The following is a 144,179-nucleotide window of genomic DNA, read 5'->3' on the forward strand; positions in this document are numbered from 1 at the left end:
CCCCATGTGGGGCTGGAACTCACAAACCGTGAGATCATGACCTGAGCCAAAGTCGAACACTTATCTGACTGAACCACCCAGGCACCCCTACCGATTTTAATTTTGAAATTTTCTTTCACACAGAGTAACAGATTTACAAATAGGAATTTTTACTATCTTCATCAGGGCAAGTTTGGCAGAGATACATAAACTATCTCATTTCTCAATAAATTCCAGAAATTGCAATACTGTCCATGTTTTTGTTTCCCTTCAGGACTTATTCTAGCAGTGTTCCAAAGTCTCCACAGTTGAAAATTTCCACTAAAATACCTTCAGCGGAAAATCCATCACAATTCCTATTGTTTTTGGTAAAAACTGAGAAGTTTTCTACCGTGAAAACAGAGAAAATGGCTGAAAAACAGAGAACATTGACATTATCATTTAAAAAATCACTTCAGACAATGTACCCCCTTATTGTCTACACCCAGGGCTAATCTGTCCTGCCCTCAGTCATCTGCCCAGCCCTTGGTATGCGCCTGTCCACAGATGCATCTTTACGCAAAGGATCAATGTGGTAAGTCAGGCTTCATGGAATCAGAATGCTCTAAAATCAGATCCTTCTTTTCTTTTAAACTTTGTGTTTTTTTTAACTCTGAAAAAAGAATATAATAATACAGAAATGCATTAACGAATAAGGATCGTGCATTGCATTCATTAGAATTAGGTTTGGCTGTAATCCATTACCTACGGTCTCTGCACCCAAAGATGCTGACATCTTGGGGCGCCTGGGTGGCTCAGTCGGTTAAGCGTCTGACTTAGCTCAGTTCACGATCTCACGGTTGGTGAGTTCGAGCCCCGCATCGGGCTCTGGGCTGACAGCTGGGAGCCTGGAGCCCACTTCGGATTCTGTGTCTCCCTCTCTCTCTGCCCCTCCCTCATTCATGCTCTGTCTCTTTCTCTCTCTTAAACTTAAGTAAATATTTTAAAAATTTTAAAAATAAAGATGCTGACATCTTGGTAGAGGGGCTAAGTTGTGGACAAAGGTATCACTGTAGGGAGTTAACCGTCACAAGACAGGGGTGGATAGACAGCCTGGGCTGCAAGTGGGTGAGGTCCACAGGAGGCAGTGGCTGCTTCCAATCAAGGGACTAGAGATTTCATGGGAACAGTGACGTTTCAAGTTGTCTTGAAGAATGCGTAGCAAGCATCTGGACCCTTAGGGACCATGCTTGACCTCGAAGACAGTGCACTGAGGGAATCAGGCTCTTCTTCATGCCTCCACTTCTGCATTAGCAAAGCAAGGATCAGATCATCTTTGCCCCTTGGGTCCACATGGAAGACAGCAAAAGAGAGGGTGCTTGCTCTGTTGAACAGAGCGAGGTCTGGGAAGGAGGGGTCGCTGTACTTGTATTTCGTGCTGTGTGACATTCAGCAAGTCAGCTTTCCGTCCCTGGACAATATTCTTGTCTGAAAAATAAAAGGATTTACCAGACGAAATATCTCAAAGGTATGCTCTGACTCAGACATTACTGTGTGATCCTAAAAGTGCCTTGGGATGGATTTCTGCCAGAGGAAACTGGGCTTCCTGTTCACAAAGACACTTCGGTAAATGCAGATTGCTTAAGAGAGTCAACCGTGGTGTTAGCAAGTCACAGTCAGGGGGCCAGGAAGTCTGGGCTTCTCCAGTCCCATCCATCTGCCTGAGGCCTTGAATCTCCACCCAGGATATTCCTATAGCCCTTCCCACCTCTCGTCCACATCCACCCACTCACATCCCCCCCCCTCCCCCCTCACCACACACGGGAGAGAGGGGGTAAGAAGGGAGAGAGTGGGGAGAAGCCAGGAAGGAAGAGAGTGGCCACCTTGGTGCACAAATAGCTTCAACCCGAGCTTCCCACTGAGAACCATTCACCCGCCCCCTCTCCTCTTTTAAAATGCTTTTCCTCTATTTCTGAGATTTCATCTTCTTTCAGAGGAAAGAAAGGCACTTTGGTCTTTTAAGGGTACCTTTTCATGAAGCTTTGGTGTGTGTCTGCTTCCCTCTGTAGTTCTGGGGAGGCAGCAGGGGGTCAGGGGACCTGAGAGAAGGGCGAAGGGGTTTCTGCAATGACTCCTGCCTGGATAGGAAGGAGGGGGGGCCGTGAGGACAGGGAGGGGCATCTTCAGGCTGTCGCAAGAGCCTGTCAAAGGACACTCATTTGCTGGCCTTCAAAGCTATGAACAGAAAGGATAGGAAGAGGAGGATAAGGTTATAGGTGGGAAAGATTTACTTTAGGAAAGACAGTCCTATCTCAGATGAAACCAATGGAGTCCTGGCTTCTCCCTCACCAATCATAACCTTTGATCTCAGAGGTAGTGACTGAAGAAGCACCAGGGAGCAGGCTGGGGAGTCAGTACCCTGTCCATGGCATTAATTTTTTTTAATTTATTCAAAATTCATTTATTATAGCTGAAGAAGTTGGGTGTATTTGTAGGGCATTGAAGAGACACATGTGATGGGTGGGGTCAGCACACACCCCCCAAGGGAATGCATAGACGTCAAAATACACTTTCCCCTCCTCTCTGAATTTGGACAAGGCTTGCTATCCCTAATGCTCAGTTTCCTTATTTATTCTACCCTGAGCACCTCTCAGGGGTGCTGAAAGGGCCGAGATGGGGAGCAGGTGAGGGAATGTTCAGCTGTGCAGGGGTCTTCAGACACATGGGATCCTCACATGGGATCAGTTGGGATCCTCACCACATGGGAGGGAATCATTTCTCGTCCCCAAGTGCATCCTCCTCCTGTGAGACACTCGTGGAGAGACCACCCTTCGCTTTCCTTCCTCATGAGCACCTCTCAAGCCCCCGGAGGCAGCCAAAGGAAAGGACAGAAAGGGAACATGAATCGTAGCTACACCTTGGGGACTCCTGCTTGGAAGCCCATCTAACCCCCCGGGGGGAAAACCTTCTACAGAAGGCCATAGATTCCCATTCTTCACATCCTGGGACTCTTTTTCAGTCATGGCTTCAGAATTTCTAGCTAGGAGTGGTTTGGGGGCTGTGATCTATTTGGGTGGCGGGGGCACCTCTAGAAGAACTTGAAGCCATGTTAGCTAAAGCAAGTGTCCCGGAGTTACGTGAGACCATGTTGATTTGGAGAGACTTTCAAAAATGAGTGGTGATCATGGGGTTCAAAGGTTCATGATGCTCCACTATATCAATTTATCTCTGAGTGAAGATTAAAGATGTGATATGGTTCTTAGAGGCAAGGCTGATGTTACTGCATGAGCAGTAGACAGAGGTTTGCAAACCTGGGTGGAATCCGGTCTCCACTAGAAAATGTTCAATTCCTTATCTTAGAATAAGGGTAGATGCGAGCTTTCCCAAGATCCTTTCTCGATCCACTCCCTCTCCTGTGGTATGTTAGGGTGGAAAGCTTACAAGTAAATCTAGCCTAAGGAGTAAAAAAGCCAAGTGTCTCAGCATGTTTTGTCATGTCTCTTGTGTTATTCGCTAGACTTTCAAAGGCCAGAGAGAGGACACAAATCCTGGGCCACTCCTGAGAACTTTTTATTTCCTGCAAGGTCAAGGAAGAAGCGGGGACTAGCAGTGTGCAGGAAGGAACTAATAATACTTAAAGAGGAAAATAGTGACTGAACTGCTGCATATGCTGCACATCTCTGGTAAGCTTTGTGTAAAAAGATATCATCTGGGGGCGCCTGGGTGGCGCAGTCGGTTAAGCGTCCGACTTCAGCCAGGTCACGATCTCGCGGTCCGGGAGTTCGAGCCCCGCGTCGGGCTCTGGGCTGATGGCTCAGAGCCTGGGGCCTGTTTCCGATTCTGTGTCTCCCTCTCTCTCTGCCCCTCCCCCGTTCATGCTCTGTCTCTCTCTGTCCCAAAAGATATCATCTGGGGGCTAAGTCAGTTGAGCGTCCAACTTTGGCTCAGGTCATGATCTCATGGTTCATGGGTTCAAGCCCTGTGTTGGGCTCTGTGCTGACAGCTCGGAGCCTGGAGCCTGCTTCGGATTCTGTGTCTCCCTCCTTCTCTGCCCCTTCCCCTCTTGTGCTCTGTCTCTATCTGTCTCAAAAATAAATAAACATTAAAAAAATTAGAAAGACGTCATTTGGGAGAAATTTTTGAGATGGTGCACCCACCAAAAAAATAAGCAGTGACCCAGTGCTACCATGCTAACGAAGCACTCTGCAAGGCGCTTTTTGGTTGATTCCCACCAAAGGAAATTTTTTAAATGTTTTTTTATTGTTTTTAAGTTTATTTATTTACTTTGAGAGAGACAGAGCACGAGCAGGGGAGGGACAGAGAGAGAGGGAGAATCCCAAACAGGCTCTGCTCTGTCAACGCAGAGCCCAACGCGGGGCTCGAACTCCTAAAACTGTGATATCATGACCTGAGCTGAAATCAAGAGCTGGACACTTAACCGAGTCACCCAGGCACCCCCCAACCAAAGGAAATTTTAAAAAGCAACTGTCTTGTGGCATCCATGGTAGCAAGAAACAGAAATGTACTCAAATTAGCCCAATGGAAGGTGTGGTGGTGGTGGGAGTAATTATAATGCTAGAGATCAGATTGAATCCAAGGGATTGAATCCGGATTAATCCGTGATTAAACATGAAGAAAGGCAAGAATTGGAGAGGTCCGAGGACTTTGCAGGATTACACAGACACTAATTTGCATTTCCTCCTCCAATGATCTATTCAGTCCCTCTAAGGTTGTTTAGAGGAATGCTTTGCAAACTTCAGCCCACACAGGCATCACCTGGAGATCTCGTTAAAATGCAGATTCTGATTCGGTAAGTCTGGGGAGGGGGACCCAAGAGTCTACAGCTCTAACAAGCTCCCAGGTGATGCTGACGCTGCTGATTTGTGGATCTCACACTTAGCAGCCAGAATGCAGACCACTAATTCACAAGCTGCAGTTGGAATCACCTGAGAAAATTCTTAAACTTGAATTTTTAAACTTTAAATTTTGAAATATGATCTGAGAATTAGGATTTCTTTTTTTAAAAGCTCCCCAGGTAATTCCAATGAGCAGCAGAGTTTGAAAGTCACGCTTGGATCAAGTTCTCAGGGGATTTGGAGTGGCTTCTCTGAGGTTAGGTATCCCTCCTGGTCCAGGCAGCTATGGTTGGACGTGGGGCTTACCAAGTACAAACATATCAGCCACACTCCGGACTACGTAGCATATTTGGAACAACAAATGGCTTGGCATGCAAAAAGCATGAACACAAATTCCAACATTCCCATTTTCCAGCTGGATGGTCTGCTCCAGAAAGTCTGGTTTCAGAACTCTTTCCACCTTAGTTTTTTTAAGTAAAAGATAGAAGCTAAGATTTCTGATCCACATCCCGCTGAGGGTCTTGTGAAGCTCAGTGCCGTGTTGTTCAAGCAGGGGGCTCAGGGGAGAATAAAGTGGGAGAGCTTTCGAAGGAAGACAGGCTGGCTTTCCACACAGAGGCTGTGAGTCTCAGGCGGTGCAGACATGAGTATTTTTACAAGCCTCCCCCAGATGACCCTTCTGTGCATCCCTGGCTGTGAACCATTTATCAACTGAGATCATATAATGAAACCTTAGAGCTGTCCTTGACTCTTCTACCAAACCCCATGGATTCAAGCTCCCTAAATAGCTCTTGAATCTCTCCATCTATCTCATCCCTAGAGCCCTATTCAGAGACTAATGTAGAAAGTTCCCTCAGCCTCCAACTCTTCCTAATTCCCTGCAATCCATCTTCCAAGTAGCTGCCAGTGTCGTCTTTTTAATACAGGAACTGCTTACGTCATTCTTCTGATCAGGATAAAGTCCGAAGGCCTTAGAGGGGTGTGCAGGAACATTCATGGTGTGGCCACACCTCACTTCCCGTGACTCTCCCCCTCATATCCTGTGCTCCAACAGTGCTGTCACCTCCAGGAGGGTTCTTTTCTCTCTCACCTCTGTGCTGCTACTTGGAATGACCCCCCCCCCCCTTCCCTGACAAACTCCTGCTTTTCGTCTCCCTGCTCGACCATCCTCTTCCCTGCAGAGCCCTCTCAGACTCATCCTACTCCCCATCGGAGATTGAGGGAGGCTTGGGGCCGATTCTGTTTTATGGATCTTAGGGTATATTTCAAAAAGATGAAGAAGTACCCAAAGAGAGTTACTCAAAAAGTTATCATTGTATCTCTGTGAATATATATTCATTTGGTGACAAATCAGTCATCTTACTTGGAGGCCCTTCAAAAATGTAAGACATGGCCAAAAGACCTTTCTGCTCTGTCCTCCATCCACTCCACAATGAGCCAGCATAATCTTCAGACTGGGGGAGCCATGCATCTAGTGCTATACAAAGTACCTACAAGAGATATGTGTGCACAGGCAAATTATAAGGGAATTTCTAGGTCCTTAACTTGTATATGTACTTTGCTTAAACCTATCTGTGCAAGTGCTTGTGGCTGAGGCCTTGCGCTGGTTCTCCCATTGTTTCCTCCCTCACACAATCAGACTCCGCCCACTTTACCAAAGATAGACATACTCCCACCCATCCTAAATCTTACTATGGTTCAGGGCTCCAGTTCCAAATGTCAAAATGTCTGGGGCACCAAACAAAGAAACAACGAGGAGATGGGCTGTTGGTGAATTCTTTTGTTATTGATGCACCAAAATCACCCACATTTCTCTCCCCAGATTGGCAGTTCCAATAACGTTTTGCTTTTTATTTTTATTTTTAATTTTTTTTAACGTTTATTTATTTTTCAGACAGAGACAGAGCATGAACAGGGGAGGGGCAGAGAGAAAGGGAGACACAGAATCTGAAACAGGCTCCAGGCTCTGAGCTGTCAGCACAGAGCCCGACGGGGGCTCGAACTCACAGACTGTGAGATAATGACCTGAGCTGAAGTCAGACGCTTAACCGACCGAGCCACCCAGGCGCCCCTTAATTTTTTTAAGTAGGCTTCACACTCAGGTGGAGCCCAACTCAGGGCTTGAACTCACGACCCTGAGAGCAAGACCCGAGCTGAGATTAAGAGTCGGATGCTTCACTGACTGAGCCACCCAGGTGTCCCTAATGTTTTGCTTTTTAATATTAATAATTATTTATCAAAAAATGTTAATATATGATATGGTCTTATCAATTGTAAATAGTAATGAAGGTAACCATCCATCATACCTAAAGAAAAAATTTTAAAACATTTTGAGCTTTCTGTTCAGGGAAAATAAAAATAATAATTTCAGTCTCTAGGTACGGTTTTCTGGCTGAAAAACATGATGCAGGCCCAATAGGAGACTTTCAAGCACAAAAACATATTTCTCTTAGAAACAAATTTAATGGGGGGAAATATAATGGAACCAATAATTTCAAGGGGAAAAGATGTGGTGCACGAATTCCAGCCACATTCTTCAAGTGGATGTTGGTAGATGCCACATCAGTGGGGGTCATTGGCTCCACTACAAAGAGCCATGTAGTGACTTACCTTAAAATGCCAACACTTAGAGCAGCTATTGTGCCCTTTGCAACTAATGAAATCTGCACTGAAATATTTTAGATGCTAGCTTTATAATATGCAATGCAGGTTCATGGTTTAAAAAGAATTTTAGCAAGTATGTGAGGGGGGAAAACATGGGAAGATTGAGCTCAAAGAGATGTTAGGCCTCATTTTGAGGTGTCTGTAATCTTGGGTGAGGGATGGAAGAAGGTCCAAGTGGCCAGGGGGAGAGTCTGGGTGCGGGGAGGAGAAGAAGATGAGGAAAGTAGAGGTGGATGTAGAGACTGGCCCTCCTGAGGGAAGCTGGACAGTTCTGGACAGTGTTCAATGAAGGACACACTGAGGCAACATGTAGGCAGTGATATTTTGAAGGTCCAACCCAGCAGGCTGGGCCACACCAGGGAGGGGGATCTGTCCAGAAGGTAGGTCAACTTCAAAGTCACGTATGTGAGAGGTGATGAGCCTGGATTCCAACCAGGAACCGTCCTCCACTCCCTTGGAGGAGACTGGCAAAGATGTCAAGGCATCATATCAGGCCACTGGACTTCAGAAGAAGGTTCTCATATCAGGGAAGTTGGGCCACTGCAACAGCTAACTCCAGTCTCTCAAAGGTTTAATTCAGAGAAGCTTTTTTTCCTTCATATCATAGTTCAGTGACTTAGGGACCTAGGTCCTTTCCTTGTCTCTATCTTCTCAGGACATCTGCTGGAGCCAGAAGAAAGAGAAGAGAGGGGGACCAGGTAGCTGTGTTTATGGGCCAGTTGTAAAATGACAGCCATGCTCACGTCTACTCATATTCCAGGAGCTGGAATTTAGTGTATGGCCACACTCAATGCAAGGAAGGCTGGAAAAGGTGGTCTAGGTGAATGTCCGGAAGGAAAAGGAATGGATTTGGTAAGCCATTAACATATTGCCTACCCTTGTCAGGGACGGCATATGCCTGGGCCTGTGTCTACAGGTGATTAGCAGGAGTTAACACGCATAGAATGTGTGTGTGTATATACACTATATTATGTATATGTATATAAATACTGTTATATATATGTGTATATATATAGTATATTACATATATATGTATATATAGTATATTATATATTATATGCATATATGTACACACACAGAGTATGTATCTATATATATACAAATGACCCTTGAACAACATAGGGGTTAGGGGAAATGACCCTCTGCACAGTTGAAAATCTGCATATGACTTTTGACTCTCTCAGATCTTAACTGTTAATAGCCTCCTGTTGACTGGAAGCCTTAGTGATAATATAGTCATTTAACATTAGATGCATTATCTACTGTGTTCTTACAATAAAGTAAGCTAGAGAAAAGTATTAAGAAAACCATAGGGAAGAGAAAATATATTTACAGTATTGTCCTGTATTTATTGAAAACAAAATCTGCATGGACCCACACAGCTCAAACTGTGTTGTTCAAGGGTCAACTATAGGTATATGCCTATGTATGTACATAGATACATATGGGTATAGGTATAGTATAGATACAGATATAGTATAGGTATAGATATAGTATAGGTATATGTATAGCATAGGTATAGGTATAAGCATAGGCATAGATATAGGTATAGGATAGATACAGGTATAGGTTTAGGTGTAGGTATAGTATAGGTATACTTACTGGGGAGACTGAGGTGGGCCTGAAGGCAGAATCTAACAGGAGGGCCTCTGGGAATCACCACGACTTCTCATCTCCATGTGAACAGGGGGTGACCTCAAGCTACAAGTGTCAGCATTTTAGTACCATTCAGTACACTGGTTAAAATAAAGGTCTCCTAACTCCCAAGGCAGCAAAGCTGGCTTAACATTAGTGATGCTTCATGAATTTTATGTTTATAAAATCCATCTCAGAACCGCAGTTTGGCTCATGAAGTGGCCACACTCCCTCCCCTGTTTACTCATCCATGTGGGACTGGGATGTCTCAAAAACATAGCAGTGGCTCTGGAATCAAGTATTTGCAGAATGAAAATGCATCCACTAAAATACACAATGTATGGTCTGACTCTGTTGTAGCACATCACTAGTGAAATCAAATCAAATAATTTTATTAATAATTACTATTATTATTACAAAAAGCAAGTGTTTGTTAAATTCCTGTTACACTCTGGGCAGTGATCTAAGTGTTTTGTTTATTTATTTTTTAAGTTTATTTATTTTGAGAGAAAGAGAGAGAGAGAGAGAGAGGGAATCCCAAGAAGGCTCTGCACTGTCAGCACAGAGCCTGATGCAGGGCTCGAACCCATGAACCATGAGATCATGACCTGAGCCAAAACCAAGAGTCAGATGCTTAGCCAATTCAGCCACCCAAGGGACCCAAAGCTAAATGATTTATTTTATTTTTTTATTAAAAAAATTTTTTTGTTTATTTATTTTTGAGAGAGAGAGAGAGCGAGGGAGGGGCAGAGAGAGAGACACAGAATCTGAAGCAGGCTCCAGGCTCTGAGCTCTGAGCTGTCAGCACAGAGTCCGATGTGGGGCTCGAACTCATGAAGTGTAAGATCATGACTTGAGCTGAAGTCGGATGATACTTAACCAACTGAGCCACCCAGGTGCCTCCCAAATCTAAGTGTTTTAAATGCATGTTCTCACTTAATCCTGGTAATAACCCTACAAGGAGAGTACTGTGGTGCCCATTTAACAGAAAAAAGGGTGATTTGGTGAACTGTCTATGTCACATGAATATTGAGTAATGGATCTGGGATTCACATCCAGGCTTCCTGCTCCCTGCTCACCCTCCCGACTACAGCAATTACCGTTGGCCTTTGCTGAGCACCTAGTTTAAATCACAGAGAGGAGTGGTGTAGAGCACAAACTCTCAAATCAGCCTTTCTGCCTGGGTGTAAATTCTGCTTACTTCCTTTTTTGAGTCTGTTTCTTCATCTGCAAAACAGGGACAATGCTAGCACCCTCTTCACAGTGTAAGAATTAAATGAGATGTGGCAGGTAGAGGTCTAGGACTCTTACTGTTAGCTTTTCCTATTGTTTCCTGGCACCGGGCCAGGCTTTGCAGGATGAAAAGAAGTCAGAGAGAGGGGCCTTTAGACCCAAGTCCACACTGACTCAAAGCCCAGAGAGGCAGAGGAATCTCACCACCATCTTCACTCGGGCCTTTCTTCTCTAAAAGGTCCTTTTGATTTATTAGCAAGAAGCCATCTGCCGACTACAAAGGCAAGATTTCAATAATTCTCACCCAGTTCCTGGCTAAAGATGCCCGAAGAGACTTCTAAGCCAGTGATTTTCAAAGAGGGAATTTAATTCATATGCTTTGAAGAGGGGAGCCTGAGGGTTGGGCAGTTTGTTATATTTTAAGTGGAAATGGAAGAGCCATCCCACATGGGCAGCATGTGATGGACCCTGGGGACTGAGGACCTGTGAATGACCGGGCTTCTACACAGCTTGGCTTCCTATCTGTTCCTGCCATCTTAGAGGTCAAAGTCTCCCCAGACATGGAGACATGGTCACCTCCTATAAGAGATTTGAAGATGCCAAATATAAAATCAGCCACCCAAAGAGAACCTTACGGTCACTGTGCCTATTCCCCTGAGAGAGGAGAAAGTTGTTTGATGTAACTGTTCGATCTAAACGGGAAGGTGCCGCCAAGCAGATGGATGCCCACCAACCTGCGTACAAAGCTAGGATCTATTAGGGATGTCAGAATATGAATCCACATCTATGTAGCACCCCTCATTCCCACACCTCCAGCCACCTGCTCCTTCTTCTGAGCAGGATAATTTTTTTCTGTCCTCTTGGAAGGAACAAATGGTCTGAGACACTGAATTGCAGAAACTGGTCCCCATCCCACTCCCCGAGGCTCCCCACGGCAGTTATTAGTTGAGGGCCTATCGTGTGCCAGAGACTATGCATTTGTTATGGCATTCATTCTCCCCACAACACTCAGAGGTGGAGATTATACTTTTACTTCACACATGAGGAGATTTAGGTTAAAAAACGCTTCGCACCACACAAGGTCATACACCCGCTAAGTGACAGATTTGAATCATCGAGCTCCTCACCAGAGTCCCCTTCTCTTACGCCCGAGATGCTGAGTTCCTTGGCCTGGGCTGCAGCCCACGCAGTGCCCGCGTTTGGAGCTCTCCAGGTGAGTCTCATGGGCTGCCAGGGCTGGGAACCACTGCACTGCATCAGCCTTCCTACAAATCCGCAAATGGGGACTTTATTCCGTCTTGCATCACAGATTCCTTTGGGGAGTCGGGGTAGCTGTGCATCTCCCCTACAGAAAAATAAATGTTTATACGCAAAAAGTTGCATACAATTTCAGGTAATTATGGAAATTTTAAGCTTCTTCATGGATCCCCCAAGAGTCATGAACTCAAATTAAGGTCAAGTCTGTAAATCCTTGCTTCCAATTACTTGGCCACACATGGGAGTGAGTTGGGAGACTTCAAGCAATTCATTTTCTTTCTACTGATTCAGAGTTGCTGGATCTGTAGTCCTGGAATATGTTCCCAGTTGATTCTTATATGTCCAACCAGAAGCAGTCTTTGGACTCGTTTTTGGGAACCAGTTCTCTATAAATGATGCCCATTCAGTGGATCAGAATTCATTTCTGTCACCTCTAATGTTGGGCAAGCTGCTTAATCACATGAACCCTCTATTTTCTCTTCTGTAAAACGGGAAAAACAATAGTCCCCACCTTGTAGAGTTGACATGGGATTACAATATTCCAGGTAAGTGTTTAGCACAATGTCTGGCACATAAGTGCTCAACAAATATTAATTTATCATTAATAAATTACTTATTATTATTTGTCATTGATGTAATTGATCTCTGTAAGTGGGCTCTTGGTAATAGGATTGGGAACAGAATCTAACTTCTAGCAGACTATCAACAAAAATACATGAAAGAAAGGAACAAATTCAAAGTTTATTAAGCATTGAGAATAACAGACAGATAAGGGTTTGGACTTAACAGCATAAACACCACCCATATCACGATGTACAATTAAACTGACCTCATGTGAACTTGTACCTGTTTAACAGATGCAACCTTTGTGGTGTTGCCAAAAGGATAATGGTTATGGTGGTCATGTTCGGGAAGGTTCTCCAAAATTAAAGATGTTATGATTTGACTTAAATATCCACACACGTGTGCACACACACACACACACACACTCCTCTACATACACTTGGCCCTCTGCACAACGTACTGACTTAATTGTCAAGTCTAATCCAATTGAGATCTAGGATAAGGCTTTGCTCATTTTTAAAATGACATTATTGATTGTAGAGAAAACCAGGAGGAGACCTTGGCCTCCCCAGTGGGGCCCAGGAGCCCTCAGCAGGGAGCTGCACCCTGAGAGCAGAAGCTGTTTAGCACACTGTCCCCCATCACCTGCAGCTTGCCGACCCCGGGTTAAATCCCAGCGTCCGCGCTCCACACAGGCAAACAGGCCAAGCCAGCCTGGCTTGGGACAGCTCTGATGAACTCTGACAAAGTCTGAATTTTCTTAAAAGGAACACCAGGGGGAAATTAGATAAACTACCGGAAAAAAAGCAAGTATACCTCTGCATGTTGTTTTCCTCAGGGGTGGCTGGAGAAGAGGGGGCTGCACTTAAAATTCTTTTAGGCTCAAGACCTTCTAAATGCACATTTAGAATTATTGTGTGTTCCCTCACAAAACCGGCGAGTCAGAAGGAACCCCTGGGTTCTCTAGCACAGCATCCTACCCACCCGAAGCCACATCCCATCTGCACGCTCCTGGAACAAATGGTCCTTCTGCTTCAAGGGATGACTTCCCCCAGGCCTGTCATACTGGAAGATGAAAGGCCTGGCACAGTCTTGCCCACTGAGTGTTTTGAATGGTCAGAAGGTGGCCCCTTTCTCAAAAGGAGGACGTGATCTCTCCCAGCCCTCCTATTCCCTACCTGCAGCCTCAAATTGCATGAGGCAGGACACGCTCATCAGGTTTTGCCCTTCTCTGCAAGTCTAAGTCCACAGAAATGACACCGCGACCCTGTCAGGAAAGCAGGCCGCTCATTCCAAATTGTGTCTAAATGATGTTGGCACGATAGGATTTGGATTCATTTTTAATGGCCAAGTAATTAATCTCCGAAAGATGCTTCTGATGAAAAGGTGGAAAATGACAACAGGACTCTTTTAATAGCTGTGGTCTGCAGAACTCATCTGACCCTGCTTGATCTGAGTCCTTCCAAATCAGGCCACGGCTTCCTACGCCATCGAGCAGAACTGCCTTGTTTACTAGTTAACCGCCCTCGACAGAAAGCACGTCCAGGAATGAGTGTTCATGTGTGTGTGGGGACAATGACCTACATATAAGGCACGTGTACAGACTCCAAAAGTTTTTAAATTTTAAGACGAGGTAGGTTTCTGAAACCTCTCCTAGCACACCCAAGAGTAAATTTTATTATGATCTTTTTATTTCTTCCACAGAGAAAATGTGTGACCCTCATTTGATACAGACAACCTCATTCCAAGACCAGAGCTCAAATAAATACGGTTTTTTCAGCTACCATCTCATCCTGTGGTGAACCTGGATGGCCAATGGTGCAACACTTCTCCACTTACAGACATTGCTTGTTTCCGTTTCAGTAACTCCTGCTACTCAATACTTCTGCTGCCACTGGTCTCTCTACCTATAAAAAAGCTAACACTGCATCCACCTGCATCTCTTCCTGAATATTGCTTATTCAGTTCTGCTTAATTTGGCCAAAGGTCTTCTTTTCTTAGTTGCATACCTGAACAATGCATTTCGATTCTAATGCTCTCGCATTTCCCACCATAATCTGTAGCTCGGGACAAAATGAATATCTAGTAGAAATAGCCTTCTAGTCAGATTTACGGAAACTATGACACTCGACAGAAGCACTGCTGGTGGATGGACAAGGGGACCACCAGGTCATTCAAAGATTAGATACTCTGGAGGCAGGAGACTAGAAAATCCCACTGATGAAAGGGTGTTTTAATCTAGCACAAAACGTATCTTTGCAATAACAGCGGAATCTCTTGACATTACACAACTTGGTGAAACAAAAGAACAATCACCTTTAAGGTCAAAACATCTACCAAATTATAAACCGTACATGTAACACCGGTATCAACCTTATACTGCATAGGACACACGTGCCCACAGAGGGGAACAGAATTGTTTGGGGTGCTTGCAGTGATATTTCATTCCAGAAACTCGTAACTTTGAAGTGAACATTTTCATGGCAGATGCTTTTCCTAAAAAACACTGTATCAGCCAATAAATATTTGACTAACATCCACTTTGTGCTTCTGGGTGACGTTAACTGACTTCTTTCTGAGACCTAATAGGGAACAGGAAAGCTCTTTATATATTTTAGAGCGGGATTCGTCACACCAAGCTTCGATACTGTCATAAAATTTTAATTTAAAGCAAAAAACATGCTGATGTATCAGTGATAGGCTTAAAATATTAAAGACTTCAAAAACCCCCAAGCGCTTCTTCTCTGTACAACACTGATGAATATATATCTTTGCTATATAATTTTAAAACATGGAATAGTTTTCCTCTTCTTTGCTATATATAATATATGTCTTCCAAAATACATTGTCAGTATTTATATCTGAAAAATACTGTACAAAAAAGAACTTCCTATAATTACTCTGTATAAACATTAAACAATTTAATAATCTCTCCTTTTGGTCTATAGTAAACATTTAAATTGATTGGATTAACCACAGTTTACGACAACACCATCCTCTTCTGAGATACACCAGTGTCTTTTACATTCATTTTTCAAAAGTCCTCTTTATAAGAGCACATACTTTCAAAAAAGCAAACGAAATAAGAAACATAAGCTCCAGAATCATTAATTTATGAAGCATTCGAAAATGACACCACTAGGAAAAAGGGTCTTACAAAACATCAACTTATTAACTTAATTAACTGATTTTTAAAAACAGCAAGGTATAATTCACAAAAATATATATATTACCCAAAAACGGGGAAAACTGAATCTTAAGTAATTGTTTTGAATATCAAGAGGGATATGGAAAAAGGGAACTAGAAAAGTGGGGGTGGGGAGCGGAGAAAACAAAAGCAAACATATCAATGTCAAAAGCTGTTCCAAGATGCAATTTTTTTTTTTTTTTTTTTTTTTTTTTTTGGCTCCTATGCTGATAAATTAATCCCTCGTTCTTAGACCTGGCATTTCCCTCTGCTTCCCTGTCCTGGGGATATTCTGGGCATGCTCAAATGCATTACTGTAATTTTTGTTTTTTAAAAGACAGTGAAATTCTTAGGTAGGGAACATATCCTATGTCCACTAGTAATACTCAGGCAGCATGCTCTAGCGTACAATAGGATTATTGCTTTAGGTACAGACGGTGCAAAAACACACTCTGTGTTCTAGAATAGTACTCTTACTTACCTGGGGTTGGTAGAATTAAAAGGAAACTTAGTAGATAGCAGTAAGTGAATATGGGATCTAATAAATCTAAACAGCACTTGAAATTTGAAGACAATTATCACCAAAACTGAAAATATGAGGAAAGCAACCTATAACTGAAGGGAGAGAGAGAGAGAGAGAGAGAGCTGCAGTGTAGTGCTAAGTGATTTTTGTGCACCTTATTAGCATGGTAACTTGCAGATTAAACAGAAACAAGAGCTCGTAGTCTTGACAACTGAGATCTACTATTTCACCAGGGCCCTGCTTGGTGGAGCCCAGCAGAGGGTCCCGGAAGAGCAGGCAGGAGCCACCAGAGAGCGACGCGGGAAGGGGCAGGAGGGGGGTTGGAGGGAGGGTCAGGAGACCCCAGGAGGCGTCTCCACAGTCCAGTAAAAACACGGCACCTTTCTTTTTCGGAACTGAAAGATGAGGAGAGGGCTACCTTAACATGGCAAGTGCAAAGGCACGCGCGCGCACCGCGGACCACACGGGAGCAGAAGCGCGCACGCACGCACACGCACACCAGAATGTGAGTCAGTTGTGTTTACGCCTCTGGTAAAGTGCTGATGTCAGAAAGGTTGGTTCGGGTGTGGTGCTATCAGGCGGGAAACACACTGTCCATCTATTGGAAAGCCAGCCCGCAAGACTGCCATCCTACAGGGGCCCGTGCCTGGCCTCGTACTTGGCAAGTATGTTCTTGCATTTGCCCAGCTCCTTCCGCAAGTCAGCCACTTCCTGGCGCAGGGCCGAGTTCTCCTTCTCCAGGAAGGACGCCCGGATTGCGATCTGGTTCTCCTTCAGCCGCCTGGCGTCGCGGGAACGCTTGGCTGCCATGTTGTTCTTCCTGCGCCGGGCCCAGTACTTGTCATCCTGCTCATTAGTCACAGGGGGAAAGAAACAAGATGTTAGATTTCAGCCGCGCGGAGGGGCCCAGGGTGGTGCCCAGGAACCAGGAACCCACGCATCTCACCTCACATCTCCTTCCCTGACAGTCCGTTTGAGTCTGAGACCACTGCTCGGGCGCCATGGCTTCCCTCCCGCAGCGTGGACGCACCTGTCACAGAGTGTCCCTCCTTACTCTCTGCCCTGCAGAGGCCACGCCAGGGGCCACACGAAAGCAAGTGGCTCACCTCACACCCTAAACTACATTCAGATCGCTCTGCTTTCTTTGCCGAATGTTTTAAGAACCCTTTTCTTCCATGGGCGCTCATAGGCTTGTTGGTAGAAGTCCATACGATATTGTTGCAAGGCGACTTGGCAGTATCTATCAACTATTTAAATGCACTACCAATGATGAAGCAACTCATCTTCTAGGATCTGCCTCCACCCATCTGCATGCATGTGCACACAGACAGGCACCCCAGGCACAGAATTCTCACTGCGGCATTGTCTCTAATAGAAAGAGATGGGGGAAAACTAATCAGTAGGAGATTTAATAACTACATGACGGTGGAGTCCCACAAAAGGATACTCTGCAGCTGTTACAAATAATGACCCAGCTGAACCAAAAAAGATGTTTATGATCTACCACTATGTGGGTGGAAATGGCAATTTGCTGATGAATATGTATGGCCTCATCCCACTTTGGTTAAAAAATCACAATATTGTATATTCATAGAAAGAGGCCCGGAAGGATTTATACCAAGCTATGAAAAGTGGTGCCTCTAGAAGGGGAATCGGAGGAGGGATGCCAAGGAGAGAAGTAGGATCTTTCACCTTTTCTTTCTGATGTATCCCTTGGTAATCAAAAACAGGAAGAAAAAAAAAAAAAAAAACCCTCCGCCTGCCACCGATCAGTATGCTCATATTTGGTGGCTAGCATTTAAATGATTTACTCTAATTTCCTGTTTAACTGTTCTCTAGGCCTTAATTCACCTGGGTACTATTTAAATGTGGTCAGTGTGAAAGCAAGGTGTCCTCTCCCCCTCATCTTGCCCCTCCCCTAAAGAAGGGAAAACCTTCCTAGGAAGACTAAGAAATGTGAATCTTCTTTTAGGTCTTACCAATTCATTTATGGAGCCACCTGGTGTGTTTTGCAAACCCCTCTTTCCAGCCACTTGCAACAGCAAATCCCTCCATCCTAGCAAGACTAATACTTGCAGGTACCTGTCACCCAGAATAAGTGAGTTGAGGCCAGTTCTTTCCCTCCCCCAGGATTACAAGGGGCAGCTGGCATTGGAGAAAGTCACATGGCTTGGGACCATGGCTGCAAGGAAGGCCCAAGGTCAGTGGTGTATGCCCATACCTGTCCATTACCCTTGGCAAACATCTGCCCTGCACAAAGAACGTGTGAGACAGAATGCCCGTGCAGGCCCCTTGTGTCAGCCACTCACAACCTGGTAATGTTATTTGTAAAGCACGCCTAGCTTTCTACATGTTTCATAATAGTATCTACCAAAGTGAAAAAAGATCTTCATAAGAGCTGGTACCAGCATCCTTCTTTCAGAGAAGAAGGCTGTCCTTTGAAGAATCCCTGGATAAGTCAGCTCGGGGCAGGTGTGCCGTGGCCATTGGTGGGATTTGTCGTTTATGCTTGGGAAAGGGGACAAGGGGCTGAAGGAAGGGGGGAGAGGCCTGACCAGCTGGTTGGGGCGAGCAGGGAGGAGCTCGCCCCAGGACTTCACAGGAGGTAGGAAGACCTGAAGGCATATTAACAACAGTGAAGGCTCCAGTTCTGATGGCAGCTGTTCAGTTACTTGGATAGAAGCCCCAATTCCACCACCCTTGGTAGTCTCAGTGAATCCACCACATTCAATGTTCCTTGGGCATATGGTTTCCAAGATCATGCAAAAGAGGGGCTAACTCAGGATGTATCAGTACCCAACATAGAGGAACAGGAGCACAGAGGTGAAGGAGTGCATAAGAATAAGCCCCTGGGAAATGGCAGAAGCTGGGTGAGTGGAGGGAAGGGAAGGGAAGGGGTGTACTGCCATAGGCCACGGACTTGGTGGCATATGACAGGGTATTATGGGCCAGGGGGTCACCAGCTGACCTCAGGGGAACAACCAACATTTCTGTCTCTCAGAGCTCTTCTCACTTGTAAGGTGCTTTCATTTCCCAGCCTCACCCGTCCACACATGCAGGCGAGCCAGGAAAGCTATCGAGTGGGGACCATCTCAGGTGAGAGGGGAGCTAACAAGAGGAGAGGAGTGGAGCAGAGGATGCAGAAGGCAGGAATGAATGATGGAAGGAGGGGGACCAGAAAAACCAGCTTGCCTCCCTTTGTTACCAGGGCATGGTTGGGGGAGGGGGAAGCAGGATATTGAGTGCCGCTGACAACTTTGGCACCACATTCCTGTCCTCTTCTCTATTCCCAGGTGCAGGTGCCATCTGGCTAGCCGGTTGCCCCCACCCAGCAAGGGCCCACCCAGTCCTGCCCCCATCGTCTTTCGGAAGGAAGGTCTCGTGTTTGACAGCGCTTTCCCCAGTCAGCCCCCTCCTGAAAACCAGCGATCCCTTTCTCTTGCCAGACTCGAAGTTCCTTGAGAGTAGGAACACTAACAGTTCTGATTCACCTTGGTGTATCCCCGGGGCTTGGAACATACAAGCCTTTGAGATATCTCAGTCAAGTGAATGAATGGACAGTCAAAAGTATTGAGACATCAAGGTGATTAAACCGATTCTCAGCTGGGAATCCTGGTACTGCTTAATTCTCCTGGGGCACGTTAACCCAAAGGAACGGCTCAATAGAGGGGTTCGGGCAGCTGTGGGGAAGACCATTTATTGGCGGGGCTCTTTCACTCGTTTGGTTTGCTCGTCCAATGCTGGGGGCCACAAATATGTCACCCACCCCTAGCTCAGCCCTCTCTACTGGAAGGAAAAATATGTTACAGCTCTGCTTCTTGTTTCACATAAGATCATGGCCTGTGGCCTGAGGCTTCACTCACAACTGAAGAAATCCAAAGACACTTGGCAGGAGAATGTTCCTGCCAGCTACCCACCTGCCATGGGAAAAGGTCAGGCATGGCCATGACAGCAGTACTATGCATAATTCCAACACATACTGTTTTCACAGGGCCTCTTTGTTGCCAAGGTTACCTGGGTTATTGAGCTTGCTCTTTGCTTTGAACTTGTAAATCTGGAGACCTGAAGGTTTGGCTGGAAGTTTTATCTACTGCTTAGCATCATCCTTCTGAACTACCCTCTGTTCAAAAGGAAATCCATGCTGCATGGCTCCCCAGTTTAGCTGAAGAGGTGAGCTCGAAAATACACACAGGATTGGGTGGCTAAGATGAGGAAAAGCATCCAGGTGAAAGAAGATTCTCAATTTCCCAGGACCCCATGGCCCCTTCTTATCCTATCTTAGTCTTGACCATCAGTTCCCTGACTTGTTTAGATTTTTTTTTTTAAGTTTTATTTATTTAAGTAATCTCTACACCCAATGTGGGGCTCAAACTCATGACCCTGAGATCAAGAGTTGCACGCTCTTCCAACTGAGCCAGCCAGGCGCCCCTTGTTTAATTTTGTGGAGTGTTTACTATGAACTTTACTCTTTTGATTCTTAGGGTGACAGCCACTGGTTTGTCACCCAAGAGACCCTGCTGTAGCCCTTGTCAAGGCCAACATGCTGCAGTGACCTTTCTGGAAACTAGAAGACTTCCACTAACTAGCAGTGTTCACCTCACTTAACCCTTCTATTTCTCCATTTCTTCGACTGCAAAACAGCAACTTTGGTCTAACGAACCTCTAAGGTCCCTTTCAGCCGACATCTGATGAGTCTGCTACACTCAAGGTAATCTCAAGTATGTAGTCAACAGAAATGATTTCAATCTGCAGGGTACCTTTTCCTCCAGTGCTCTTTCTAGATGGCAAAAATAGGTAAGAGGTCAAAATTGGTTCCAGGACAACATTCCAAACTCCCGTGTTCCCAGCTGACAAGTGACTTTCCATCTGTACCACAGTTAGTTTTCAGAAATGGGGGTCAGAAGTTAGAAAAAGGCTAATTATGCCTGGTGTCAACGCCTCCAACATATACAATCAAATCTCTATTGTCCCTATGATTGGAAGGAAGCATAAACACAAGAAATTCTAAGCCATGGCTAATTAAAATTGTTCTATTTTGGGATTAGTGGACATGGCAAAATTTTGGAAAGAATTCTCATTAAATATCATTAAATGTGTCAGATTAATTTTGATTCTAATTGTATCAGACCTCATAAGGTAAATCTATTTTCCTTTATAAATCATGTGTCCCCTCAACACAGCTGAAAAGAAACAACTTGGAATGAGCCTTTTGTTGAGATATTCAAGTGACCGTTATTTAAGATACAGAGTAAACACTGCATATCAACAACATCAGGGAACCCACCAGCTTCCTTGAGAATATCCCACCCAGGTCCTCTGAGGGTGGCAACATGGAGAGAGGTCTTAGCTCTAGCTGTTGGGCTAGAGGGAAAAGGCAGCATTGGTTATCAACAAGTTCCCCGAGGGAAGGTAAGCCTTGGAGAACTATTGGCCCAGATGTCCTCTGCAGATAATTTCCTTTCTCTTTCCAACCCTGAAAGATTTTGGGTTTGGGTTGATTTTATGGGGCTTTCAGAGCGTTCCCTGCAGATAGCAGCAGGTTTGTTTCCTTCATGGGTTGTAAATCACGCCAACATTTTTACTGCTTCTTCTTTCTGTGCTATATCAAGACATGAAAGGCATATTTCAGAAGATACCCAGGGAGAAAGCAACTTGCCCACAGTCACATGCCAAGAAACGGGATCAGAAATCACAAGTCTGTGGTTCACTAGCTTGTGTGATCTTCCTAGAGGTCACCCTTTTAATCTGCCTCTTGATCCCACCCTCTGTTTGCCCAAAGCCTGATGACCAGTTCCAATTTACCTTCAGATCATCAGGGATGAAGACTTTACGCGCTTTCTTAATCATGGGCTGTGGCTTCAGTTCTTCCTCAGAGAACTTGCGTTTGCGAGGGTCAAACATTTCCTGGCCAGGGATGCTGGAGAGGGCAAGATCTGCCGGGTCTGGCTCATAACCCACAGGGACCTGGATGGTGTCAGGATCAATGGGACTCGGTGTATTGCGGTTTGCTGGCAACAGCTGACCTGGAACAAGGCAGGAGCTTTAATTCAGGAACACTACCAGCGCCCCAGACAACTCCCTGATGATACTTCGGGATAAGTGGCAAAAGTCTTCAACTTACTTACATATGACTAACACTGTTTATTTTATTCATCCTCACTATGTTACTGAGAACACAGCAGGTTGAGTATGCCTTTACTCATGTCAGATCAGGCAAAAACAAAGACCCACACACGTCTGCAAACTATATTTTAAAAATATGGGGCGCCTGGGTGGTTCAGTCAGTTAAGTGTCCGACTTGAGCTCAGGCCATGATCTCACAGTTCCTGAGTTCTAGATGCACACCAGGCTCTCTGCTGTCAGCTCGGAGCCTGCTTCGGATCCTCTGTCCCCCTCTCTCTCCTGCTTCGGATCCTCTGTCCCCCTCTCTCTGCCTCTACCCCACTCTCTCAAAAATAAACATTTAAAAAATTTTTCATGCATTCATTCTTTCCAATAACACATTCGTGGAGCACGAGCTATGTGCCAGGTACTCTGACTTTTACCTTTCTCGTGTTTTCCAGGCAAGTCAAGGAATCAGACCCATCACTAGTCAGTTAGGATATAGTGAAGGTGCTGAGACAGAAGTAAACATCACGTGCTTCCAGAGTGTGGGGGACAGTATATAACACAAAGGAGGTTAGGGACAATTCCTAGAGGTGACACTTGGTGTAACTGCATCTTGAGACAAAGAGTAATTAGCAAAGAAAGGTAATCTAGGGACAAATACAAGCCAGAGGGCTGCCTTTTTGAGGGGCACAGGTGGTCTTGGGTAGCTGTAGCCCTGACTCAGAGCACAAGATGAAGTGGAGAGAGACATAAATGCAAGAGATATGGTCAGGAGGGTGGGCAGTGGGGATGTTATCAAAGGCCCTGAATGTCACTGAAGGATTCTGAGCTCCAAAGTGACAAGCAGAGCTGAAATCTGCAAAGAAGATTCAGGCAGCGTGAGGAATGGACCAAAGGATAGACGGCTGGAGAGGGGAGCTCGGCTTCCAGGATGCTGTGAGGACCCACGTGTGCATCTGTGTTGACAGTGGAGACAGTGGGAAGAGGGTAGGTTCAAGAAGCATTTCACAAATCAGAAAAGATGCAACAGAGGGGACCTGACTTCCACTTGAGGGTTCTGCAACCACTGAAACGCACAAATGTCCCCAGAACAACAGGCTTACTGTGCTTTGGAATGTGTCTTACTGGTGAAAGTGAACTTAATGACAGACTGCGATGTTTACGTGGGCAGCTCTGAATCTTCACTTCTAATTTCATCTGAATTTTACAATTGCCCCTTTCACACCCAGAGAATAAAGGAGAGGATACTGCCCGGCTGTATTTGGCACACCGCCCCCCCGCCCCTCCTTCCTCACTGCCAATGGTTGGACAACGTGTGAAATCTCCTTTAGGCTTCATTAAAACCCACCCCAGGTTGAAGCACGAAGCCATGGGCTCCCATTCTAGCTGAACTATTAAGCCATGCTCATCTGTTTTCTGGAAAGGCCTGGTGGGGAGCCTGCAAAATGAATGTTCTGGGTGACCTTTTAGGTCCTCACTCTGCCTGGAGCTCTCTTTGTATCCTGCTTGCCAAAGAGGAAGAGATGGGCCCCCGAGGCATTGGCGGAGGACAGAGATGTCTCATTAGCCAGCCTGCCGCTCAGCTACAGCTTCTAGAGACTGCTGAGTTCGGTATTGGATGGTGTCAAGCTAGATTTGATCTTGTGCCTCTTGACATCGCCTCAGAAAATGAGCCATATCTGAGTCAAATGGGGATTTTATTTTCCCTTTAGAAATTCTCTTTGAACCAGATAACAAAGCTACCCCAATGCCCTATCACTACCAGCACCACTGCACCAGCATCTCCCCCACAACACACACACACACACACGCACACACATGCACGCACACACACATACGCACACTCATAGGTGTGTACACCCTCTCCTACCCTCTGGAAGCATCTCGTGATTAGTATTTCCCAAACCTAATTGCTGCAAGTTTTTACGTTCTTCTTGAGGACTTTGGAATTCTGTTAATTATTCTATATTGCAATGTTCTCCTTTATTGCTTCATAAATGTTAAGCTTTACATGCACGTGTGCGAGCGCGTGCGCGCGCACACACACACACACACACACACACACACCTCTCCTCTACCGGACAACGTGGTCTTTCATGTTTTATCTACTTTATCCCCACCCCTCCTGACCATGGTACCTACTTCAGAGCTTGGCTTCTACCAAGCGTATTCCTCATGTAACGGTGGCCCACTGGGACACTGGGCTCTGAAATTCATTCGTGGACATTCTAACAACAACACAGGCCGAACCTTAGTTGGGCATTCTTTCTCCCCAGCCCTTTCTGCAATGGAAGTAGGTCATGCCTCCCTGCAGAATGCAGAAAACCTACTGGACAGTAGATGAGCTCAACGGCTTCCCTAGCATCAAACAGCACATGGCAATGGACCCGAGTGAACCTGAGAAACACATCCAAATCCTCTTTCTCCCCAGAGACACCCTTGTGTTTACCTACACTTTCTACTGAGTCAACTCTGCTGGACTCATTTTTCCCCCTTTCATTCCAAAATGTCAACAGTTGGGTAATGGAAAGGAGGACCTTTATTATTTTGTCCTATCTTTGCAGATTTTCAAATGTTTTACATAAGAATTTTCAACCTAAGAATGTATCATTCCATACGTTTTTTAAATTACCAAGGATGTTCACTGTAAAACTATAACAAATGCACAAGTGTGTCAAGAAGTGCTCCTCTCCCCTGCCTCCAGTCCATCTTGCTATTTTTCCCAGAGGTGACTACCCTTAACTGCTTGGTGAAAACCTTAGTTTTTACACATACAATTTAACTCAGTAGGATGATACTACCCACATATCTTAAGTTACTTTTTCAACATACCATACACAATTTCACATGTTCTTTTTAATTATTTACTTACTTAAGTTTATTTACTTTGAGAGAGAGAGTGAATGCATGAGTAGGAGAGGGGCAGAAAGAGAGGAAGAGGGGGAGAGAGAATCCCAAGCAGGCTCTGCACTGATAGTGTGGAGCCTGGCACAGGGCTTGAACCCGCAAACCGAGATCATGACCTGAGCTGAAGTTGGACGTGAACCGACTAAGCCACCCAGGCGCCCCTACTTTGTTCTTTTTAAAGGGTTTATAGTCTACCTACTCATTCCCAACTGATGGATTTTTAGGTGTGTATTTTTGTAGAAGAGATTTCTAGAAGTGGGACTGCTCATCCAAAGGGATGTACATTTTATATTTATAAATGTGCTGCTAAACTGTCATTATCTATTTACACTTGTACCAACATTTATGAGTGCATTTCCACACAATTAAATACCAATTGTTAAAATGCTGTCAATTTGAGGGACACAAATATCACTGTTGTTCTAATTTCCATTGCCATCATTACTAGTGAGACTGAACATCTTACATATTTATTATTTATTTCTTCTGCTATACACCACCTCTTCCTTCCTGTCATTTTCCCCCTATGAAATGGATTTTGTTGCTTACTCATTTATAAGGACTCTTTATAGACGGGATGTCATCCTTTCATCTGACTTATCTATAGAAAATAGTTTCTCCATGACTACTGTTTTCTAACTTTGCATATGGAGTTTTTCACTACTGACAAGATCTTACATGGTAATGTAGTAGTATTTTTTTTTAGTTTGTTTATTTTTGAGAGAGACAGAGACATAGTGAGTGGGGGAGGGAACAAAAGAGGGCGGGGGGGGGGAGAGAGAATCCCAAGCAGGCTCCACCACTAGCACAGAGCCTGATGTGGGGCTCAAACTCATGAAACCATGAGATCATGACCTGAGCCGAAACCGAGAATCAGATGCCTAACGATCTGAGCCACCCAGGCATCCCTATAATGTAGTAATATCTTGAAATCTTCTCATTTATGGCTTCTTACTTCCATACCCACCCCCAAGTTATATTATATATGCATACATATCTACCTATCTATCTCTGTGTTATTTATTTTTTTAAGTTTATTTATTCTGAAAAAGAGAGTGCACATGAGTGGGGGAGGGGCAGGGAGAGAGGGAGAAAGAGAGAATCCCAAGCAGGCTCTGCACTGTCAGTGTATAGCCCATCATGGGGCTCAAATTCATGAAACATGAGGTCATGACCTAAGCCAAAACCAAGAGCTTAACCGATTGAGCCACCCAGGCACCCCAACATGCATATGTATTTGTAGATGTATATTACTCTGTATTTTTCTTTAATATAACTATAATGGATTTATGTTTTCAGAATTGTGAGTCACCTGGAATTTAATTTTGTATACAGTATAAGCAGGGGGTTTACTTAATGTTTTCCAAATGTCTTAATATAATGATATCAGTAAAGCTGGATATTTGATAAGTCAAGTTTTACACCCCTTATTGTTCTCTTTAGAAAATTTTCTTTGGATGGGCATTGAGGAGGGCCCTTGTTGGGATGAGCACTGGATGTTGTATGTAAGCAACGAATCATGGGAATCTACCCCCAAAACCAAAAGCACACTGTATACACTGTATGTTAGCTAACTTACATATATATACAAATATTTTTTTTCTTTTATATATATATATATAAAAGAAAATTTTCTTTGGTATTCTTACAGTCTTCAGGATGAATTCTAGAATCCACCTATTAAGTTATTATTTAGAGATTTTGAATGAAAACTACATGAAAGCTATGAGTTCAGCTGGGGACAAGTGAGGTCTTTAAAATATTTACTATACAGTCTTACAGTCTTTACAGTCTTACAGTCTTACAGTCTGGTATTCTTACAGTCTTAACAGTCTTTCAGTCTTACAGTTTGGTATTCTTACAGTCTTCAGGATGAATTCTAGAATCCACCTATTAAGTTATATTTAGAGATTTTGAATGAAAACTACATGAAAGCTATGAGTTCAGCCGGGACAAGTGAGGTCTTTAAAATATTTACTATACCCCTAGCGTAACTTTCCTTTTTTTTTTTTTTTTTCTTTTTTTGGTCTTTTTCTTATATCTAGCAGTTAAGGCTTATAGCATTCTTCATTTTAACTATTCACATTTATTGCTAGGTACATCCCTTAAATGTTTTATAGTAGTTGTTCCTAGTGTAAATTTTCACTTACCTCCTAATTGGTTATTGCTGGCATCTAGGAAGCTACTGGTTTTAAAATGCTGGGTTTTATATCCAGCCACTTTACTCTCTTATTAGTCCTAATTGCTCTAGCATTGCCAGCTTACTTTTCTAAGAGAAAACTAATATAATCTTCTGCCTCTAGGGAAGTTGTTGCTTCCTCTCAATGTTTATAATTCCTACTTTTTATAAAACCTCACTGCATCAGTTAGGCTCTGCAAGACAAGGAGGAGTAAGACAAGTAAATACCGGAGATTCCTGCCTGTCCTAGACTTTAATGGAAAAAGTTTTTAGGACGTCCTCTGAAGTATTAAAGCATGAAGGCCTGTTCCTGCATCCGGATAGCTGCAGCATGACAAACTAAGGCAGTCCCAACATATTATATTGAGAGTTTCTTTTTTTCCTTTTTTAAATCAGGAATGGTGCATGAAATTTCCTCAAAGGCCTTTTTAGAATCTGTTGCGATGATTGTGTGGTTTTCTCCTGTATTTATTAAGTCTGAGCTTGATATTTCTCCAAGGCTTTCTTTGAAAGGTCTATGGGGGACGAGATCAACCCCACGACATAGACTCTGCAGTTTTCTGGTACACTGTTTTCTTCTTTCTAAAAACATCTTGATGAAAGTCACTTCCAAAAGGGCCAGGGAGGATTTCTGGAGGAAAGGATGGAACAAAAGGGCTCAAATCTGGAATAAGATTAGAAATCACCTTCAAACCCAGAACTGGCCTCCACTTCTGTCACAGATTAGGCATGACTAAACCTCCAACTAGTGTAACTGAAGGTCAGCCATTTCTTATTCTTCTATACTTTCACAAGAATTTAGCATCTCGTGTTCAATTGGCCGATTGGCTAGAAGTCAGCAATGAATGGGAACAGCAGTGATCTGTGTCCTTATCTCTTCTCAAGTCAACAGTTTGTTTAATTGATGGCTGCCTCAAAGTAGTCGGTTATAGCTGTATTTGCTATTTCGTCCCCAAGGCTAATTGCAACACCTCCAATCTTTCTGTTGTGCTTCTTGTTAAGTAAATAAAACCTTACATCTGCAGCAGTAATGGCAGGACAAATAGTACTCCAGTGTTTATCACTGACAAGCATTATTCTCTATAAAGGAAGGCTGAGAAAAGAGAAAGTAATCTGGTTTTGGCCAAAGTGTTCTCTATTAGCACTGATGGGTGAACTTCCTTGTGATTTAAAGTTTGGTCCCACATCTCGATCCAGAATCTTTCTCTCCTCCCCATAACCAGTTTGTGGTCTGTTTGCTTGTCATCACCTCCTGGACCCTGGGTGGTCCTAATTTGAATCAGCACCATTTACCCTCTCTGCACCCACGGTTTTCAGAAGAAAACTGCCATGGGGGGCACAGCCTATTTCACTACAAAACACATCTGCTTCTGAGAATTTCTTAGAGTACAGGGAGCCAATTAACTTAGAAGACTGTAGTAACACTAGAGGGTCCCTAAAGAGTGCTCACAATATGTATAGAGATTAAATAAAACTCTCACAAGTACATCCTAAGGATATGGGCTTCCTGGACATGGAGGCCAATTAGCTGGGCTCTGTTCCGATGGCAGGAACGTATTCTCTTGTTCATCAAGCAGTCTGCAAAAGCAGCTACGTGCTAATGGATAAAGGTCTCACCCTTCCCTCTACCCATGTTCCATTCCATGTGACTTTGCAGTTCCAGGCAGAGTCTATCTCCTTACCCCTTGAATCTGGGCTGGCCTTGGGACTTGTACTGCCCAACACAGTGTGGCAGATGTGGCAGTGTCAGTTCCAAGGCTGGACCTAAAGAGGCTTTGCATGCTCCTACCTCTTCTCTCCAGCACTTGGCACAAACATGCTCAGTCCAGCCTCCTAGGGAGTGAAGGGCACATGGCCAGGCTAGGTCAGCTCCCTCGAGGTGTGAGTCCAGCCCTGATCAGCAGAGCCATCTGACCAACCCATAGCATTTCCAAGTAGGTAAACAATAAACCTTCATGTGTGCATGCTACTGGGTATCTGCAACTACCTGGTAAATACAATCAGGAGAACAGAAGACTGATCTGCAGAGCTGGGCTACTGCATACAGGGAGATGCTTATACAATAGCGTAAATAGCACAGCAGGGTTTTTCAATGTATGGGGTAGTGGCTAAACTGTGAAGTGAGTCAGACTTGGGTTTCAATTCTGATTCTGCCATCAGTATGGTATCAACTTGGGTGTTTGTGAATAAAGGACCAGAAAGAAATACCCCCTCCCCCATTTCCTAATAAGGTCTGCTTTAAGGAACAGAACTATTGGGGGGTGCCTGGGTGGCTCAGTCAGTTAAGTGTCTGACCTCGGCTCAGGTCATGATCTCACGGTTTGTGGGTTCGAGCCCCGCATCGGGCTCTGTGCTGACAGCTCAACCTAGAGCCTGCTTTGGATTCTGTGTCTCCCTCTCTCTCTGCCCCTCCCCCACTCACATGCTTTCTCTCTCTCAAAAGTAAATAAACATCAGAAAAAAAAAAAAGGGAACAGAACTATTGGTGTCTCCCCTTCCCCCGCTCTGGCTTTTTAAAAATTTCCCTCTCTGAGTTTCTTCATCTGCAAATGAAGATTACTATGCCAGCCTCATGGGGTTGTGTGAACAATGAATGAGATAATATGTGTATAAATAAAGTGCTTAACACAATGCATAGTACCTGGAAAGTACTCAATAAATGATCTATATATAAATACAATTACAAAGTAGATGCTGTAATCACAGATGGTTAAAAAACATGGAACAGGCTGTGCCCCCTTGTCCAAGCCAGCCCAGTCTCCCCGGAACCACTGCCACATCCCCCTAGCTGCTCCTTTTCCTTCCATTCGTGTCTCCACAATGCACTCTCCACGCAGCTACCAGAAGGTATTCTAAAAATGCAGACCTATGCAGGGCACTCCCCCATACCAAAACCCTCCCAAGGCTTTCCATTGCCACATATGATAACATTCAAGACTCCCCCTCACTCAATATGCTTAGCCATGCTGGCCTTCTTTCTACTCACAGAGCCCAAGTAGGACCCACCCGGGCCTTTGTACTTAGCGTTCTCTCCCCCTAAACCGTTCCTCCCCTGCTCTCTGCCTGCCTGTCCTTTTGCGTCATTTAGACACCAGCTCTCTGCATCTCCTCTGTCCTCTGACTTCCCCCCCCCCCAGCACTCGGCCTTTCCAACCACCCATCCCATCACCTTTACAATATCTATCTCGCCCAAAACTGTCTTTTCTACTTCCTTGACATTTGGTGACCACCCCCCTCCACCTGTACAGAAGCTCCACAGGATGGAGACCTTGTCTTATTTGCTGCCCTGTCCCCAGATTCTACAGGCGGCCTGCATCCGGGTGGCACACAGAGCACACTCTGGAGTAACCAGAAATAAAGACTCCTAGATCCTAACAAGGACTATTTGGGGACACAGGGGCTATTTTTTTTCTTTTTATTATATTTTTGCAGGCTGTCTATAGTGAGCACCTTTCACTTTCAAGGTCAGAAACTAAAACCTTATTTTTTAAAGAATGGACTTTGCTACACTTCATACATAATATTTTCAGGAGCCCATGTTAGATGTGGTTGAGAGAAGACCATTTGAGTCCCTAGAAAGGAAGAAGAGAAGGAAGAGGAGAAAGAACAGACCAAAGAGGGAGAAGAGAATGGGACAAAGGGAGAACAGGAAGGGGGAGAACAAGGAATTAACAAACTAAAGCAGGAATACAAGGATGAATGAAAGAAAAAAATGGAAGAAGCGGGGAAGGAAGGAAAGGAAGAAGGGAGGGAACATGAAAGGACAGAAAGGCATAAAAAAAGAAAGGAAGAAAGAAAGAGAGTGAGAAAGAAAAGATTTAGCTGAGGACTGAAATGGGAAATGTCCTTCTAGACCCCAGCTCCTGGGAATCCATCATGACCCTAACACTCTTCAAGCGTCCTGAGCCTTATACAGCAGATACACTGACGTTAAGGCAAAAACGAATCTCACACACACACCCACCCACCCTTGTGTCAGATTCAGACAAGGTTCCAGTAAGTGCCGTCCATGACTGCTGAACAGATGCACCAAAAGGCACGCTACAAAGATGGCTTTGATATAAGTAGCTCTTTTCCTGCAACGCCCTGAGCACAGTAACAGACTGTCAACAGAAATATGGGACCATCAGTGAGCATCTCCTGGAGTCCGTGGGCTGGTAGCCGGGCCTGCCCCACCCACGGGTAAGCAATGTCAGCAATACTGCTGATGACTGGGTGGGGCCCTTACTCTCCACCAGGCCCCTCTGATGGGTGGCCTCATTTAATCCTTACAATGGCTGCATGAATGTGGAATTATTAGTATCCCCATTTTCCTGACGTGGAAATAAAGGGATGGAAACAGTTTAAGACAAGCTCGGCGGTGCTAAATAATTTGCCAAAGGTTGCCCAACTATCAGATGAAACAGGGACTCATCTTCTGATTTTTCTGACTCTGAAACCCAGGTTTTTAACTGTGTAAATGCCCCAGAAGTGGGGGCCAGAGAGCCTAACCCTGGGCCAGTGGAAAGCAAGGGACTTTGCGCTTCCGGAGTGAGAGTCCTGCGTCAGGACCCGGGCTTGGAGCCTAATGTGCAACACTGAACTGACCTGTTAGCCTGCCCCACGGGGGCGGATTGTGTCCCACATTTTATGGATGAGGAAATTTTTGGTCAGAGAGGTGAAACCACTTGCATAAAGTCATGCAGCTAAAAAGCTGGGGGGAGGGGCAAAGGTTGGGTAGAGTTCAGACTCCAAGTCCACTTGATCCACAGTGGACCCATGCCCTTTCTACTCTGCTTTCCTCTCAATGGGACAGAAGAGGATAAGAAGGACTCTGAGGGTTCCCTTCTCTCTATTCCGACATGTGCAAGCAAGATGGACCCCCAAAGGGGTGGGAATAGCCTCCTGTCATGGACAAGAGCCCCCAGGAAGTTATGGCCAGCCAACCACTATTTTCCTCTCCCTCCTTCTCTCCCCTCCCTCCCCTCCTCCACTACCTCAGTCCCCCTGAATGGCCAGCCTATGCTAAGGGCACGTCTGCCTTTGACAACACCACTGCTGGCCACGGGGTCAGGGCTACTGTCCACACTATGTCTCGCTCACTGGCATCTTAACGAGCTTCTGGATATCCAGAGACCGTGCCTCACAAGAAGAAGGGCAAGGATTCCTGGAAGGGAGGGTGTGTAACATACTGTTGTGTGGATATGAAGGTTGCCTCGTGGGGGAAGCGTGTTTTACATCTATACCCTTAAATTATCACTATGCCAATTAGTGCCTGGCCTGGGCTTAGGCAAAGAAAGTCAGCTGGAACTCTGTTTCTGAGGCTCAGCTCTGGCCTTCATCCCTCTGCTGTGACCTGTCCTGCGAGTCAGCACGGTTCATCAGAAAGCTCAGACACACTTGGACTCATCATGGCTTTGCCCCTAAATGGCTCTGTGGCCTGCGGCTGTCGCTGCACATGCAATTTCGTTCTCTCCTCTGCTGTGTAGGGCTGGATGGGGTGGGCAGCAGGCCGGAAAGCAAGTCCCCGTGTCCCTCCCTCATGCGCCCCAGTGCCTGCTCTCCTGTAGCTGCAGCCCAGGCGACCGTGTCCCCCCATGTGACCCTAGGGCCAAGACAAGCACTCTGCCCTGAGGTTGTGCAGCAGTACCCGAAATGGCCCTGACTTGACTCGGCAGCTCCTAACTTGGCAGGAGCCGGGACCAGATTAACGAGGCCTCTCATTCCAAGGGTGTTTATCATCATGCCTCTTGCCAACGGTGTCAGCAAGAAAGCTGCCTCCTTGAACTGGCAGGAAGGTGAGGCCAGAGGAGCTCGTAAGTGCAGCCTGTTTCAAGTCAGTCAAGTGGGGGGCAGAAGTTTCAGCTAGTGGTCAGAGCACACATGGGCCTACTGGCCTTCTCGCCATGGCTCCTGAGACAGAGCACCCTCCACCTCCTCTCCTTGGGGCCCGTGGCCTCCCCCCGTCCCTGCCACAGCACCTCAGGGTGCAGAGGAATAAAGCCGGGCTGGAAACGAACTCGGTGTCAAAGACTGAGGCCCAAGTGAGGCACATTTCCGATCGGGCCACACTGGCCCAGGGCGGGTATGTAGGGTCGTGAATGGGTAACAGGAGGCACTGTCTTCTTCCCACACACTCATGCCCCTGCCCCCACTCCACCCCAAAGCTCTGGCGCTACAGCAGGGGAAGATCGGGCCCCCTGGTTTCTTCTGTGGGTGCAGGGAATGCACGGTGGGCTAAAGACCCAGGAACTGGAAGGTTAAATCCCAGCCACCTGCTGGCTAGCTCAAAATCTTTGGATCGCTTTGTGCTCCAGCTATCCCTTCTGGAGGAGGGCAGGCCCTATCCCTCCTGAGGCTGCCATTGTGACCATGGGAGTGGCAGACAATGGCCATCTCAAGTCTCCCTGCAGCTCCACGCACTAGACACTAAGCAACAAGAAACACATGGAGAGGACCAAGTGGACACTGAAGTCCAGTGTGTGCTCACCGTGGGCCCCTCGTCGGACCCCTGCCACGGGCTGCATGGCGGTGGGGAGGGGGGGATGCAGTTAAGATCGACCGCATTCCACAGAGGAGCAGTGACGGGCAGGGGCTCCCGCTCGCACTGACTGTTGCGTCTGGACCTAGTTCGACAGCATGTTGCGTCTCTTGGGCCTCAGTGCACCCTCCCGAGGGCCCTGGGAGGCAGGCAGAGCCAATGGGTATGTTTTCCAATGGAGAAAGCCACTAAGGGATTTACCTGGGTCCCTGTAGGATGGGGCTACTTTCTGATCAAGCAGCGAAACAAGCTCTCGCAACCTGGAGTCTATTTTCAGAGGCTCTTTCCATTTTTAATGACAATGTGCATCACTTGAATCAGCACCACCTAGGTCCCCGGAGTCTCTTTAATTGTCTGAGTTGGTGAAAATGTGCAGGCCTAGTCATTTGAAACCGGCAGTTTCCAAGATGCTGCCATGGCGTGTTATCAAACTGTCTATTCTCCTTTGGGCTATGTTAAATTTTTTGTTTGGATTGAGAGGAGGGAGTGAAACAGGAGGCCAGATAAGTGGCGAGGTTGCTGACGCTCCCGGAGAACCCAGGAGCCCACGGCAAACAAAGGGCCCACACTGTCCCTGAACAACACCCTTCCTCCTCTCCCCAACCCCCAAACCACAGCAAACAAACATAGGAAGAAAAACAGGATTGTTTTAAAGCCTGAGTTTCCGGATGAACACGAATAGGATTCAGGTGTGTCTGTAGTTCTGCAGCTTCTCAAGGAGATTCACAAAAATTCTTTCCTGTGCAAGACTCCAAGCTGAGCACCCAAAAGTAAACATGCTTTTCCAGAGTCTCCTTGCCTTGGCCCTGGGCCAGGGCTCTGTGTGGCTGGCTCCTACCAAAGTTCACAGAGTCCTAGCCTGATCCGGTCGTCACTGCACATTGCCCCCAGTTCTCACTGTCACCTCCACCTCAGGGTGTTTAGGCCAAACCCATTCTCCACACTCCCAGGGATCATCAGCCTCTCGTGCCGGCCAACTGTCCATTTCTCCGTTCTATCAGGATTTGAATATTAACCAAAGGCCTCTCACGTGGGAAGGAGAAGTGAGCCACACATCCGAATCCAAAGACTCCATCAGTTATGGAAACCTTGGGGAGACTCCCGGGGCTTCCCTTTGACCACCCATTAAATAACGGGATGCAAGGTTGGAATGATGGTAAAGGCTCATTCCAGCTCTGGCAATAAATGATCCCTGAAGCTCCAGGGAGGGGTTTTCCTTTGTGGTTTAAGTCCTTGTTTTAGGCCAAGTGCGGGCCCTTCTACTAAGGACTCCGACAATCTCAATACCTTCTGGACTGGTCTCTCTGACACCTGCTATCCTGTCTGCCAATACAGCCACCAGGTTACTCTTTCTAGAACATCTCCAGAATCAACAGTAGCCAATGGCTCCCCACTGCCTCCCACTTCTAAACTCTGAGAGTGAAGGCCCTCCTTATTCAGGCACACTGCCCTCATCTTGTAGTCTCTGCTCAAGACAAGCTGCCTTGCTTCCTGGATATTCTTGCTCACATCCTACCTCTACCTGTCTTGCCACCCATCGGGGTCTAATTCAAACCCTCCTCCTGCTGAATGCCCCAGTGTTGGTAGCAAATTCTAACTGCCCTCGCAGTTAGCATCCATTTCATGTTGCACTAAGCACATGCCAGCCTAGAATTTTTACCAAATTAAGTCAGTCTACAACTTCTAAGCAATTACCTATTCTCAAATTAGATTGGAAATCTTTTGAGAGAAAAGCCTTGCCAATGCCTTGCATAAAAGATGATTAACAAAGGCTTGCTGATTAAAACATTCATTTGTGTAACAAACACTCATTGAACACCTAGTATGAACTAGGCTCTGAGAATTTATAAATAAAACAATCCCTGGGAGCATACGGAGTGACTGTGGAAGCAAGTGAGCAAATAGATGAATACAGGTGCTAAGTGCTCCAAGAGAGAGCTTTACCCTGGGAACCAAGGGTTGGAGTTCAAAGGTTGATCATTAATCCAGATCCCTGCAGAGACTGTAGGGACATCAGGAATAACTTCTCTGAGGGAGGAGGCATCTTGGTGGACTCTTGAAATTGGCCAGGCAAATCAAGAAACAGGGTGGTCAAGGCTGAGGGAGCAGAATATGTGAAGGCATGACGACATGAGAAAATTCATGGCCAGTCAAGGAACTGAATGGTTGGTATAGTTGGAGCTCAGAGGGCAAAGAGAGGGGGAGTAAAAATTGAGACCACAGAATGGCTTCAGATGGTCAGATTTATCCTCAAGGGACTGGAACAATTGATGGCGTACTGCTATAGCAACCAAACGGAGGAGAGATCAGAGGGAAGACTGGAAAGGAGGCCCCCCCACAAAATGGCAGAGGACTAGGTAGGTTCAAGAGCTACTGGCGAGGTGGGTTCACTATGAGCCAACTCGATATGGGGAAAAGAGGAGAGAGCAAGATAAATTTTTAGGTTTCTGGCCGGGACAGCTGGAAAAAGGAGGTGGTTAAAATTCACTGGAAATAGGGACTACGGCGGAGTGAGCACATCCAAAGGAAAGGAGAGTGTCTGGCCATGGGCCCATTGAGTCTGGGGTGCCTATGCATTCCAGATGAAGAAGCTTGAGGACATGATCTCAGCTTTGTACATGAGTCTAGGCTTCAGAAGAGCAATCCTAACAACACCTACAGATTTAATAACCTTGAAATCCCCCACCCCAGGTGAGAACACAGAGCCTGAAGGAAACCAGAGAAAAGGTACTGGGGGAAACCCTGACATTTTAGGGACAGGGAGAAGAACACTCCATGGAAGATACTTTGGAGAGGCCAGAGAGAGAGGAGGTAAGCTAGTTCTTGGACAAGCTGGTGAAATGGGACTGACCAAAAAGATGGTTCTCCTAATTATGTTGTTACTCCCTTATGGGCAGTCACTGTGCCTCCTAATCAAGGAGCTATATTGTTACCTCCATTACACAAATGAGACACAATACAAGGAGACAAATCAAGTAATTTACTCAAGGTCAAGTACTCTGGAAGAGACTACATTCAAATTAGGGCTAGTTCCAAGGCCCTAATGTTCTTTCTACATTTCCACCTGCACCCACACACGCCCACCAGTAAAATTAGTGCCAAAAAGGCTGGTGTCCAACAATTTCCTCCAAGCAATGCTCATCTGGCCCCTACGTGTGGCAGAGATCCGAGGGTTCTTCCATGCGTCTTGGGATGTTAGGTGTCTACTTCCCATTCTCTGTGTGGGTATTTTGTGAGGGGGGCTTGCAAAGGCATCTTAGTATAGCGAGCCTAATAGAGGTATTTCTCTTTGCTGCCCACTGTACCTACTGAGTGAAGTTCCCACAACATCTTTATTATTATTATTATTATTATTATTATTATTATTATTATTCCTGGTCTATCAAGTGTATGTTGCAGGCATGGGCAGTAGAGGTAGGGAGGATAATGGATGAAAATGCCTGGAGAGATCCCCTCTCTAGCCTACAATAAGAGATGTCTGTATGTACCACAGGCTGCGTATATAACATGGAACAGGGACATTTTTCTCTCCTTATTAATGATAATTCTGGAAGGTTACTAAATAAGCGTTGCTAGGCAATACAAACTGCCAAAGGGGAGGGGGGTTATGCTAAGTCAGGGATGTGGATTCTTGGGGGAAAAAGAATCAACTTCAGTCCATGGAGTCAGCTGTTATCTAAAAACAAAAAATGGATGTTGTGCCCCCAGCGTCTCACGGCAGGTGAGGTGAGCAATCCCCTAATACTGCCGGCCCTGGTAGCTGCTGCTGGGCATTTCAGCTTCAGTCTTATCACTGCCGGACTGGCATATACCTTTGTGATGAGGTGTCACAGAAAGAATTACATTATAAATAAGAGACAGCTCGGTCTCAGTCATTTGGGGGGAAGTAAAGAGAAAGCTATGGCGTGAGATATATAGTTTACAGCAATCTGCTGATTTTTACATTCAAATGCAAGCCAAGGCTTGGGGAAAAGGCATACACTCAGGTTTTCTTAAATAAATTCAAGTCCCACAGAGGGAAGAACATGCCAAACAGCCACTGATTCACACAAGTAATAAAAATGGAGGGATTATTAAATCTAGTTCTTACCACCATGTTGGTTGGGGGAGGGAAGAGGGAGACACAGGTAAATTTTCACCCATATTTATCAACCTGCAGTAAGTCTATAGTCCTAAAGTTCCTTAACACACACTACAATAATACCCCAGACCAGGCAGTTTCTTAGAAAAATGTTGTTTCAGAGAAATTGAAAATTTCCACCTTGCACCAAGAGTTTGTAGCCAAGCTAAACCCATCTGGCTCCTGCCTGATGTAGTCTAGGGAGAAATCGGCATGGGACAAAAATCTGCCTTTACATTTCACAGGCAGGAGATCTGGATGCCTCTCGGAAAACAGAAACTAGACACTAAGCCATTGTCAAGCACTTTCTTCTTTAGTTTGTCAAGCCAGTGCCCACTAGGACGGTGCACGAGAATGGAAGTCCCGCCATAGTCTGCAAGTGGACCAAGACTATCCCAGTTACTCTGAAATCCTTCACTGTTCTAACGTCTTGAGAACCCTGCATGCCAATCCGCTCAGATTTCCTAACAGAAAATTCTCTTCACAGAAGGCAGTTCTTGCCTAATCATGGTGATTGAGTTGGTTGACAAGGATACCAACCGTAACGATAAGCCAGGCAAATGACAGGTGGGAGGGGCAGGAGTCAGTTTCCTCCAAAAGGAAAAGACATACATGCTGTTAGATGGAGAAAAATGGTCTTCAGGTTGGTAGGGGCATGAGGGGTGAATGTGTCATGTGGCTTCCCAATGCCACACAGCAAGGGACACGATGTCCCTTTGACAGCAGCTCAGTGGACAGACATACAGAAGAGGATGCTGAGCATGGCCTCAAGGGAAAGGACAGAAAAACTGAAGATGGTGATTTTCTTTTTTCATCAGAAACAGGCTATGAAAGAAGGACAATAACTGGAATAATTCCTCAAGATGGATAATTCTTAAAACAGGTCTCCTGGAGAAGAAATGTCTATTCCATCTCTCTCTCTCTCTCTCTCTCTCTCTCTCTCTCTCTCTTGCAATCTATTGAGGCTAACTAAGCAAGAGAAAGGAGACAATTTAATTCCCAGAGCTGGCAAGCTGTGCACCACCAGCCTGGGGGTTTTTCATACTGAAATCAGAGAAGGAAGTATTGACTTTTAATACCCACAAACTCTACTTACTTCTGATGGAATCTGAGGCCATGCCAAAAGGAGCAAAATGATTCTTTCTTAAAGGTCCATACAAAGAAAAAATGGATTATGGCTAAGTAATTACAGAATAGTGAGAAAAGTATCAAACTGCACCTACGTCCTCCTTCTCAGGCTCTTGTAGCTTGACTCCTATGCTATTTCAAATACAGATTCATTTAATGTTTATATTTGTCTAAATAAAGACCTCCAGTTCAACAGGAACTCTAGAGAAAATGGATGGTTCTATTTCTCCAATCGACCACATTACAGGAAGTTTTGCTGTATGGATATGAAAGGGCACAACCAAGACATCATTGTTGAGGAGCACTGCCTCTTAATTGTACCCCCTCTATATAAAGCCATAGTTCGGGCCTAGCTAGGGATCGGATTCACCTGTGGAGCTTTTAAATAATGTAGATGCTTAGTGCCCCTTCCACTCCAATTAGAAGCTCTGTATTTTTTTTGTTTTTTGTTTTTAGGAAGTAACCATGTTATTTTATTTTTTTTGAAAATATTATTATTTTTATATTTTGAGGTTTTTTTCTAATATGAAATTTATTGTCAAATTGGTTTCCATACAAAGAAGCTCTGTATTTTTGTTGTGTTTCATTAGTTTTGTTTTAATGAAAGAGGAAATAGTCTTCTCACATACTTTCGGTGGGAGTATGAACCAGAACAATTCTTCTAGCTCCTATATACTTTAATCAAGCAATTCCACATCTAGGAATTTAAACTTTAGATATGCCACACAAATGTCCAAAAAAAATTGGCAACCAAGGATGAAAACAAGCTAAAGGTACTTGTTAAATAAATTATAGCATAGTCCTGACAACGGGATTCCATGTAGTCAGTAGGTCCATATACACTATTGTGGAAAAAGGCAAGTTGTATAACATTATGTATAGTCTATATATACTATGTGTAGTATGCATACTGTTCTATGTATAGTGTACGTACATACATATATTTCCATACTCCATACGCACACTCTTATAAACACAAAGAAGACGGAAGAGTGTCCAAGAAACTGCTGACACTTAAATCTGGGAATGAGATGTAAGAACTCAAGCTGTACACTTGTAGAGTTCCGACTTAATTTTACAACAATCATATATTACTTTTGAATTAAATATGTTAAAATAAATTGTTTGAAAGAGATCCGCCGGCAACTTTCACATGACGCCAAGGTTGACAACCAGTGATGTAAGAGAAATAGCCCTTGTGGATGTAAGTAGATCAGACGCTCAAGCTTGTTACGGAAACCCACCGCCCACACAAACTGGAGTATTCACACCATGTGCTACCTCAGACTCGCCAGAAGATGGCGCCCCAGAGGCAATCATCCAGTTCTCAGTCAAAACTTGTCAAAACCAATTTTTCATTAACCCAAGTCTTTTTACTACTCTAAGGATGGTTTTATTTATGCCCAAAGCATTCTTTGATACTGCTTCCATAAACAGAGGTTTATACGTATTTATGTCATGTGCATTTTTTTCATAGAAATCCATGGTCGTTCAATATATTCAAACACAACACTGGGGAGATGTTTTCCTAAAAGAAATTGGCAATGCTTGCTCAGGCCACCCCCTCCTCCTCTGCACTGTTTCCCTGTTGTCTTTGCTCTGCTTTACTCATCTCCTTATCTTATTCCAGAGTCAGTGCCACAGAGGCAGGTGATAATCAGACATGTGGGGCATTTGTCCTTCTCAATCTATCCACACCTTTGGCCCAGAAAGCATGGGGCATAGGGCAGCCCGGGGCGAGTGCCACGAGTTTTTCTGCCCTCCCACTAACACTGATTTTCTGGAAGTGGGCGTGTTGCCACAGCAACTGTCAAATCACATCAATTATGCCGCCTCTAACCTCCCAACATCTTCTTTAAACATACCACGCTTGAGACACGTGGCTCAGCTGCCCTGGAAATGCAGAGCACTGGGTCCCTCACCATACAGCAAACATGTCCTTTCTCTGGGTGGAAGGGAGTTAGCCCCTTTGGGGGATTAACCACCACGTACATTCTTTTTATTCTCTTTTTCTCCCCCCATTTTTTTTTTTTATTCCAGTTCAGTGTGATCACATAACACTATGATCTGAAGGATTTCCTGTGCATTTTTCCCCTGTGCATATTTCATGGAGATTAATTCTTAATATCAGTCAAGAAAAACTCAATGAGTCACTTAAATGTATCCTTCCTATTGACATCATTTTTGCTCATTCTTCAAGACACAAGGGTAAGGGACGGTGTCTTCCTTACCTCTGAATCCCCAACACCTCGTTCAGTGCCCTCAGTAAATATCTGGTTAGAAAGTAAGTGCTCTCCAAAACGTCCATTTGATGCATCTCCATTAATTTTTATTATGTTATTAAAAAACAGGGATAATGACCAGGTATCAGACTTGCCGTTAAGATCCAAATAAGACATTACAAGTCCTTTTGAAGAGGGAGAATACAGGAAGTTCATTCCTAAGACTTTTATACCATCTTCCTTTTCATTCTTGTTTTTTTGGATCCAAGAAGTGCATTGAAAGGGAGGCTTCTCCATATGGGGAGAAGCAGCGAAGCCCCAAAGAAGGAAGCCATCGCATTCCCCGAGTCCTTACCAGGCAGCCTGACATCTGGTCCGCACTCGGGGAAAAGAGGCCACATCCTCACATGGAGCTCTATTTTTGCATTCCGAACTGCTGATGCTTCACTCCTACAACTCGCCTCACACACAGGAAGGGGAAGGGAACCAATATTTACCAAGTGCTGGCTGCATGCTCTCTGCTGCTTCAGATCCAACGCTCTGGAGAAGATTTCGGCCCCATGCTCTGAGTCTGTGGGGAGCTCTCACCAAGCACAGCTCTCAGGGGGCAAACAGGGAGTAAGCACCTACAACTGCTTCCATTCACCCAGCTGAGGGCAGATGCAGAGCTGGTGCCCAGCACAGTCACGTGACCATGTTACTTCCCCTCCCACCCCCACCCCCGCCCCCCCAGGACTACTCAGGATGGCTGAAGGGGGAAATCCGTGTCTCCCTGTTGCACTGGGGCAGACCACCAGAGGGTGGGCACGGGAAGAATGAACCCTGTCTTGACTTATGCAGACTGTACTGCGGGCTTAGCTGAGAGGCATTAAGTGTTCCTAATACCCCACTGGAGCATCCCTACATCTTCCTGGATCAGCGTGCTTATCATTTCATGGTGTTTCACATTTAAAACGATATTGGAAGGCACTGTGGACTTGAAGCGTCCTTCAAAAGCACAGAATTCATTTGTAAATGAAATCCTTCCTGATTTATAAGTAACGCCTGTGTTTTGAAAACCAGCTTCTCTGTGTCGTTTAAAATCAGACTCCCCAGGAACTGGCTGAGAAACTAGGACCTCCAAAGACAGGCACTCTGGTCGGATTGCAGTGGCTCCTTTTGTCTTCTTTCCTTCTGCGTCTAGCTTCCCGGTACCTATGTGTCACTGTGTCGTGCCACTGACAAAGGTGTTCAGAGGTTCCAGGAGTTCTGCCACGTTCCACAGGCCAAGAGCCTTCTACTGAGAAGCAGTGGAGGGTAGTGGCTCAGCGCGCGGTTCGGCGTCTGACTCCGTGGCCTGGTCTCGTATTCCAGCCATGCAGACTACTAACTCTGTGCGCTGCTGCATTTCTTTGGTTCTCTGGGCCTGTTTTCTCACCTGCGAAAGGGCGGTAATAGTGCCTGCTTGTACTAATAATAGGAGTACCCAGAGGCTGTTTGGAGTTTTAATGAGATGATACATGTAAACCACTTAGCCTAGTGCCCAGACCATAGTAAGCACTAAAGAAGGGTTCCTTATTACTGTGCTGTTTCTTTTCTACCCATCCTGTGTGATGGAGGCTCTACGTTCAGAGAAAAACTGGTACACACTGCAGACCGCCTGATCCTGAAGATTTCATCAGTCAGGAGAGAAAAAGCACAGTGACCAGCAGCTGCACATGGCATAGGTGTGCCACCAGCATCCCCTGGGACCCCGCGTCCTCGGGGTGAGCCAGCATCACAACACACGACTGAAGTCCTCAGGCTGCACAATCTCCTTCTTTTAATGTTGGTTTCGTGTATCGGTCTGTTTCTTCCTTCAGCACAGAGGCAGGAAGGGATGTGCCTCTGGGGCTAAGGGATGCTCCTTCTACATCCCAAAGGGAAACATCCAGCGCTGCACCCAAGGGCCGCCCTCCCGCCCTCCCGCCCTCTGACAAAACGCAACCCAAGGGAATGCAGCCCTCTAATGAATTAGCCTGGCCTTTCTTTTTCTGTACTAAAAACAGGCTTATTTATTTATTTATTTTTTTTAATTTTTTTTTTTCAACGTTTATTTATTTTTGGGACAGAGAGAGACAGAGCATGAACGGGGGAGGGGCAGAGAGAGGGAGACACAGAATCAGAAACAGGCTCCAGGCTCTGAGCCATCAGCCCAGAGCCTGACGCGGGGATCGAACTCACCGACCGCGAGATCGTGACCTGGCTGAAGTCGGACGCTTAACCGACTGCGCCACCCAGGCGCCCCAAAACAGGCTTATTTATTAATACAATAGATGCAAAGTGCTAGGAGGGGGTTAAGACCTGAGAAAACAGACTTTGAATTATTTCAGTGCTCCCTTAGGAGTTAACACATTCCTCTTTTTAAAAAGTTCCCCAAGACCCCAACACGATCTGCAATGTTTAAATTCATAGATGAATGTGTTCATGATGTTTGTATACCAATATAAGGTAAATATGTTAAATTGTTAATTCTGGGAGATAGGGGGAAGGATGCCTGCTATGTACTATTTTTTGTATTTTAGAACTTTTTCAAAATAATGCTTCACATGCCTCAGTTGTTTGAACGATTTTCTGCACTGTTCTAGCCACAGACCTTTGCCGCTTCACCCTGGTGAGAAGGCTGTGATTTTTCTCCCCAACATACTACTAAACCGAGGCAGAGTAAGCTGAATAGCAGCGGCCCATGTGGGAACAGTCCAGCCTCTCAGGGCACTTGTCAGAAGGTTCATGCTAAGTTCCCTGGTGTGGGCGCAAGCACGTAGGGCACTTAGAATGAATTCTGCAGGGAATGTTGAAGACATCACAAAGCCAGGGATCAACCCATTCCAACTCTTGACCTGTGGCTGCCGGTGGAGCAGACCAGCAACATACATGTCAGTGGTGGGTTGTGACTCTTCAGGGCAGTGACCTGGGAAGCCCCTCTCCTCTTCAGCAGCACCATGTCTGTTTTAGTGAACCCCAACCACTGGCTGGTATGGGCAGAAGAACCATTCCATGGAGCCATTCCATAAACCAACAAAATCCTACACTCAAAGAAGTTCCTCCCTAACATGCCACACCCAGAGGCATCCTCCCATGTCTACTGACCCAAGAAATAGAAGCTGGTGTTTTAAAAAAATAAAAGTCTCTCTGTATTTCTCCCTTCCCCCAACCCAACATGGAACTTCTCTACTTACCCAGGTAAAATCCCAATCAAGAACCTGTTGGATGAGTTTTAAGAACTCTTACAGGTGATCTGGGAACATGCAGGCTGGAGCTGGTGCCTTCCAATTCTGCCTGCCATCGAGGGATGGAAAATTGGGGGGTCAAAACCCACTTTTATTTGTAAGCATCTAAATGCTCTGGTCAGAAAACACTCTTCATCCATGACTATCGAATAATTAGTTGGAAAATAGCAAAGCGTTCACATAGAACAGCAGCTCACGCAAGCCTCAGGATGAGCTCTGGAGCTATCACCATGTCAGCAGCAGGATATATCTGCACCTCACCTCCTCCAAGACAACCCTGAGTCAGCTCTGTCAAAGGGCCATCCTGACCCTTTGCAAAGACTCACCGCATTGAGCACAATTCTGTCGGCATCACTGAAGATATTAAAGTCAGCACAAGTTCTCTTTTAAAACCATTTATAATGAAAGTAATGCCTTTGTTATTTCAACAAATGTTTACTGAACGTCAACTATGGTATAAAGCACGTGCTGAGGCAATGGAGATAAAAGCCTAGTCCTCACGACCGAGAAACTCAAGGTCAAGTGCAGAGTCATGCATCTACAGAAGTGCTTTGGGAGACAAGATGGGTTTTAACACACCTTCACCTACTTCATTTCATACAAAATGAAAAAAAAAAATCCTGCAGGATTAAAATACTCACACTGGAGTGAGGACAGGCCAACTCAGGACCAACAAATTCACCTACGGATTTTCAAAGCAGTCCAGGGACGGCCAATTCTGAGTGATAACTGCCCTGCCACAATAATGCATGAAGAAATGCACCGTGCATCGCCCCAGTTAATTATGAAATGAAATCACATTCCCTGAACACTTCCCCAAGCGAGGGCACAAGGTGGAAGCCTTGAGGTGGTCTCTGGCTGGGTGGCAAATGGCAACCAGCCAGGGCTTACACATTGACCGTGGCCAATATGCCACGCGGATAATCCACACAAGCAATGGAGAACTGACACTTGATGCCGACTACAGATCATCTCAATCATGTGCTAGGGCTTTGGTCTGTCAAAAAAGAAAATGTGGCTAAAAATTACCTGTCTGGCTTATCAGGGGAAGGGGAACAAAGCTTCAAATAAACTTCTGAACTTCAACTATTTCTCAATACTTTCAGGAGACCTCTTTGAAACTGCAGGGAGACTTCCATCTCTCCAATAACCTTCTCTGACCTCGCCTGGAATGACTAATGTGATCGCAACGGTCTAACTCTGTGAAGTAGCACTCTTTTCACCCCCCAAGGAGCGTATGCATCTACTAGCCATGTGAGGACTTGGCATTATTTTGAAAGCTAATTACCAGCAGGTTTTTGAGACAGGTGGAATGGGTTTCTGTCACCTCCCTTCTGCAGAGTAAGCAAAGGCTTCCCCAGGTGACCAGCAGGAGGCTGCAGCTTGGTCCCTGAGGTTCTGGGCCTCTTTTACAAATGAGGGGTTTCCCATGGGTGGCCTGTCCTATGAAGCAGCAGCCTGACATATGCACCTTGCTGGAAAACGTTTCTTTAAATCTAGATTCATTGTTGCTTAGCTCCATGGTACTGACAGCAACAGTCCAAAGCAGAAAACACTAGAATCAGAATAAGGCTCAGCACTTGGGAAATCCCTATGAAATTTATGGGTTGGCATGACCATAAAGGAAGAGTTTATTTTCAGTCATTTGTTACAAGAGGGGTCTGTTTCATCGAGAGAGGAGAAGTTAGCATTATTCCCATAAATCTTTGCTTTCAAATCATTTTGATCTTTCCTAAGGAGAGCTGAAAATTCCAGAACCAACTTTATTTTCAAGCCGAGGTCAGGCGCTAGGCAGCCATCTATAATAACTGAGTATGAGGGGATAGACCAAAAGAAGCGTATCACCTCTCTTCTCGGAGTCCTCCTTTTGAAATTAGATATTTGTTTTCCCAAAGGCAAAATGATCAACTTGGTCTCTGAGAGGAGTAAGATGGAGAGGAAACAGAGGTAGAGAAAGGGGGGTGGGGTATTACAAAGCAGTAAAGTACACGGGGTGGGGGAAGGGGATAAATAAAAATAGACCAGTGAGGGAAAACTGAATGGAAGAGGCCCATTTGTTTATTTTAGCAGTGTTTGCCATTCCAGGAGGCTAGCTGAAGTTCCTTCCTTCAGTGGTTGGCCCTGGACCAACATTTGAAAGTCTTAGATCTTTGGAAAGAAAGATTTGGACAACAAAGTTGTTTTATCTGGGAGGGTAACTAGTTTACTCAAGAGTTCCAGGACTTTGGTTTTGATGTTATTACCTTGGCCTAAGTTTCTCTGTCCCAGGCGGTCCTGGCTATGTTTACCGATTTAGCAAGGGAAACAAGAGATGGTGGGAGGGATGGGATGCCACTCAGACACAGTTTCCATGTTTGGCTGGATCGCCTTAATACCTGGGCACCCTGAAGATGGCAAAGATGGGGAAAAGTCAAATATTTTTTAAAGGTCCTATCTCTCTACACTCATAAGAGGGAAACAACACTTCTCTAACTTACTCCCCAAATAGACACTGCCGTGGATGTTCTGCCAAGGAGTGATGTGAAAGTGTGTTCCAAAGTGAAATGTAAGCTTGGCCCAGTGCCCAGCTCTTGACTGTATTTTGCACAGAGAGCTGCAGGCTGGTGTACCAAAGGAGCACATTTCTCTCCACGTGACTGCAAGAGCCAGGCAGCCCAAGCAGATTTCTTTGTGTTAATAAAATGTGATCTCTAGACGGTACACACCAACAGCCCTGGGGAAACGTGAGCCAGGGAGAAGGACCCAGGGAAACCCATGGGCCTGGCCAAAAAGGGACTGCAGTTGCCGGCAAACTCAGTTGTATCCAGGCAAGGCATTCCAGGCCTGGCGAATGCAAAATGAGAACAGAGTCAGAGAGGAAAAGCCAAGTCAGGTGCTCAGGTGAATGCTGCTTAAAAAATAAATGTAATCCATGGAATCCCATCAAACATAATCCTATACAAATATGTATGCTTTCTTGGTAGGCCTTCATGGACACTTTCTCAAGATTTGGAGTATACTTGGGACTCTTGGCACCTCCCCCCAAAACTGAGATTACCCCAAATACGGCAGTTTGACTCCTAGGTTAAACTGTGTATATTCGGATCTGGTGTAAGGTGTGGCAAACACACATGCTTCTACTCCCTCACCCCCCAGGGGCCCAGCAAATGCAGTCAACTATCCATGAACCCAGGCAACCATGGGGAGGGAGTCATAAGTAACTACAACAATCACCATGGGAAGGCCTGAACCATGAATGGCTTCCTTTTGTGGACAACTCCTGCCTCATGGCCCCTGTGGCCTTGGCCTCCTCTGACCTCAAGAGGGATGCATTGCTCAGTGCCTCAGGCCTGTCAATCTACATCTCCGGGCAGGAGGTACACAGGCTGAGGAAGAAAAGGGGGTATTAGCCACCCCTGCTCATTGGGCGTCCTTTCAACACAGTAGATCACTTAATCTCCAGAATTTTCCAATTCACTATGCCCTTTGGCCAATTTCATCTTCCCAATATGGAGAGTGTGTTGAGGCTGGAGGTACCAGGGGCAGAGTACCCTGAACCTCTCAGTGATTATTCTGGGGATTGCAGGACTTTACAGGCCAATGGGTTCCTCTGGTTGAAGTGAGTAGAAGGTCCTAGAAGACATTGCTCCCTCGATCCCCTCCCCTGCAGCAGCCCAGCCCCCAGGCTCCTTGACCGTGGGCAGGCAATCAGCCATAACCAGCTAATTTTGGAGCAGCAGCTGAGTTGATGAGCACCTCCCAAGCCCAGGTGAGCCTTCACCTTGGTTAATCTGCAAACCAGTTAATCGGCCTCAGGATAATTGAAAGTTAATCGTATGCAGAACTCAAGTGCAGTCATTGGAAACAAGAGGAAACCACAGTAGCAGAGGAAGTCAGGTCCACTCTCGGCGAACTCTCTCAGTCCATTCTTTTCTATATTCTCCACAATGTTTAACCTCACTTCACCTCACTGCCTCACACACTCTTGGACCCACCCCTTGTCACACAGTGACCTTGATCCCAGGGAACACATAGTAAGTTCTCAATAAAATGCGACTGTTATTAGTCCACTGGTGCAGGGCATGGATCTAAAACTGGGAGAGGCTGGCTGGCTGTGGGAAGCATAATGGGGCAGGGGGCTGCAAGAAGCATTACGGGTTCAAACATCAGCAGGAAAGCAGATCAACAGCACCAAAACATAAAGCTCATTCTAAAACTGGTGAGAAATAAACGTGGAATATTGGTTCCATTAGCACAGGTAACGGAAGGTCATCCCAAACCTAAACAGACTGGTAAATTCTCCAATGCCTTCTTAAAGAAGATGGGGCCACTTCTGTTTTAAATGTCAGGAATCGCAGTGTGGAGCACTGGGGGGCCCAGCCTCCTGGCCATTCCAAGGTCCAGGTTTCCAGGGAATCCACAGCCGTGACCGCTGGCCACAGCCTGCCAGGCTTGGTGGTTTGTGGCAGCCTTCACTGAAGCAGTGAGCACCCACCCAAGTCCGCCTTCCACTGGAGTATCTATCTACTGGAACCTGATGGGGACTGTTGGAATTACAACTTCAGTCCATGTTGCAATTCCTGTCCTGTGACCGTGGTGCAGAATCAATAGTCTTCCCTTCTTCTATTCTATCAAACTAACCAGAATAAGCCTCCTGCAGAGAAAGAAATAGTAGTGCCAGGGGCTTGGAATAACACTCTTCCAGGACACCAGAAAGAGCACTGGCCCGAGTCCCTGATCCTCTGCCCAGTGGAGGGACCAGTACTAAGGATCTTCCCAACTTGCTCTGTCAGGACAGCAAATACCTGGCACAATACTGTCCCACCTAAGCCTATGGCAGACATCCCTAATTCATCACAGAACTCTTTCCGCTGAGCTCAGACCAAGCTTCAGTCTTTCATGATGACATTCAAGGCACCTACCAACCCACAGCAGCCAGCTGGGAGGTGAAACCTGCTGACATGGATTTGGGAGGGGGGTCCCTACAAATCAGTCCAGACATGCAGAGGAGCAAGCCAAAAGCAGAGATGGCTACTGCCCTTCTAGAGACATTGCCATCAAAAGAGCTAGCTGTGGGCTTTGGAGTTTTCTTTCTTTTTTTTTTTTTCTTCGCTCTTTTTAAAAAATTATTTTGTCTGGCTAATAAAACACTGCTAGAAAAAAAAAATCCAAATCTTGGAGCGATAATTCCAGCCAGATAATTTGCTTCCAGGGTTACTCAGATATGTTGAATACCAGAGAGAAGCCAGCGGTTCCCATTCAGAATGAAGACCATTTTTAAGGAAGAAACTAGCTTGAATGCTGTTGAGTTTTTTCCCAAAGGTGTCAAATGTCTTGCTTTTCAGCTTTAGTTTTTAAACTCCATCACTCTTTACGAGTGGCAGAATGTCAGATTCTTAATCCATCTACTTGCTTGGGAGCAGTACCATCAACCCAAGAGGCTTTGCATTCTTTTCCACCAAAGTGTGAATGTTAGTCTTCCAGCTTATGGAGTCTTAGAGCAGAGTCATCAAGCTAAAAATAGCACCCATGTTTTACAGGTAAGAAAACTGAGAACTTCAGTGACCAGGGACATACAACCCAATCCTGGTAAACTAGCCCTAGAGCCTCAACTTGGTAGACTCCAAATTCAGTGCTCTGTGTAAATGACCTACCTTCAAATTGTTGCCATATGTTTTCTCCTCTTGTCACCTAAAACCCAATGGAAATAAGAATGCTAACCCAATTTACACTTTAATTTGAATTTAGTTTGGTCAATTTTCTAATTGGTTAACTTATGTTATATTTATGACATACTTGTAAATAAGAAGGGCACAGATTATTCTCATCTTACAGATGAAGAAGTAAAACCCAGAGAGGTTGACCACTTGCTTAAGACACTTAAAAGCAGAGCTGGGACTATAAATAAGTAAATCTTCTCGTGTACCTAGAGAAGCACCTGAGGCTTTGCAAAGACTCAGTCCAACAACACAGAAATCTGGGACTGAGAGTCCAGAGACTGAACTACAATCTTTGTATTTATTTAAAGATTACTTTTAGGAAGTAATCTTTAAATACCAGATTCTCACTCTGAATTAAAATTTACTGAGTGCTAACAATCCCAGGTCCGTTCACTGATTAGCCCATTTAATGTAATTTAACCCTCATGATAATCCTGTAATTGGCTGCCATGTTCCAGGTGAGGAAATGAGGGGGGGCTCATAATTTAAGTGACTTACCCAAGGTATCATGGCTTCTCAGGAGACCTCCGACTCCAAATCCAATTTAATTTAGTGCCTAAAGGGTCTAACCACGACGTGCTCACGCTATTAGACTGTGTTTCTTTGAATATCTTTATCAAAGCTTGTTATTTCTGCCTTGAAAATGATTTCATCCTGATCTCCATGGTTTTTGGCCACCGAGACATGCCCAAATTTATTTTTAAGCTGCCTGTAATCAGAGTGGAAGGGCTGATGAAGAAAAGAGAAGACACACTTTGGCGACATCGCCACAATATTCAATCCTCTTGGGAGACACTAAATTCCAGGAACCGACATCATTTCTAATATGAGTTGATTTCCTACAACCTCTTGCATTAAGTGCTTAGCGCCATCCCGGCTGTAACACATAATGGGTACTGCTATGATTTCATATGCATTTAGCTGATTTAAACTTAGGAGCATTGTGCCCACTCTTTTATGAAAGCTCAGAGATACTTCATTAGATGTAAAAATATGCTCAGGGAGTCTTAGCTGGAATCAAGAGGGGGAAATCTTGCTTAGCTTGATGTACTTTGTTAATCTTAAAACAGGACTGTTGTACCTTGAGAAGCTTTATCCTGCCACACCCGTATGTACAGTACACAATGTACTATATCAAGACCCATGCCAAGAGCTCCACATCTCTAATCGGGCTGAAAAACAAAGTAATATCAGGTTAATCCCAATTCTTAAATTAATCAACATCACATTGTCTCCTTTGTGTAAAAACTACTTTCATACTTTTCTCCATTTTCTCAATTTCCTCATGTTCCCTTTCTCTTTCAACAGAAGGGTCCATTTTTCCTATCTGGGGACCTCCCTGGGGTGAGATGAAACACACTTTACCATCTTGTAGGGGGAGTTAAGAAGAAAGTATCTAAGAGATTTACACTGGGGGGAATGGAAGGCCAGGGAGAGGGCTACCTTTGGAGACCCATAATCCTGCCTCTCCCTACCCCGAAGCCCATCACCCACAACTAGGGGGACTGGTAATTCTTCACTACATGGCCCAAAGGTGTCACCAAAGAGAAAAAAGAAGAAACCCAACTCACAATACTTACAGCATGTCGGAAAGGCTTGAGAGCCCCAAAAGACATGTATGTAAGTTCCACTTGTCCCTTTCTCCCCTCAAGCTCTTTTTTTGGCACAGGGTCGGAGGATGGTGGGAGACGGAGACGAAACACACAGCCCTGGCTGGTGAAGCATACATCTCTTAGCAGAGCCACCCAAGAAAGCAGGTGGTTACATGGTTACAGGACCACAACAGGGGTTTCCAGGTGGCTAGATCTTTCCACAGAAGTCAATACACAGGATGCTCAGCCACTCTGCTTCATCATTACCCTTTCTTCCCTACAATGACATGGGAGGTGGGGAGCCATTTCCAGGCCATCGCTGCTGTAGCACAAGAGTCACTCCTACTTGAGTGTCCGTAAGATGAAGACGGAGGCAGAGGAAAAGAAAGAGCAGAATACAGATCCAAGTGATGAAAGCTCCCACTCATATATTGAGCACCACTCAAGTGCTTTGCATGTTATCACCTCATTTACTCCTCCAGGGATCCTCTGGCACAGGTGTGATCTCCCCAACTTACAGAGGAAAATTCAAAGGCAGAAGAGGTACAGAGGCAAGATCTAAGCTCAGGCCAGAGGTTTAACCCCCACGTTATGCTGCCCTTTGATGTAGAAAGGGGAACACGAGAGGAAGCTGCTCCAATAGATGATTATTTCATTAGTCAGATGCAAGAAAAAAAAAACCATCCTTGGGGATTGGTCTAGGACATCCCCTCTGTTGGTAGGTAAATGAACAAAAATCCTCTTTTGGTCCCATATACTTCCTGTATATGGAAATTTAAGTTTATGAATATAAAAGAAAAGCATGGTAGAGCAAATGGGGGAGGGAGGCAGAGAGAGATAAACAGCAACAATTTGGAACACGGATCCACACAGCCACAAATGTCCAAAGGACAGACACTCTCTTGCAGTTCACTAATATACACTGTGGTTACGAACATCAATTTATACACACACGGAGAAGATGTTTAAAGATTACTTTGAACTCAAATAAGTTAAACGTGCCTAAGATTATATTGGCATAATTAACCTACTGGGGGCTATCTTTTTTTTTTTGAGAGGTGGGGGTGAGGGCAGAGGGAGAGAGAGAATCTTAAGCAGGCTCCCCACCCAGCACAGAGCCTGATGTGGGGCTTGATCCCATGACCCTGTGATCATGACCTGAGCTGAAATCAACAGTCAGACACTCAACTGAGCCACTCAGGTGCCCCAATATCTTTCTTTATACAGAAGACAAAAAAGTAAATTTCTGTTTAATCAATTAAAGATCAAGTAATTATAAAATCTGAATCAATGCGATGTGACTATCAGGAAGGCTTAAGGGTAGAAACAGAATATAAGTAAATTCAAATTGTTTCTTCACACCTAGGTTTGGTAGTAGTGAAATTTCTTTCATCTTCAAACTTGTAAGGAATCCAGTAACTAAATGCCGCTAAATGGTCTGTTCTGTTTGAGTAAATTTCACTTACAATGCTAAAAAATACTTATTTTTTGACACGGATGTATATATTATTTTAAAAATCATCCAGGTGGTTACTGGCCATTTGAAATAAACATACATTGGATTCTACAGGAAAAAAGACCCCCACCTCCCTTGGGAAAGTGTATTAATATAAAGAAATCAATTGTAATGAAATAAGTTCTGTGAAATTCTTATTGTCAGTTCTAGAAATTTATCCTCAGAAAGTCTATCAAGGCTGCATTTCTCTATTTGTACACAGTATATCATCACTCTCTTCTCTTTAAATCTCTCAGTGGCCTTTGGTCTCTTAAAAACAGTATTATTTTGACTGAATCTGAGATCCCCATCCTATTTTTAAACTTTTCTCTAGTAAAAGCCTCCATAATCTTCTTAGTGATACTAACTAATGAAGCCCAGCCCACAGAATAATGAATCCATTCTAAGGTGAACTAAGTCTCAAGGCAGATGGAGTTTAACTGTTTGCCACTCTCCATATCTTGGAGCATTGAGATCTCTGATCTGGGTAATCTGATTACTCCATATCTAGATGATCTTGTTCATCTGGTTTACAGCATGGATTCCCATTGGTCCCAGGGGGATCCTTCCCCAAACAAACCTTCCCTTTTCCCATTCAATTCAATTCAACAGGCATTTACTGTGCATGAATGGACAGCCTCGCTTCTTAACTCTTTCCATTAAGTGCAGAAGCACTTCTAGAGCACCAACGAGACTTTCCTTCTCTGTTCGGCTGTCCGGGCCTGGATTCCACAGCAAACACATCAAATCAGACGGTTAAACCCAGAGCTAATTAGAAAAGAAAGCATTGCTCTTCCCCACTCAAGGATTTTTCTGCCAAAGCACTTATTTTTGCTGATCCATTTATGCAATCCCACATTCTAAGAGAACATTTTGTCACAGATGATTTAGTGTTGTAGCTCCCTGGAGCATCTTTCTGTAGCATGCACTCATTGTTTTTAGGAATCTACGGTCTCCCAGGCAAGATTTGAGAGGGAAAGAGGTTTAATTAGCCACAAAGCCATCTCTCATTATAAGACCCCAAATTCCAAAGCATTCTTCCAAAAATCATTAATGAAAAAAAAAATCCCAGATTAAACTACTAAAACCAAAACTTTTAGGAACCTTGAGGAACGGGAACTGTCTGATTTTTCAGGAAAGAAAGTGAGACTGGATTCTCATTATGAGCTGGATGGGTAGGGAGTTGAGACAGCAATGATATTTGTAAAAGTCAGAAGAGAAGGAAAACAAACATTTGAGGAATTTCCACCTTCAGTCACAGAGTATGTATCCACCAGAAGCCAATTTAACAGAAACAAGTACTGTATGGTTTTCCCCCAACAGACACTCAATTCTGCCAACAGTCCTGTAATTGTCTACTGTACATAGCTGGAGGTGGAATTGCACACATTGACTCTTCTTCTTTTTTTTTTTTTTTTTTTTCAAGTGAACTGGTTTGGGTTAGGGCAACTCCTCCAGTTTTCTGCAATCTTGGCCTGATACCAGAGTACCCTTCGGGGGTATTTGGGCGAGTCACTTCACACATGTGCCATTTGGTGTCCCCATCCCATCCCCCAAACCCTGTTCCTATAACACACACAAAGTCCCTTTACTCTAGCAGCATTCTCAGTAACACACACACACACACACGCACACCTCATATCCACCGTACCTAAGCATGATGTGCAATTAATTCCGGTTTCAGGAAAGAAGGAAGCCACAAATACAAGGTCAGGACTCAAGAATGCAAAACTGTAATAATGATTCCTTTGTCTCTCAGGAGTAAAATTAATAAGTTGGCCAGAAACTTAGCTAAGTATTTTTAGCTTGATATTACTGCTGCAGGTAAACTTATAATCAAGTACTATTTGTATCACTGAGGCATCAATGTTTTCTTTTTCTCACATGCATATATACACACATAACAGCAACAACAATAAACAAAACACACTCAGAAATCAGTTCAATACACTTGTTTGCAAACCTAGTAAGCTTATAACAGAGGCATTTAAAAGTGATGAATGTTAATGGGTTGGGTTTATTAAAATCTATTTTTCTACTCCTGTGAGACCAGGCCTGCTTTTGGACTTTTAAATTCTGAACCATTCAAATCTCTCAAACTATGTCCTTGCCAAAGAGTGTTTCCCCCAGTCACTAAAACCATAAAGCCCAAAATGATGGGCTTTATAAGTGAAACCTAAACCCTCTGTTTTTGAATTACTTTCCCTAGATCATTAGAACATTGTGTTTAGAAAAGCTGTTTGATGTTCAAGGGAGAGTATTTATTTTCAAAATAATAATAATAAGGAAGTCCCGGTTTGCCAGAGGAAACTATTGTGAAGTATCTAAAAATGTTTCAAATCCAACCTTGAACCCAACTGGAAATGTCCACATGCCACTTCCCTCCTCGCAAACCTTCAATGGCTCCCCACTGCCTCCTGGATAAAGTTCAAGCTCCACAGCCCAGCACTCCTGAAGCTGCCAGCCTGCCTGGCACCTGCCCCTCCAGACTCTTCTCCCCGACTCCTTCATATGAATTTCCCGTACCAGCCAAACTGGATCTACACCTTGTTCGCTAAACACCCCGCAGACGTTCCTGCCTCTACAACTCCGCGCACCGGCTGCCCACTCACCACTCCGGCTCTCCACACCTCTCATTCCCAGGCCCAACACAGGCTCCACGTCTTCCAAGAAGAGGTACCTCAGACGCTCCTGCCCCGGGCGCTGGCTGCTTCCTGTGAGGTCTGGCCCTTCACAGTGTCTGCCCTGCTCCCTTATTCATTTTTAAACACTTTACTCATTTTCCTGATTACTCTTCCATCTCCTCTTTTCAGCAGATATTGGGGGCCTCTCGGTCCCCATCATTTGGCACCAAGGACATGCTACGCTGTCCTGTCACTCACCCTTTTACCTAAAACCTCTATCTTCCCTACTAAATTGCCATCTCTTTGAGGCCAGAAGCCAAGTGGTACCCTTGTCTGTCTTCCCCAGGGCACACCACAGACTGAAAGCTGTGATGCTATTTCTGGGAACCATCCACACTGCTCCTAAAAATTCCTCTGTTGCTCCCTAACCTTCAAATCAGAGAAAAGGGGAAAGTAACAGAGCTGACCTATGGTGCCACAGTGGACCCTTCGTGCACATTAGCTTTAGAAAGCTCACATAAGCCCAAGAAAGATGCTACCCTACAGATGAGAAAATGAAGGCGCAGAAAGAGTAAGGATTTATCCAGTATGGGACCATTTGGGGGAAAGAGGAAATATTACTCTGGAATGCTTATGCAAAGTATTGCCTGTGAGCAAGGGGATGAACTAGACCTCTCTCCTCCTCCCGCAACATAATGTGCCTTACAGCTTCTTTACCCCTGAGGTCATTATATTGTCTTCAAGTATAATTACTTAATGCCTGTTATTAAAAATTCAATAGTAACATCAACTGATGGATTTTACGTGCAAATATGTCACTGAGAAACCTTCTAATCAGGAACTTATTTGAACTGCATTTTGTTTGTTTCAGTTTTCACCTCATGAGCAAGGAGGAATGCATACAGGTTACAGTTTAGCTACCCCCGGTTACCTAAAACTCGGAGGCTAAGTGGGGTAAGCAAGACTAGGCAGAAAAGCAGAGGAGAGATTCAAATGCCTTGACCAGAGGCCTTAATGGGCTAGGAAAGGAAGCGTATACAGACCTGCTTGGAGACAAACGCTAGGTCCTCCTCTGAGAAAGGAGATCAGATGGTAATGAGAATGCCACACACAGCAGCTGTTATTGAGCACTTACTGTGTGCAAAGCACTGTGCCGAGTACTCTATACGCACCAGCTCACAGGACCTTCCACGGTCCCATGAGGCCAATCCAGAGATTATTTCAAAGTTCCAGATGGGAAATCATTTCAGTCATCTGCCTGAGACCACAAGCAAGCAGGGAAGTCAGGATTTACACCCAGGTTTGTTTGTTATTGGATCTTAAGCTCTAAAACTTTGCTATATTGCCGGTAGAGAGTGGTCCCAAACATTGGGCATCCTCACGGATGCTGTGAACAGTAAGCTGGTGAGCACCTAGGGCTTAAGGAAAATTAAGTTTATTCCAAAACAATGGTTTCATGGCTTCAGGTCAAGACATTTGCTGGGATAATATCAAATATAATACATGAACAATATTCTCAACCATTTCCATTACAGAATCCAATGTAGACAGAATCCAATGTATCTCCCTGTCCCTCTCATGTTTTTTTCCCAATGTTTTTTTTTTTTTTTTTAATCTTACTACTTCCCCTGCTACTTTCCCTCTTCCCTCCATTTTCACTGCTGAGACATTTAAAAAAAAAAAAAAAAAAAAAAAAAAGGTTCTTGGGTAAGAGTAATTAAATTAGTCCGGTTGCAGAAGAGGGTTCCAGAGAAACCTAATAAATCACCGCTGTCTTTTCATCCTCTGGCTTTCTACATCAGGATGTTATCAATGCTTTTCTCTTCCCACCTTCCCCACCCCTCTCTTTCTCCCCTACCTAGTTCTGTCTTCATATTGCTATTTTTCTAGTCTGGTAGGCACAGTGCTCAACTCAGAAGACTGTGCCAAGACCCTTGGCAGGAGCTGGCCTACAGGAATCCGCCCGCCAGGGCGGTGCAGAGAAGACAGGGCTGCTGGGCAGACAGGCAGGAGAGAGGGCCGAGTCTGGGGTCTGGCTACAATGCTGGACCGAGCTGGCTTCCTGCATATGAACTGCCCTACAGAGCTCAGCTTTCTCCTGCCAGGGTCGGGATTACAATTTCTTGCTGGCACTTGCCATAGTTTGCCTGGGAGGAGAAGCAAGGATTGGGGTGGGGGATGGAAGCAAGCCAGCACACCACCCAGGGTTGGGCAAGCTCGACGGGGCACAGCCACGTGCCTGAAGCACACGGTCACGCAGGCAGGTGGCCAGGGTTGTCAGGGTTCACACGAGAGCTGGGGCGGGGGGCGGGGGGGGGGGGGCTTGGGCACGGAGTGAGTGGCTATTTCCATACTGGCAGACCAGGAGCTGCTAACCCAGAAGCGATGCTGCTGGGTTAACACCAGGAAGTCACTTGTCCTAACCCAGAATGAAGGAGAAAAGTCAAGCAGGCTACACAGAATAAGGATTAGGCATGCTGGAGAAAAAAAAAAAAAAAAAATGCATGTCCTATTTTTGCAGAGAGAAGGGGACTGGATGAAACAAATCCCTAAACGGAGAACAGGGGTTGGGAATCCAGTTGAGTTCTCTCCCCGCTCCCATGCCACTGACATCAGAACAACAGCTCCAGGCACTGAGTATTCATGTGCCATACACGGTGTCAAACTTTGTCAGGCATTACCTCATTTAACCGCAAAAACCCCAAGGGAGGGGTCTATCATCTCCATTCCAAAGACACATAAACTGAGGCTTAAAGAGGTAGGGAAATTAACACTATGTTGCATAGCAGGCCAGTGTGGGTCCAGGACGTGAACCCAAGCCCCCCCGAGGTCCAGGGCTTATGCTCTGAACCGCCACCCAACTTTCCATACCTATCTGAAAATACCTCTTGCCAGGAGACTAGAACACTATCCTGGGAATGTCACAACAGGTCAAACCCAGCAAAATAGGGCAAGTCTGTCCTCTATAGGGTGTGGGGGGGAAGATAAACTCTAACAAGAAACAGAAAAAAAAAATCTGCCTGCCTCCAAAGAAAGCTGGACTCTCTCCCCTTGATGATGTCCTTGATCCCAATGAATGTAAAACACTTCCAAGATACTTGAGGCACAGTGCACAGCAACTATCAATCACGATGCTCCCAACCTACAGACCTACCAATGTGCTGGGTGGGAAAACACAGAACCACATGCCCTCACGGGGAGGGAGAAACTGAAGCTTCTTCTCATGATGCTGAGAAAAGCAAGAGAATCCTGTTGCCTGGGCAGGACCTCCCATAAATCCCAGAACCACCAGCACAGAACTCCCCTCTGTCATTACCCAGATCCCAGGGCCAGCAGGTTCCTTCTGTGCCAAATCCTTAGCACAAAGGAAGGTCAGCAGAAACAGAACACAAATTCCATCTTGCAAAGGTATGATGGGTTCTCCCCCATCTCCCCACTCGGCTTATACCACCCGCTTACGCCTTCCTCTTCCTACACACCACCACATAGAAAGATTTTCACTTCACTCTGTCAGCCTTCATCATGACCCGGTCTCTGTGCTCAGAACTAGAAAGACAGCCTTCTTAATTCTCAGCCGAATATGGGTCTAACAGTGGTAGGACACCCCCAAGCTATTCAAAGAAAAACCACCAGAGGAAACGATTTCAAATCTGGCTTTACAAGCATGTGATTTAAAAATAACTCTGCCTTTGTCTGCTACAGATGACTTTCCCTAAAGGGACTGCTGTCCTTAAAGCAATCGCTCAATTCTCGGGGCAAACAGATTCTTATTTTTCCAGTACCCAGGACATACCTCCAGGAGAACACTCCTGGGTACCATCTCTGATAGCATCTGAAAGGCAAACAGCAAAGCGGTCAGGATGACTCCTGCCATCTCGGCTGACCTGGGACCAGACCATCTGGGATGCTGCCCTTCAGATGACAGAGGAGCCTGTGCAGGTGGCTACAGCATCCAGCAACCAGCACTCTGCCTTCATCAAGATGTCAACCAGAAGGCTTAGCCATCACCCCATAGCCACAGGAGGCTCCGACAGATTCCTGAGTTACTTCAGGGAAACTGTATTTCTTTGGATATTTGATTTATTCTTTGATCAGACAGAGGAACAAGGACGAGTGCACAAAGCAGGAAAGGGGGTCGGGGGGCAGTCATGGTGAACAGTAAGAGAATTCATAAGAACGCTCACCTTGCCGTTCCAAGACACTTGGGATATACCTAGAAATGCAGTAGTTGTCAGCTCATGGCTTAATTTCCTTTCAACCAGACAGGTGGCCCTAATGACACAATGCTACTGAGTATAACTCAAAGATGCATGCTGAGCAAATACAGAAAGCAAATGTTCAATAAAATTGTTTTGTAATTACCTCCTGATTCGCTGGACGTCATAGCTTTATCAACTAACGGCGTAGAACTATGCTTTATTAACATGATATTTCTTCTTGGCAACCTAATGCCTCCTGACCTTCTCAAAAGTTTTGCCAGTAAGTGTTACAGGAGGCAAAAAGCATCCGGGTGTATGTGACAGGATGTTGAGTTGTGCCCAGGATAACTACACCAATTTGCTGCCCCAGTTGAAAGTTCTCAACAGGGGTGTCCCAGGGGACATGTAGCAGTGACTGGGGGTGGGGGGTGGCGTGTGACTGGCATCTAAGGGACGGGAGCCAAGGATGCTGCGGAACATGCAACAACGCACAGGACACTGGCCCATGGCAAAGACTTACCTGAAACCTCACCAGTGCCAAGGTTGGGAAATCTTGGTCTAGACTGAAATAATATAATTCCCAGAGTGCTCAAGGCTACACCTGTGCTCTTGCCTTCTGAGGACTCCCTTTCCTCAAGATCCACTTGGCATGTCTACTCTGGTCACTACTGTGATTACATGGAAAAACCAAGAACTGTCTTCCTTTTCAGTTTTGTTGGTGACATACCATCCATCAAGTCCACATCCCTTAGATTTTTATTTTGCATATAATCTTTATATTGACCAACCTGTACAAGTTGTTACAGCAGAGTGTCATTGTCTCTATACTTGGTATTTGAAGAAGACCTTTAGCTTTTTTCCCTTCTTGTTAGGAGTATCACTGAGTTTCCAGTTCAAAAAAGAAGATTATTTTGAAGTATGTTTCTGTTACCAAAAAAAAAAAAAACAAAAAAACAAAAAAACCCAAAAAACAAAAAACAAAAAACAAAACAATAACAACAACAAAAACACATTTAAATGAAGAACTTATTTCTAGATTCCAGTTCCCCCTTGGATCCTGGTACCTTTCCCCTGTCATCTGACAAAATGATTTCTGTGGAAACTCAGAAGCCCTTTGTTGTGGATTACAAATCTGATTGGGGCATCCCAAGTTTTTGAGTCACTGATTAATTACCGATTCTAACAAGCTCTGACAAATGACTTCTAAGAAAGCCTCCAAACTTCAAACCTTAATTCTTGATTGTCAGTAGGAACCAAGATTTGGGGACCCAATGTTCACATGCCTTTTCGGAAAAAATACAATACTTCTAACATGGCACACATCTTGTATTTGGCAGGGGATGGAGAAATACTTGTGTTAAGGCTGCAACACACCAATCCAATAACTATCGGCCAAAATCTCTTGTTATTTCTCTCCAGAAGGGAGGAGGGTTATCAACTGTTCCTAAGTATCTTAAGAAAGTATTTCAGAAGACAGGGTTGAAATCAATGATAAAAATTGACACAGATAATAACAGCGACAACTATTAGTAATCATTTGACTATTTATGTATATTATATATAATTTTCACACTAACCCAATCAAATAAAAATTATATCCTTCAAAGGGAAGGGAAACTGAAGCCCTGAGAGGTAATATCACTTTCTAAAGCTACAAAGTAGTTAAATCTCATTCTATAGAGTAGAGTGACTGAGATACAGGGCGCCTTCTCACTGGGGCTCCAGCCCCTTCTCCCTGGTTTAAACGTTATTTCACTCACTATCTGTTCCTGGAAAGAAACAAAACCATGGCACTGTCCATTCCAGGAAACTAGGGCTTGGGGTCACATCAAGGAATGTGTTCCCAAGCTTCTGCAAGCTCCTGGAGTGGTCAGAAGTTAAGACTTTATTCCATTCTAGCCAGTGGCTTTGAGTTATCATTCAAAGTAGGTTTCAGAGCAGGGGGCCAGCACAGAAAGATGTTAAATCCAATACTAATATTTCAAGGCAGGGGTGTTTTCTTCCTCCTTTGCATCATTTCCTTCCATTCTAATCTTGCTCTGCATGTCACAGAAATTCTATGCGAGGTGAAGACACAGAGTTCAGGAATGATCTCAAGCACAAATCCCCCATTGTCCTGCTTTCTGTCTTCCCCTGCAGCAAAGGCCTTCAGCTCAGTGACCTTCCTGACAATTTATCTGGCTGAATCTTTGTTCCTGGTTACCTGTGCACGTGAAACGGTCTTTCTTCCTGTTCATTTTGCACTACAGAGTGCTAACAGCATAGAGCCAGGGCTGAGCCACCTCAAACCGTGTCTCTGTCTGAGCACCGAGCCATGGGTTTTGAAGTACTGGACATTTTGGGTGATGTTTCTGTGTAATATTTCAACACCATTTACAGCTGACCTTGTGGGCTTTGATAGACATGGATTCAGTATGACAAACAGGTGAAAATGAAAAAAAAAAAAATCCGTAAGAACAATCTGGTTTACAGAAATAATAGAGTTCTGGCCCTGAGAAAGGCTAAGCCACACTTACAGTGAGAGGTGCTTGTAGACTCAATTTCTCAATGAGAACACAAGAGGAAAAGGATGAAAAAGTGATCGGCCCCCCACCCCTAACTCACATTTTTTTTCCCTTCAGACGAGACAGAAATGAACATAGGTGAACCACAGCCTTAGAGAGAGCCTACCCGCATCATTCATCAAGGTCCTATATCATGTATTGGGAAAGAGGGGAATGGGAAGGAGAGGAGATAGAGAGGTGCCTGCATATCCAAACCATTAACTGTAGGCTGGTGTTTCTTAAACTGCAGCCCGTGGATCAACTGCAACAGAATTGCCCAGGTTCAAAGCACATATTCCTACGCCCTCATCCCAGATCTGAAAAATCAGGATTTCCAGGGGGGGAGGTCCATAGAATCTGCATTTAGCCGACTCTCCCGGAGATACAGATGCTCACTGATGTGGGACAATCATGGCTGTGGGTGAAATACAAGATTCCTCTTCCAGAGCCAGCCAAAGTCTCCCTGATCGTGAAGATATTTCTGCCATCCCCATCCCGCCCCTCCCCTGCACCCTCTTCCCCATCTGAAGGGAGAATCTTTTTAGAATTTACCTGGTCTGATGGGGCTCTGCATACAGTTTGGGGACGGGATGCCAGGGTGAAGGGGTGCAGAAGCCCGACTGCTGAGGTCCATGACGGAGGGGGCGGCAGAGGAAGCCGGCTGCAGCCCAGGAGGGTGAGGGCTGTGGTCATGCTGAGACGGGCTGGGGGGAATGCCATTTTCTGACAAAAACTCCTCCAGGTCCATGTATTCCAACTGGAAAGTATCTCCGTCATAGGGAAGGGTTTTGTCCCATAAGGTGGGTCCCAAGAACGCCGACTGGGGGACCGTCGGGCTATTACTCTCATCATCCAGCTTCTTTTCCTTGTCTTTATCTTTACTAAATGCTGCAGAAATGAGGGAAAGTTGGACTTAACAAAGGGAAAAAAAAAAAAAAAACGTGGCTTTTTTTTTTTTTAATCACTCCTCCTGGCCTCTGCTACAAAACACCACCTTCAAACCGTTCTCACAAACCCAGGGGATCTTCTCAGGCTGCTGGCTTTTGTGGATCTAGAGTTAAAAGTTCAGACAGGACATGGATCTCTGCCTGTTTTTCAACATCTTCCTATTTACTTTGGAAAGAAAGCACTAGTCCTTGGGACAGGGTTACAGACTGATCTAGAATATAAACAAAGGAACACAGTTTTCAGTACATTATTGGAGGGGACAAATAATTCAGATCTACAGTGGCAAAGTAACACCTGCAGTTACATACAATTGCTGTGATTTTTAACAAAACAGCCAATAACCAGGCATGGTTTCTCTTCCAGGAAATTCATTACAGTAACAATATGAGGTCATTCAGACTTAGCCAGTGAGCTAGGGATTCTAATTTTGGTAAAGCAGGGACTCTCCACCCTCCTCTGAAACCATGCATTGAGCACATACTATATACCTGCTTCCTTCCATAAATTATGTCCAAAAATCTCACAATAAATCTGCAAATCGCTATTGTCCCCATTTATAATGAAGAAATAGAGGCTCTGAGACTTGAAGGAACTTGACCAATGCCTCACATTGGCAGAGGAGAAAACAGAACTTCCCGAACCCACATATGTTTGCTTTTAAAGCTGCTGGGGCACCTTGCATTTTACAAAAGGAGGTTTTTGTTTTTGTTTTTTTAAGTGTTTTCTTCCTCCTCTTCCCCAAAGGCTTAAATAACGATTCAATTCACAAAAATTATACATGTATGCAATCTGTCAAAAGAACAGCTATTGGAAAGCTCGTTACATACCTATAAGGGAGGTATGCAGCTATGTCCTACCTGTAAGTACCGCTCACCCCAGGACGTCTTTAAACAGTGCTCTGGATTTTGCCCATTCTAGTACTCAGGCGCGGGTGGAATCTGGGATCAGGGAATCTGGCTTCTGAGTTTCTTCCTCAGAGAAACACAGCCTCCGCTGCCATCCATTCTAATCCTCTAGTCTCATCTCCTGAGAATCTGACTTAAAACACCCACAGATGCAAAAGACTGCAGACAGCACCTTCCTCCCAAGTGCTACTCCTTAAAGGAGAGTTAAGAGGGAAGCTGCTTTGCAGACGGCGAACCAAACCCCTCAACTCTTGCAATGCAACAGGTTGCCCCCTGCTAGGAGAGAAGATGCGAGTACTCCCAAGCTCTTTGTAACCAAATGATCTTTCAAGACTTTTACACTAGAAGCCGCACCATTTGCATTTGCAACTGTGATATCTAAGGCATGAAACCGCATCAGCCCAACTGACAAATCCCTTGGCGGCACCAGCTCAGTTCCGCGCCTCCTCGCCCGACCCCTCCTCTCCCGCTCCAGCCAAGGTTGCCTGGGGAGGTTTGGGACTTACCAAGAAAGGGCTCAAGCCAGAGGAGGCTCCTGCGCGATTACACGTGAGCCTGCTCCGCTCTCCCCTCCCACCAGGAAAAGTGCACGGGGAAAGTGTCAGAGCTGGAGGCGTGCACAGCTTCCCGCCCGGAGACCACTCCCCCTCCCCCGCCAGCCCCAGCCCCCACCCCCCTTTTTGAATTACCCTTCGCTAGGAAAACACGCGTCTCGGCTCACGCCTCGCAAGTTCCTGATGCTAACTAACACACAAACAGTAGCAAGATCCCAATACCCGAGATACGCTGCGAGACCCCCTACCTCCCCCCCCCCCGAAATAAAACGAGGCCCCCTGTTTTCTCCTCCCCAGACTGGGCAGCTCTGCCCTTATGCGGGCGGTTTCACTCTGCGTGCGGGTGACCCTCAATCTAGGGAACACTGACCTGTCAAGTTATGACTCCCACCTGCGCCGCGGGACCGGGACCCGGCGAGCCTGGGTCGGTCCCAGCGCTATATTAAACGTTCCTCAGTGAGGGGATCCCCCTTTTGGGGGAAGAGGGAGGGTGATGGGTGGGCTCCTCAAATTTCATCAAAGCAGGGATAGGGTGCCAGGAGACAGGGAGGGAGGGTATGGATGCTCCAGCAGGGTTGCCCAGCCAAGGAAGGGGACCCCAGGGAGCGTCGTTTCTTCCCAGAGCGGGGCAGCCAGGAAGGCAGCGCTCACCGTCTTCGTGATGAAGGGGGAGCTTCAGCGGGTTCTCCAACAAGGACCTGAGCACGCCGTAGGGAGGCGGAATAAAGGTGGGATTCAGGGGGAGCGGTCGGGACATTTTCTCCATCGCGATGCACTCAAATGTTTTTCTTTAAAAAGAAAAAAACCCAACCGCCCCCCAAAATGTTGCTGAGCTTTTTCCTCCGTCCTTTGCCAAAAGTACTCGCTTTCAAGGCGGTGGAGACAAGAAAAAAATTACTTATATCTTTATAAATACATCTGCATAAGAAAATAAAAACAAAAAACTTTCGGGTTCCCAGTGCAGACGGTCCCCGGAGAGCGCGCCAAGTGCCCGCAGGCTCCTGGGCGACGTGCAGGATGCTCTCACCTGCCTTGAACCCCTCGTCCTGCAAAATATTCAAAATTGCGAAAAAGAAAGAAAAAATATGCAGATAGCTGCAGAAGGGCGGAAGGCACCGCGCCGGCCCGGCCCCCACGCGCCAGCACCCGAGGCTGGGCGCCGTCCCACCCCACCCCCCACCCCGCGCCGGCGGCCGCTGCTCCCCCGCGCTCCGCGGCCCCGCAGCGCCGGGCTCAGCGCATCCGGCGGCCCATGTGCCGCGGCCCTGACAAGAGTGACGTCAGGGTCCGCACCGCGCGCCGATAGGCGTGCAGGGGCGGGGCCACGCGCGGCCCCGCCCGCCTGCCCCGCCCGCCCCGCCCGCCCCGGCGCCACGTGTTTAGCGTCGTCGCGCGCGCGGATTTTCCAAGGCCATGCAGCGCTGAGCTGCAGTAAAGAGACAGGTGCCAGATCCCTGGATCACCCACCTGGGCTAAGAACCCAACTTTTTCAGGTTAGGAAGAGAAATGAGGAATTTCTTTTAGTAGTTTTCAACCTGAGAACAACGTGGAAAGTTAAACACACACACACACACACACACACACACACACACACACACACACAGCCAGATGTCCAGGCTGCATCCCAGATCAATTAAATCAGACCTCTGGGCTGACATCCAGGCATCATTAGTTTTTAAAGTTCCCCAGGGTGGTTCCAATGAGCAGCAGGTTTGGGAATGACTGGTTTAGACCAAATGGAAGGTAAATACTCTTTTAAATATTTCTCCTGGCCACAGCCAAGCTTAGCACCCTCTTTCTTGCCCTGTTGCCAAAACTACTGAAAAATAATTACGTGCTAGAAGTTCTAATGAGATACAAAAAGTAGAGTGAAAAGGAGAGGGACCGATGTCAAGGGTTTCCCGTGCTCTCAGGAGGACATTCATAAGGATACCCATTTGCTTGGGATTGAATAAGGGCAGAGGAGAGACACGCATACACTGGTGGGATTTCAAGAATATTTGCTGCAGAAGAGTACAGATGACTGTGCCTTGATCGAGTTACAAGGTCTGCACAGTAATTAAAATAATTTTGTAAAGTTTTTTTTAAGAAGGGTCTCGGTCTTCATTGCCCTAGCAGCGGCTTCAGCAAACTGGCTCTGTGGGTTGGATCCTGCAAAACTCGTGGTGCTGGAGCTCTGTGCTTGTGTAGAGCCTGGAGCCTTCTTTCTGCAAGGCGTGGAAGTTGGCGTCCGGCTTGGAGAGCTCCAGGCAGGTAGGCAGGGTCCTCCCCTCCCTTTCTATAACTCCTCACTAAAATCAAGATACCATCATCTGGGGAAGGGTCTGCAGGAAGGAATAGGCACAAAGTAAAGAAAATTTTCTTTTGGAGCGCCTGGGTGGCTCAGTTAAGCATTCAACTTCCGCTCAGGTCGTGATCTCACTTTGGTGGGTTAGAGGACCCCCGCCCCATCCGGCTTGGTGCTAACAGCTCAGAGCCTGGAGCCTGCTTGGGATTCTGTGTCTCTCTCCACAACCCCCCCCCCCCCCGACCCTCCCCTGCTCATTCTTTCTCTCTCCCTCTCTCTCAAAACTAAAAAACATTAAAAATATTTTTTTAATTCTGTCAATGAGACACAAAGGCTTTCTTTCGTAAAGGCTGTCTTTGGGTTGAGATATGGCAGAGTCTTGGGGGTTCTACTTCCCTGAGGCCCCCAGGAGGGAAGTGCAAGAGAAAAGGTACCGGAAACCAGGAGATCAGGAGGGCCATAAATGGGCACAGGATGCCAGAAGTCAAATACCTTCCCCTCTGAGTTGGGCTGTGATCTAGTGACCTCTACAGTTCTCTTCACACTAAAATTATAATGAGGGGCGTCTGGGTGGCTCAGTGAAGCAAGCTTCCGACTCTTGATTTCAGCTTAGGTCATGATCTCACGGTTCATGAGATTGACCCCCAGCTCTGCGCTGACAGTAAAGAGCCTGCTTGGGATTCTCTCTCTCTCTGCCCCTCCCCAACTCATGCTCGCTCTCCCTCTCTCTCTCAAAATAAATGAACAAACTTTAGAAAATAAGACTATAATGAAGAGGTAACATTCTGAGAAAGCATGGTGATGTTTCAAATGTTAGCCAAATTCCAAAAACAACAGATTTTTAGCTAATACCACATACATTTATTGAATACCAATTGTGTGCCAGAACTGTGCCAGGATTGGGGAGAAAAAGATGTGTGAGACATAATTCTAATGTAACAGGTTATGGACATATGCAAACATTATAATATAGTCTTAAAAGAGCAAAAAAGGATAGATGAAGGTGGCATGGGCACTTATATTAGGAGAGGGATTCTACAGAAGGTATCTGAACTGAGAATGGAGCTAAAGGTCTTTCCTGAACTTCCCAAATCCCTCAACTCCATTATACAGTGTTTCACGAAAGAAAGGACTCTTCCACTATCCTTCAGAGAGGAAGAGGCTATTTCCCTGCCTTCATTCCCCTACCTACCTGTAAACCCATTCATTAACTAGGATAGCTGAGAGCGTCCTCTTAGACTGGTTAGAAACAGATTATAGACTGCAGGTGCACAAAAGGATAACAGTCCACTAGCAGTCCTCAGCACGTCCAGGATGCTCTACTTGCTCATGGTTCCCTGTACTTCCTCACTTTCCCATGAAACCCCTATCCACTCAAGTAATCTGGTTTCCCAGAGTGATCTTTTCCTTACCATTGGAGAGAGTCTAATATTGTGGCTTGAAAATTACACTTCTAATTGCAAATGGATACACTGGCATCCTGGTTAATCAACCAGTCTTTTGGGAATTTGGTTCTTTTAATTTTTTAATTTTATTATTTTTTTTTGTTTATTTATTTTGAGAGAGAGCGAGAGAGAGAGAGAGAGAGCAAGTGGGGGAGGGGCAGAGAGAGAGGGAGAGAGAGAATCCCAAGCAGGCTTGGTGCTGCCAGCACAGATCCTAACACAGGACCCAAACTCATGAAACTGTGAGATCATGACCTGAGCCGAAACCAAGAGTCAGATGCTCAGCCAGCTGAGCCACCCAGGTGCCCCATTGGCAAGTTGGTTCTTATAATTCAGTTCCTCTGATCAACTCTGAACATGGCCCACATTGAGGACCAGCCCCTTAGACCAGGATGTGGATGATGCACAGTATTTGTACATTCAGAAATCAGGGATGGGAATAGGAAAAAAGGAACTCCAGAAGAGAATGGCATGGAGAAAGATATGGAGAAGGGAAATTGGCAGCCACAAATTGTGAAAATTTTTTCATTCCTCTTGGGTAAACAAAGTGGAATTGCTGTAACACGGAGTAGAGATATGATTTATTTTTTTTAATGTTTATTTATTTTTGAGAGAGAGAGAAAGAGAGAGAACAGGGGAGAAGGGCAGAGGGGAGAGAGAGAGTGAGTGAATCTTAAGCAGGCTCCATGCTCAGTATGGGATCACAACCTGAGCTGAAATCAAGAATCAGACACTCAATCACTCAACACCCACCCCAAGATATGTTTTAATTTATAAGAAACTGCCAAACAGTTTTGTTTGCTGCATTAGGTGAATTCTCCTGCATTGCCAGCAGTGGTTGAGAGTTCAGGTTGCTGTGGAATCTCACCAATATTTGGTGGTGTCAGTTTCTTAAAATTTTAGTCATGTTATGTCTCATTGTGCTTTTAAGTTGAATTTTACTGATGAAAAATTATTTTAACCACTTTTTCATGTGCTTATTAGTCATTGTATATCTCCCTTTGCAAAGTATCTATTCAAGCTCCTGGTCCATGTTAAAATTGGGGTGTTCGTCTCGTTATTGCTAATTTCAGGAGTTCTTTATATATTTTGGAATCAAGTTCCCTTGCCAGATATATGTGTTGTGAATATTTTATTCCAATCTGTGACTTGCCCATTAATGTTTTCACATTGTCTTTCCATGAGCAGAGTTTTGATGAAGTTCAATTTACTGATTTTTTTTTTTTTATGATTATTACTTTCTGTGAACTAAGATACCTTTGACCACCTGGAGTCTTGGAGAGATTTTCCTCTAAAAATTTTATAGTTTAAATCTTTTTCATTTAGGTCTATACCCCATCTCAAATTCATTTTGTGTATGGTGTTGAGGTAGGGGTTGAGGTTCTTTTTTTATTTGTCTCGTGGGGACTTCCAATTGTTCTAACAGCAATTGTTGCAAAGACATTCATTCTCTCCTTTTAATTGATGTGGTGCATTTATATGGCTGTACATTTGTGGGCAGCCAAACCTTGGACTTCAAGGGACAAAATATTCAAAGACAGAATAAATATTATTTGTAAGTTTCCTAGGCTCTGATTGTTATCAAGCAACAGAACAAAGTTCATCAAAGTTCATGGCTAGCATGAATGGCTTGCTTTCAGTGGCTCATTTGGTTTGTTACAAGACCTTCTACAAAGTTGTCCACATTAACTTAAATAAAAGCCTGGAGGCAGAAGCAATGGCCAACTTGCTGTTTATGTACATGAACAAATATTGATCTCTTAGATGCTTTTGGTTACCACTATCAATATTCCAATGCTTTTTTTTTTTTTAAAAAAAAGCCAAAATTAAATCCTTTGTTGGAAAAAGCCAAACAAATATTATAAAAAGAACACTTGACAAGTCAGTGGAAAACTCTTCAACTGTCTCTTCAAGGAGGGAAGGATAGTAGAGGCTCCTGAGGTGTGAAACTGTTCTAAAAATAGGAATGACCGTAGGAGAAAGGTTTCTCAGAATCAACTTCTTAAAAGATGCCAGCACAGCCTGACTCTGCTCTGAAGCTCTGGAAATCAGCCTTCTGCCCAGCCAGTGGTTTCCACCTGTCCAGTCATTTCAGGACTGTGAGTAGTGAGGTTGGGTAAGGGAGCCTTTCTTGTAGCTCAGTGGGTGCAGATGTGAGGCAGCCATCTTGGCACCCGCTCTGCAGGTCTGCAGAAAGAGCTTTGCGGCGTAAGCAGTGTCTGTTTCAGATTCCCAATGGGTGTGAAACCTTGCTGAGCATACAATGCCTGCCACTGTACCCTACCAGGGACTGGGAGCATGGGGTGGATAGAGCCCAACTTTGTGGTTATGAAGGGCTTTATACACCAGCGAGCCAAACCTCTAGATGAACCTGTTTATCTTGTTGCCAGAAAGGGCACTTTGTCCAGGGAATTAATTCAGAAGTAAAAGGCATCACATGGGAGTTCAGCTGAATACACCTAACCCAGGGCGTCCTTCTCCATCCTGAAACCTCTAACCCAGCTAACACACTGAAAAGGAAAATTGTATTTCGTTAGCTTAATTCCTGAAGACCCTCAAATGTATTTGCTTGAGACAGGAACATGCAAACCTGAAACAAAAAGACATGTTGGGAATGCTAAGCTCTCCTCCAAAGGATGACTCATGTAAAGGACCATGGCTAGGCTTTCCTACCTCTTCTCTGAGTCCTGTGGTGCTCTAGTAAATCTGAGTGGGAAAGACTAAGACAGGTATAAGAGGCAGGCCAAGGGTGTGTGTTTAAGAATCAGAGGCTTTATGTAAGTGTGATAGGAAGGTAGGAGAAGGAAAACAGTATAGAAGAATATATGTGGCAAAAGGAGAGAAACAAATAATCAACGCAGTTGCAGTGGAATGGTCTGGGGCCATGCATACCTTGGTATTTACCACTATTCCTACTAAAATAATAAAACCAACATCATGATGAGAGAAAGGCACATTTATTGTGTGCTTAACTATGTTCCGGCATAGCATTAAACACTTTGAATAGATTTTATCACTTATTACTCACAAGAGTGGTATAGGGTATGTTAGCATTATTATCCCCATTTTATAGATGAGCACAGTGAGGACAGAGAAATTAGCAGACATGCCGTGGTCCTATGACTAATACATGGAGAGGCTATGAGTCAAAACAGCTCTGCTTAACTCCAGAGCTTGTGCTCTTAACCTTGATATAGTAAATGCACGGCGGACATCCACCCAATAAACCCACTGGGTTTCCAAATGGTTCAAATTCTGCCTCTGTCCTGTAACCTTGGATAGCCTCTCTGATCTCAACTTTCTTTGTGTGAAATATAAACTAATGCCCATGTTTCCCAGCTCACAGAGTTGCGAGGAAGACTAAATGAGATCACGCATCTGGAGGTGCTTGGTAAATTGCGAAGGCTAAACAAATGTGAGGACTTGTTAATTGGGGCATATTTGCATTTTCTGGAGATGCTCCTACCTGTGAGTCTGCATAGCTGTTGGGCCTGTGATCTTTCTACTTTCCATCCAAACACATGTGTCCTTTTTTCTTCTCCCCTTTTTGTCCCTCTCACCAGGGCAGCCACCTTCTACTGCACCCAGGATCCAAAGAAAATTGAAGTTCAGTGGGAAAACAAATTTAGCAATGACCAATTCTAAATAGCCCCTCAACCAGAGTAGGGAAGGCATGCCCATTTCCTTCATCTTCCCAAGGGGTGGGAGGAATAGAAATGTGTGGGTTAATTAACAAATGGAAATTGTTTCAAATGTAGTAAATATAGCTGGAGTTGGAAACAGTTGAGCTATAGAGGCATGGAATCACTATGACTCAGAATTTAGTCTTTAATTTTTGGATCCAGGGTTGATCAACTTTAGCAAAACTGACATGTCAACCACACTCTAAAATATAATTTTCAAGCTGCATATTAGGCTCTTTGAGGTCTACAGAAAAATAAGACTAGCTGCCCTGTGGTGATGAATTTCTTGTGAGGCTAATCTGGTGGAAAGGAAGACTATAAAAGTTCTAGGAGCATGCATGTTCTCATGGACCACGTGGAAGCATCCTGCAGACCTGGGGAGAACGTGAACAATGGCCTCTCATCATGTAGGGATACAGGACCAGCTTGCCTCCATTCCTTGTGCCTTTATCCCAAGATGAAGATTCTAATTTGTAGACATTGTCAGCATCCCATATGGAGCTCTTGCATTGGGCAGAGTTTCACATGAGCCATCTCATAAGTGATTGGCCAACCAAATGCCTATAAATGGATGTCTTTGTTGGGACATTGGTAATTGGTCCAACTAAAGAGGCCAAGGCAACTGGTTTCTCAGACATATGACACAAATCATATGCAACCAGATTAATCTGGCATGGCTTTCCTTTAGAAAGAAGCTCTGGGCATGTAAGATATGTTTGAACTTTAAGCAATACTTAAAAATTTGTGTCAGCTGGACAGTGTGTTCCCTGCCCTGTAAGGATACTCTCCATGGGAGCTTTTTTGCTGAGCATAGAATCAGAGTGAGGCAAGTGAGTCGGATGGTCTTAATGACATCAGGCAGTGCCAGCCAGGTGCACAGAGCTTTGCTGTGACTTCTTTCCAATTGAGTAACTGAGGGAATGTGGACATTTCCATCATGGAGACTCACAGCCAGGGTGAGAGGAGCAAGAGGAAGCATCCTGAAGGATCTACTCATTATATCTTGAGGTATCACATCTGCTGGGTTTTGCAAGTTGCTAGAGGCAGCATTCCTAACTCTTTGAATTCTGCATTTACTGGGCCCTAAGCAAACTATTCCTCATCTGTTAATGATTGGGGGGGAGGGGTGGTCAGGCACAGAACATTAAGATTGGTGAGCTTTTAGTGGGTCTGCCTTCCTGAGACAATACCCTAGTCTCTTCCCCTCAATGCACCAAACACTAGTGGAGGGCTCTTCTGAGCCCAGTGCTGTGCTGGATGCTGAGAATTAAAGCAAAGAAGTATGGAGTTCCTTGCCATCAGGTGGGGAGACAGCCGCTTAACCAGATATCTATCTCAGTGTCATAGGTATAATTGATGGACAAAAAGGGAGTATGAACAGGGAAGTGATTAATTGTGTTGGAAGGGCTCACAGAAGTCTGCACAGAGGGGCCTCAAGGAAAGTTTTGTAGATAGAAGTAGATCAGGGAGGAGAGGACACAGGCATGGAAGAACACAGTCAGAACTACAGGCTGTTCACTTGCTGGAATGCAGAATTGACAGGAGAAAGAATGACCTTTCTTCCAGCACCATTTGCAGAGCTCTGACGAGGTCAGGCATTATGCTACATGCTTTGCATGTACCATCACCTTCTACTTTCAAAACAACCCTATGACATGGGTATTAATATTTTTTAATTGATGAAAATACTTGGTTGTCATAAGCCAAAATCACACTACCTTGGGTAAATTGGGGGAGTTTGGGAGGCCTTTTCATTGTCTTTTCATGGTCTCATGCTTCTCTCTTTGTGTTGACTTCATGGTCTCCCCACAAATTGGCCTCTTCTATACGCTGGGGCACATGATTTCCAGCAGCTCAGGGGTTTCATGTCTTTGTTTCCTCCATTAGAGAGGGACTGACCAGCTCTCTGAGTTTTAGCTCAAGAAATGCAAAAGAGGGGCTCCGATGGGCCTAGCTTAGGTCAGCTTCCCATTCTTGGATTAAGTAACAATGACCTGTAGAGGATGTGAATGTGGCCACGCTAGCTGGGATCAAATGGTTGGAGTGGAGAGGAAGAGCAATTCTCAAGAGGAGGGAATCTTTCATGGACAAAAATTGCAGATTCCCACGGCAGTCTTCATTTTCTAGATGAGGAGATTGAAGCTTGGAGAGGTTGAGCAACATGTTGAGGTCACAGAGCTAATAAGTAGCAGAAAATGGAAACCAATCTAAGTCTTTCTCAGTGGTTCTCAAACAGAGAGGATTTTGCCCCCTCCCATAGAGTACACCTGGCAATGTCTGGAGATATTTCTATTTGTCAGGCTGCTTCAGGGTAGGGCTGCTGCTACAGGCATCTAGAGGGCAGAGTCCAGGGATGCTGCTAAAATTCTACAATGCACAGGACAGCCCCAAACAAGGAGTTAATCTGTATAGTGCTGAGGTTCAGAAGCCTTGGTTTATCTGAATACTGAGCCACCACTAGCCTACAAGTGCTCCCCTCTCCTAAAGGGCCCTGATTGGCCTTTGGCGGATCCCAGGTCTCCTCCTCACACATTTACAGATAACCTGTTGGGGTATCACAACCTCATTCTTAGTGTTTTGATTCTTATGTTTCCCAGTCACAGAGCGGCAACCTTGCTTTCAACGCTGGGTTTAACTTCCACCAACCACCAAAAATGCTAGCTAAATGCAAAACAATGTACAAATTGAACACAGGCCATTTTAAGTATTTTATCAAGACAAAAACTGACAGTCTAATAAAATACCTTCAAAATATGAGGATTGTATCCTATCACTACAAAGTATAGTTTTTCCAGGGGATGCCTGGGTAGCTCGGTTGGTTGAACTCCGACTTCAGCTCAGGTCATGATCTCTCAGTTTGTGAGTTTGAACCCCACATCAGGCTCTCTGCTGTTAGCATGGAGCCCACTTCAAATCCTCTGTCCCCCTCTCTCTCTGCCCCTCTCTTGCTCCCTCTCTCTCTCTCAAAAATACATAACATTTAAACTTATGTTTAAAAAAAAGAATAGTTTTTCCATGAGGAGAAATGGATTTAACCATATTCCTTCATCCCTCCTGTTATTTTGGCCAAGGATAATAGTGCAATCTGAGGCCACAGGAAGGTTGTTTCAGAGTTGGGGAATTTACCTGTGTTCTGTGCTCTTTTAGGTGATGGTCACAGGAGGAGACAAAGGAGAGGCTCAGGGAAACAAGTTTATTGTACTCACAGGTCCTGGAAACCAGGTGCATCGCACATGATGCAAGGCCACAGGGGGAAGCACCAGTGCCTGTCGGCAGGTAGAAGGGCAGCAGCAACAGGAGAGCCAAGGCCCTGGCCTTTATTGGAGTTGACACAGGAAATGCAAGGTAGGGCAGAGGAAACAGTTTAGGATTAGCTAGTTTGAATAATTCTGGCGGGCTCTAAGCTATAGGGGTGGTCCCTAGTTTTCTAGCACCTGACTCTGGGATGATAAAGGGATTTCAGGTTTCCAGGCTGGATAGAGGAGGTATGGTTCTGGATTGGCTAGTCTGCATACCAAAGGCATGTTCCCAGCTGAGTCCTTTGCTACAGTGAAGAAGTGGTTAGCCCTAAGGAGACAGTTTCTCACCCCACCCCAGCCAGAAAAATTTTAAGATGTCAAGCCATAATAATATAGAGAAAATAAAAATATAAGCAATATGAGCTGGCTAGTACAATTTTCTAACTCAACCAAGGAAGCTTAGATACCACAGTTCTGTAATAGGTCCCAAATATCTGAGAATCTAATTCTCTTTGCAACATAACCCTAATTTTAATCCCTCTTTCCTCCTACCCTCAAATAAACCAAACTCTTCTTTTTGTATTCCCTCCCTTCCCTAATGGTACCAATTTGCTCAATCACCAAGTTAAAAGCTGCAGAATTGACCCTCCTGTCTTCCTCATCCTCCCATCCTCATACTTGCATTTGAGAACAAAATGCAATCCTTGAAATCAAAGCCAGATCCTAACTATTTCTCAGAAATACTCTCTCCCTTCTGTCCTCAATGCCATGGCCTTTGTGAAGACTTTTTTCAGCTCTCCTTTAGAAAATCCCAATGGCCTACTTAACTGCTTTCCTCACACTTTCCCTCTTCATTCCCACCCCAAAATAATCTTCTACTAAAACCATCTCTCAAAAGTACTGATTTGATTTGAATTTTTTCTTGCTTATGATCCATTGATGTCTCTGAGCTACATGTAGAATGAATCCCAACCTTCTTATCATGCAGTAGACCCATTCCAGTTGAGCACCAATCTCCAGACTCCTGTCAGGCTCCTGCCCAACCCCCTGCCATACACCTATACCGTAGCCCCACCAGCAGGAAGCAGCATGCAGTATACAGGTGGGCAGCTCTTGAACAAGACCACTACTAGAGTTCAAATTCTGGCTCCACGATCTGTTAGTAGAGTGCCTCTGGACAAGTCACCAGGCTTCTTTGTGCTTCAGTTTTCCCAACAGGATGATGAGGATTGCAGCTATCCCAACCTCACAGGCAGGGATTAAGTGCATGAATACACACAAAGAACTTGGACAGGTGCCTGGCACAAAGTAGTAACTCAGTGAACCAGAGTTGTCATGTTTTCACACTTGGTGTTTGCATCTGATGTCTCTACCTTCCAGGCTCAGCCTCACTGTCACTCCTTGCTGAAACCTTCCTGATGCCCCCAGAAAAAGTTAGTCCTTTCTTGGGTTCCTGAAACCTGTTTAAATGCCCATCTCCTCCACTGTCCCTGGAGGGTGTGGTTCTTTCCTCCTGACATTCATCTCTAAAACACTGTACCCACTATGTAGAAGACACTCAATTACTGGATGCATAAATATATAGACTTCATGGAGACAAGACCAAAACACAGAGTCAGCTCCCAGGTCATCTAAAGGTGCTCACTCATCCGTTTTCCCAAGCATTGTTTCCTCTAACTCTCACGTTTCAATTATTCTTATGTGTCTACCTCTGAAGGAGTGAAAAATATCATTTACAGAGTTCAGTAGCTTGGTCCTTCCTCCTTTGCCCGTCAGCTTTTATCCAAAACTGAATGTTAGTTGTGTTTGTTATCAATGCTCCCAGATTCTCCATTACCTCTCCAGCTTGGGTTTCTGTTTACCTGCTGAGACTAAAACCCAGACCATTCAGCTCTTCTTCCTTATTAGTTTCTGCACACACTGATTCAGAAGGTTTCCCGTCCAATGAAACCTGCCACCATGTTCTTACACTTGTGTCTCCAGTTGCTACACAGTCAGTGCTTAAGTAATTATAAGTCTCCAATAACTAGTAATCTGAGTATCTCATACAATTGTCTAATAATCCTATGTTCTTTACTAAGGGAAAGGCAGACAGCCTATGGGATTTCCTTTTATTCTTTTATTTTTAATTTTTTTAACTTTTATTTATTTTTAGAGACAGATTGTGAGCGGGGGAGGGGCAGAGAGAGAGGGAGACACAAATCTGAAGCAGAATCCAGGCTCTGAGCTGTCAGCACACAGCCCAACAAAGGTCTTGAACTCATGAACCTGAGCCAAAGTCGGATGCTTAACTAACTGAGCCACCCAGGTGCCCCTCCTTTTTTTCTATCATTAAAAAAAAAAAAGTCTTGAAATATTGGGTTATTTTAGTCCTGGATGACAGAAGCCACACTCAGATTTTCTTATCAGTAGCTGTCAAATTTACACACCAAAATTTAGAGGGGTTCATTAGGATGCAGAGTCCCAGGCCTGCTGTTAAGGGTTCTCATTCAGTAGTGTGCGTTAGTGTCTGAGTATCAGCGTTTTTGACAAAGTATATAGTTCCCTAACAAATTACAATAAACTTGGTATCTGAAAACTACAGAAACTTTTATCCCACAGTTTTGGGGGCCAAAAGGCAAAGGTATTGGCAGAGCCCTGGTCCCTCCAAAGGCACTTGGAGAGACGCCTTCCTTGCCTCCTTCAGCTTGTGCAGGCTCCAGGCATTACTTGGCTTGTGGCTACATCTTTCCGATTTCTGCCTTCAGTTTCAAATGCCTCTGCCTCTCTTCTTTCTAAATATCCCTCTTCTTTCTCTTGTAACGACAACAGTCATTGGACTTAAAACCATCCTAAATAGAGGGGGATTTCACCTAGAAAGCCTTAATTTAATCTGCAAAGATCCTATTTCCAAATAAGGTCACATTCACTGGTTAGGACTGGACATCTCTTTCGGGGGATACAAAATTCAACCCACAACACAGAATTATTCTGGATGTATGGAGTTTACAGCATGCTGTACACAACGCTGCCCTAGATCCTAGATCAGTTTTAGAGTTTATCTTGACAATAATTCTCATGATACCTAAACAGTTCTACAATAGGAAACTAGTAACCCGAAAGAAATAAGCAATAAAAGAACGAATACTCTCCCCGCTGGCTGAGCACATCTTCCTTTGTGCATTGCTATGGTGGTGGAAAGGGAGGGGGAGGAAAAGCAGAGGGGCTACTTCATACTGTGCATGATTCCTCTCTCTCTAAAAGCAAAGTTCTAGGCTCACACATTGCCTCTTCATCCAATGTGCTGAACCTCCTGTTCAAACACGAATATTAAATATATGAATGAATGACAAACACACAAAAGAATGTAAGTATTTCCTCTTCTTTCAACTTTGTATATTGAACCTTGGGGAAAAAAAAATCAAACCTTCCTCCCTATAATCCTTATCCTGGTTTTCTCCTCCCTGTAGGTTATCAAGATAATTTTACCACTGAGATAAGAATCCTCCTCTTTCTCTTCCTGTGTGTTAGTCACCTTCCCCATCCTGTTTCAAACCAAAGAAGTCTTGAAAACAAAGGATCTACAATAATACCTGCTTTTTCTGCTAAGGTATGGGTATCTTCATTTCATGGCTGCAATCTGCCTTGCTTAACAAGAGTCTCGTCTCCTTTATCACATGTTCACTTCTTGTACACTTAATCCTCCAACTATCAGTTACAAATCCTTTAGCTGGTGCCCCCCTCTTTAGATAAGATGCATTTCACCTTTTATACATCCTCAATCCCTTCTCCTCTGTGCAATTTCCAGCTCCTAGAACCTTTCTGGAAGCTGTGACCTTCTTTGACCTTGGGATCAGGGCCAATCACTGGGTTCCATCCCAAAGCTCTGCCTCCCCCTCCTAACTCCATTCTCAGATATTAACCCAGTAGCAAAGTCTGGCCAGAAGTACCTCTTTACTGGTGTCTGCCTCTCCCATCCTTGTACCCCTGCTATTCATTCTCCCCTTAATGAATTCAGTCCATGCAATGGTATGAATGAGTCTCATGAATACAATGTGGGTGAAGCCAAAGAGACCAGCCCCCCAAGAGTATTAGAAGCCAGTTCAGTAGTGGTTACCCTTGGGGATGTGTGGGGGAGGGGACTGACAAATGTTTAACAATTGGATGTCCAAAACAAAGAAAGCCATGTTTTGTAGTATTGGCTGATTTCTTTGGTGTAAATACCTTTATCCTGGCCAATGTCAAGCTACTAATGGGATGTCACTTAATACAGAGTTGGGATGGGATGAGCTGTAATACATTATGGCCTGTGGGATTTCCACTAGAGAGATACAATAGATGTATGTAACCTTGAGAGCATAAATAATAATAAAATGTAGTAGCATATTTAGGAAGTGGTGACTTTTGAATATTTATTACCTTTTTGTGTGCCAAATGATCTTTCCAGCATCTCACTCACCTACAAATTTGAAAGCCCCAACAGCTATAGTCACCTGAGAGCAGAGGATTAAAATAACTTCAAATGTTCTTGATTTCCACCATCCTCAAACTCTCCTAGTCTAGTCCATATTTATTTAACTTTTCAACAAATATTTAGTGAGCTATATTCCAGACCCTTTTTTTTCCTTTTTGGCAGATCTATTGAGGTATAATTAACATACAATAAACTACACATGATTAAGTATGCAATCTGATAAGTTTTGACATCTGTATACACCCATGAAACCATCACCACAATCAAGATAATGAGCACACCCACCCTCCCCAAAATTTCCCTGTGCCCCTTGGTGACCCCTCCCTGCCTTCCTCTATCTCCAGGCCACATTGATCTGCTTTCTGTCAAGATACATTTGTTTGCATTTCCTAGAAGTTCTTGCCTTTGCTTTTAAAGTAACTTATTTAAATGCAAATTTATATAAATTAAAAAAAATAGTGTCCATGTTTAACAACCAGCTCTTAAATTCCTGAAAATTTGATCATCACCATTTGCAAGAAGATGCTAAGAGCACAAGAATGCACAAGACAGTGGGTGCATAAGTGAATGGAACAAGACAGAACAAGACAGGAGGAAAGATCCTGGGTTTGGGGTGATGTTTCGTTTCTGAATGCTGGTTAACTAGAGATCTCCACGTTGTTAAAAATTTATTGAACCAAACACTTACAATATGTGGACTTTTCTGAATAAATGTTACATTACAATAAGATTTACCCCCCAAAAACACTAAGATTAAAAAAGGATGGGGATATTGGGTCACTTTTCTTCCCTATTTAAAATCCTCCTCTGGCTTTCTGCTCCATTTCAGTTAAAATCTAAGCTCCTTATCACAGTTTTCAAGGCCTGTCCCTCAGATTCTGGTCCCTCATTGTATCTCCACCTTCCCTTACTCAGGCCTCGGTTCCTCAGAGGAACAGTTGAGCTGTTCTTTTTTCTCAAAGCTTTTTTTCTGAATACGTTTAAAACTGTGTAATTGTTTATGGCCAGGGGCCCCCCACTAAAGTGTATGCTCAGTGAGGCCAGGCATCCTTCACATCTTGCTCGCCCATGTGACCCAGGCACAATGTCAAGTACCTAGAAGGTGCTCAATAAATATTTAGTGAATGAAGCGGTTAACCCTCAGGTTTCTTGGGGAATGCAGGGAGGCTGTGGCCCCTGGGATGTGTGTGGACCTGAGTAATGGGAGCAGAGAAATTGTCCTAATATGCTGATTGTTAAGCACTTTGGGTCATTCCTCACCAGCTGCAGGTTCCACATCCTTCCATTTTCAAATGAGGAGATGGAGGTCAAAGCCAAGGTCATGAGAATTCCCTTCTCCTGACTCCCAGTCAAGAGCTCACACCTCTTTCTCACACCTCAGAAGCTCAGGGCAGGGTGTAGGGTTGTGGGGCGGGGGCAGGGAGGAGGAGGAGGAGCCTGGGTTTTTAACACACAGAGATGTGGAAGAGAATCTGGCTTTCTAACTGCCTCGTTCAGCATTCTTGGACAAACAGCCAAATCCCCCAAGCCTCAGTATTCTCATCAATAAAATGGAGATCATGATTGTTTATAGGGCTCTTGCAAGAAATCGAGGAAACAACACATATAAAGAACCCACCTCGTTATTAGTATGAGGTAGAAACCCCAGTGGTGGCCTTTTTCATCCTGTAGTGGCAGCGGGAAGAAGAGGTCTCTCCTCACTATTCCATGCCTTTCTTAATCATGGCTCTGACTGTTGCCCAATGTAATTAATGCCCCCGCAGTGGGTTGATATTCACGGGCCTCAACTAAGACAAGAGCTGCTACCATAGCATAGTGTTATCACACCAACCTTCTGCCGCTGAATGTCTAATGCATCCACTCCTCAGGTGCCCAGAGAAGAGCGAGAACACCCAGGCTTAGATCTGAAGACAAGCTGTCCATGACAGTTATAAGGCAAGAAATTAATAATGCTTCCCTTTCCCGAAGAAATGAAACCTTTTAAATGTCAAAAATATAATGAGATATCTCCTGCCATACATGTGTAGTGATGCTACTATCCTCTTAAAAACAGCCATTTCTAATCCCAGGTATTTGGTTTCCCATTAACATTCAGTCACATGGACCTTACAGCTTTCAGGCATTGAAAGGATGTGCTGAGTCAAGTAGGGGGAAGGGCGATGATCTATTTTTAGTATATACCTGATCCAAACTGCACGAGGTGTTAGCCTTCCTGTGAGATAGGCAGACTCATCTTCAAATTGAGTTCAGTTTTAAGTGTGAAAGGAAAAGTATCAGGCAGGATCTACCATGCTGTAATAAAGAGTTTCCAATAGGTTAGAGGTATATTTCTCTCTCACATGTCTACAAGTAGCCAGCCTAGGATTAGTAAGTGGCTCTCCATCCTCGAAAGGATGCAGCGGAAGGGAGCAAGCATCATGGATTCAGAAATAGAAGCTGGAAGCATCTTTTCTTTTTCTCAAAATTTTAAATGTTTATTTTTGAGAGAGAGAGAGAGAGAGAGAGAAAGAGAGAGCGAGCAAGTGGGGGAGGAGCAGAGACAGAGGGAGACACAGAATCCAAAGCAGGCTGTAGGCTCTGAGCTGTCAGCATAGAGCCCGATGCGGGGCTCGAACTCACGGACCATGAGATCATGACCTGCGCTGAAGTCAGAAGTTTAACCAACTGAGCCACCCAGACAGCCCAAGAAGCATCTTGGAATGATCCATCAGTACCACACATCATTTCTGTTCACATCCCTAAACAGCAATGATTTAAATAATAGAGTATTTCTTTCTCATGTAACAGTCTGAGGGTAAGCAGTCCAAGGCCCTCCAGTGTGTCAGGGACCACATTTCTTGTTATTCCACCACTGCCTGGAATTTTCCATCTTAGACATGGTGGAAGGTAGCTCACCACCATGTGGTTCCACGTGCCAGCCAACAGAACTAGGGGAAATCAGAAGGAAAGGACAATTCAATCAAGAAATTGTTCATGTCATTTCTGCTTGTATCCGATTGGCCAGGATTTGATCCCGTGGCCAAAACTGGAAAATGTGCCTAGCTAAAACTGTATAATTTAATTAGTATATGAAGATAGAAGTAACCCTCTTTGTCATACATAGGATGCCATAGCAGAGATTCATGCACACCAATGATGGAGTGTGATTCAAGTTTCAGAAGTTATTCTGGATGCCAGAGGACAGCAGACTAGGAAGACTTGCCCACGAGTGGGAGGAGGGAAACCAGCTGAGAGATAAAGGTAGCCTGGTCTATGGTGGTGGCAGCCGAGGTGATGAGAAGTGATCTGACTCAAGATACATTGAAAATCTATTCTCAAAAACCCTCAGCACGATTTTCTAAGGAGTTAAATGTGCAGCATGACAAAGAGTTGAAGATCTCTGGATGAATGGCTTCTTCCAGTCATTCAGGGTTCAGCTCAAACACTTAAGTTGTCCTTGGTCCACTGCCTTGTGGCAGTCATGCTGTCATGTAGGTCTGGTTTTTCTCCTGAAACATAGCTCTATCTGAAATTATGTTAATTATTTTCTCTCCTCCCACTAAAAGCATGCTTCATGGAGTGAAAACTTTGTTGATCCTGTCCATTTCTCTATTGTTGGCATCTAGAACAATGCCTGGCACATAGTAATATTGAGAATGGTCGCTTGGGACACCTGGGTGGTTCAGTCAGTTAAGCGTGTGACTCTTGATTTTGGCTCAGGTCATGATCTCATGATCTTTGTGAGATTGAGCCCTGCATCAGGCTCTGCACTGACAGTGCAGCGAGGAGTCCTGTTTGGGATTCTCTCTCTCTCCCTCTCTCTCTGCCCCTCCCCTGCTCACACTTTCTCTCTCTCAAAATAAATAAGCTTTTTTTTTTTTTTAAAGAAGAGTGGTGGCAGGGCACCTGAGTGGCTCAGTCGGTTGAGTGTCCGACCTCGGCATGGGTCATGATCTCATAGCTCGTGAGTTCAAGCCCCGCATCAGGCTCTGTGCTGACAGCTGGGAGCCTGGAGCCTGCTTTGGATTTTGTGTCTCCCTCTCTCTCTGTCCCCCCCCCTCAAAAATAAATAAACATTAAAAAAATTTAAAAGAAGAGTGATGGCTAAAATTTATTTAATATTTGTTGAATGGATAAGTTATGATAGTTGGTGTTTTTGAAAATAACAGAAATAAAAAGAAAAATTAAATGATATAATAAAAAAATGAAATGATGGAAGCCAGAAATCTATACATTAAAGAGTCTACAATGTTTTTTTCAGTTTTTAAAGTTTATTTGTTTTGAGAGAGAGAGAGAGAGAGAGAGAGAGAGAGAATATGAACATGAGCGGGGGTGGGTGCAGAGAGAGAAGGAGGGAGAGAATCCCAAGAAGGCTTCACACTGTCAGCACAGAGCCCAACATGGGGCCCGAACCCAAGAACTGTGAGATCATGACCTGAGCTGAAACCAAGAGTCGGACACTCAACTGACTGAACCACCCAGGAACCTCCCTTTTTTAAAAGTTTTTTTTAAGTTTATTTATTTTGAGAGAGAGAGAAAACGTGAGCAGGGGAGGGGCAGAGAGAGAGGGAGAGAGTCTGCAATGTTCTTTTAAAATGATTAAATAGTGACCAGTTGCTGTCACATAATCTTTAAGGAGTTGCTATTCCAAAGTTGACAGTCTCCAAGTACCCTAGCAGGAGAGTCAGCTTACTTTAAAAGAAGAAATAATCAGGCTGATCTCAAAACTTCCCTTCAGTCCAATAGATTAAACAAAACAAAGCAAAAACAAAAAACAGCAATCTCCAGAGACTTAGGTGGAAAAAATCATGACTCAAGAATTCTAAAAACAATCGAGATGTCATTCAAATATGAAGAACTCTGAGAATATATCATCCATATATCCCTTCTGGAATGAAAAGATACATCATCAGGCCCACTAAGCATGATTAAAATAAAGTGTTTATTAAAGAGAGGATGTTGACATATATAAGGATTATTGGTGAGTACTCAAATATATTAAACATAATGTAAATTATTAAATAATTATGGTTATAAAACATGTTACACTTGTGTATAAAAACTTCACAATGTAAAATAATAAAAGAATATTGATGTGGCAGCTTTAACAGATACCAAATTAATAGTGGTTTAAATAAGATAGATGTTTATTGACTACTCCCCCCGCCCCCCATCCAAACAGTCTGACTGCAAACAATCCAAGGCTGATCTGGGACCCATGGTATCAGGAACCAGGTCGTCTCTCTTGTCACTCCCCATTCTCTAGCTGGTGACCCTCTCTGGTTTGGTTGAATGTGGCTCACCACCGTGTCCACCGGGTCTCTATTCTAGCAGCAAGAGAGGTTAAAAGAGGGAAGATGACCAGAGGGTATACCCACCTCTTCTACTAGTATCCAATTAGTTGGCCACCTAGCAGCAAGGGAGGCTGGGGAATTAGTGCCTAGTGGGGAGGGGGGGTTACACGTCCACCTAAAATTCCTATTATTATAGAAGAAAGAGAGAAAGATGTGTGTGGGGAAGAGAAAAACCTGAGGATGAAATGAATTAAAATGTCAGGACACCTGCAACACAGTATCTAGTAACTATCAGGTATTCTTTTTCAATGAAAATAATGATATTTTTTCTTATAAAATGATACATGTTGGTTGGAAAGATTTCAAACAATCTAAAAGACCACACAAAAGAGTATAAAGTTCATTCTGACCCCACCTTCAGAGATAACCACTGCGAAGATTTCATCCATCTGTGAGCATTTATCAAATCAAATGTTTCTTTGAATCCATCCAAATACATAGTTACCTTTTTTTCTACTGGTATTTTGTTTGTTTGTTTTGTTCTATTTTGTTTATTTCTGCTCTAATCTTTATTATTTCCGTCTTTCTACTGGTTTTGGGTTTTTGTTTGTTCTTTTCCCAGCTCCTTTAGGTGTAAGGTTAGGAATATGCAGTTATTTTTATAAATGTTTCAACACTTTGAAAAGGACATGTATTCTCTACTCACGGGGTAAATTGTTGGTGTTTATATATGTTATTTAAACAATATTATCTGTTACATCTTTCTGTTATTTGGTGCAAAAAGATGTATGATAGTTATACTTCATGGTGGTTATACTTCTCCTTGATTTTGAATCCCTGATATTAACATCACAACCCTTCCTTCCTTTTTGCTTCCACTTTCCTAGATATTCAGGTTGATACCAGAATTTGCCCCAAGCAAGTTCAGGACTTTAAGAGGTCAATTTATTTTAAAGGCTCAGTTTTCTTCTCCCCTTCCCTCACAACAACCAAGGGACAGTTTACAGCCACCTGCTTTTGTACTTTACTAATCTTAGGTTCTGTAAGAATTGAGATCTTGTAAATAGCACTATCTATTTGAATCCAGTTTCACCATATTGAAAAAAATGGTGCCAAATTGTAGCAGCAGCTCAACTCCAGGGAGTTTGAGTTTCATGAGAGTTCAAGTAAAGTTTTTCATTCACACCTAAAGTGCAGTTCAATGGAGGTTTAAGGGTTTCTTTGTATTCCCTGGAGAAGATCACACATACCTTGGTATTTGTACATACTGTGTTTCATCTACAGACAAGCGGCTACTTCTTTTTTTTTTTTTTTTTAATTTTTTTTTTTCAACGTTTATTTATTTTTGGGACAGAGAGAGACAGAGCATGAACGGGGGAGGAGCAGAGAGAGAGGGAGACACAGAATCGGAAACAGGCTCCAGGCTCTGAGCCATCAGCCCAGAGCCTGACGCGGGGCTCGAACTCCCGGACCGCGAGATCGTGACCTGGCTGAAGTCGGACGCTTAACCGACTGCGCCACCCAGGCGCCCCGACAAGCGGCTACTTCTGAGTGGGCATATTCTTATTTACCAGCAGACAAATTAGAGCTCTAAATTGAGTCTACTACTTTTGAATTCTCTCATTAAGAGAAATCTATGAACAAAAACCAAATCCTCGCTTATCGCACCTATTTTTTTCCCCTAAGAAGATAATAATGATGATGCCAAGAACCACTTGAGGGTGTCCATTACATGCCAAACACTTCATATACACTATCATTACTCTGATCCTCTCAGGGCAACCCTACCCCATGAGTGTGAGTTCCACCCTGTGCAGGTAAGAGTATTAAAGTTCAGAAGGGGATACAACAAGTTGAGTCACACATGGAGACTAGGTAAGGGTATTAAAGCTCAGAACGGGGGATGTAACAAGTCGAGTTACACATGGAGACTAGGTATGAATACTAAAGCTCAGAAGGGGATGCAACAAGTCAAGCTATACAAGTAGACTAGGTACAAGTACTAAAGCTCAGAAGGGAGTGTAAGAAGTCGAGTTACACATGGAGACTAGGTAAGAGTATTAAAGCTCAGAAGGGGATACAATAAGCCCAGTTACACATGGAGACTAGCCGTGGCATGAGTTGCTAGGGGTTGAACTAGTGCTGTTTGCCCCATGACACCTGCTTATCCCATTGCTCCAAGAGCTGGACTTCTGGAGGAAGCAGGAAGTTGTTTTTCTGCGTTTGAGTTCTCCTTGGATGTTCTTTACTGGCATCCAGTGAGAACAAATTCCATACGCAGCTACAGAGATGCAGATGTGAAGGAGTGGAAGCCTGGAACCTGTTTAATTTACAGTTCAGCAAACAAATACAATTTCCCTGAATCAACCCTCCAGGAGTGTTAATGGAATCTAACCTCTTATTTGAGCGCTGTAATTCCAGAATGTACCTCGGTGATATAACAAAGGACACGGATACCAAATATTGTTCTCAATATATTGCAAGTGCCATACGAAGTTCTGTTGTCGTTTTGAGGACATTCGCTCTGCGGCAAAACATTATATGTAGCTTCAGAAATGATAACTGCATTCAGAATGGCAAAATAGGTAAAATATTATGAATTACTTAGATTATTTTTTTCTTATCACCAACTAAAAGTCTATGTAAATTGGGAAAAAAGAGTTGTCCCTCTTGATTGCAGATGCATTTCCATTAACGTGAGCTGTACTTTTAATACAAGGTGTTTTAGTATCATGACTAAAAGGACCTGGGATGACTTATGGGAAGGAGGTAAAGGTTTTGGACCAAACCCACAGTTCAGAGCTGGTGTTGCATGACATTATACCTGCAGAACTTTTCACACGTTCAGGCCCTTCTCCAGACTCACTGACTGAAAATTTTGAGTAGAGTCTTAGGCATGTGTATTTTTAAAAAGGTGATTAAGCTGTGCAACCCTGGTTAAGAACCTCTGGGCTGGAGCATGACTTCCCTGGGATGGTACACTGAGTAGCAATGATGCAATATTTCCCTTCAAATGGTGGTTTCCGCTACAAAAAAATTCTTCCCCTCCCCTTTCCTCACTGTTAAGAATAAATAATTAGAAGAACTGTGCAATGAAATAAACACGGGCATATACGTTCAAAGATGGGAAATATGAATTTCATTTTCAGAGATGTGCACCTTCATTGTCTTCCATGATACCTGATGCAGGTAGGGTTTCCTAGCCACTTGCATGCTGGGAAAGAGTTTTTGAGGACAATACACTTTTTACTAACAAAGCCCAACGAAGAAGCCAAAATACTTTCTTATCATCCAATCACATGATTAGATGGAAATGACATTAGAAATCATGGAATTCAACTGCTTCATTGTACATTTAAGAAACTGAGCCCAACAAAGTGGGGAAGGGACTCCTTTCATGTCACACAGCTTTTCCCTACAGCATAAACTATGTGCTTCAGTGACCAACCTAGGAATGCAAACCAAGCTCTCCATTCTTTTCCAGAAACTGGCCTTACTGACATTAGAAGGAACACAAACAGTGGCTCAGCCATGTCTAGAAATGAGATTCTAGTCTTCAATAATAAAGTGCCAACAGTTTAACCAAGTGTTAAGGGAGAAAAAAACAAAAAAGAAAACACCTAGGCCTGAAACATTTTCCTTAGAAAAGTTACCCATCTCCCCAAAGAGTAAAATTACCAGGGGCTCCTGTGTGGCTCAGTCTGTTAAGCATCCGACTTCAGGTCAGGCCATGATCTCAAGGTTTGTGGGTTCGAGCCCTGTGTCAGCTGTGCTGACAGCTCAGAGCCTGGAGCCTGTTTCAGATTCTGTGTCTCCCTCTCTCTTTCTGCTCCTCCCTGGCTCACACTCTGTCTCTTTCTCTCTTAAAAAAAAATAAACATTTAAAAAAAATTTTAAAAATAAACCTAATAGTAAAATATCCAAAGCTACCTGTACATTTGCTTTCCTGTCATCAATGTGAACTGTCCTTTGAGGACATATTTAAGGGTAGACTTAGCCAGAACTTCATTGTGTGCTGTTTTTCTGGATCTATACTTGCTCTTCCAAATTCAGTCTCTTTCCTTTCCCTAGCCCCTACACACAAACACACACACATACACACACACACCTAAAGAAATCCCTTGGAGAAGGAAACTTAAGGAAGGAGATCTGATTTTAAATAATCCATATGGTATCAGTAATGTCTATGGGCTAATTGTGTCCCTCACCCCATTCATATCACGAAGTCCCAGCCCTAGAATCTCAAAATGTGACTGTATTTGAAAATAGGGTCTTTAAAAAAAAATTCTTTTATTTATTTTTGAGAGAGAGTATGTGTGTGTGAGGGTGGGAGGGGCAGAGAGAAAGAGAGAGAGGGCGACACAGAATCTGAAGCAGGCTCCAGGCTCTGAGCTGTCAGCACAGAGCCTGACTTGGGTCTCAAACCCACAAACTGAGAGGTCATGACCTGAGCTGAAGTCGGATGCTTAACTAACTAAGTCGCCTGGGTGCCCCAAAAATAGGGTCTTTAAAGAGGTAACTTAGTTAAAACAAGGTTTTAGGATGTGTCCTAACCCCATATGAATGGTGTCCTTATAAGAAGAGGAAATCAGGACACAGATACACACAAAGGGAAGCCCATATGAACACAGCAGGAGAAGCTGGCCATCTACAAGTCAAGGAGAAAGGTCTCAGAGGAAACCAACTTCGCCAACACCACAATCTCAGACTTCTAGCCTCCAGAACTGTGAACAAATTTCTTTTAAGACACATTGTCTTACCATCCAGTGGTATTTTGTTATGGCAGCCCTAGAAAATGAGTACGCTGAGTCACTGTATTCATCCACCATGATAAGCTTTACTCCTTATCTTTAACAAGTTCATGGTGCTCAGAATGGAATGCCAGTGTCATCACTTTACCATGCAGTTAAAATGACAGAAAACCCAACTCCAGTAACTGAAGTCACAAATGGGATGTATTTATCTCCAACAACTAGAATGTCAAGAGGTAGCAGAGACTGCAAGAACAGTTTGATCAGGGTGTGGCCTCCTCTGCCCCTCCTTGTTTATTAGACACATGGTTGGGTTGGCTCCTCTCAAGGTGGAAAGATGGCATCAGGTACACATGCTTCTTCACCCCCATCCAAGAAGAAAGAATGTCAGCACATAACCACTGAAACAAGTCCAGGCTTCCTCTGATGGAACCAGTCATTGTTACACGAGTATCAACAACAAATGTTCATTGAGCACTAAGCATGTGCCAGACCCTCTTCAAACTCAGTTTGCTTTTGTTGAATTGACTCTGGTAATCCTTATAAGAAGGGCAATGGTACTACCCTGATTTGTTTGTTCAACTGAAGCCAACACCGGAAGCTCAGGAAAGGTAAGCCCCCTGCTCCTAAAGCATAAGGTCGTTTCACAACGCACAGAATGGATATCAAAGAAACAGCGCAGTATGAACAAATTCATGCCTCTGAAATTATAACTACACCATGCTCCAGTTTTCCTTAATGGTCTAGCTTAATACAGGCAACAAGCAAGACACATCCTGTTTTCATTGTCCATATTACCTAAATTACCCTTTTTCCTAAATGTGCTTTTGAATGTCACAGTCTTGTTTACTCTTTGCAGGTACAGATGCCAACAGAGACCAAGTTGAGAAGCATGCAGGTTTCTGGAAATTTGTTCCCAAACGTGTGCCCAGCCTTCCTCCTGCACGGTATACTGGCCTCTTAGGTCAAATCTGGCCTCTTTAATTCTGCTGCTTTTCTGACATTTGTGTGGAAGCCTCTTAGCTTGTTCTGACTTGTGTGGAGCTACCTTCCCTGTTACTCCTGATTCACAGGAAGAAAGGAGCCATCACAGACAGGTATGTGGCACTGCTTTAGTTTGTCTCACTGTTACCTCCCTCCAACCCCAGCCTTGTACCTGCTAGGTGGTTCCGTGTAAAGGATTAGATGCACTGGTCTGACAGCTTCCATTTTTCTGAATTCAACTTGAATTTTATCATGGGTCACAAAACCCAGAAATGCATGTATTATGATTTATGGCATTCTAGTAAACCAAGTGTTAATCTCATCAGGCTTCACTGATTTGAAATAAATAATGGGTGGGGCACCCAGCTGGCTTGGTCAGTTAAGCATCCGACTTTGGCTCAGGTCATGATCTTGCGCTTCGTGAGTTCAAGCCCCACATCGGGCTCTGTGGAGCCTGGCGCCTGCTTCAGATTCTGCGTCTCCCCTCTCTCTGCCCCTCTGCAGCTCGCGCTCTGTCTCTATCTCTCTCAAAAATAAAGAAACATTAAAAAAAAATTTTTTTTAAAGAAAAAAATAATGGGCGACTTACTGCCTGAATGCTAAATATTTAAATGCCACCTTGGCACAACTTAGTGCAACTTTTGGGGAACATAATCTGACAATGCTTTATCAAAAATTATCTCACGTTTGTATCTTTTATATAGTCATCCCACTCCTGGGTCTTATTTAAAAGTGGAGGGGTAAAAGCATTATGCACAACTATGTTCATTAAAGACCGGCTTAGAATAACATAAATGGAAACAATATACATTCCAACCATATGCATGGCTAAGACAATTATAGTAAAGGGCTCCTTGAAGGAAATATTATGTAACTATTAGTAGTTTCCTTTGTTTGGAGCCCTCTTCCACCCCCTCTGCCTTACTTTTCTGCCAGCTAACTCCCACTTAGACTTGAACACTCAGGGTACCCACCCCTGTACTCGGTGTCCCCCCCTCCTCTGTGCTTATATAACACCTGGGCACACCTCTGTGAAAGGATTTATAGCCCATCCCAATAATTTTGCTTGTCAGTCTCCCCCAGTGAATTGCAACTCATTGAGGCAGAGGCTATCCTCTGTGCAGCAAGTTAAAAATCAGAAGGGGCAGGGGCAAGAAATAATAGTATTCCTAACACACAAAAGTCAGGCTTCAGCTGACTTCAGGCTGCTTTCTCCCAAACACCCAGCCCCATCAGCACCCCCACCTCTCAAATCTCTACCGGAAGGTGGTCTCGCTCTCTGCTTAAAGTCCCTCTGGAGGAGAGTCTTTGGCGGGCAATGGGTAGGAGTTCGGCAGTAGGGCCTATGGAATATTCCAGGAACCATTAACATCCTTTTACATCTCCTTTCACAAAGTTTCTTTCTAGGAAAGTCAGAGTTACCTCACACAAATGGGACTGCAAACGGTCGGGGAGATTCGGTTTACACTGAAACGCGGCTCGCGTCCCCTCCTTTCTGGCAGCACTGCTTCAAAGAGCAGGAAGGGGACTCAGCCCTGGTCGGGTGTCGGGGATTTGAGGTCTCTTTCATCTCCCTTTCTTTTCCAACCCGGCTCCCGGAGGCTCCGCGCCGCGCTCCCTTTTGCCCGCCCGACTTCTGAGCGGAGCGCTCCGGAGGGAGGAGAACCGGCGAATCCTCGCGGGCTCCGGGCGCTCGCGGACCGAGCCCGCCCCCACCCGCGCCCGGCCCCGTCACGTTGGCTGCAGAGCGCATCCCGGCTGCGCCCCGGCGGGGAGGCGCCGAGGGTAGCTGAGGGGAGCGGGTCACGTGAGAGGAGGAGTCTGACCTACTTTCGCCGGCAGCCGGCGCATGCGTAGTTCCGGGCTGCACGCCGGCCGGGAGGCTCACGTGGAGTCGCACGTGCAGGGTGCTCCCTCCCGGGGCCCGGGGCGGGGCGCGCGCAGGGCGGGGCGCGCGCAGGGAGGCGGGCTGGGGTTGCGGGACCCGTCGGCGGGTCTGGTCGACGGGCTGGAGCCAGCGGCGAGCGTGGGGTTCCCGCCACCCTGGGCCGGGTACCCGCAATTTTGGAGAGCTGCTTCGGCGCCCTTGGGGGGCTTCCCACGAATTCATCGAATTCAGTATTTCTGAACGCAAAAATTAAAACAGAGTTCCTGCACATATGCCCTTTGTTGGTATCAGCAAATCCACGCCTCGGAAATTTACCCTACAGATGGGCTCCCCCTTTTGTGAAATGTCGCTCCAGAAGGATAATCGTTGTATCGCTGTTTGATATCACAAACGATGGGAAACAGTCTGTCCGACCATAAAACCGGTCAATTCGTGGGCTCATAAAGTATGATTGGGCCGTATCTGGAATTCTTTGCAGCCGTTAAAAAGAAATGGACGGCTCTACAGATACTGATCTGAAGAGACTTCCAAGACCCATTCGGTGATGCAAAAAAAATTTAAATGGAGCACAACAGCGTGTATGGGATGCTGACATTGGCGTGGCAAAAATACACATACGTGTTTGTAAATGTATAGGATATGTATAGAATGTATAGATATGTATAGGATATGTATAGATGTATATGGAATGTACAGAATAGCTCTGGAAATACGCATAAGAAACTGGTAAAGGAAGGTATATTCAATGACTGAGGGGTCAGGGAGAGGAAAGAAACTGACTTCCACACTTTTGTAACCTTTACATTTTGTACCTTGTATGATTATTTTATTTTTATTTTTTTATGATTATTTTTAAATACAAATTTGAAAAACGAGAAGTTATTTAGCACTCAGGAACTGGACAGTGCTGGACATCAGGAATTATGTAAATTAGTTCCTTCTAGAAAGTTTGTCTCCTATAGTATCTGCACCATTTCCTATTCTATTTAGTTTGTATCTGAATGTTTCAAGCTTTCTGATAAACTCTGATAAGAGATTTTTTTGAACTCCCAAGGTGAACAACTCAATAGGTCCTCTATGTGATTAAGATACTCTCCAAGTTCTATCTCTTAAGAGAAGACATCTTAACTAAGGGACTCTCAGTAACAAACATTTGCACAATAAAGCTCAGGCAACAATATTGCTTCTGAGATTAACCTTTCCTCTCTCAATTACTCTGTGAGTTTGTATTGCAGCTATTATTGTCATTGTAGTTATTTTATATGTATCAGTTATAGTATATTTGATTGCAGTAACAGAAAATCTGAGTGGCTTGAGCAGAAATCTCATTTAGTTGAAGTCTAGGATAGGGTGGACTTCAGGAGTAGTTTGATTCAGCAGCTAAACAATGTCATGAGGACTTGGTTTCTCTCCATTCCTCTGCCATGCATTTCATGGTGTCAGCTTCATCTAAAGTTTTGGGAAGGTGTCACTTAGTAAAAATGCTTCTTTACTAGAGGCAGTAGCAAACATCTCATATAACTCATTGGCCTGAGTTGGGTCAAGTACCCACTCAGGAACCAGTAAGTTGGGGAGAACTAGAAAAAATACAAACAAACAAACCGGGTTTGGATGTTGAGGAAGCAATGATGATGCCCCTCACCTCACATCTATTATTACTGCTCTCACCATGACAGTTGACAGTTGTGTTAACTCCTTAACAGGGGTTAAGGACACTGGCTCCCGGCTCAGTGCAAGATCCACGTATAACTTTCGACTCCCCCACCCCCCACTTAACTACTAAGAGCCTACTGTTGACCAGAAGCCTTACCAATAATATAAACAGCTGATTAACACACATTCATGTTAAATAGATTATAGGCTGTATTACAATAAAGTAGGCAGAGAAAAGAAAATGTTAAGAAAATCATAAGGAAGAATATGTTTATGGTATTGTACTGAACTTATCAGAAAAAAAAAAAAATTCAAGTATAAGTGAACCTATGCAGCGGCCCCCGGGGGGCTCAGTTAAGCATCAGACTTTGGCTCAAGTCATGATCTCACAGTTCATGAGTTCAAGCCCCACGATAGGCTCTGTGATGATGGCTCAGAGCCTGGAGCCTGCTTCAGATTCTGTCACCATCTCTCTGCCCCTCCCCTGCTCTCACACTGTCTCTGTCTCTCTCTCTCTCTCATAAATAAACATTAAAATTTTTTTTAAAAATAGGTGAACCTATGCAGCTCAAACCTGTGTTGTTCAAGGGTCAACTGTATTTGCCCCTTTTCTAGGTATGGATTAGGTGACAGGTCTTGGCCTGCCCCACATTGTGCAGCCACTGCATGTGCATTTTCCCTGCATTGTACCTCTTCCCAGTGGGAGAGGGGAAATTTGTCTCCAATACTAGGAAAACAACTTGAGTTACAGTGAAAGATCAAATGATGTCATCTTAGCAGGATCATATAAAGGAAGTATACAAGCACCATATTTATGTGCTATTTCTTTATCCACCCATCCAATTAGTCTTAGACTCCTACTGTATGTGGACACACATGAAATCTTGGAGAAAAACAGAACACATTCACAACCAAGACCCTAACCTCAAAGTGAATATGGTCAAGTCAGGCATATAAGAGAGACACTTGGAAAACATTAAAATAATAATATGAGACAGCATGCAATTAAGTGCCTAAGTGGATGATAATGCAGTGTGGCAGGTACTCACAGCAAAGGGAGACCACAGAGGCAGAGATTGGTTGGAATAAGACAGCAAATAGAAGAGGGCCTTGACAGAATGCTCAGATTAAGTAAGATAAACAGGGGAGAAGGGAAGGGCTGTATATAGAGTAAAGGAGGGAAGTAGAAATGAATCTAGTATTCTCAAGATTAGAGACCAGACTTAGTGGCATGGGGTGGGGGGTTGGTGGTGGTTGTGTTGAACACGAGTGAGAGATGATGTTGGAAATGTCAGGAACCAGGTTCCCCAGGTTTATATCCCTTGTGCATATAGAGACATAGTGATTATTTAAACTGCACTGACTCTTGCTCCCACCTGCTCATCCTTTCCAAATCTCACCCTGTTATATGAGAGAGTACCTGAGTGTCTTCCACATGCGCTCACACATCACTCAGCCAATTACAGTCACCCTACAGCACCTGCCAGGCCCCTCTGTCCTGCTCTGGTCCCCCTCCTATCATCCTTTCCTAGGAGAGCAGGATGAATGATGACGACTCAGCACCACTTGACTGGTTACATGGGGAAGAGAGGGAGGGGTCGAGAGTGATTCCAAACATACTCACCATGTCTGCTGCATGCTATGACCTCAGGGTACACATTACATATGGATCATGCCCGTAATCGGCATGTTTGCACCATAAGGGGGAGGCTCTCCTCCAGCACACTGGGTGTTCAAGTACTCAACAACTGTTAGGTCAAGATGAAGGGGAACTCCCAAGGGCAGAACCCGGACTACACAAGGCGAACGAAGCCTCAGCTGCAAAATTTGACGATGCATCTACTTCTTGGGTCTCACAGGGGCAACCCTACGGCAATGGTGTGCCACTGTCTTTGTTTTGTGGTCTGGAGAGGCCAAAACTAGAAACCTAAAAGTGTCCATCTGAGACTTTCAGACACATAGCATTAAAAGGAAGTTTTAACAGTTGTTAGTCATAGATGTTGATTTTGATTCACACCCGTATATTTGTTTGTGTTTTTTTCCCTCTATTTCATTCTTTTGAAAGTCTTTTTTTCTCACTCTTTTTTCCTAAAGCCTAATTCATGCTACAGACTTTGAATTGTGAACTAGATGTGTGAATTTATACGGAAATATAAGTTGTATATTCATCTGATAACTGAACAGACATGGAGCAAGGGCCTGCAGGGAGAGACCAGGGATGCATTAGTTATTGGGAGTATGAAGGAAATAAACAAAGGAAGTGGAAGGCTTGCTTTCCAGGAAATCGCAGACTATTAGGGGAGATGGCCTATAAGGAGAAGACACGCTTGTAAACAAATCAGTGTAGTAAGCAAGTATAAAAGTTTATCAGGGTTGGGAGAACATAAGAGACTGAATGGCTGTCTCCTACCAGGGTTGGCTGTGTGTGAGGACAGGGAGAAGTCAAGAAAGGGTTTCGTGTAGGATGTGATACCTGTCACAGGTCTTCAGAGGACAGGCCCTCATAAACCAGGCATTGTGTTAAGCAGAGGGGTATTAAATCCCAGATGTTAGAAAAAACTCACAGCCCTCTTGGGCACAGGTCTCAAAACAGAAGATCGCAAAGGTCCTGAGAACTGATCAATAGGGCTTTCTGCTGAGTGCTTTGAAGAGACAGAAGAAAGAGTCAGATGCCTGATGTGTGGAAACCGGGAGACAAGTTTGGGAAGTGAAAAAGCTACCCATTCCTTTGGTAGAAAAAGCTTAAAGATTAGTGAGCAGGCTTGAACATAATTGCATAAGGAACCAAGTTTTTAACGGGCTGGAAACTCCCGTTTTCTGTTTGTAAATTTCTGATGCCTGAGATAGCGCTGACTGAGATTAGTAGATACAGAAGGATAGCAAAATGTCACAGTGATGGAGAGGTGGCGTGATGGTGACAGGGCCTTGGTTGTCAAATTGAGGAAGGAGCATGTGTTCAAGTCTGAGCCATCTCATCACCAAGGGAATACTGGCTTCAAAGAATACAGAAGTATTCCTTGCTCATACTATGTATCCATTACAGGTTGGCATGGACTCTGCTCCATCTTGTCATCGTTCTCAGTTGAGGACTGAGATAAAAGGAGCAGCCATTATATGAAACACTGCTGGCCTCGGCATAGTGAAGACACTTCTGGTGGGTCCTGCATCGGCCACCTTCCAACAAATGCTCCGGCCTGGAGGAGCTAGGCATTGCTTCCACTCGCAAACCATTGGCCAGAGCTAGTCACGTGGCCCCACCCATCCACAAATGGTTGTGCGAGCACAATGGGACTATGTGCAGGTAAGGGAGCTGGAATATTTGCGAACAACTGTGCAGGTGGCATCCCTTTCCTCAAGCTGGCCTACCAAATTCAGGCTCCAGTGGGCAAACTGAAATACCAGGAATAATATTAATGGCAAGAATGATGATAACAAATAATATTTCCTGAGTGCTTGCTCTTCTATTAGAATCGAGGTAGACACTAGTCTATCACTTTCTCTGGAATAAATTATTTAATTCTCCCAACAAGCTAGAATCACAGGAAAGGGAACCCTAGGGCAGAGAAGAATAAACTCCCAGCAGCAAGTGGAACCTTAGGGTCGTATAGATTTTATTATTAACAGAAAAATGAACCTATTTTATAAACCAGGTCTATGAAGTGGGACGTATTGATTTTACATATATATCCACTTTTGCTTTGTAAAGGATGGATTTGGTGTGTAACAAAACCAGGGAAGTGTAACTTCAAAAGCATGAATAAATGAGCTAGGGCACTATTTCTTGTACTCCATTATAGGTAGTAATAATAGTTACTTTATCAACTCATGCACAACATTTTGTTACAGGTTTTTCCTTGCCCTGAGCAACCACGGGCTCCTCCAGGGACACAGTGATTAGACCGCTTTCTGCCATATTGGCTCAGGGATCATCCCTAGAGGGACACAGTCAAGAGTGACACCAGGCATCCCTGTGTCCCTAAGTGTGTTTTCTTTTTATGTCTGTATACCTTGCCTGCTATAGTCTGAATATTGGTGTTCCCCTAAATTGATATGTTGAAATTCTATCCCCTCAAAAATTATATTGGGAAGTGGACCTTTAGGAGGTCCTTTAGGAGGCTTAGGCCATGAGAATGGAGTTCTCAGGAATGGGATTAGTGCCTTGTAAGAGAGGCTCCAGAAAGACCCATAGCCCCTTCCACTGTGTTGAGGACACAGAGAGAAGGCATCTGCTCTGAACAGAAAGGAGACCCTCACCAGAAGGCAACCATGCTGTCATCTTGATTGTGGACTTTCCAGCCTCCAGCCCTTGTGAACAATACATTTCTGTTGTTTAGAAGCCACCCAGTCTGTGGTATTTTGCCATAGCAGCCAAAAAAGATTGAGACCATGCCTAACTATTTATAGGCAGCTTGTTGAGAGTCTCTCCTTTATATTTGCTCTATTTTCACAGCCCCCAAAGGGGATTACTTACCAAATATTTCTGAGAAATTGCTGGTGATTTGGGGAAAACGTTTTACGAATTGCACACAAAAGTGGTAAAATAATAATAGCTAACATCTGAGAGCTTATTATACACCAGGCACTGGCTACTCCACATTCATTCTTATTCAGCCTCAGAAGAACCCTATGAGGTAAGTATGGGTATCTGCTCAGGGTGACAAAGGAGGAACTGAGGCCCACAGAAGTCACACTACTGTTGCCAGAACCAAAGTCTCACTGACTGAAGTGCCCACACTTAAGACCTCTGTACTGTCCTGCCTTCTCAAGCCTTCCTTTCACGTACCTGAGTCTGGCACAGTGAGTGCTCTAACCCTGACCCATCTTTAAAACTTATTGTTTCCTACCCACTTAGTCCACCTGCTGCTGGCTCTTTTGAGGTTTTCTGCACACCTCTAGGTTGATTCTCCTGACTCTTCATTCATGGCTCATTCTGTCTTCTTTGCCAGGTTGGGGTGCGGAGGGAGATGAAGGAGATACGATCCATGCTCCTGAGTATCTCACAGCATAGTGACAAGATAGGTACATAAACAGTTTAGATGCAGAACAGGGCAGAACCTGATGCTTTATCAGAGGGGGAATGGAAAGTAACTCATACTTACTGAGTCATTGGATGCGATAGAGAAATGACAGCTTTGATCTAGCCGCAGTGCTAGGTGGTGAGAATTCAGGGATTCATAAAGCACAGTCCTGCCCTTAAGCAGCCCCATAACTAGTAAGGCCTGGGATGCTGGTATGTGGTCCATCTGTGCACACAGGGCATCACGTCCCTGCTGGACCTCAGGTTCTTCTCCTCCATCACCCTTGGCTGCCCTCAGCTACCCTTCATGTTGGGCTATCACTGTGTCCACACTGTGGGATCAGAAACTCAGATTAGGAGGACTCCTCAGTGACCGTCTCTCTTCAGTGGTTTTCAAGCTATCCTGTAGGGCCATTGGAGGATCCCAGGGGCTCTCACAGGGGCAGGTGGAGGTGAGTCAATGGGGCAAAGAGAAATCCAGCAAGAAAGATTGAGCCACATTCCTTTTAATTTTAATAGGGCAGCTCTGTCTTTATTTATTTGTTTTCATTCTCACTTGAGATCTCACTTAAATAAAGGGTTATGAAGCTGGAAAATGTTTGGGGGGCACTGATTTGATCTTTACACAGAAGAAATCTGGAAGAAAGGGGCTCTTCAAGAGCCTGGGCTTTGAACTCATGGGCCACTGCACTTCCCATGGTGCCAAAATGCCTCACTGTGTGAGGACACATGTGGAAGGGTGCCTCCAGCTTCTCCCTAGAGTGATTGGAGAGAGGTTGTGGGAGGGGTTCACTCTGGGGGTGAAAGGGAGGAGCGTGGATGAACTATGTTTACGGCCACTACGTAGCACCTCTCCCTGTCTGCAAATAAAGAGGGTGTTAGGTGAGTGTGTAGAACATGAGAGCATGCTAGAAAACAATCCAGAAATGGGAAGGTGGCAGGAATTAGTGTGTTTTGAAAGAGAGACTGTTTAAGAAGTGTCCCAGGAAAAATAGAAGTAAGCAGCTTCTCCCTGGGCACCAAGAACTCAGGCAGCTTTTAGGATAATGACGCATCCTTCATTTTGTTTGCTGAGTGCCCATGGGGGAAATAAAAGTAAATCAGCCACTCAGCATGCCATGAGGAAGCCTACAGGCCAGTGGGAGTAGTGAGGGCATTTACACATATCAGTGTAACATGAGGGTGAAAGAGAGAATGCCATAAGAGATGAGAGAACAGGTGCCATGTGAGCTAGGCATTTGTGAAGAGGAAGTCATTGAAGTTTCCCGGTGCAGGGTTGCTTTGAGCTGGCACTTGAAGCCAAGGAAGCCATCAAGAGATGGGAAAGTGCACTCCATACAGAGGACATAGCAGGAGACAAGGCACAGAGGCAGGTCCTCACTAGGTCTGTAGTGTAGTGTAGGTCTGGCGAGTGGGAGTACTTCGGTCTGCCTTGGGCGTACACTCTGAAAGGTGATTTTGAGCTCTATCACAATCTTTCCAGAACTTGAGGAGCTGACCTCAGGTGGCCCTATTGACTGGAATGCTATGTGGGCCATAGCTGACATGGTAGCTTTAGGGGGTGTTGTTTGGGTGCCTCGTGAGAGGAAGCCAGGAGCAGAGAGAGACAGGAGAATTCCGAGTGGTTTAGCAGCTCATCTTCTCTTCCATTTCTTTCTTCCCAGAGGGAGAAGGTGAGAGCTGGTGATCCATGGAGCTCCACAATGAGTCTGGAAAGGTGGTGTGCAAATGGCATTCCCTAAGAACTCTGTCCCCACTCCTAACTTCAGCAAACAGTTTGGAAACCAGCCTGAAACTACCAGGAATTACCAGCCTTCTTCAGCCAGTTGGAAAACAGTGTTTATTATTCCTTTGGCATTTCCCCAAACCAGCCACCTGACATAACTCACAGAGGGGAGAAGGAATGGAGCATGGCAAACAGAGGGCACCTTCCTCTCTCCTAGAGAGAGGGTGGAAAAGTGTCAAAGATGGGGAGTGGGAGGGAGACAATAGAGCAGGCCTTGAATGATGTGGCTGGATTCTGATGCATTCCAGTTCTTAGAAAAGTAAGCCGCTCCCAGAGAAGTCGTGAACATAGTGAAATGTTTTCCAAGATATATGGTTTCCCTTGACAGAACAAACACATAAACAAAATTAATCGTATGTCCCACTATGGATGTGTGACCAGATGGACAAGGGTCCTCATTCAGAGAGGCTCAAGCTAGAAACCCAGCTAAGTGGACATCCTTTGGAGGCAACTTTAATCATTTATGTTTTCCTTTTAAATAACATCCAAATTGGCAAGGAGTTTCACATGATATTTTCTTAAAGTTTAAGAACAAAAATACTCTCTCTGTACTTTTAAAAAGTTCTCACATACGTTCCTCAATGAACCTGCTATGGAGTAATATTCATTCTTATGGTCAAAACATCTTGATATATTATGAAGTGCAAAAAGGTTGAAATAAAGTGTGAATCAATGTTATAAAGATATATATGCATGACATGAGAGGATGAAAAAAAAAAGAATGAAGATACATATACCTTTGTGCCTATCTGTCTTCTTCAAATTTCCTGCATCAAGCATACCTTTGTATTCAGCTAGGTTTTTTTGAAACCAAGGGGATTCCTTCCCTTCTTCTGCCCTGGGAATAAAGGAGGACCATTCATTCACAGGATATGATTTAAAGTCCCCTCACCTTTTTCTTGAGATACACCAGCGTGTTTAATACACAGAAGCAGGTCTGATCTCAAGATGTGGACTGACTCTCACAGAGTGGACAGAGAGCAGCAACAACCACTATGACTTCTGGCACCATGAATATGGCAATATGACCCAAGCTTACATTGGCGTTTATTAACCTGTCTCTTGGCTTGACCATTTGTGTTGTACTTCTAGCAGTCCGAGGGCCTGCATTTTCCTTCCATGTACCAAGATTGGTGAATGCTCCATGGATTCTGTCCTTAAGCTATCTGTGGTCATAGGAAGTGCCAGCATGGGTCCTGAAGACTGGGCTCAAAGATGCTAGAGTATAAACCAGAAAGGGTCAAAGCAGGGGAAATGGGATCATAGTAGCAGAGGGGAGCCCATGGTCAGAGCCAGAGGGCAAGTGTTCAGCCAATGTCAAGAAATGGAGAAAGGCATCAGGAGTTTGGTAACAGACTGGGTTAAAAAATGAATTCGCTGTAACCTTGGGAAATAGGACTACACTTGTGCTCTTGTAAGATATCAGGGACTGAGTTTTCCAAGATATTGGCTGTGCAGCTTGGGAATGGTTTGGTCGATCTAGAAGAATTCAGTAGGGGTGATTAATTTGCTTGTCTTGATACTTATCTCTATTAAATTCAGTCTTGCTATATTTGGTCCATTGTTACAGCTCAATAAGAAATTTGTGGGACCTGATTCTGCCACCCATATGTTAGTTCTTATTTCTAGCTCTGCGATCCACACATATGATCATTGCGTATTCCAGGTATTCATACCAAATCCATTGAAATCCATCACCAAAGACCCCTGCTGCATCTTCCAGGGCAATCCTAGGCCCCACTGCTTCCCTTCTTGTCTCTGAGGATAACCTGAGAGACCCCATGAAACCCGCTATTGCAGAACATTTCTCCAGATCCAACAGCTTAATGACCCTAACCAAAAAAGACATGGGATGAATTTGACAAGGCTTGTTCTAGTGAGCAGGTTATATCTCATCTTGGCATTTCCCCGTCCAGGCTAAGTAAGCCCAAGGGCTCTAATATTTTCCTCATAACAGAAAGGAGAATAATGAAGTGCAATAAATAGAGTGACATTAAGCTACATTCATATCCAGTCGGGTGATGTACAAATTTCCATTCCCAAATACATTTATTCCCAAATATTTTTATTGTTGTGTGGGGTCACTTTGCCTAACGATTCCTGCTGTCTCGATACCCAAACACATATCCACAAAGTAACCTGATCTTGGTACTGGATCTGATCTGGGGACCAGCAATTAGCTTTGCTGGTCTAGAAACTCTTTGATAAGTCCTCTAGAATTGAACAGATTCATGAAACCCGACCCATGACAAACATACACTCATTCAACAAATTCATTTATTCATTTGGATAAAAAAGCTTCTTTGTATCTACTTGGTGATTGGCACACTGGTTCTGGATGCTGGGATACAGCAGCAAAGAAGATAAAGAGTCCTCACAGGGTTACATCAGAGGGAAGAGGCAGATAATAAATAAGTAGGCAAATAAATTTTTTAAAATGTAATTTCAAATAGCTGTAAGTGTCATGAAAAAAATAATGCAGGTTGGGGGTTAAAGATTGACTGCTGAGTTACGAATGGATAACTGATCATGTTAATATATTAATGTGTGATATGGATTTCCTTTCCTGTGACCAGTGCTTTAGTTTTCACTTACAGAGTTCAGGAAAGCTAATTGGCATACATGTTAATTTGGAAAGCAAGGAAGGCAGGAAGGATGGTAGGAAAGGCAGAGGATGGTGGGAAAGCCAGGAGGAGGGTAGGAAATCCAAGAGGATGGAAGGAAAGACAAAAGGATAGTAGCCTGTCCTCTTGTGTTGAAACCTCCAGTAGAACCCAATGGAATGGTAAGAAATGAGATACGGAAGGAAGAACAGTAACTAACTGTGGTTCAGAAGAAAAAAAAAAAAAATATATATATATATATATATATGAACCTAAGCTCAAATGACATGTTACAACATGATCTGATATAGTCTCTCTCTCCATTTCACCTCCTAACCCCAAGCCAAAAAATATGAAGACAATGAATGTGCAGTTCTGGGTTCTTCTGACTTGACAATGCCCCACTCTGTGGGCTCTGTGTGAGCCCACCCTATCTTGGGTATGGCACTTGAAAAGAAAGGAAGGCAGCAGAGACCTGTTCACTCATGCCAGCATATATTTATAATCTCATTTAGAGCCTGTGTAGTGCTTTTTGGCTAATACAGCAATTTATTTTTATTTTTATTTTTTTTAATTTTTTTTTTTTTTTCAAAGTTTATTTATTTTTGGGACAGAGAGAGACAGAGCATGAACGGGGGAGGAGCAGAGAGAGGGAGACACAGAATCGGAAACAGGCTCCAGGCTCCGAGCCATCAGCCCAGAGCCTGACGCGGGGCTCGAACTCACGGACCGCGAGATCGTGACCTGGCTGAAGTCGGACGCTTAACCGACTGCGCCACCCAGGCGCCCCTAATACAGCAATTTAAAGACAAAGAAACTTCAGCTGAGTCTGACTTACCAATTTCCATCTTTTAAAAAAATTTGTTTAATGTTTATTTATTTTTGAGAGAGAGAGCAGGGGAGGGGCAGTGAAAGAAGGAGATACAGAATCCAAAGCAGGCTCCAGGCTCTGAGCTGTCAGCACAGAGCCCGACGCGGGGCTCAAACCCACAAACCATGAGATCATGCCCTGAGCCGAACTCGGACGCTTAACTGACTGAGCCACCCAGGCGCCTCTCAATTTCCATCTTGAAGCCTTCACCAGCCTCAAAGAAGTCTGGTCTAGATGAGAATAAAAAATAATAGTTACAAATTTTAAGCACTTTCTATGTGCCAGCACTTTCCTAAGTATTGTACCTGGACTCATTTCTTTTAATTCAACAAGAAAATCCGCAGTGTATTAGTTAAGATGGCTAACTGCTGTATCAAATATGTCTCCAAAGGAATAATGGTTTGTTCAATAGAATTTCTTTTTTATCATACATACAATGTAAGGTGGTTCCAGGTTGCTAAAGGGCGTCTGCTCCACACAGTCACTCAGGTATCCAGAATGTTAGAGTCTCTGCCACATGGAACCAGTGGGGAAAGTAAAGATGATGAATATAGAAGTTTTTAACAGGTCAGGCTTGGAGGAGTTGCAGACTACTGCTCATATACTACTGGCTAGAAGTTGGTCACATGGCCACTCCTAAAACTTTAGGAGAGGTTGGGAAATGCGGTCTCACCGTATGCCTGGGGGAGGAAAGGGCAATAAGGAACTGTTAATATTATCTTGAGTTTACATATGAAGAAACCAAGGTTCAGAAAATTTAAGGTTTTTTTTGTTCCAGATAGTAACTAAGTACATATATAAGCAAGTAGGTAGGTAAGCTAGGGTCTGGTTCCAATGACGTTAATCCAACTCTAGGGACATTGTTTTTAATGCTTATTTATTTTTGAGAGAGAGAGACAGAGAGTGTGTGCATGAGTGGGGGAGGGGTAGAGAGAGAGGGAGACAGAGGTTCCGAAGCAAGCACCATGCTGACAGCACAGAGCCCAATGTGGGGCTCAACTCACAAACTGTGAGACCATGACCTGAGTGAAGTCAGAGGTTTAACTGACTGAGCCACCCAGACACCCCAACTCTAGAGATATTCTTTTTTTTTTTTAATATAATTTATTGTCAAGTTGGCTAACATACAGTGTATACAGTGTGGTCTTGGTTTGGGAGATTAGATTCCTGTGGTTCATTGCTTACATACAACACCCAGTACTCATCCCAACAAGTGCATTCTTAACAAATGTGCTGTATGGTGTCTTGAAGGATATGCAGACTGTGGTAAACCTTCCAGATTTACAGCCTTTCTCTCTCCTCTGGGTAGTACCAAGCACACAATGCCAAGTTTTTGCTTACCTGATCCCCATTTTTCTACACTTTTTTTTTGGCTAACCAACCCATTTCCACTGCCATAGTCTTCCTTCTCACGGGTTAATATCTATTAGGCTGGGATCAACGTGCCTTTTCCCTTTGTCCAGGAAATGTTTCCATATCCTGTTTCTGCATTGATTTTGCCGATGAACTCAGAACTCTCAGGTGTATTTCACTGTTTCTTCCACTCAGATGAGTGTTCCTTTAGTCAATAAGTCACTGTGGAGAATCAGGTTATTTCTATGCATCATTTCTACACCTGTGCTTTAAGACAGTCATGCCAGCTTTCTCTTTTGTTGTCACTATCAGGATGTCCTATTCCAAGCTGTTACTCCTCTGGTCCCTGGTTCTGCTTGTCTATCTCTAGTCAGTTTTCCTGACCTCGTGAGCACCCTCTCTTCGCAGGAGTAAGCAAGTCCATGAGAGCGCAGAGGTTTAAAATTTCACAAAATCGTGCAATGACTGTTTAGGCCCTGCCCTGCCCACATTGCAACATCTTTCTCAATTCCTTCCCAGTTCTGAACACACACTCTCCTCCCACCGTAAAATTTACCTCTCATTCTAGGTACAAGGAGTGTTTTCAAGATAGGAGGAATGAGCCTGCCATTTGATGCCAATTCAGAGGAGTTTGTCATCAGGAGACCAGGTGATCCAGCCTCCCCATCTCAGGGAATGAGAACCACAAATGTCTGAGTAGAGTATGTAACTATGTCCAAGGAAAAATTATAGCTCTGACTATCTAACTATATTTTGATCTGATAATCCTTTAAGAAGAAACAGGATGCTACTTTTTTCCTGCAATGCAGCATTTCAGAGAAGGTAAAAACACTAACCTGAAGAGAAAGTGTTAAGAAATTAACTGGATATCTTTCCCCTTTAAGCTAGAGATCCATTATAGTTTATCCAAATTATTTTTAAGTATGTATTCCTTCCTATATTCAAAGCTCTGTATATAGGAAATATATTGTGTAAGATGGGAAGTATAAAAGTGACCTTGTCATTCTTTTCTAAAATTGTGAATAGGTTCCTTACTATTCAGCTAGGAGGAAAAGTGTGCAAAATCTACAAAATGCATCCTTTGTTATTTCAACCATGAACTTTACTGTTCATTATCTATAAAGTTTTATAATATGAATATTCAACTCTATAGGTATAATAATATAATATAATAATATAATATAATATAATATAATATAATATAATATAATATATAAAATAATCAATATAACTCTGACCAATTTGGGCTGATGACATTCCATTTTCATAATGACCCTCTACCCCTCTTGGGAAAAAAGTGGTGAGAAATGGAATGGACAGTAGGTTTGCATGACATGGGGATTAAAATATTTGAGAAAGATAAGTAGGGAGAAATGCCTATGTGAAGAAGTTTATCCCAAGGTGGAGAGACAAGAAGGTTCTGAGATGCTGGTAGCCTTTGGTGGGATTGAATGCTTTGAGTGCTAACTTCAAGGTACCACCCAGATGTTCCTCTGAACCTGAGGAGATTTCAGAAATTTATTGGAAAAGGAAGATGATTGCAACACTGAATTATGTGCTCCACAAAGTCAGTGACCATCACTGTCTTGTTCTCCACTGTGCCCCCAGTTTCAACCGCAATGCCAGGCATGTGGTGGCTGCTAATCAAATATTTGTTGAATAAATGTTGAATGAATGAATGACAATGACAAGAATCAGGCTACTCTTTGGGGTTGCTTGTAAAGAAGTTATAATATTGCTTCCTCTATGTCATTGGCAGTGCGGAGGTCAAGCTAGGGTAATGACAGTCCCATGATTAAGAATGCAACAGGTTAAGAATGGCCAAGAGGTCCAATGGTTGAGGCTACCACATGGCAAAGTGAGGTCACAGCATAACAGAATGACAAGCCAGCAGCAAGAAGCAAATGAACAAACCCCATCCTTTCCAGGACCTTCCAGGGGAAGGCAGGAGACCAGAGAATTTAGGGACCAATGATTCTACAGGGGAATCAAACTACTGATACCAAACTACTGTGCATTATTGCTTGTATCCTTAGCAGTGACTGTATTTCTCTCCTCTTATCACCTCCCCGGCTCCTTTGTTCCCTTGATGCTAATGTGACTTGGGCAAAATGAAGGTAAGTTTCTATTTTTAAAAAAAATCTTTCTCTCTGAAACATAAGTCTAATTCTGCTTTGTGGAATAAGAACGCTAAATAAATCTATTTTCTTTCCTACATGTTAGTCCTTCAAACGGAGAATGTATGATAGGAAAAAATCCCACCTTCCTTTTATGTCAGAAAGATCCAGAAATTATTTCTCCCTACTTATATTGTGGTTGTGGGAGAATTTTGTTCAAGTTATACCTTACAGTCTCTCTCCTCACCTTCTTGAGGCTCAAAGGAGAATTTAATTAAGACACCTCAAATTGATTAATGAACAGAGGTTGTACTCCCCAGTTCACTTTTCTGACAGTTCCAAAGTCATTTCAGGTTGGAGGCATATTAATCTGGCTTTTTCTTTTTTTTTTTGTACAAGGTTAAAATGTGTTCACTGTCCAGTATGTAGGGCCCAGGGAGATAGAATTTCTTTCTTTGTCATTTATTACACACTGTCAAATTTATAAGATCAAAACTACATGGAAACAAATAATTTACTGAATGCTTAAATCTGGTTCTGATCCCAACAATAGTTCCTTGGTATAAGATTGCCTTTATTTCCACCCTTTGTTCCCAGGGGTTCTTCTGATGTAGGAGAGAAAGGATCTGGAAGAAATCTCCCCCAGCTGGCCTCCATCAATTCAGCTCATTTTGCACAGAATGGATGTATATGTCTGCTGTAGTGAGTCTCTTTCCCCACCCTTCAGCTCAGGAAACTATAGAATGGCTGGCTTCCTTCTTGTTGGCTCCGAGCAGAGAGGAAGTGGGTGTACATGTGGTGACTTTTGTTAGATAACTGGAGATCTGAAACACACACATTACAGATTAAAACTTAAATAAGGTTTGCATCCCTCCTTCTCACCATGACCCTGTCTTCATTGACTTAGCAGCATCAACTGCCTTGGAGAATATTGACGGAAGGAAGACTTAGAAAGAACAGAGGCAAATTCTTTCTTTCCTTCCTTAAAAAAAATCCAAATAGACTCTTGAAACTCAGGGCAGAGGCACTATTCTTGAAATCTAAAGCCTTTTGTTTTTGCAGGCGAGACAAGAGATAAGGTTGTTTTTTGTTTTGTTTTTAAAGGCTCAAACTCCAAAGGAAGCCAGGTATAGAATTAGTTCCCTCTATAGCTTTCTACAGAAAAAGGTGACAGCCTGGATGAAAAGGAGCTTCAGGGAAAGACAAGGGAGCTTAGCTGCCAGTTGGTCCTAGAGATGGGTCTGGTCCTTTCCCTTTGCCCCTGAATAAGCCTGGAAGAGACCGATGACAGCAGAATGGAGCCCAGAGAGAGGGGGACATCTGAGAAAAGGAGACCTGTATTTGCTTCCTAGATAAAGCCTGAGGGGATAGCGATGCTTTAGAGAAGTCTTTTACATCCATTTTGGAAAATAGTTCATAGCATAAATGGAGATGGGGCAGATCTAAGCAGAGAGAGCTGGAGATAACATCCTCCCCACACACCCAACAGGCCCTTATGACACCTGAGAGGCACAGAAGGGTGGGGAAAGAGCCAAAAGTTCCACACACCCCTTTGGGGGACACAGAGTGGCAGACAGGGGACGGCTTACAGGAGACTGGCCATCAGAATGAGGAGGATGACCTCTGTGGATTTGTCCACTGACGATAAGGCACAATGGAACATATGCTGGCAGACACAGAAGAGACCCAAGGTAGACCAGAGTTTATATATGGTGCATTAAATCCCAACAAATTCCATCAGATATGGGAGGATAGTTGTAGACCAGACACCACATCCCACCAAAGTCCCTCTTAAAGTCAGATGCCATTTTGCAGGTAGGATGAGCAGAATACTGGTGAATCTCAGCCTAAAGTGCCTGGAAGGAAGATTGGTTAACTAATTGACTGAGTTTAACTGATGTAATAGCTTATGTTTTCTACATCAGACAGAATGAAGGCTCTGGCTAGGTATTGAATGAGTCAGAGAATAATGTTTACAAAGTTATAGTCGTTGTGTCCATTGTGTTTTTTAAAAAGTTTATTTATTTTGAGAGAGACAGAGACAGTGCAAGTGGGGGAGGTGCAGAAAGAGGGGGAGACAGAGAATCCCAAGCAGGCTCTGTGCTGTCAGCGCAGAGCCTGACCGGGACTTGAACTCATGAACCATGAGATCACGACCTGAGAAGAAATCAAGAGCCAGACGTTTAATCTACTGAGCCACCCAGGCACCCCAATACTCACTATTTAAATTAGGGTTCTTGGTGGCAAAGGGCCTGCTTAGAAACTGATTTCTTTTAATCTCCTTACAGGCTTTTTTTTTTTTTTGTAATGTTTTTATTTATTTTTGAGAGACAGAGACAGAGCATGAGTCAGGGAGGGGCAGAGAGAGAGGGAGACATAGAATCTGAAGCAAGCTCCAGGCTCTGAGCTGTCAGCACAGAGCCCGACATGGGGCTCGAACCCACAAACCGCAAGATCATGACCTGAGCTGAAGTCAGAAGCTTTACTAAACCACCCAGGAGCCCCTACAAGTTTTTTAATACGGGGATGATTTGACTTTCCTAATTTGCTTGACCTCTTCATGATTTTCTTCTTGCTTATCATTACAGTAATATTAAAATTTGAACAAATATAATTGTCATGTTGAACATCAGGATTTGAATGATGCAACAGAAAACAACCTGATTCTGTTCTAACCACTGCTCCTGCATATCCATTTTGGAGGGTGAACTCTTTCCTAGTCTCTTGGATACAATCCAGGGTAGGACCTATGATGTTTCAGGCTTCTCTGAGATCATTAAAATGTCTTTGGTCACTTTAGTCTTTAGAGCAAGCAAATATTCAAAATCTAATTTGATGTAATTAAATCTATTTGAAAAAATTCAAGTCAGGTCCTTATAGTTCCCAGCAGATGAATTTTATGTAGATTAAGTATCTTTTAAAAATGTAAGAACCAGAAGAAAGCGTTGTCAGGTAGGAAACAAATTAGGGACAGACGAGGGCTACAAACGTAAAAGCCAGGTGAGAGGTCATTGAAAAAGACTGTTATATTGAGCTACCTAAAAATGTAAGGCATTTGTCACCAACACCAAACACGCAATGTAAAGGTGTATGGCAAACTGGAAAACCCATTTACAACAAACAAAATGAAGGGTGAGGAGCCCTAAAGTAAAAAAGAAAACAATTCTAATCACACAAACATTAACATTGGTATAAAAATGTGCAAAGGACACACATAAATTGGCATGATTGAAATGACTGGTGCTTAAATATGATGAGGGTAGGGTGAAACCTTGGCCTGTGTCCCCTCTCCAAAGAGTCACATGGTGACAAATTTCATGGGGGGATATATCATGAGAAGTATCCCATGAGCTTTAAAATGAGCATTTCTTGGGGTGGCTCAGTCGTTAAGCGCCCGACTTGGGCTCAGGTCATGATCTCATGGTTAGTGGGTTCAAGCCCCACGTTGGGCTCTGTGCTGACAGCTCAGAGCCTGGAGCTTCCTTCAGATTCTGTGTGTTCCTCTCTCTTTTCCCCTCCCCCACTCGAGTTCTGTCTGTCTCTCTCTCTCAAAAATTAAATAAACATTTAAAAAAATTTTAAAAAGCACTCCTTTGACTACAAAAATTCCATTTCTAAGAATCTAAAGAGATATATAATTCCAAATACATATTTAAACATAGTTCCTGCTCATACATGACTTAAAATGGTGACCCATTGGAAACAGTACCTACAGGCAGGGATAGGGTCTCTTCCATGATGATTTACGCCTAATCTGTGATGGGTGGTATGTAGCCATTTTTAAACATCCTGTTTTAAAATGGCATTCAATGGCAGGAGCAATAATAATGCTATAAGATTAAGTGAAAAAGAGCAGGATACAAATTTCTGCATGATGTGTGGTGCCAATTTTACTACATACATGCGTATTTATGGGTTTGTGTGTATCTTCATAGAAAGACTCCAGAAGACGGGCGCCTGGGTGGCTCAGTTGGTTGAGCATCTGACTCTTGATTTTGGCTCAGGTCATGATCTCCTGGTTGTGGGGTCGAGCCCCACATTGGGCTCCATGCTGAGTGTGGAGTCTGCTTAAGAGTCTCTCTCTCTCTCTTTTCCTCTTCCCTGCTTGTGCTCTCTCTGAATAAATAAATAAGTAAATAAACAAATAAATAAATAAATAAGAAAGATTCTAAAAAATATTTTTTTAATGTTTATTTATTTTTGAGAGAGACAGAGGCAGAGCGTGAGTGGGGGAGGGGCAAAGAGTGAGGGAAACGCAGAATCCGAAGCAGACTCCAGGCTCTCAGCTGTCAGCACAGAGCCTGATGTGGGTCTTGAACCTACTAACCATGAGATCATGACCTGAGCCGAAGTTGGACACTCAACGACTGAGCCACCCAGACACCCCAATGAGAAAGATTCTAGAAGAAAACACACACAATGTACACAATGTCTATGTATATTTTAAGTGAGGGAAATAATTCTACCTATCAAGGATTAATCTTTTTCCTCCTTATCTTTCTAATTTTATGATTTTGTAATCTGATGAGAACATTATAAATTGGCACATCAAGGAAAACCATCAAGCAAAAAAATCTTATTTTTGGCATTTATTATTTTTCCTTTGAATCCAATCAAAGGAAGGAATACAGGACTTTCAGATGGCAACTTGCCAACATCACAGATCGGGATTTTAATGAATTCCCTCCTTCTGAGGCCTAATTTAGACCCAATTTAAAGTAAACAAAACAAACATATTACTCCATAAAGAGGAATGAGCACTTCTTTGTTGTGCAGGCTTTGAATTTGAATCTCTTTATAAAATGAAAAATAGAGCAAAAAATTAGCTTAATAAGCTAGACTGTTCCTCTGCTCAGGCTTTTCTCATTAAAGGTTTAATAACATAGAATGCCATTAGAAAACATAGGTTTATACAGTGTGTCAGTGACTCCGTTTTCTTCTCCCTGAATGTTGACAAGGGAATATTCTAGATGTGGGGATCAGCATGTTTGGGAAATAATCTGTGGTTCTTCAGTGACCTCAGTCCTTTCATCTCACATCTTTCTTCCCTATCAAACACACCTGCACATCTCCCCCACACACGCACACTCTAACTTGTTTTGTCAACATAACCCACCACTAGTGAGCAGTCTAGACTTCACATCAGCACGCCTCTTAATGATGCTCCCAATCCCACAGAATGAAAAGCTGATGACTGACCCCAAGATGAGAATCCCCTCAGAAGAGGGGAATGAATGGCGGGATGGACAGCTATGTAAGCCGAATCTGTCTTTCAGCCCATGACATGACCAGAAGCAGGACAACACAAATGTAATGTGCTTTGTCTGTCTTAGTCCATTGGAGCTGCTATAACAAAAATACCATAAGCCAGGTGGCTTATAAATAGCAAATATTTAGGGGCACCTGGGTGGCTCGGTCGGTTGACTTTGGCTCAGGTCATGATCTCACGGCTGGTTTGTTTGAACCCTCCATCAGGCTCTGTGCTGACAGCTCAGAGTCTGGAGCCTGCTTCAGATTCTGTGTCTCCCTCTCTTTTAACCCTTCTCTACTTACACTCTCTCTCTCTCTCTCTCTCTCTTTCAAAAATAAATAATAAACATTAAAAAAATTTTAATAAATAAATAAATAACAATTATTTATTTCTCACAGTTCTCACAAGTCCAAGGTCATGGCAATGACAGATCCAGTGTCTTGTGAGGACCCCCTTCCTCATAGACAGCTGTCTTCACAGTGGTGGGAGAGCTCCCTGGGGTCTGTTTTACAAAAGCACTAATCCCATTCGTGGGGGCTCCACTCTCATGACCTAAGCACCTCCCAAAGGCCCACCTCCTATACCATCACATGGTGGGGGGGGGTAGGATTTTGGTATACGAATTGGGGATGGGGATGCACATATTTGCTCTATAGCACTGTCCAAAGCATTAACAGCAGATGTGAAAGAGCACAGATTTGTTGATCACAGGTCCCAGGCTGCTCACTCTTTACTAAGAACAGCAGATTGCTGTTTAGAAACAGCTGGTCCTGGTGAGAAAGATGTGTGCTCGCCGTATTTGTTCTACTGAGTTTTCACCTCACCCCGTGAGGTAAGTGCTTTCGTCTCAAATGGGCAGATGAGGAAAGTGAGGCTCAGAGCAGCTTAAACCGCCTGCACCTAGTTTGTTCGGGCCCTTCCTCCACCACTGCTCCTCTCTCAGCTAAGCAGACAGCCCTGGATGTATCTCAGCTCTTCTGGACATGAAATGTTGGCTGAGCCATGCCCCAGGCAGCTTCCAGCACAGGTTGACAGAGAAGTCCTGAACTTCTCCCCATTTCTTCCCTACCCAGACGAACTTTTACTTTCCTATTATTATTTTAATGTTTATTTTACTTATTTTGACTGCCTGAGAGAGATAGAGTGTGAGCAGGGGAGGGGCAGAGAGAGGGGGAGACACAGAACCTGAAGCAGGCTTCAGGCTCTGAGCTGTCAGCACAGAGCCCAACATGGGGCTCGAACTCATAAAACGTGAGATCATGACCTGAGCCAAAATCAGAGCTTAACTGACTGAGCCACCCAGGCACCCCACCCACCCCACCCAGGCCAACTTCTAGAAAGGACTTTGTTTCTAAGGTATTTGTTCTTTGGTGTATCATTGGGTCTCCTCACACAGCCACTGTCTGTTGAAAGTAAATGGGATTATTTTCCTTCAAAACCTTCAGCCGTCTCTTCCTTCCTGATATCTCTTCATCCTTCCCCTTTTATAATATGACTTGAAATCATTAACTTCTAAAAACTAAAACTCATTTACACAGATATATTACCTCTCTCAGGCCTATTTTGTTTTCAAGGCTCATATAAATAATTGTGGAGGAACAAGCTTTATCCACTATACAAAAATTTGCAGGATCATACAAAAATCACAAAAATTTGCAACACCATGGATATATGCTTCCTTCCGCCTTCTCTCCTGTTCTATTCCTTTTCCTTCCTTCCTTCCTTCCTTCCTTCCTTCCTTCCTTCCCTCCTTCCCTCCTTCCCTCCTTCCTTTTTTCCTCCCCTGCTTCCTCCAACCAAGAAGGTGACTATAGAGCCTAGTTTTCCCAGAACAGTCTTGATTTTCAAATGTTGTACTGGTATAATTATGGCTATCACCCACTTTCACTATCAGAGGTGTCCTGGTTTGAGTGGAAAATTATATGATCTCTCAATGCGGGCAACACGCATTTATTGAGCCTCTAATATACAATCTACTATAGCTAGGACACCGTGCTGGGTACTCAAGATGCACAGACAGTTCTCAGCCTGCAGTTAAGTCAACCAACAGTGTTTCCTGTGGGCCTGCTGAGTGCTACAAAAGACAAGGCTGCACCAGGAGAATTGCCATGGGTTTACTGAAGCAGACTACTCTAGTTTCCAAGCCCAGCATAGTTTAGAACTTTGTCCAAGTTGGCCTCAAAGAATCACTGTTTCTTTATCTATCAAAAGGGCATACCCATGGGGCTGTGGAGAGAATTAAAATGGATAATGTTAATAAAGCATCTAGCACACAGCCTGGTACTTTGAGACTTAAAAATGGTAGATATTATCAATATTTTATTATTATTACCATCATTACTATTTTATTGTCTTTGTAATTACAAAAGAATTGCATGCTTATTGTAAGCAAATTCAACCACACAGAAATATAGGGTGAAAGGTTACCTTCACATTGCACCCCAATCCCACTGCAAAGTTGGTTAGTGTTCGGTTTGTGGGTATCCTTCTATATCTTGTTCCATTCATAAACAAACTCTATATAGAGAAAGAGAGAGGCACACGTGGTATAAATGTGACAGGATGCTAAATGGGATATCTCCTATTGTTTAAAAATTTTTTTTTAATGTTTATTTATTTTTGAGACAGAGAGAGACAGAGCATGAATGGGGGAGGGTCGGAGAGAGGGAGACACAGAATCTGAAACAGGCTCCAGGCTCTGAGCTGTCAGCACAGAGCCCGACGCAAGGCTTGAATTCACGGACTGCGAGATCATAACCTGAGCCAAAGTCGGTCGCCTAACCAACTGAGCCACCCAGGCGCCCCTCTCCTATTGTTTTAGATTTGCAGTTAATGAACCAAGGGTGAAGACAATAGATATATGTGACCCATATTCTTTTTTTTCAATATACAAAAACCATTTTATTTATAAGTCCAGTAATTTTTTTCATATTTATTCTTTTTACTCTCTAGTTAACATACAGTGTAGTCTTGGCTTCAGGAGTAGAACCCAGTGGTTCATCACTTACATATAACACCCAGTGCTCATCCCAACAAGTGCACTCCTTAATGCCCATCACCCATTGTCCCCACACCCATCAACCCTCAATTTGTTGTCTGTATTTAAGAGTCTCTTATGGTTTGCCTCCCTCTCTGCTTATGTCTTCTTTTTCCTTCCCTTCCCCTATGATCATCTGTTAAGTTTCTCAAATTCCACATATGAATGAAATCATGCAATATCTGTCTTTCTCTGACAGACTTATTTTGCTTAGCATAATACCCTCCAGTTCCATCCACATTGTTGCAAATGACAAGATTTCATTATTTTTCATCAGCGAGTAGTATTCCATTGTGTGTGTGTGTGTGTGTGTGTGTGTGTGTGTGTGTGTGTATACATATATAAAGATGTGGTACACACATACATACATACCACATCTTAATCCATTCGTTGGTTGATGGACATTTGGGCTCTTTCCATAATTTGGCGATTGTTGATAGTGCTGCCATAAACATTGGGGTGCATGTGCCCCTTCAAATCAACATTTTTTTTATCCTTTGGAGACATTCCTAGTAGTTCGATTGCTGTGTGACCCATATTCTAAAGAGAGGCATGATACCCACTCACACAGGATTTACTGAAACAAAAATGAGAACAGTGACATCACCATTAAACTTATGTAAAGGCAGCTAGAAATTAATTTGAAATATTATTTGAAAGTAATTTATAGGAGTAAAGAGATATAGGTCTTTGGCTTTTCTCCTCTATTTCAGATCCAGTAAAGGGGCCCCCTACATGAATGGCTCATGCAGGTGAGAAAGGAAACAGAGTTCTGACTCCCAGGCTGAATGCCTGCAGAGCTGGATACTTGGTAAGCAAATATGTGAAGCAAGGCTGCAGGGTTCTGGGGAGAACCTGAGGTGTGTTTTCAGGGGTTTGGGATGTGCACACACACAGGGGCTGGTGACAACTTTCCTCTAGGAGGAGTCTGAGGACAGGAGGCTGTCGGGGGCCACCTGGGATGGCACAGCCTGGAGAGGGTCAGCAGTCTGCCATGTTGTACAGGGTGGGGAAAGAATGTGTGAGCTTTGCACATGGAGAATCACTAGACTTGAGCCTTCCCCAAAGGGTGCCCGGTTGGGGTTCAGGGACCCCAAAAGTAAGAGATTGTGGGGTAAATAGTTATAGGACAGGTGGAGAGTGACTCCCTTGGGTTATGTTGAAGATTCCCATCAGTATTTCTGAAGAACTCACAGATACACCTCCATGTAAGTGAGCCCACCATGACAGAGGTCATTGACAGGATTATCACAGCAGTGGCCACATAGGACATTTGGCTCTTTCCTTCAAAACCTCCTTTTCCATAACTTGACCCTCTTGGGGTAGGAGTAAAGGAAGAAAGAGTACAAGAACGGATATTCCCACCCCCTGCCCCATTACTGGTCTCCAAATTATGGTTAGCACTGTGCTGGTAGAGGGGAGAAGTTTTGAACTGGATGTGAAATTGGAGTTTTGATTCATTTTCTAATATCTTCAAGTGATCAGAAAAGGGGCTATGGGGCTACCTATTGTAGTTATCATATGACTGGGAAGGTGGATCGTGGAAATAAATGCACAGTTATTTTCTGCTTCTGAGTTTAACTTACATAATAAGCCACTTACACACATGCACACCAATACACACATATAACATATATGTGACAATCGCAAAAGTAGAGGGTTTTTTTAAATGCTTATTTATTTTTGAGAGAGAGAGAAGCAGAGACAGATGGAGAGAGAGAGAATCCCAAGCAGTTTCCATGCTGTCAGCGTAGAGCCTGATGTCGGGCTTGATTCCACAAATTGCAAGATCATGACCTGAACCGAGATCAAGAGTTAGACACTTAACCGACTGAGCCGCTCAGGCACCCCTACTGTAGAGTTTTTTTTAAAAAGACCTAAAACTATAACATTTTTATAACTTTCTTTCCTTACTAATCAATATATAGTCCATGATAGTAAGTCTAGAACTGCCTTGTGCATTTAAATAGATTTATAGTATGCTATTTAGTGTATGTACAAAAATTTAACCATTCCTTTACATGGGGGACATTCAGATAGTTTCCAATTTTACACTGCTAGAAATAATGCTTCAGTATATTTCTTTTTATCCAAGTGCCAATATTTCTGTAGAAGAGATTCCTAGAAGTGAAATGATATGCGTATTTTAAAGTTTGGTAAATACTGCCAAATTGTCTTCCATAAAATTTGCATCAATTTATCTTCCCACCAAGAATGCATAAGAGCTCCTATCTCCTCACACCATTGCCAAGAACATACATAAATATTTTCTAATTTGAAAGACTAAAAAAACTGTCTTATAATCATTATGTTTTTAGATTTTTTACTGTAGTGAGGTTGGGCATCTTCAAATAAGTTTTTAAAATTTTGTTTTTATGTAAATTGTCTATTTACCTTGCCCACTTTTCTATTGGATAATTTATCTTTTTACTGACAATGTTAGAGTGTTTTTCTCTGTCTACCTCTGTTTCTGTCTCTCTCTTTATGTACATGTATACACACAGACTGAAGAGAAATGTATATAACAAATGTATCTGTCTCTCTCTGTCTCTATGTCTATACACATAAATGTCTGTCATTTATATCTTTCTCAGTTTATGGTTTACCTGTTTACCTCTTAAGGCTGCTTATGGTATCTTTTGCCTTACAAAAGTTTTACTTAGTATAGACTATCTTTAATTTGTTTTCACTTTGTGTGTTAACCTAGGAAGGATTTCTTTAATCTACTTCAATATTATGATGGTTTGAGTCTTCAGATCTTTGTTTGATTCATCTGTCATTAATTTTGTATTAGGTCAAGTGCCTCCTTTATATACAATACAAAATAGGGGCACCTTGGTGGCTCAGTCGGGTAAGCATCCGACTTCAGCTCAGGTTGTGATCTCACAGCTCGTGGGTTCCAGACTCGAGTCGGGCTCTATGCTGACAGCTCAGAGCCTGGAGCCCTGCTTCAGATTCTGTGTCTCCTTCTCTCTCTGCCCCTCCCCTGCTCACATTCTGTCTGTCTCTCTCTCTCTCAAAAATAAATAAACATTAAAAAATTAAAAAATAATACAAGGGGTGCCTGGGCGGCTTGGTCGGTTAAGCGTCCGACTTCGGCTCAGGTCATGATCTCACGGTCCGTGGGTTTGAGCCCCGCGTCGGGCTCTGTGCTGACAGCTCAGAGCCTGGAGCCTGTTTCAGATTCTGTGTCTCCCTCTCTCTCTGCCCCTCCCCTGTTCATGCTCTGTCTCTCTCTGTCTCAAGAATAAATAACGTTAAAAAAATTAAAAAAAAATACAAAATAAACATATAATATAACCAACAATCCTTGCTTTTTTTCCCTTGTTATATGAATCCATTTGTCTATCCTTATCTCAGCATCAATTTTATTACTGAAGCTTTTCATATAAAGACAAATTCCCCCTAATTAAAGAAAAGTTTATTGACTATTTTCTTGCATTTACTCTTTTAGATAAAGTTTAAGATTTATCCATTGAAACTCTACCCTCCCTTACAGACTTGTTTCAAACAAATTCTTTCATTAGGAAATAGCAAGATACATGAATATAGGTGTAGATATAGTCATATTTTAGAAAATTGTGTGTGTGTGTGTGTGTGTGTGTGTGTGTGTGTAACCTTCTTAAAGGTATTGGAAAGATAACAAAGCAATAAGTATTTAAGAGGATAAAAATCCAAGAAAGGGGAAACCATAGAGTTGAGTCCAATTGGTATCAAATGGTGGCTGAGAGATTGATTTCTTTCTTTTGATTCATATGAAGGAGGTGCTGTCAAAAATTGAGTAAAGGGCCATCAAGGAAGGTTGGCCTTGGTAAACATATAGCCAAGGTTTCCAGTTGGAATACTTGAAGAGCTATATTTTAGGAGTAGATGTAGCCTGAGATAGACTAACTCTAGCTCTCACAGAGTAAAACCAAGCTATAAGGGATTCTGGTGATAAAGGTGATCTACATCTATTATAACTGTTTTCAAAAGTAAAAACAAATATTTCTGAGAAAAGTAACATCTTTTAAAGTCCTGAATTATCTCCATCATTTTTCGTACACAATATTTAAAATTCAGTAAAAAAAAATCATGAGTCAGACAAAGAGAGAAGAGTTAACAAAAAAGAATCAAATACAAAATAGAAATAGACCCACAAGGGGGTACCTGGGTGGCTCAGTTGGTTAAGCGTCCAACTCTTGATCTCGGCTCAGGTCATGATCTCACAGTTCATGGATTCAAGCCCCGTGTCAGGCTCTGCGCTGAGAATGCAGAGCCTGCTTGGGATTCTCTCTCTCTCCCTCTGTCTCTGCCCCTCACTCACTCATGCTGTCTCTGTCTCTTTCAAAAATAAACAAATATTAAATAAAAAAAGAAATAGACCCACAGATGATCTAGATGCTGGAGTTATCAGGTATGAACTTTAAATTAACTACAATTAATATGTTCAAGAAATGGGATGATAAAATGGAGAATTTCAGCAGGAAACTAGAGACTATGTAAAAGAAGCAAATATAAGCCATGGAAATACAATACTGTTGGGATGTACATGTGGTACTGTGCGGTACCCTAACTGAAATGAGGAACTAAATAGTTTAACATTAGATTGGCCACAGCTAAAGAAAGAGTTAGTGAACTGGAAGATACATCAGAAGAAAATATTTAGAATAATACAGAGACAGAATAGCATTAAAAATGGGAGCATATAGGGACACACTGGACAGATCTAACATATGTATAGATGGAATCCTAGGAAAAAAAGGAAAGAGAATATGGGCAGAAGCATATTTGAAGAGATATTGACTGAAGCTTTCCTAAAAATGACCAAAAAATCAAATCACATTTTCAAGAAGTACTAGAAACTCCAATCATACTAAATAACAAACAAAAAACTTCGCATCTATAGACAACATAGTAACACTGATAAAACCAAAGACAAAGAGAGATTATTAAAGCTAATCAAAGAAAGAAAAGAAAACCATTGCCTTGAAAAAAGGCACAACAAAGATTTAGGGCTGACTTCCTAGTAGAAACAATGGAAGACAAAAGGTAATGGAATCATGTCACCTACATTCTGAAACATATTTATAGCAGCCTTTTCTTGGATACCACTAGTGAGTTCATTAAATAGCTAGCTCCATCCGGGGATACACCTGACTGATAGGAATTTCTTTCTTAGCTTTTGCTGAAATATATCTACCTATAATTTTTGCTGGTTCTAGTTTTATTCAGAGAATTTCAGAGAATTTGGAAATTCAGAAATTTGGGAGCTGATTTTTTTCCTCCATTTGTTTGGGAAGGATGATTCTCTACAGCTTCTGGAGTTTAAGAAACATTTTCAAACTCACCTAAGATCTCCTACCACCCATCCTTTCTGTCAATACTGAGCATCTATTATGTACCTATCAACTCTCCTAACTGAGGTGAATACGATGATAAGCATGACACATTCACTATTAACAGTTCATAACTTGGAGGGTGGGAAAGACAGTAGACAGTAACTCTAATATTGTGTGATGGTTTAAAGTTTAGGAATGAGTACAAGATGTCACAAGACCATACAGCAGAAGCATCTAACTCAACATAAAGAGAGAGGACATAGCTCCTAAAGGAACTGATACCTGAGATGGGACAGGAGTTTGGTATATATTTTTCTTTTTGAATGGAAATGCAAACTAGGTATTCTAGATGTAGAGAACCATACATGGAAAAGTATAAAAAAGTAAAAGAACATGCCATCTGGTCTTTCTGTCTTATTCCCAACTACAGCAGATGAGCTCCTTCCTGAAGCCAGGAAATACAATTTCCAGCAGCTCCAGAATTGCATTGTTCCAGTTTAGCAAACTCAGTGGAAAGAAGCTTCTTTCTATAGTCTACTTATCACTTTTCAGAGATGAATGCCTTTTGACCTAGCTTGGCTCTTATGCCACTCCCTGGACCATTTAGATTTGGTGAAGATATATAGTACCAGGATTGGACAACTGTGAAGCGTGATTAGAAAAGGATCAAGGGGTGCCTGGGTGGCTCAGTCAGTTGAGCGACGGACTTTGGCTTAGGTCATGATCTCGCAGTTCGTGGGTTTGAGTCCCATGTTGGGCTCTTGTGCTGACAGCTCAGAGCCTGGAGCCTGCTTTGGATTCTGTGTCTCCCTCTCCTGCCCCTCTTCAACTCGTGCTCTGTCTCTCTGTCTCTCTCTCTCTTTCTCTTGAAAATGAGTAAAAATTAAAAAGAAAAAGAAAATCAATAATTTCCAGCTCCAGTGGAATTACATGGAGTAGGAGGTGGGTTATGAACCCAAAGGATAAGATGTTGGTAAGAAATAAGCAATGCCTGGGGCGCCTGGGTGGCTCAGTTGGCTGAGTGTCTGACTTCGGCTCAAGTCATGATCTCACAGCTTGTGGGTTTGAGCCCCATGTCGGGCTCTGTCCTGACAGCTCAGAGCCTGAAGCCTGCTTCAGATTCTGTGTCTCCCTCTCTCTCTGCCCCTAACCCACTCACATCTCTCTCTCAAAAATAAATAAACATTAAAAATTTTTTGAAAAAAAAAAAGAAAGAAGCATGCCTATTACATTCTCTCAGCTTAAACGGCAGGGTTATCTGCAACCCCATTCTCAAGAGTTCTTTTGCGTGTTGCTCTGTAAAGAGCATGGAATTTGGAGTCTGAACTCTTGACCAGTTTTACCACTTACTACATTTGTCACACTGAACAAGACACTCTTTAGAAACTCCAACTTCTGTGTTTATGAAAAATATGTGCAATGTCAGACTGGCTATGTTCCTGAAAAATTTAAATGAGATCATCCATATATAGACACCTATCACAAGTCTCGGTACTCAATACCTATTTAGATTTCCTTTGCTTTTTCCTGGGACTCTCAGGCATTAAGAGATCAGGGCGGGGGGTGAGAACTGTATATATAAAGCACAGGCATTTCTAAGAATTGAAGGACTGCAAGAGCAGACTGTGGAAAGGGCTGGGCTGGCGGGGAAAGGAGGAGAGATTTGGGTCATGGTAGGGAAGAGGGTTTGTATTTGGAGCATAAGGTGTCTCAGCTTTTGCGTTGACTCTGTCATCATTCGTGTGTCTGTCCATCCATGTCTATGCGTCCCACTTATATTAAACAAGTTAAAGATAAATGATTGCCACTGGGTCAAAATGATACTGAAGAATGAAGGACAAGAGAAGCATCTTGCTTTGCCAAGGTACCTATAATTCCCCCTTCACGTGAAGTGTTTACCATTTATGCTAATAGTCCTGTGGCATAACAAGAACGCTGAACATTATGACATTTGCTTCGGATTAGGTTTGTTGCAAGTTCCATGTGGTGACAGCGGTCACCAGTGTCTATGCCTACTCAGCCTTGCTGGGCTGCTGCTCTTGCAACATGGCTATCTGCTCAAAAGTTTAAAAGAGAAGGAAAAACTGCCGAGGGAGCAAATACGGAGAGTGCAGTTCTCCTAGTGGGGCTTATCTTGGTCTTTCCTGTCTTTGCTGTGAACGTTTCCTTCACTATGACCTTAGCAGTTACATCCTGATTGGCCTTCTTCTTGCCTGGAATACGTTCAAATTTCCTAGGCATGCTGAGAACAGAATTGGAAATTGATGGTAATGAGAAATGCTGTAATTACAAAGCACGTTAATATTGAAAAAGAAAGTGGATCTTTAAATTTATTTTCATTAATAACACAAGACAGTGGCATCCTGGAATGTAGCTCTCCTCCCTTCTCTCCTCCTCTTCCTCTCCCTGCTGTCCTTCTTTCCTCTCCCCTCCCCCATCTTCCCTCTCTTCCTTCCTTTTCTTTCTTAATTTTGATCTTTATTGTTTGCATAAAACATCATAATAATACAAAATAATAATTTTTAAATTAACATGAATTATTCAAATAAAACAGTACCACTGTGTAAAAAAAATAATAAAACGTAGCTTTCTTTAAAAACTGCTCTTGTAATCACTGCTTTAAACACCAGTGTGACTGGGGAGGGGAAGCCTATTTCTGCATCCACAGCTTACATGCTGCCATGGAAACATCTGGGCTGCAAGCGAACAGTGAAGCTTGTCATAAAAATCAACTTTGGCATGGGGAAATGACAGTGAATGGAACAGTTTTAACTATGGGGGTACTTGCATTAGACAAAGCATGTGTACAACTGTCTCCAGGGAGAAAAAAAGTTATCACAGAGTCTCCTTCCTGGGACCATCCTTAATAAGATGGACAACAATAGACTCTCCATTGGGTTAGAGAGACAGAGGGTGGCCTCTGTTTACTTAGCATTTTCCACTGTCTTTTTAAAAACTATTTTGTTTTTGTTTTTAACGTGCATATTACATTTGTTAATTGTTAAATGTGTATGCTGAGGTTGCTCCTAGAAAATGGATTTTCTCCAGTAAGTTAATTTAGCTGTACATTCAATCAAATTTGAAATCAAACTATATTTCTCCTTCAGGGTAGATTCCTCTGAAAATCATCTCCAGACTTTGGCAGGAATAACTTGACTGCAAGACAGAGAGAATAATGAGGTTGGGAGGAGGGTGGGGGAGGAAAGCCCAGTAAATTAAGTACCTGTCGACCTGAGATTGAGTCCTAGTTCTGTCCCTCATTAATTTGTGATCTTGGGCAACTAAGGTACAGAAACTCTGTGTTTAGTTTTTCTCCTATAATATAGGGAGAGCAATAATGATAAAAGTACAAGGAAGTGCTTTATGAGTTATAAAGTGCTATACTAATGGCAGTTATTAATATGGGAGTTAAGTCCCCTTGAAAGTTTTAGCTTCCTCTTTACAGAGAAAGGCCCTTATTCAGAAAGACCTTCTAAGATAGTTTCATTAGCTATGACTGAAAAAAGCAAAATGTTTCTTCCCCTGTAAAGCATGGTTTGGTCACATTGTTAATATGTTAATTCACATTCATTCATTTATGCATTCAGACATTCACCCATTCATTATTAAAGACACCTGAAATTTATTGAGATGACATTAAGTAAAAGGCACCGTGCTTTGAAAGGCCTTTGAGATACCATGATGAACAAGAATAACTTAAGCTCTAGCTTTTGAATCTTTCCCTTGACTGAGAGATAAAGGCCAAAAAAAAAAAATTACACGAATAAAAAAATAAATTACAGACTATCAGAAATAATACAAAGAGACAAAGAAGGAAAGTAGAGAGGCTTTACATCAGGAGGAAGGTAGAGCTAAATAGATATGACTAAAGAAGGACTATCACAGGAAGTAAAGCTTTAAAAACAGGAGTAAGAGAAGTATTCAGGAGAATTAGCATGTGCAAAGGCCCTGAGGTAGAGAAGAAGTTGGCTTATTGAGAGAGAGAGAGGGAGCTGAAAATTAAGCCAGCGTGTCTGGGTCATGAGAGTCAAGGGGCGACAGGTTCAAGATGAGTGTGGAGACACAGCTAAAAACTAAGTTATGCCAGGCCTCAGTAATTTTATTCTGTCTGAAGTGGAAAACCATTGAAAAGGTTTTTGACAATGGAGGACACAACTAGCTTCTTGGGCTATTCTACCATGAGTCTTTGTGAGTTAGAATTCTAGATATTTTGCCAAGTACCTTAGCATACTTGAACATACAAGTACAGAACAAATTCTGGTTATCGCCACTAAGGGAAATCTGAAGATTAGTCTGAGTTCATTTTCCTACTGCCTTAGACATTTAAGCTGAAAACAGGAGTTGGTTTTATTAGTGGAAGGTAACTCCATCTTCCATCTGTAATATGATGGCAGGCTTATGATTTTGATGGTCTTTAGAAGTGAGGAACAGGAAAGAACAGACTGAGGCTTTTCATCAGGAAGGCATGCATATAATGAACCAAAATTCTTTGAACTTGACTGCATCTAGGGGAAAAAATACATTGTTAGAGGGCTCTGTTAGCTTCCTATAGTTTTTTTTTCTAAGAAATTCAAGAATTCACAGAGTAGGGTTTTCAGCAAGAATATGAATAAAAGTTTCTGTCCTGTAGTGCTTTCTGTTTTAAAATTTTTGTTCTGGGCAGAATCCTGTCACCAAGCAAGAAATGCTAATTGGACATTTGATTCATCTGGACAGCTGTGAATGGAATTTTTACTAACCAGCAGCAGATGTAAACCTAAAACAGCATGGCAAATGGCCATTGGCATAGATGTGATGTTAACTGCATGTGCCCATGCTCCAATCCACAAGCATCTCAAAGCCTTTTTTTTGAAAGATTTTTATTAAATATTTCTGTAAATTAATCTTTGTAATTGTAGAGGGCCAACCCCAATTCATTTGAATGGAAAGAGAGAATCTGTCACAGCCTTTATCTGTAGTCCAAAGAGTGAATCGGTGGAGTTAGATGGGAAATACTTGCTTTCCAGTTGAAAACACAGAACAGATGCAGGCATTATTAACAGAACATTGCCTACTTGCAGTTCATGTCCTGGATGGAGCTGTCTGCCACTTGGTCTCCACGTAATATTCTTTAGTTTATTTAGGAATAAATGCCTTTGGAAATGAACCACCCCAAAACAGGAATTCAGTACATTCAGAAGACGATACCGATCTTCTTTTCTTTTTTTCTTTTTCTTTGGATACCAGTCTTTCTCATTTGCTTTTAAGTTTGATGAGCTGGAGAATTGATTTTATATCAGATGCTGGTCTATTCAAAGTAGTTATAATTAACCAGGAGCACATCCTAAAAATCTCTCAAAGGAATTTATGATAAAGAAACAAAAACCATGAGTTCTATCTCTAGAGATTTTGATTTCAAAACTCTTCCTTGATGATTTTGATGTGCATCCCTCATCGAGACTCTCATCAAAATAAGACTTTTAAAAAATAGTTTAAGATCTCTATCATTAGTTCAATGTGGTGTCTATGAACAGTCACACTTGTGCACTATATAGTTCCCATACTGAAGAAAGAGTTGACAGGAAATCAAAAGGTTTGGCGTTCCCAAATTCAGCTGGCCCGCAATCCTCCCTATACTGTCCTCGCCTGAATCTCTAAAGGAAATCAGGTCAACTTTTTCAGGGTTGGTTCCCTGGTGGAATTGACGGGCTTGATTCCCACTGTGTGAAACTGTGCCCCACTCTCCCTCCCCATTCTGTGTAAAGTAGAGAAGATTTTCTACAGGTCATTTTCATTTTGGGGTGCAAACCACATTTGGGGGGCAAAGCCACTTAAGTCGTTGGAAGGGTTCCCTCTATGAAGAGCCCCTGAAGATCTACATGCTAGTTTTCTTGCACAGTATAAACTGCAAAACTGGGGGGTTTTGTTTTGTTCTCAATCATGCCCTTCTTTCCCTACCCACCAAGAGATTCAGATTTATTTTATTTTATTTTATTTTATTTTATTTTTTCAAGAGATTCTGATTTAATTGGTTGGGCCTGGCATGTTTAACTGGTTTAATGTTTTAATAGTGTTCCAGATGAATTTAATAGGCAGCCAGATTTAAGAACCACTGGTCCAGAGCACCGTAGTTTGGCACCCACAGCTCTAAGGATCTGCCTTATTATATTAAGAACTACCAATAGAGAAAATTATTCACTGGATTTATTACAAACATGCTGGGATGTATGCATATTCTTCTTTATAACCTTATTATGACTTGGCTATTTATACACCAATCTGCAGATCCAACTGGGTTGTCCAACATTTAGAGAATGGGATACTTGGTAGGCAGTGGTACATGATGGGCAGGGATTGGCCATGGAGGACCTTGTCTGCCATCCTTAGGGGTGATCTATAGGCAGTGGAGAACCACTGAAAGGGAGAAAGAAGCAGACTAATCATGCGCCATCTTACAAAATTCAGGTCATCATAACTGACCATCCATCCACAGGCAACCAATCACATCACCCCGAGCCGACACATATCGAGGGCATTCAGGCAAAAGATAAGCTACTTAAGAAAATACAAACCATTGGGGTGCTTGGGTGGCTCAGTGAGTTAGAGCATCCAACTCTTGGTTTGGGCTCAGGTCATGATCTCATAGTTTGTGAGCTTGAGCCCAGGGCTCCTCACTGACAGCATGAAGCCTGCTTGGGATTCTCTCTCTCTTTCTCGCTCTGCCCCTCCCCTGTTTGCTCTTGTTCTCACGCATTCTCTCTCTGAATAAATAAATAAATAAATAAATAAATAAACTTAAAAAAAAAGAGAGAAAATGCAAACCATCCATTTATTCCCTGAACAATTATTGAACAACTACTATGTGCCAAGCACTAGGGATACAGCAGGGCTTCTCACCCTTGACACTGTTGACATTCTGGACATATAGGACATTGCAGGTAGGGAGGGGCAACCATCCTGTGCACCGTAAGATGTCTGACAGCATCCTTGTCCCTCCAGACACCAGATGTCCATAGCACCCTCCACGCTCCCCCATGCTTACTCCAAGCTGTGACAATTGAAAAATCACCACTGGGATTCAGGGATGAACAAAGCATATCCCCTTTCTTTAAGAAATGTATAGTCTAATCCATAAAGAAGATACAGGCATTAAAAAAGCATAATTAAGGGTACAAGTATCATAAAGAAGATACAAACTGTTAAGAGAGCGAATATAAAAGGGAAACAATGTTTCCATTTAGGGTAAGCAAAGAAGCCCCCACCAAGGTGAAGAGACTTTTGAACTGGGCTTTAAAGATGTTCTGGGGGCATGAATTGGAACAGGAAAAGTGGACACTCAGAATACCCCCTCAGTTCCACAGTCCCATGTAAGGCACTCTTTGTATAAGTTACCATATGAGTATTAGCTGATTTGGATCCTAGTGATTGGACCAGGGTGGGCACCTAATCCGTGTACAGGCTGATTGGTAAACCATGAGGTGGCCTGCCAGAAATGCTCTAATCGTGCGTTTCCCACTAGGATGTTACCTTTTCTCATCCATTTTTCCCTCCAGGTTGATTTTCAGGTGTATGCACAAGTATGGCTACTCAGTGTTCAGGTTTCATTTTGATTGGTTGATACTTGGGCTGTACACGTCATTACATGCTGTGAATATACCCCTGACTTTTCCACCCAAGGACATTATGCAGATTGCATCCTATGGGAATGGTGCTTCTAGACTGTGAAACTCACCCTGCTTCTGCCCTTCTCTCCCAGCAATGTGTGAGGCAGATTAGGAGGGTGAAAGCCTGGTATTTCTCTGCTAGACGGATTGATGTACAGCCAAGCCTCTTGTCTCTCGTACTCTTGACCTCCAACCTGTTTGACCTTGTGGTGGGTGTTTGTACCCTCTGTCTCTCTCTGCACCAGTAGACTGAGTTAGTCCAGGGAGGGTGGTAGGAGACCCCATGGCATTTTCCAATCTAGCCTTTAGCAGATTGGGTCCATGACTAAAGCTGATATTTCAATCTCTGCTTCTCCTTGTGTAAACTCTTTAAGACCTGGAAGAGTAGGAGGGGTGGGGAATTACATGCTTTGCACTGTACTCAAGTTCAAGTTCAGATTGGGTTTCCATGCAGCCATGTGTGAGCTTTAGATTCAGCAATGTGGGACAAGGGATAAGTCACACAGGAGCAACTCCAGACTCCTGGCACTCTGCTCTCTTGACCTGGAATAGTTCAGTTGTTTTCTTTATGTACATATGTAAAGAAGTCTATCTATCTATCTATCTCCTGGGTAAGATGTAACTTGGATACAAATCAAATAAGAATTTCTACCACTTCTGGGGCGCCTGGGTGGCGCAGTCGGTTAGGCGTCCGACTTCAGCCAGGTCACGATCTCGCGGTCCGTGAGTTCGAGCCCCGCGTCAGGCTCTGGGCTGATGGCTCAGAGCCTGGAGCCTGTTTCCGATTCTGTGTCTCCCTCTTTCTCTGCCCCTCCCCCGTTCATGCTCTGTCTCTCTCTGTCCCAAAAATAAATAAACGTTGAAAAAAAATTAAAAAAAAAAGTTTCAAATGGTTTTATTTGATATGATGCTGATGTGCAGTGGTTTTATTGCACTGCCCCAACTTGTCGTGGTGTCATCAATACTAATCTTCTAAGAGCCAGCCTGCCTGGGTTCATATCCCAGCTCTGTCAGCTCTTGGTGATGTGATTTGAAGCAAGTCGTATAATCTCTCTATGCCTCAGCCTTCATCTTCCAGTGGGGATCATAGTGTTCGCCTCATGGGGTTATTGTCAGGGCTCAATGCAGGCATATATGTAAAGTGTGCAGAAGGGTGCTGGCATATTGGGAGCATCATGCCAGAGGCAGCCCCGACACAGCACCATTTCCCAAGAGCAGAGGGCCTCCCTTTTCTCTCAAATTCCTCCTCCGTCTGCTGCTTGTGCCCGGATTTCTCTAACTGGGACGACTAAAAAACATTCTTTCAAACGTCAGTGCTTTTCTTCCTGAGAGTGGTGATGCCTTAGTCCTCGTCTATCAAACACACCTGCTGTGGGGATTAATTAGGCCCTTTCCTGAGATCAAATCTTGGTGCAGGTGGTGGGTGAGGGAGGAGGCACAGGAGGAAGAGACGGGGGCAGGGGGAGGGGTGCTTCTAAAGCCACATTTCTTTTCCTCCCATTTATCCAAGTGATAATTTTAAGTCCTCTGGCTTAGAAACCTTTTCTTTTCTTCCCATCCCTTTGGTCATTCATATCACCAAACTGCAGATGGCTTAAGTATGGCTCGCAGAGCCACCTCTCCCTTCCCATTTGTCTGTCACCGGCTGAGTGCATGCCCTCGTCACTTCCCTTTTCCACTGAGATCCCCACCAGGCTCCTCACCGGGTCTCTTACATTTGGGCTTGTACTTCTCCAAACCATGATGGATATCACTGACAGTTCTGGGATCAGTTGTTCTCTCAAACTGTGCTCAAGGATCTGACAACCCACACTTTTTTGTCTGGCTATGAGTCCTCACAGTTGGGCTCATTTATTCAACATTATTTCTGATGATTCCCATGCACATGATCCCTTCATGTAGTCTGGTCACTTCACTTCTTTCTCCTTTACTTGTTACTACCTGTTAGGTCCCTGTTCCTTACATTCCTCATGTTTATTTTTAAGAGAGAGAGAGAGAGAGAGAGAGAGGGAGAGAGGAAGGAGCAGAGAGAGAGAGAGGGAGACCCAGAATCCAAAGCAGGCTCCAGGCTCTGAGCTGTCAGCACAGAGCCCGACATGGGGTTTGAACTCACTTGCTGTGAGATGATGACCTGAGCCAAAGTCGGATGCTTAATGGACCGAGCTACCCAGGTGCCCCTCTTTTTTTTTTTTTTTTAATTTGTTTTTGGCATTCAAACTTTTCTTAAGTCTCTTGTGCATTTGTATAGTGGTTAATTACATGGTATTTGCAGTCAGACAGATGTGACTCCATGTTCAAAATCTGGCTGTACCCATTACTATCTGAGTAAATTAACTTCTCTCGGTGTCAGTTTCCTCGGCCAAGAGGCTGCTCTGATACAGTGACATAAGACACAGAATCAGGGGTCACACTGTTTGGGTTTGGATCCTGGTTTCACCACACACTAGTGGGGTGCCCTGGAAAGTTAGTTAACCTCTTTAAGCCTGAGTATCTTCATCTGTAAAATGGGCATATTAACAGCAGAAACTTCAGAGGATGACTGAGGATTAAATGAGGTGATCCAAATAAAGTGTTTAGCAAATGCCTGGAAATGTGATTATTAAAATGGGGGCTAATCACTCTTGGGAAGAGTGATTCTGCCCCTCTTCAGGTACTTTTTTCCATGCAGAAGGAGCTCAATTGGTATAAGATCCTGAGTTTCTTTCCTCCCTCATACTTGTTGCACCTTGGATGGGGAGGGTAGAGTGGACCTGACTTGACTGACACATTTAAGAACAAATAGCTCATGCTTGGTTCAGCTCCTCCCTTGCTTCCTCTTGAGAGTGGATTGCCCACATGAATTATGTCTACTTCTCTGTTGCTCCATGCCACACATTTTATAGAGGATTGCCTCTCCATTAGGAGGTCTGCTGTGGTCCAGAGATACCCTGCGTGAGTTTATTTACTTCTGGGATGCAGTACTGAAAAATCCAATCATCTGAAAATATATGCTCTATTGATAATAAAGATGATATGTTTGGTACCTTTGTCTTTTTCTCAGTTCATTCAGAATTCAGGGAGACAGAGTATTCCTTATTGGACTCAATAGCACCTATCTCTTCGGGTTTTGGTGATGTTTAAATTACATAATGCGTAAGACCATGTAGCATAGCACTTAGCCAAACACGGGGGTTTGTATAAATTGCAATTCCTTACTTACATAGAGCAGGAATCTATTGAAAGGGTATGAGATTACTCACGTAATCATTAAGAACTGCACTCAGAAAGGACCGGAGATAAAGAAGCTCTGGCAAGAACCAATGGAGAATTGTCTGGAGGCACTGCCATCCAGGGTGCCAGCTCCAATTGCTTTCAGTCTTCTTTGCACTCTGCTCAAAATTCAGATTCCAGGGAGAGAGTCTGATTCATGTGGGTTAGGTCACACGTTCATCCCTTAACAGTGGAGGCAAGGCATTGTGACTGGGAGCCTCATCGGACAGTGACCAATGGGTCACATTGCCCCCAGCCCCCTCAGTCACAAAGTGAGGGATGAATCCTGGATGGCAAAATCAAACCAATATACTAACAATTAGCCTCTACCATCAATAAATCTGAATGTAATTGTTCTCACCATCAATTCTCCAAGTAGATTTAACACATCCTATAGGGAAATAACTATGTCTTATACTTCTTTCCATACTTCACAGCATTGAACATATTTTCTTTCCATTCTTACATCCAAGAGAACACCTTGATTTATTCTAAATATCTCCACATCTCATCTCTTGATGCCATGGTTTTGTTGTTTTTGTTGTTGTTCCATTTTATATCTCATTTCTAGGCAGGTTACCCTAAAGCATAGTGCCTCCTGAGCACATTTTGGGGCAGTGAGTATGTATTGATTGATTAATTATGAAGACAAATTGTCATTGCCTATTATATTGAAAGGCAGCACGTTGAGTAGGCCTTTGCTGGGAAGGCAGAACGCAATGAGAGTCATTACTTTTCATTGTAACTTAGGGACATGGTTTGATGGCCAAGCACAAGAGACAAGGTAATGGTCAGAGTCAGAGACTGAGATAGACCTAGAAGAGACAGAAGAGACCAAGATAAGAACGAGGACTGAGATAGATGAACTATATAACAGAAGTCTCCCATGGCCCCAGAAAGGTCAAAAGGGAATAGGTATTGTTTAGGTAAATGTTGCTGAGGGACTACCACTTGGCATTTTGAGAAAGTAAGCTGGATCATCCACTGTCATAACCCTTCAAAACAATCTCTCCTGGGGCGCCTGGGTGGCTCGGTCGGTTCAGCGTCCGACTTCAGCTCAGATCACGATCTCACGGTCCGTGAGTTCGAGCCCCGCGTCGGGCTCTGGGCTGATGGCCCAGAGCCTGGAGCCTGCTTCAGATTCTGTGTCTCCCTCTCTCTTTGCCCCTCCCCCGTTCATGCTCTGTCTCTCTCTGTCTCAAAAATAAATACACGTTAAAAAAAAAAAACCCAAAAAACCCACAAAATAATCTCTCCTGAAAAAGACAGACTATTCTTGTCTTTCATCGTGAAGAGCATCGTTTCCCCACTAGCATTAGCATCATGGAGCCTGCTGGAAGGGTAGGACCTCAGGCCTCCCCCAGACTTATGAATCCTATCTGCATTTTGACTCCCAGGTGGCTCACATGCACATTACAGTTTGAGAAGCACTGCCCTGGGGTATTCAGAGATCATTACAGGGGAGATATGCACTCTAATACTCCCTTCACCACGCTGTAACATGTAACACTAGAAATGGCTTTCTCCCCCTGAGTCTCAGCTTCCTTACCTCCATAGTGGGAATGACATCTCTACTCCTTGTTTTTTAGGGCTTCTGGAGAACAAATGAAATCTGAACATGCAGGTACTCTGAAAACTGGAAAGGGCCCTGGAAATGGAAGCTCTTAGTTACTATATGCGGCTGAGGGGGGGACAGTGACCTTCCCCCTGGCTATCACTTGTGGGTTTAACTTTACCGCTGTATTCTTTCTTTCTAGCTCTGAGTAAACTTCATCGTGTGTGAAGGAGATGTGAACAAGTCAGCAGATGATGCATTTATTTTTGAACACGTTAATTTCTTTATCAGCTCTATTTATTTTCTGAGGGCATCACTGTATTACATTAATGCTTCAAGTTGTTAACAATACCAGCTGGCACTACAGGCATCACTTATATTCACAGCATAAAAGCCCAGGGGGTAGCATGGAAATTGCCATCCAAACCCCAGTGCTGGATTCCCTCCTTGGCGTGCTTTTTATCTCCTCTTGGGAGCAGATCCACCATTCTCTCCCCTATTTTCAAGGCTTTTCATTTAAGATAGGATTTGGCTTCTCTGCGGTTTATTTTGTTCTTCTCCAGTGGATTTTGAGGCCTTGGGGGAGCAGAGACTCTTCATAGTTTCTTTCGTATCTCTGTTTCCTCAAGGCTTAGTACATAGTAGGAATGCAGGAAATGTCTGTGTAATTTGAGTGGTGGAGGAAAATACAAAATCTACCATTGTATCCCTATTCATTCATTTGTTCTCAGCATCAGTGGACCTTTCAGATAAGCAATCTTTGACGGTATAGGCTAGATCTTGTGTTCCCATATGCTCTCATAGCACACTTCAAAATGCTTATCACACACATATATACATCTTCAATGAATGTCTTTCCTGAATGATGGCTTAGGAATTCTCTGATAGCAGGGATTGTCTCTTATTCCTCCCCATATCCTCAGAGCTCAGAACAATACCTGTCACATAGTAGGTGTTCAATAAATATCAGTAGAAATAAAATGAGCGATTTGACATAGATTTGAAGTTTTGAGGATTTCTACCGCAATCCTGTGATTTGTAAAAATATATATATATATTTGTTCTTCACCCACTGTTCCTGGGTCACAGCTCCTAAAACTCTTGGAATTTCCTAAGTGAAACAGCCATAAAGGTGTATTTTGCTATGTTAATAATGTGACTTTTGGAAAGTATCTAAGGATGCAGGGGACCCAACCTTGTGATTCGAGGCCTGGAATTTTTAGCCTCACCCCCCCAAACTCTGGGAGTCAAATCGATCACCAATGACCAATGATTTAATCAATCATGCCTGTGTAATGAAGCCTCCATAGAAACTCCCCCCAAAAAGAAGGGAGTCTGGAGAGTTTCCAGATTGGTGAACATATGGAGGTGCTCTGAGAATGGCAAGCTCCAAGAGGGCATGGAAGCCCTGGTCCTCTTCCCCATACTTTGCCAAATACATCTTTTCTCTTGGCTGTTCTAACTGAGTAAGTAAAATGTTTCTCTGAGTTCTGTGAGCCGCTCTAGCAAATTAATCAAACCCAAGGAGGGGGTCCTGGGAACCCTGGATTTATAGCTAGATGATCAGAAGCACAGGTAAGTGACCTGGGCTGATGAATGACATCTGAAGTGTGAGGAGATGTAAGACGGGCAGTTTTGTGGGACTGAGCCCTCAACCTGTGGAAACTGATGCTATTTCTGGGTAGAGAGTGTTAGAATTGAGTTGACTTACAAAAGACCCAATTGGCATCCAGAGAATTACTTGGTACTGTCCGGGAAAGCTTGCCCCACTTTCCACATTGGAATTGGGTCCAGAGCCCTAGTTTATCTACCTTTGCTGTTCCTTTCCACAACCAATTTATTTCAACAGTAAACCTTCCCCAGTTGGAAATCTGGCCAATTTCTTCCCAGTTTAAGAAGTTTCCCTATCAGTTTTTTCCCTCCTATTGGCCTACTGCCTGGAGAGAAGGAACACAACATTTATTGAATGCTTACTTTCAAAAACATGCGACAAGTGTTACTATGTCTACTTTTCTAGTGGAAAAAAAAAAATCATGCCCAGAGGGTAAGTGGCATGACCAAGGTCATAGAGCTACTAACAGGCAGGATTTCAACCAGGTCTAACTGAATTTATAGTCAATCTTTTCACAGAATGAAAATTCCTGTGTAGGGGATGGAAGAGTCTTAAATATTTTCTCTCTGGCATCTGTTCTTCAAGGGAGCAACTTTGTCTGGATAGAGGCCACAGAACTAACTGGCCAGAGTTTGAGAAAAGTGATATTATGAATTTAATTCCTTGTATAGATATATTTTCAGCAATCACATTGTAACTCAAACTTGGCTCCTCTGCATGAAGTCATCTCTTTCCAACTGGGGCATGTAACTTGATCGTGGTTCATTCCATCTTTTGTCTAGGGCAGTGATGGGCAGCCTGTTTGTTGATGTTGTTTAATTTTTTAATGGTTATGTATTTTTGAGAAGGAGAGACAGAGTGTGAATGGGGGAGGGGCAGAGAGAGAGGGAGACACAGAATCAGAAGCAGGCTCCAGGCTCTGAGCTGTCAGCACAGAGCCCGACGCAGGGCTCGAACTCACAGACTGCGAGATCATGACCTGAGCTGAAGTCAGATGCTTAACCCACTGAGCCACCCAGGTGCCCTCAGCCTGTTTCTCATAGATGCTTGCTGGTTGATCCTTTCATCAATAGTAGGACCTGGGTTAAGGCTCCATGTAAGCTCTGATGCAAACGTGATTGGATTGTCAAGAAATATACATGTCTCTCCCAGCCCAGAGCCTGTTCAAAGTCACATAGTTCATAAATTCATAAAGAAAACAAAATGGTCTGGCACAAAAACAGACACTCAGATCAATGGAAAAGAATAGAGAACCCATAAATGGACCCGCAAATGTATGGCCAACTAATCTTTGAAAAGGAAAGAAAGAATATCCAATGGAATAAAGACAGTCTATTCAGCAAATCGTGCTAGGAAAACTGGACAACGACATGCAGAAAAGTGAACCTGGACCACTTTCTTATACCATACACAAAAATAAACTCAAAATGGATGAAAGACCTAAACGTAAGACAAGAAGCCATCAAAATCCTTGAGGAGAAAGCAAGCAAAAACCTCTTTGATCTTGGCTGCAGCAACTTCTTACTCAACACATCTCCAGAGGCAAGGGAAACAAAAACAAAAATGGACTATCAGGACCTCATCAAAATAAAAAGCTTCTGCACAGTGAAGGAGACAATCAACAAAACTAAAAGGCAACCAATGGAATGGGAGAAGATATTTGCAAATGACATATCAGATAAAGGGTTAGTATCCAAAATCTATAAAGAACTTATCAAACTCAAGACCCAAAAAAACAAATAATCCAGTGAAGAAATGGGCAAAAGACATGAATAGACACTTCTCCAAAGAAGACATCCAGATCGCCAACCAACGCATGAAAAAATGCTCCACATCACTCATCATTAGGGAAATACAAATCAAAACCACAATGAGATACCACCTCACACCTGTCAAAATGGCTAACATTAACAACTCAGGCAACAACAGATGTTGGCGAGGATGCAGAGAAAGAGGATCTCTTTTGCATTGTTGGTGGGAATGCAAGCTGATGCAGCCACTCTGGAAAACAGTATGGAGGTTCCTCAAAAAATTAAAAATAGAACTACCCTACAACCCAGCAATTACACTACTAGGTATATATCCAAGGGATACAGGTATGCTGTTTTGAAGGGACACATGCACCCCCATGTTTACAGCAGTGCTATCGACAACAGCCAAAGTATGGAAAGAGCCCAAATGTCCATTGATGGATGAAGGGATAAAGAAGATGTGGTATACATATACAATGGAGTATTACTCGACAATCAAAAAGAATGAAATCTTGCCATTTGCAACTACGTGCATGGAACTGGAGGATATTATGCTAAGTGAAATAGTCAGAGAAAGACAAATATCATATGACTTCACTCATATGAGGACTTTAAGAGACAAAACAGATGAACATAAGGGGAGGGAAACAAAAATAATATAAAAACAGGGAGGGGGGAAAAACATAAGAGACTCTTAAATATGGAGAACAAACAGAGGGTTACTGGAGGGGTTGTGGGAAGGGTGATGAGCTAAATGGGTAAGGGGCACTAAAGAATCTATTCCTGAAATCATTGTTGCACTATATGCTAACTAATATGGATGTAAATTTAAAAATTAATTAATTAATTAATTAATTTTAAAAAAAGAAAACAAAATGATCATCAGTATAATTATTGTTCAGCTGTAGACCCATCAATGACCATTATTTAAAAATACATATTCTCATAATTTATACTTCATCTATTACTCAATATTATAATATATATATATATTTTTTTTCTCTTTAAAATTTTTTTTTTCAACGTTTATTTATTTTTGGGACAGAGAGAGACAGAGCATGAACGGGGGAGGGGCAGAGAGAGAGGGAGACACAGAATCAGAAACAGGCTCCAGGCTCCGAGCCATCAGCCCAGAGCCTGACGCGGGGCTCGAACTCACGGACCGCGAGATCGTGACCTGGCTGAAGTCGGACGCTTAACCGACTGCGCCACCCAGGCGCCCCTTTTTTTCTCTTTTAGAGAATATGAGTAGGGGAGGGGCAGAGGGAAAGAGAAAGAGGGAATCCCAAGGGGCTCCATGCTCAGCACCAAGCCCAATGCAGGAGCTCAATCCCACGACCTTAGGATCTTGAACTGAGCCAAATTCAAGAGTTTGATGCTCAACCAACTGAGCCACCCAGGTGCCCCTGTAATTGATTTTTTTGAGGCATACTTTCAACATCCATTCACCAAATATGTATTCAATGCCTACCTTACATCTGGAACCATACTAGGTACGGAGAAAGGCAGGAAGTGAAATCACAGGTCCTGGTCTCAAGTATAATTCATTCCTACAAAAAGTACTCACACCTGTCTGACAGACTCAAGAAAGGTTTTCCAGAGAAGGAGCCTTTGACAGAGACTGGATAGAGAGAATGAACATGTCTAGAAGCAGTCAGGTGGTAACTGAGAAAAGGATATCTTATAAAGTCACAGTACATAAGAACAAATATAATAACAACAAATTCTATAGTCCAATAAATTCTGCCCATGAGCTATTTAATGGCTTTAAGGGGGAAAAAAAGGCTTTTTTTTTTTTTTAAAGAAGTATCTGAAAACATTCAAGGTCACAGTTTTTTTCTGAGCACATTCTAATAGGCTTTTCCTGTCCTTATGTGGTCATTTTGATAGAAAAGAACTCTCCATTTTCATTGCCAGAAAAGAGCCATCAGGCTGAGCAAAGACAGCAGCTCTTCATGGGGTCCTTTAAAATCTGGTGTGGCTGCAGTGCTCTTGATGGAGACAAATGGGACAATCTGGCCGCTGACAATGGAGTGGCAACTGTGATAAAGGGCCCTTCTGTTAATGGTAGCGTCCTCTCCAACCAAGCCACAGGGTGCTCTAGAAAAATGTGTGTGCTTTCCAGCTCCATGCATTTTTTTCCTCTTGAGAGAGAGAAACAATTTCATACTGCTGAAGGGACTTGGGTCAAAGTTACACTGGGGGCTCTGGTTAGACCTGATGAGTAGATGGGTAGCCTATTTTAAATGGTGGCTCACCATATGACTTATTCATCATTATCTCATAACCCAGAAAACATCTAGTCTAAACTCTTTTTAGGAAAAATCCAACCCAGAGTGGTCCAGCAATTTACCCAACATGACACAGCTGATTGGCACCAAGTCTCTATTAATCCAATGTTGACCTTATAATAAGTACTAATCTGTCTTATTCAACATAAGTTATTCCATTAATAATTATTTACTGAATGTGCTAAACACCTCATTAGGCCATGGATTATTTTCCATGGAGAGGCAGCATGCAGTTGTGAATCAATGCTTGCTGCTTTTGAGTCTTTGGCTAGTTGCAAACTCTCTCTAAACCTCAGTTTTCCCATCTGTAAAATGGAGGTGATAATAGTCCCTATTGCCAGGACATCATGAAGATTAAATGAGATAACGCATGTAGAGATGAACACAGTGTCTGGCTGACTTAATCCTAGGGTCATGATGATTTAACCCTTCTGCGCTTTTCTGACAGAGCAAAGATCTTTAATTAATCTGTCTGCCCTAAAGGTGGTCGTGCAAGGTTTATTTCCTCTGTGTGCTTTCATGTTGAGTACCTCTAAATCCTTGATTGACAGTTCTGGACGACTGAAGCTTATCTCCTTCACAGCCAACCCCTGCTCTAGATATCTCCTACCTTCTCCTCCAGGTTCTTGGCAGCTTCCCTGGGAGGGAATTCAAATGTGTTCTCCAAACACAGCCTCATACCCCTGGGAGGGAGCTTTGTCAATAGTACATCCGCATCTCCTGAATCCATTCTGGGAGGAACAGGGGCCAGTCCCCAGATGGCACATCATCCACCTCTGAGCCCAGCCAGGTTCGGGTTGGCTCATAAGATCTGGGAATTGTCCTAGACTCTGGCATTCTGAGAAAGGGTTCCATAGAGCCCCGGAGTTAAAAAAAAAAAATACACACACACACACACACACACACACACACACACACACACAAAACAACCCACATAATAAGCAGTGCAGCACATCAGCCCTTTTGGCAAGAATCAAGGGGAGAGCACAGTTCGGCACATGGTTGTCTGTTCATATTCCTAACAGCATAATTGAGTTTTCCTGGTTCCTTCTGAAGCTTGATCACCTCTAATGTAACACGTCATCTTCTGGGCAAGGTTTCTGCACATGTATGAACATCCTGCTTCTCTGGGCTCCTTTTGCAAATCATCCTTCCTGTGAATGAGTATGCAACCTACTTTTGTGCACAGCTAGTTGGAGGGAATGCTGGCCATTCCTGTGTGCATTAATGATGGCAGTCCATTCCCAAGGGAGGCAGACGCTTCAGCAGAGGTCTGTGACAGATTTGTGAAATAGTCTATCTGCATTAAGGCAGCTATCATCCATTAGCAAATTCCTTAGCCCCACAGCTTGTGAGGCCCATTTGAATGGTTACCTTTTGTGGTTTCTTTGTCCCTTTTAATTTGAGAAATGAGCTTTTAATTTTGGATCTCCCAAGGAAATTTTGGAGCATCTTGTCTTCTTTTTGTCTGCTGGGAAAATGGGGATGTAGCTTCTAAGTGGGGCAAGAGAAATGACTGGAGAGAAAGAGACTTTTTTCAGTTGGTGGGGGAGGCTCACATCATAAGCACATCCATTTGTCATTTTAAAATTTGTGACCAGTGGCCCTCAGAGAGGTTAATTGATTGGCAGAAAATCACAAGGACCTTGTGTTTTTCCCCCCAGGTTAGTCTGCCTCCAAAGACCATGCACTGCAACACAGATAAAATGATTTTGTCACTTTATTATCTTTTCTCTAAGTCAGGAGTTCATTTTTTATCCTCAAATTAGCCTCCTTCTCACATTTCTTTCTGTGTTCTTTTGATGTAAACATCATGCATTTTTCAGGATTCCAGGCACTGCATATTTTCCCCATTTGAATTCCAGTCAGGATATATTTTTCTTATACATTTAGCTTTTTACAACACTCCATGCTTTGACTTACTAAACAAAACCACCCAAGTTTCTTCTAATTAGATTCATGTTGAAAGTATTAATGGACAGCAGAGCAATTAATTCTTAAAACCACTTTCTCCTGTTGATGTAGCTTGAAATATAGCAAGAGCTTTTCTTCCCACATACTGTTTTTATCCTGAAAATTCCTATTCATGGCATTCAGTATCTAAAGGCATTGTTCTTGGGCACCTGAGTGGCTCAGTCAGCTAAAGCATCTGACTCTTGGCTTCGGCTCAGGTCACGATCTCACCATTTGTGGGTTCAAGCCCCGCATCAAGGCTCTGCACTGACAGTGTGGAGCCTGCTTGGGATTCTCTCTCTCCCTCTTTCTGCACTTCCCCTGCTTGCTTGCTCTCTTTCTCAAAATAAATAAATAAACATTTTTTAAAAAAAGGCATTTGTTCCAAACTACTTGTTTAATTCCTATTTTGGTTTTAAATTTACTTATGATTTAGTGTCACCAATAATCTGAGAGGCGCTGGTAAGTAAGTACTTGCACAACAGCAATAGAGAATGTGTGCAACGGGGCTGGCCTACATAATTTGGCAGTTTGGGAAGCTGCAAATTGTTGTCCGTGGCTGAGACCCAGGATTTACGCGTGGAGCCAGCAGACGACAAAACAGCCTGCATTTATCCTGAAGGTGCTGGTACATCATAGTGTGTTTCACCCCTGAGTGTAATTTTTGCTGTGGTTTGTTGTTGTTGTTTGTTTGTTTTGTATAGGTGCTCTTTATAAGATTGAGACAATTCCTTTCTATTTAGGCTTGCTATGAGATTTTAAAATCATAAAACGGAGATGACTTTGTTTAGATGCTTTTTCTCCATTGAGACGACAATACGATAATTAGGCTTTATTTTGTTAATATGGTGAGTTCATTGTTGGAGGTTTTGAACATTAAACCCATCTTGCTTTCTCAGAATAAACCCTTCTTGGTCATAATACATTTAACCATTTTAAACATTTCTGTATGTGGTTTCCTAGTTTCATGATTTTTGCATCTTTATGACTAAGACGATCCTGTCATGTTCACGTCTTGAAATGTCCATGTCAGATTTTGGCATAACGATTTTGTTGGCCTCATAAAATAAGTTTGAGAGTGTTCCATTTTTTGCTGTTCTTGAAACAGTTTGTATATAATTGGCTATATCTTCTTTAAATGTTTGGTAGAATACACTAGGAAAGCTATTTGGCACTGAGTTTTCTTTGTGGAAATTATGGATTCAATTTCTTTGATGTTACAGGACAATTCAGATATTCCATTTTTCCCATGTTAGTTTTAATAAATTGTTTTTTTAATGTTAACTTTTCTATTTTATCAAAGTCTAAAATTTAATGACCTAAATTGTTTATAATATTCTCATGCTATCTTTTTAAAATCTAGAAGATCTGTAATGATCTTTCCTTTTTTCTTACCTAACAGAGATTATTTCTCTTCTCTTTTCTCTTGATTAGTTTTGTGACATAGTTACATTTACTACTAGCTAGTCAATTAAAAAAAATTAATGTTTATTTATGAGAGAGAGAGAGAGAGTGAGCGAGCAGGGCGGGGCGGGGGGGGGGGGCAGAGAGAGAGGGAGACACTGAATCCCAAGCAGGCTCCAGGCTCTGAGCTGTCAGCACTGAGCCAATGAGGGGCTAGAACTCAGGAACTGCATCATGACCTGAGTTGAAGTCAGATGCTTAACTGACTGAGCCACCCAGGCGCCACACTAGCTAGTCAATTTCGTTAGTCTTTTCAAAAGGTCAACCTAGCTCTTTGTTGATTTTTTTGTAAGTTTGTTTCCTCTTTCTTTAATTTCTGCTTCTACTATTTTTCCCCTTTATTCCATTTTCTTTGGAACTTGCTCTTCTACTTTTAATTTCTCGAGATGATTCCTTACTGTATCACTTTTTGTCATTCTACTTTTACAAAAGGCAGAGATTTCCTGCAAGACACACGCTATAAGGACTTTTATGCACTGCTGAAAGGGCGGGCCTACGCCGGCCGACTCCATCTTGTTCTGTGTCCTCCACCTTGAGTGACTATGTCCCCGACATGACCCCTTTTCCGGGAAAATTGCAGAAACCTCAGACCGCGCCTCCTCCCCTTGAGTAACCTCCCACTCACCCGTTCAAACTTCCTGATCAAAACACGCCCAGCGACCTGTGTAACAGGACTCTGACCCTTCCCTGGCCAATCGGCCGAGGCCACAGCCATTACCTCACCAACTGCCCCTAGACCCCTATAAAACCTTTGTGCTATAAAACCTTTGTGCTTTTGAAA

The 144,179-nt window shown here is 43.6% G+C and overlaps 1 protein-coding gene across 2 annotated transcripts; it reads right to left on the bottom strand.

Annotated features, from left to right (window-relative positions):
* Positions 1–12,325: 12,325 nt before the first annotated feature.
* Positions 12,326–65,998, bottom strand: HLF (HLF transcription factor, PAR bZIP family member). 2 transcript variants are annotated; one of them, XM_030296064.1, is made up of 4 exons: positions 65,520–65,998; positions 63,014–63,349; positions 21,680–21,900; positions 12,326–16,723 (listed from the first exon to the last, which is right to left on the bottom strand). In XM_030296064.1, exons 1-4 carry the CDS (start codon positions 65,632–65,634, stop codon positions 16,508–16,510), a joined length of 888 nt encoding a protein of 295 aa, XP_030151924.1. In that variant the 5' UTR covers positions 65,635–65,998; the 3' UTR covers positions 12,326–16,507. The 2 variants fall into 2 exon arrangements, with proteins under 2 accessions (XP_030151924.1, XP_030151923.1); XM_030296063.1 differs by having other exon boundaries at positions 12,326–16,726.
* Between the last annotated feature and the right edge of the window lie 78,181 nt (positions 65,999–144,179).

This window comes from Lynx canadensis, chromosome E1 (genome assembly GCF_007474595.2).
Source record: "Lynx canadensis isolate LIC74 chromosome E1, mLynCan4.pri.v2, whole genome shotgun sequence".
In the NCBI taxonomy this organism is placed as follows: Eukaryota; Metazoa; Chordata; class Mammalia; order Carnivora; family Felidae; genus Lynx; species Lynx canadensis.

What these genes read in the sequence shown, in the direction of transcription:
- HLF (XM_030296063.1), bottom strand. Translation starts at nt 65,634, where the DNA reads ATGGAGAAAATGTCCCGACCGCTCCCCCTGAATCCCACCTTTATTCCG. An exon ending in CCCCCTTCATCACGAAGACG is followed by an intron (nt 63,350 to 65,519) that starts GTGAGCGCTGCC and finishes TCATTTCTGCAG; the next exon opens with CATTTAGTAAAGATAAAGAC. An exon ending in TCATCCCTGATGATCTGAAG is followed by an intron (nt 16,727 to 21,679) that starts GTAAATTGGAAC and finishes GTGACTAATGAG; the next exon opens with CAGGATGACAAGTACTGGGC.